Genomic DNA, 128,774 nt, shown 5'->3' on the forward strand with positions numbered 1-128,774 from the left:
CCAGCCCGCAAACTTTGCTTCTCTATTGCTAACCTTCTCACTGTACCTCGATCTCACCTAACTCGCTGCTGACTCCTCACTCACAACCTGCCTTTGGCCTGGAATGCTGTCCTTTCTCGAATCCAACAGACAATTACTCTGCCCCACTCAAAGACTTATTGAAGGTACATCTCCTCCAAGAGGTCTTCCCTGACTAAGCCCCCCCTTTCCTCTTTTCCTACTCCTTTCTGCATTGCCCTGACTTGCTCCCTTTATTCTTCCATCTCCCAGCACCACGGCACTTATGTCCATATCTGTAATTTATTTATTTATATTAATGTCTGTCTGTCTCCCCTAGACCGTAAGCTCGTTGTCGGCAGGGAATGTGTCTGTTTATTGTTGTGTTGCACTCTCTCAGGTGCTTAGTACAGTGCTCTGCACACAGTAAGCCGTCAATAAATAGAATTGAATGGTTGTGGCAGAGCCGGGATTAGAACCCTCTGATTCCCAAACCCGTACTCTTTCCACTAGCCCACTCTGCTTTTCTAAATTCCCCCTGATTGAATGGCAGATTGAGAAAATGATGGTGCTTGTCTGTCCTGTCCCCAGCCCCCGGGGGCGGGGGTGGGTTTGGGTGTACCTGAAAAACCAGAGAGGTTGACCAACAGTCCCGGATCCTTTGGTTTGTGGCCACAGCTACTTGGAGCTGGAGAAGTTCTGGACTCTTCTGGGCCTGGGCTGGAGGCTCAAGACTTCACCTTGCCCCCTCCTCCCTCACCTCACTACTCTCCTACTACAACCCAGCCCACAGATGCGGCTCCTCTAACGCCAACTTCTCATTGTACTTAGATCTCTTCTATCTTGCCACCTTCCCCTTCCCCACATCCTGCTGCTGACTTGCAACACCCTCCCTCCTCAAATCCGACCGACAATCACTCTCCCTCCCTTCAAAGCCTTATTGAAGGTATATCTCCTCCAAGAAATTTTCCCTAAGCTCTCCTTTTCTCTTCTCCCAGTCCCTTCTGCATCACCCTGACTTGCTCCCTCTATTCATCTCCCCTCCCAGCTCCACATCACTTATGTCCAGATCTGTAATTCATTTACGTATATTAATGTCTGTCTCCCGCTCCAGACTGTAAGCTCATTGTGGGCAGGGAATGTGTCTGTTTATTGTTCGTTGTACTCTCCCAAGGGCTTAGTACAGTGTTCCACACACAATAAGCATTTAATAAATACTATTGAATGAATGAATGACACTTTGCTAAGTCTCTGCCCTGCTTACTACCGCTGCCCCGCGCCTCTGTCCACCATGGGCACCACTGCAAAGTTGGAGGCTTTGTTTCAGCCTGGCCTTGGGCCAATTCTCCTGCCTCCTAATAATAATAATAATGATGATGGCATTTAGTAAGCACTTACTATGTGCAAAACACTGTTCTACGCACTGGGGAGGTTACATGGTAATCATATTGTCCCATGGGGGGCTCACAGTCTTAATCCCCATCTTACAGATAAGGTATCTGAGGCACAGAGAAGTGCACACAGCCGACAATTGGTGGAGCCGGGATTTGAACCCCTGACCTCTGACTCCAAAGCCCACGCTCTTTCCACTGAGCCATGTTGCTTCCTAGAGGTGCCCTGGGTTGCTAGTAGGTGTAATAGGGATGGGTTGATGAGGCTGGCTGGCTAGAACACCCTTGTCGGCCTCCAGTTTCCAGCCCTCCACCCATTCTAACTGCAGCCGAAATCCTTTTTCTTTTTTTTGTGGTATTTTTAAAGCGCTTACTATGTGCCAAGCACCCTAATAAGTGCTGGTATGGATACAAGCAAATCAGGTTGGACACAGTCCCTGTCCCACATGGAGCTCACAGTCTTAATTCCCATTTTACAGATGAGGTAACTGAGGCCCATAAAAGTGACGTGAGTTGCCCGAGGTCACACACAGCAGACAAGTGGCAGAGCTGGGATTAGAACCCAGGTCCTTCTAATTCCCAGGCCTGTGCTCTATCCACTAGACCGCGCTGCTTTGAAATGACTTGCACAAGGTCACACGGCAGGCAAGTGGCAGAGCCGGAATTAGAACGCAGGTCCCTCTGACTCCCAGTTCTGTGCTCTATCCATTAGGCCACACTACTTCTCGCTTCTCACTGCTGTTCCACTGCCTCCCGTCATAGACTCCTGGTCTTCCAAGTGTCCCTGAGACTATCAAAAGGATTGACTGTGTGTGCAGCACCATACAGGGCATCTACCCCTGTGACGAGCACTGCAGGATATTAACCTGTGTGAAGAGCACTGAACTGAGTAGCTACTGGTGAGTCAAGGAGCACTGCAGCCAGTTCCCTGGAGGAGTTCCCATCCAGAAAATCTGGATCCAGAACTTCCTCCAGGATGGAACTCCAGGAGCCAGAGTTCAGATGACCCCAGGACCAGTTCCTATCTTCACCACCTCAAAGCCCCACCCCCTGGCATTCCATTAGAAAAACTGCTCCCAGGGTCCTGATGAGCAGCTGCAGTCTGGATGCAGGAGGGTTGTCTGGTGCCTGTCCCAAAGCTGGGAAGTCAGGGACTCTGGGTGCTGAAGGCCACACTCCCGACCCCTTCTGCACCCCTTGTCTTCTTTCCCTCCACCCAGCTCAAGTCAAACCCTTCCCCTTCACCCCTTCCCCAGGCCCTTCTGAAATGATACTTCCTCCAAGAGGCTCCATATTTCCCCTCTTGCTGCCATTTCCGCACCTCCGAGACACCTACTCATTAGAGAATTCACCCCCTGAGCACTTGGGGTGCTCCGCCCGGTGGCACTTACATGTACCAAATTGTTAAACTAAGCTGCTTCCTCCTACCTGTAATTTATTTTAATGTGTGTTGTCACTGCTGGATTGTAAATTCCTCGAAGGCAGGGATTGCTGCTTCCCTACCTTCCTAAGCTTAGCCCTGCACATAGTAAGTCCTTAAAAAATATGATTGATTGATTGTCTGCTATATAATAATAATAATGATGATGACATTTGTTAAGCACTTACTACGTGCAAAGCACTGTCTAAGAGCTGGGGAGGATACAAAGTGATCTGGTTGTCCCACGTGGGGCTCACAGTCTTCATCCCCATTTTACAGATGAGGTAACTGAGGCACGGAGAACTGAAGTGACTTGCCCAAAGTCACACAGCTGACAGTTGGTGGAGCCGGGATTTGAACCCATGACCTCTGACTCCCAAGCCCGTGCTCTTTCCACTGAGCCACACTGCTTCTCGATCTTGGGCAAGTCACTTCATGTCCTGTGTGCTTCAGTTATCTCATCTGTAAAATGGGGGTGAAGACCTTTAGCCCCATATGGGACAGGGACTGTGTTCAACCCAACTACCTTGTATCTACCCCAGCGCTTAAGTGCTTAACAAATACCATGATGATAGTCATTATTATTACTATTATTATTATTATTATCATGCTTCAGCGCTTAGAACAGCACTTGACACATAGTAAAAAGTTAACAAACATCATAATTATTGCTATTACTACCGACTGCAATGTACTCCTCCAAGTGCTCAGTAGGGTACTCAGCCCAGAGTAAGCAAGAACTCATTAAATGCAATCGATCAATTGCTTTATTGAAGAAACCTGTGGAGCCCTGCCCAAGAGGGAAGACTGGGAAAGGGGCTTTGGGATGTTGGGTGCATGGTGGAGAGGAAGGGAAGGGCCGGAGGAGTCGCGGGAGAGCGCAGAGAGGAAGATGACACTCCGTTAGGAAAGTGAAGAAAACTAAAAAGGAATTTTCAGCCTCTGGAGGCTCTTACCTTCCCCAGCCCTTCCTTCCTCCACTATCCAGAATTCCAGAGCCCAATGTTGGAGCTGGGACTGGGAAGCTGGGAGCAGGTGCCCCCACTGTCAACAGCCAAGCTGACGCATCGCCTGATGCTACCGTGAGCTTCACCTTCATCCCCGGATGCTGGCAGTGGAGCAGCCAGAGTCCTGGGTTGCTGCTCCTGTTGCCTTGACATTGGGCCCAGCCGGGTTCCCTGGGCAAAGCTGGATGGGAGGTGCAGAGCAGTTCGTTGTCCTGTTCCTGGAGGTTTTCCCTTCCAGAGCAGCTTCTGATTTCCCAGCAGCCTCCCCGAGGGAACTGTTTTATCAGCCAGGATGAGTGGCTTCCCCAATCCCCTCTCCACCTCCAGGACCACCAGTAGGCCCAGAAGCAACTCTCCAGCCATGGGCCCTCAGCCAGGTGGTGGGAGACCCTGTGGCGGTGGGGTCAGTGAGGACCTGGAGCAGAAGCTGAGAAACCCTGATGGCTAAAAACCCCTCCCAGCCGGGGCCCTTGAGGAGGCCGGGTTCAGTAGGGTTAACGCCGAGCTGGGTCAGGGGATCCATGCAAGGCAGGAACATAACTGTGAACCGGTCACCCGTTGCACTTCCAGCACTGGGCACCTCAGCGGGACAGTGGGAGGCATGGCTTGAGAACCCAGCCTGCTTTACCTTCCATGGGAAGGGGAGGCTAGTGGGAGAGAGCAGGGGGGAGAGGGGGTTGGGGGTCGAACAGAGGTGGTGCTGGGAGCAGCGTCCAGCTCATGAGGTAGGAGCGGTCGGGCCAACGGCTCTCCCTTCAGCTCCGTGGTACCCATCCTGGCCCCAGGGGCAGAGGGGGGACCGCAGCCCTGGCTTTCCGGCTCAACTCCTCCAGGTCCGAGTTCCAGCTGCAGAATGGCCAATGCAAGACCCAATGGACAGCAGCAGCAGCTCTTCAGGTCCTGGGGTGGTTGGGTTGGGGGGCAGGGGAGAACCTACACACTTAGTAGTGTCCTCATCTGTAAAATGGGAATTTCAACACCTGTTCTTCCTCCTACTTGGACTGTGAGCCCCGTGTGGGACAGTGATCGTGTCCAATCAATCAATCAGTCATATTTACTGAGCTCTTACTGTGTACAGGACACTGTACTAAGCATCTTGGGAGAATGCAACACAACAATATGAAACATTCCCTGCCCACAACAAGCTTACAGTCTAGAGTATACAGTCTAGAGGTGTCTCTGACCCAGTTATCATTTATCTCCCCCGGTGCTTAGTATATGGTGCTTGCCACATAGTAAGCACTTAACAAATACCGCAATTATTATTATTATTATTATTTTTACTGGGAATATTTGGCCCTGGGTCACCCCCTTTCTGGATGGGAGCATCCTGCTGCTAGGGTGGGGGTGGGGTGAGGCAAGTGGGGAAGATCAACCCCATCAAGGCTGAGATGCTGGAAAAGTTTCAAGGGAAACCTGAGGGGGAAAAGAAGGGTAACTCTCCTCTCTGGTTATGGTAGTTAATGGTTATAACACTTGGTTTTATTATGGTATTTATTAAGTGCTTACTATGTGCCAGGCACTGTTCTAGCTATAGTACAAGCTACTCAGGTTGGACACACTCCCTGTTCCACATGGGGTTCACAGTCTTCATCCCCATTTTACAGACAAGGGAGCTGAGGCCAAGAGAAGTCAAGTCACATGCCCAAGGTCACAATGGAAGAGCCAGGATTAGAACGCGGGTCCTTCTGACTCCCTGGCATTTGTTAAGCTCTTGGTGTGTGTCAGGCCCTGTTCTAAGCACTGAGGTAGATACAAGCTAAGCGAGTTGGACATGGTGCTTGGGAGAGCACACTATAACAAAGTTGGCAGACAGGTTCCCTGCTCACGATGAGCTTCCAGTCTAGAGGGGGAGACAGACATTAATAGAAATAAATTACGGTTCTGTACATCAGTGCTACGGGGCTAAGGGGAGCTACTAGTGGTTGTGAGTATACGAGGGGCATAGGTGAGGCAGAGTGCTGAAGTGGTAGTTCATGGGGGTGAGGGGTGGGGACAGAAATCAAACCAGGAGGAGATGTGATTTCAGAAAGGCTTTGAAGATGGGGATTTGATAGATTTGAAGCAGGAGGGAGTTCCAGGTTGGAGGAAGAGTGTGAAAAAGAGATGGGAGAAAGATGAGAAAGAGGGACAGTGAGTAGGCTACCATGAGAGGAATGAGGTAGATGAGTAGGAGTGTAGAGGGAAAAGGAGTGGATAAGCAGCTGATTGAGGGCTTTAAAGCCAATGGTGAGGAGTTTCGTTTTGTTGTCTGTCTCCCCCTTCTAGACTGTGAGCCCGTTGTTGGGTAGGGACCGCCTCTAGATGTTGCCAACTTCTACTTCCTAAGCACTTAGTACAGTGCTCTGCACACAGTAAGTGCTCAATAAATACGATTGAATGAATGAGTTTCTGCATGATGCGGCGGGGCATGGGCAAGGTAGTTGAGGTTTTTGAAGAGTGGAAGACAGGTGCAAAATGTTTTAGAAAAATAATCTGGGCCTCAGAGATGGACTGGAGAGGGGAGAGACTAGGGGCAGGGAGGACAGCAAGAAAGCTGGTCCCATTGTTGTCAGGATGTGACAAGTGCTTGGACTAGTGTACCTGGCCTGGATGGAAAAGCAACGGAGGAACCTGGAAACGTTATGGAGGAAAAACTGACAGACGGAATATGGGAGTTGAAAGAGAGGGAGGAGCCAAGCAAATGCCAAAGTTGTGGGTTTCAGAGACAGGGAAGCTGGTTGTGTTGTCTTCATTGTGAGGGTGGAGGAGACAATTTTGGAGGGATGGTGAGGAGTTCAGCATCAGACATATTGAAGATATCTAGACATCTAGAAGAACAACGTGGCCTTGTGGAAAAAGTGTGGGTCTGGGAGTCAGAGGACCTGGGTTCTAATCCTCGCTCTGCCCTTTGCCTACTGTGTGACGTGGGGTAAGTCACTTCACTCTTTTGTGAAAATGGGATTAAATTCTACTCCTTTCTACCTAGACTGTGAGCCCCACGCAGGACAAGGACCATGTCCAACCTGGTAATCTTGTAACTACCCCAGTGCTTAGACAAGTGTCTGGCAAATAGTAAGAGCTTAACAAATAAAAATCATAATGATAATAAAAATGAAAGCTTAAAAGGTCTATGGGAGATGATATGGAAGGTAAGAGGTCAGATCTAGTGAGGCAGATTCAGAGGTGGTAGTTGAAACTGTGGGAGAGAATGAGCTCCCCAAGGGAGTGAGTGTAAATTGAGAATGGAAGGAAACTTGAGGGCCACCCACCATTAGAGGTGAGAAGTGGAGGAAGAACCAGTGAAAGGACCGAGAAGAGGCAGCTGAAGAAGTGAGAAGGAGAACCAAGAGTGGACAGAGTGAGAGAAAGCGAACTTGGAGTTTCCAGGAGCAGGCAGTGGCCCTCGGGGTCAAAAGCAATCAAGAGGTCAAGGAGGTTTAGGATACAGTCCATTAGCTTTGTCAAGAGGGAGTTTTCTGCTGACCTTGGAGAGGAGTGGAGTGGAGTGCAAAGGCAGAAAACCAGATTGTAGGGGGTCAAGAAGGGAGCTGCCAGAGAGGAAATGGAAGCTGCAGGTGAATTCAATCGGTTGGAGGGCTTCGGATGGGAGCAGGAGTTGGGAGATGGAGTGGCAGCCGGCAAGTTTGGTGGGATTCAGAGAAAGTTTCTTGAAGGGGAGGAAGATGTAGACATAGAGGGGAAGAGAGCATGAAAGAATGAGCAGTTGAAGTTGGTGGTCAGGGTGGGGAGAAGAGTGGGCACAGGTGCAATTTTATGGTTCTTGAGCAAATTTCTGGCCAGTCAGTTATTCTCCAGGAAGTAGCCCCTCACCACCCAATTGGGCCTTCAAGGGCAGATTAGGGACCAGACAGGCCTTAAGTTCCTCAGGGGACCCAGACTTCTGGACCCACCCTGGAACAGACCCAAATTTTGGGTCTTCCAGACCCTCTTGGATGCTCTCTCCTTCAGACTCTCCCTGCCAGGAGCTGGGTCAGGATTGCACGTGGGGCCCTGAGATTTGAGCTTTCACCACCTCCCCAATCTCTAGGGCATCAGTACATTCTGTAATTTTTTATTTCTATTAATGTCTGCCTCCCCCCAAGACTGTGAGCTCATTTTGGGCACGAAAGGTGTCTGTTTATTGTTATATTCTACTCTCTCCAGTGTTAGTACAGTGCTCAGCACATAGTAAGTCCTCAGTAAATAGGATAGACTAACTGACTGACAAGTCCTCCCGCATGGGGTCAGGAGGAGGAGTGGAAGCCTCTTGTCATCTCATTTGCCTCTCCCTCTCCCCGCTCCCAGATGGCATTGTCCCTATTGGGATCAACGGTATTTATTGAGCACTTCCTGTGTGCAGAAAGCATTTGGGAGAGTGATAATAATAATAAGCAATTTGCCCAAAAAGGTAAGCGATTTGCCCAAGGTCACACAGCAGGAAAGTGGCCTAGCAGGGGTTAGAACCCTAGTCCCCTGACTCCTAGGCCTAGGCTCTTTCCACTAGCCCAGGTCATTTTAGGGTGTATTGGGGGGGCGGGCGGGGAGCGGGGCGAGGGGGGGGGGGGGCGCTCATCCTGGCCGAAGAACTCACAGAGGGGGAATATGAGCTCGGGCCAAAGGCGATTTTGATGGTCAAACAGAAAATAACCAAACAGTCAGGGCTGGGTTGTCTTCCTGGCTTTTGTAAAGGAAAATCTCCTGGCAGGGAGGGCTCTTGGATGAGACCTTGAGGAAAGTTAGGAGTTACTACCTCTCTGCCTCTAGACTGTAAGCACATAATAATAGTAATTAATCATTAAGGTATTTGTTAAGTGCTTATTATATGCCAGGCACTGCATTGTGGTCAGGGAACATGTCTCTTAGCATGTCTACCAACTCTGTTATATTGTCCTCTCCCAAGGGCTTAGTTCAGTGCTTTGCACCCAGTAAATGCTCAATACATATGATTGATTGATAGACTGATTGATTGCCCGGCAGGTTTGGTGAGAAAGTGTGGTGGGGAAGGTTTGGAAGAAAGAATGGGGTCTTGGAGTCAGAGGACCAGGGATTGGGGTTCTAGTGAGTTTGGGGTTCTAGTCCCAAACTTGCCACTACCCCACTGCATGACTTGAGGCCATTCCATAACCACTCTGGGCTTCTCAGCTTTCCCAACTGGTCAATAGGGAGAATAACCCTGCACCTGTCCACTGCACAGGGATACTCTGAGGACAAAATGAGATAATTCGAGAGACCCGTGCCTTGGAAAAATCCATTAACTCAAAGGTGGCATTATACCTCTGACAGTGGCTGATGTCCAAGGCAGGAAGGCTGATGCAACAAGCCCAGGGTGGGGAGAAAGATGGCAGAAGACAAACCCCTCAGTATCGGTCAGACTCAGAGAAACCACTGGAGGTCAAAGCATCTGATGGGGTTCAGGAGTCAGAGCCCTCAAGAAGACAACCGGGCCCACCCTACTCTGCTCCTCTAGGCTTCAGATCTTCCCTGCAACCTGACTTGGAGAATGCTTATCTTCAAATAGGGAAACAACGTGGCCTACTGGAAGGAGCTCGGGCCTGGGAGTCAGAAGACCTGGGCTCTAATTCCGACTCTGCCACGTGCCTGCTGTGTGACTTTGGGCAAGTCACTTCCCTGTGCCTCAGTTTCCTCATCTGTAAACTGTCTGTAGGCTGTGAGCTCCAGGTGGGACAGGGACCGTGTCTGACCCGATTAACTTGTGTCTACTCCAATGCTTAGAAAGCTCCTTGTGGTTAGGGAATGTGTCTGTTTATTGTTGTATTGTAGTCTTCCAAGCACTTAGTTCAGTGCTCTGCACACAGTAAGCATTTAATAAATACAACTGAATGCTGAACGAACAATGCTTGACACAACAAATATGTAATTATTATCATCATTATTCAATCACCCTGAGTTTCCTGGTTTTGCGGGCTAAGTCCTGCCAGTCTGTACAGTTTCTGAGCTGGGGTGGCCACTCTGGGATTCCTGATGTCGTAAACTCGGTCCTGCTCCCTGTCCACTAAGGTCAAACCTCACCTAACCACTCCAGTTCAACCCAGTGGGCGATGTCCTTTCCTAGACAATTGAAGGCCTTGTTGCCCCTTCACAAACATATCAGACAATCAGATTGTTCTTTTTTTTAGTGGTATTTTAAAAAGTGTTTACTGTGTGTCAGACACTGTACTAAGCACCGGGGTAGATGCAAGCTAGTCAGGTGGATACAGTCCATGTTCCACGTGGGTTCACAATCTCAATCCCCATTTTATAGACTAGGGAACTGAGGCCCAGAGAGGTGAAGTGATTTGCCCAAGGCCATATGGCAAACAAGTGGCAGAACTGGGAGTAGAACCTAAGTCCTTCAGGCTCCCAGGCCTGGGCTCTATCCACTGGTTTGTGCTGCTTCTTCATAGAAGACAACCCAATGTCCACAGTAGACTGGAGGAGGCGTCTTGAAGCAGTGGCCTCTGGGAGTCCTGTTTCCGGAAGGCCTCACCTGCCCAGTGTGACTTGCGTTCAGGCAGCTGATCCCGACTACCCACCTCTACTGCCGCCATTGCCCTCACAAGTCACATTCACCTGACCGTGTGTCGGCCCTGACCTTGCCCTTTGTTAAGTGTCCTTTGTTCAGGAAGGGCACTTCAAGCCCACCCAGGCTCCTGGCAATCTGGGGGGCCCTTCCTCCATGCCCTTGCCCTGAAAATTGGAAAACCAAACCCTTTGGGAATCCCCACCCATGTTTTTCTCTCCACTTTCTTCTGAAGCCCAAAGTCCCAAATTCAGGTCTGTGCCCGGCAGGAATCTAAGAGTTGCCGAATCTGCCTGAAGGGAGAGTTTTTCTGATGGCTCTGAGCCATCTGCTGTTCTTCCTCCTCCCCGTCCCCAGTTCCCATTACAGGATAAATTCAGAGGGCTCCATTCCATGGGGAGATTCTGCAAATGGCTGGGACTTAGGAAACCCGACACCCACCCTACTCCTTTCCCCAGCCCCAGCCCTCCCCACCTTCCATCTGTTTCCATTCTCAGCTCTCACTTGCCCTGAAAGCCAGGGAACTAGGACTGATGACGGGGTTAGGGAACCAAAATGATGATGCTTGGCTGCCAGTCAAGTGGCTCGGGCCCTACCATGGGCTTTTGCCACAAAGTGAATAGCTTGGAATCTTGCTCAGCTGGAAGGCAGGCAGAGTTCTCCCAACTGTGCTGTCTTCCAGCCCCAGGGCTGCCCTGGCATCCCTCTGAGGCCATTTTTCCCGAGGCTCTGGGCCAGGGTGGCCCGGATTTGTAAGTGTGGCTCTCTCTTACCTGGAGGTGGGGTCCCCGGAGAGCAGGGCAGGCCGGGGGCGGCCACGCTCACGTCCGCAGTGGGTCGAGCGCTGCCGTGGAGGTTGAGTGGCTACTGGAGGGCTGCCCTGGCTGCAATCTTCTGCAAAGCAGATGTGGTTTTTCCCAGGACCTGTGGTTCCAACCCGCTCAACTCCACACAGACTCCCTCCCTCCACCCCCCTTCCAGGTCCCTCAGCAGGCCACGCTGGGGAAGAGAGAGGCCAGGGACCACCACCACCCCCGACACACACCCGTGTCAGCTGAGCCAAGCTGGCAGTGAGGCAGGCACCCTCCTGGGGAGGGAAAGAGAGGGGGAGGGAGCGGGCCGACAGGCATTTGAGATACCTAGAGAGACCAGGGCCAGAGGCTGGCAAGTCTGGATCGCCCCAAAGCAGCCAGGCAAACCCACGGCTGAGATTCTGAGGCAGTTGGGAGGTGAAGCCAGGGGAACATCAGGGAACTGGCCAGTAGAAACAGAGCCCCATCTTCCCCTGCATGCAACTGGGGCCTCGTGACCCCCTCTGTTCTCTCCATCTTTTTTTTGTGGTATTCGTTAAGGACTTATTATGTGCCAGCCACTGTACTATATGCTGAGATTGATACAAGACAGTCAAGTTGAACACAGTCCATGTCCCACATGGGGTTCACAGTTTTTTAATCCCCAATCAATGGTATTTATTGAGCACTTATGTGCAGAGCACTGTACTAAACGCTTGGGAGAGTATGACACAACAATTTAACAGACACATTCCCGCCCACAACAAGCTTCATCCCCATTTTACAGATGCAGTAACTGAAGCACATAGAAGTGCACATGAGAAGCGGCGTGGCTCAGTGGAAAAGAGCGCGGGCTTTGGAGTCAGAGGTCATGGGTTCCAATTCCGGCTCTGCCAATTGTCAGCTGTGTGACTTTGGGCAAGTCACTTAACTTCTCTGAGCCTCAGTTCCATGTAAAATGGGGATGAAGACTGTGAGCCCCCCGTGGGACAACCTGATTACCTTGTGATCAGCACAGTGCTTTGCACATAGTAAGCTCTTAATAAATGCCATTAAAAAAAAAGTGAAGTGACTTACCCGAGGTCACCCAGCAGACAAGTGGCAGAGCTGGGATTAGAACCCAGGTCTTTCTGACCCCCAGACCTGGGTTCCATCCACTAGGCCATGCTGCTTCGACCCTCCCTTGTCCCCTCAGAGACCTTTCCTGAGACTGGGCTCCCTGAGGGGAAGGACCTCAGATTTAGCTCGCCTTCCCAGGATTTCCTTCAGCTGGCTCTCCAGAGGGAGAGATCCTGAGCGGAGCTGAGGGGCTGCAAGGGGAAAGGAGATTGCTAGGTCCTGGCTGCCAGTGAGCAGGTGGTCTAGAGGGCAGAAGACTGCCACTTGACTTCTGAATGGCCTTGACCAAGCCACTTAACTTCTCTATGCCTCAGTTTCCTCATCTGTGAGCTCTAGACTGTAAGCTTGTTGTGGGCAGGGAATGTGTTTACCAACTCTGTTGTATTGTATTCTTCCAAGTGCTTAGCACAGTGCTCTGAACACAATAAGCACTCAATGCCAAGGGGATCTGTAACATGGGGATGAAATACCTATTTTCCCTCTCACTTGGACTATGAGCCCCATAAGGGGTAGGGTCTGATCTGATTGAACTGTATCTACCCCAGTGTTTGGCACATAGTAAGTGCTTAACATTTACCACAATTATTATTATTATTGCTATGGGGAAGGGGTTTTAAGGGCTTGTGAGGATTTTTCAGACCCAAGGCCCCTCTCTCCTTCCTGCCAAAATGAGTCTCAGCTCAGGGCCTCATCTGTCCACCAAGTGACCCATGAAATTCATTCAATCGTATTTATTGAGTGCTTACTGTTTGCAGAGCACTGTACTAAGCACTTGGGAAGTACAAGTTGGCAACATATAGGGATGGTCCCTACCCAACAACAGGCTCACACTCTCTTAAACCATTTCTCCTCCTTCAGATACTTCTTTTGGCCACTGTCAAGACTACGTAATGGGACCAGCTCAACAGCAGCATGGTCCAATGGATAACAATAATTATAATAGTGTTTAGTAAGCACTTACTATGTTCCAGGTAGATACAAGCAAATCAGGTTGGACACAGTCCCTGTGCCACATGGGGTTTACAGTCTCAATCCCCATTTTACAGATGAGGTAAGTGAGGCACAGTGACTTGCCCAAGGTAACACAGCAAGTGACAAAGCAGGAATTAGAACCCAGGTGCTTCTGACTCCCAGGTTCATGCTGTATCCATTAGGCCATGCTGCTTCTACCCTCCCTTGGCCCCTCAGCGAGCAACATTCTCTGAGAGCATTGGCCTGGGAGTCAGAAGGACCTGGGTTCTAATCCCAGCTGCCCCATTTAACTGCTGTGTGGCCTTGCATAAATCGTTTCACTTCTCAGGGCCTTAGTTACCTCATTTGTAAAATAGGGATTCTGACTGTGAGCCCCAGGTCAGGCAGGGACTGTGCCCAACCTGATTAGCTTGTAATTACCTCAGCTCTTGGGGCAGTGCCTGGAACATAGTAAACACTTTATAAATACCGTATAAAAAAAAATAAAAAAAACCCCTCAAAAACTGAGAATGACTCCTCCAATGTCCACCCCAGGATGGAGCTTCAGGGGACCAGTGAGCTAGCCCTAAGGAGGCTGAGAGTCCAGGGGCTCATGCTGCTAGTGGTCCTCCTCGCCCTAGGTACCATTTGGCTTGGAAGCCAACCATCCCCCGGCTGGGGCAGCAGAGGACTGTGGGAGAGTAAGCTTGCTCATGATCAGGGATTGTGCCTCTTTTATTGTACTCTCCCAAGTATTTGGCACAATGCTGTGCACACAGTTTTCAATAAACACCAATTATTTATTCATTGGTTAGCCTTCAGGCCCAAGGAGGAGTTTTGCCTAAACTCTTTACAACGGGAGGCCCAAAGAGAAAGGGTTTTCCCCCCAGCTTTTCTTGGTGTCCCCTGGGGGATAAACAGGGCTGTGTCACTGTCACTGCACCTCTTTTCACAGGCTGAGCAGGGCATCTTGGCCCTTCCCTGAACCCAACTCCTCACGGAGGAATTTCGGGAAGCTTTCGCTGGCTCAGCAGTTGGTGGTTCAAATGTTATTTTGTGACAGCTGGGTAGTCATTTTGCTCTGCACAATTACCTGCCCAGGCTGGAGGCGGACACCTTTGGCCTGAGGTTTCCCCGGAGGGGTAGGGAGGCAGGGGAGGCCCAATGGGGAGAGAGGGCCTAAGGGAGAGGGTGGGGAGGCCCACCGAGGAGAGGCAGAGAGATAAGCCAGGGGAAGTTTCTCACAACCCAGGGCCTTCCCAGTCTGCTCCCAGACAGAACTGAAGGGGCCCGGCTGGGGGACAATGCCACTGGGTTTCTGAGTATCAACCGTTCGACTCACCCTGGGGCAGAGAGGCTCTGGGCTCTCTCCTGTACATGGAGGGCGCGAGCTATGTCTCAGCCCCATGCCAAAGCCACTTCTGATTGGAAAAAGCCCATGCAATCCTGAGAAGCAGTGTGGCTCAGTGGAAAGGGCCCGGGCTTTGGAGTCAGAGGTCATTCATTCATTCATTCATTCAATCGTATTTATTGAGCGCTTACTGTGTGCAGAGCACTGTACTAAGCGCTTGGGAAGTACAAATTGGCAACATGGGTTCAAATCCCGGCTCCGCCAATTGTCAGCTGTGTGACTTTGGGCAAGTCACTTAACTTCTCTGTGCCTCAGTTACCTCATCTGTAAAATGGGCCTCGGTGTCAGAAGGTCCTGGGTTCCAATCCTGGCTATCCCACATGTTTGTTGTGTGACCTTGGGCAAGTCGCTTAACTTCTCTGGGCCTCAGTTACCTCATCTGTAAAATAGAAATTAAGAGCATGAGCCCCATGTGGGACAGGGACTTTGCCCAACCTGATTAACTTGTATCTACCCCAGAGTTTAGAACAGTGCTTGGCACATAGTAAGTGCTTAATAAGTATTATTATTATTATGCAGAATAAACAGTGACCTAGTGGAAAGAGCCTGGGCCTGGGAGTCAGAGGACCTGAGTTCTAATCACAGCTCCTTCTGCTTGTCTGCTGTGGGACTGTAGGTGAGTTACTTCACTTCTCTGGGCCTCCATCATCTGTAAAATGGGGATTAAGACTGTGAGCCCCAGGTGGGACAGGGACTGTGTCCAACCCAATTATCTTGTTTCCTCCCCAGCGCTAAGTACAATGCCTAAAACATAGCACTTCACAAATAGCATTAAAAAGAAAAAAATCCTTCCCAACAAGCGTGCTATGAGGCATCCAGAACCCCTCAAGGTGTCCTATGAGCCCCATGTGGAACAATCTGATTACCTTGTATCTACCCCAGCGTTTAGAATAGTGCTTGACACATAGTAAGTGCTTGATCATTATCATTATTATTATTATTATTGTTCTCCTATCCAAGTCCCACTGAGATCCAAATGTCCCAGGGAGAACACAAGGGTGAATTCTTCCCGCCCCAACCTCTGAGTATCAGTAGGCCTGGGACCCTCTCAGGAGGCAGGGGGCAATCCTCTGGTATCCACTGATCTGAAGAAGACCTGCTGCTGAACATCTAAGTCTGTTAGCTTGTTGCGGGCAGGGAATTCATTCATTCATTCATTCATTCAATTGTATTTACTGAGCGTTTACTGTGTGCAGAGCACTGTACTAAGCGCTTGGGAAGTTCAAGTTGGCAACATATAGATATGGTCCTGTCCACCAACTCTCTTATGCTGCACTCTCCCAAGCACTTACTACAGCACTCAGCAAACAGGAAGTGCTCCATAAATGCCATCAATTGATTGATTGGTTGATTTGGGTTGGTTCTGGAGGTGATCTGCAATGGAATCCGGTGAGGGGGCATAAGGGTGACCAAATTTGGGTGGGCACCATTTTAACCGGTCTCTACAGCCTGCCTGGAGAGTCGTCCTTTTGATGCTGGCCACCTCCGCAGCTGAGTGATGCAGCGTGGCCTACTGGGCCTGGGAGTCAGAAGGACCTGGGTTCTAATCCCAGCTTTGCCACTTGTCTGCTGTGAGACGTTGGGAAAGTCATTTCCCTTCTCTGGGCCCCAGTTCTGGTTCATCTGTAAAATGGGGATTAAAACCGTGAGCCCCAGGTGGGACAGGAACTGTGTCCAACCCTATTTGTTTGAATCCAGTCTAGTGCTTAGTACAGTGCCTGGCATATAGTAAGCGCTCAACAACTCCCACAGCTGTCATTACCATTATTATCATTAAGTTGTTGTTGTTTGTCTTAGCCAGTGCCTCTGTGGGTTCACCTCGGGCCAACAGTCATGGTTCAGCTTCCGAATGCTCATGTATCTGGGCATTCCCTGCCCAACTCGTGATCACTTTCCTGCCCTGGTGTTTATTGCCCTGTTGTGAGTGGATCTGGGCCAGCTCAGTTCCTCCAAGATGCATCCTGTCTCCATCCTCCTGGACTCTGTTATACAACTCTTTGGCGGGCAGGTCCCAGAAAGGCAGAGGGCCTGATCTGTTCCTCTCCCTCTGCTTTAGAAGGTGATGGGGCTTCCCCTTGGCCTACCACTGGCTCTGGGGGGGATCGATCCAGCAATCGATCATATTTACTGAGCACTTTCTGAGTGCAGGGCACTGTAAAGGACAATGCAACAATACAACAGACACATTCCCTGCCCACATTGAGCTTACCATCAAAAAGGGATGAGCGGCGATGACGATAAACGTGGCCTAGTAGAAATAGCATGGGCCTGAGAGTCAGAGGACCTGGGTTCTCATCCTGGCTCTTCCACTTGCCTGCTGTGTGACTTTGGACATGTCACTTCACTTCTCTAGGCCTCAGTCACCTCATCTGTAAAATGGGGATTAAGATCGTGGCCCCCATGTGGGACAAGGACTGTGTCCAACCTAATTTGCTAATAAATCTACTAGCAAATACTACTAGTATCAGGCCTTCCCAGACTGAGCCCCCTATTTCCTCTCCTCCTCCCCATCCCCACCACCCTACCTCCTTCCCCTCCCCAAAGCACCTGTATATACGTTTGTACAGATTTATTACTCTATTTATTTTACTTGTACATATTTACTATTCTATTTATTTTGTTAATGATGTGCATTTAGCTTTAATTCTATTTGTTCTGACGACTTGACACCTGTCCACATGTTTTGTTTTGCTGTCTGTCTCCCCCTTCTAGACTGTGAGCCCGTTGTTGAGTACGGACTGTCTCTATATGTTGCCAACTTGTACTTCCCAAGCGCTTAGTACAGTACTCTGTACACAGTAAGCACTCAGTAAATACAACTGAATGAATGAATGAGGGAATCTGCTCCAGGGCTTAGTACAGTACTTGACACATAGTAAGCGCATAGCAACTACTCCAATTATAATTATTGTTACAATGGTATTGGATAAGTGCTTACAACATGCCAAGAACTGTCCACTATGCACCAGGGTATATACGAGGTCATCAGATTAGGCACGGCCCCTGACCCTCGTGGTACTTCCACCAATTTGTACTTCCCAAGCGCTTAGTACAGTGCTCTGCACATAGTAAGCGCTCAATAAATACGATTGATGATGATGATGAAGGGAAGAGAGAGCAGGTATTTCATCCCCATTTTATGGATGAGGAAACCAAGGCCCAGAGAAGTGAAGTGACTTGGCCAAGATCATGCAGCAGGAAACCAGGCAGAGAGGGATTAGAACCGAAATCCTCTGATTCCCAGGCTTGTGTTCTCTGCTGGCACAGCACATTCTTCCTGCTGGGAAGACTTGGCTTAGGGCTCTGCACGATAAGATCTATCATGACCGGTAGAGGGTCTCAATGGAGACTTTCATCTCCTCTGGTCCTGGCCCTGGCCTCTCCCCAACACTTCAGCCTGGGCTGCAGGGTTGCAGAGAATTCAGAAACCCTAAAACACTTAAAACAGACTTTTAAACCTCAATCCGCCACCAGCCCCACCTGCCTTTTCCCTCCTCTATTTCTAATAATAATAATAATAATATTTGTTAAGCATTTAATATGTGCTAGTCACTGGGGTAGAAACAAGCAAATCTGGTTGGACACAGTCCCTGTCCCTCATAGGGCTCACCATCCTAATCCTCATGTTACAGAGGAGATAACTGAGGCACAGAGAAGCGAGGTGACCTGTCCAAGGTCACACAGCGGACAAGTGGCGGAGCCAGGATTAGAACCCAGTTCCTTCTGACTTCCAGGCCCATGCATTATCCACTAGGCCACACTGCCCAGCCATCCACAAGAAACCCCAAAATGGCATCAACCCATAGCACTTGTGTATATTTGTACATATTTATTGCTCTATTTATTTAATTAATGATGTGTATATAGCTATAATTCTATTCATCTATTCTGATGGTATTGACAACTGTCTACTTGTTTTGTTTTGTTGTCTGTCTCCCCCTTCTAGACTGTGTGCCTGTTGTTGGGTAGGGACTGTCTCTATATGTTGCCGACTTGTACTTCCCAAGTGCTAAGTACAGTGCTCTGCACACAGTAAGCACTCAATAAATACGATTGAATGAATGAATCAACCCCCCCCACCCCACCGTCTGCTATGCACTTTAAACAGGGGTCCCACACTTCCTCCCCCTCAATAGTCAGTGTCAACATTCACACTCGGTATGAATACAAAGAATAATCAACAATAGGAGAGTCGAATGTACTTGGTAACTGTCCAAGCTGGGCTAATTTAAGAACGGATTGTTTTAATAACAGCCCAGGTCTTCTTACTCCCTGTCCCCTTCTCTCTCCACTAGGCTTCTCTGAGAAATTAAAAAAAAAAAAAGAACAAACCCACCAAAACAAAACAAAAACAATAGCAGGAAAAGTGTATGATGAAGTTCCAGGATAGAGAAACCAGCTTCAAAAAGAAATTCAAATGCAGCTCACAGTGAAGGACACATAACTGAGAAGCAGCATGGCCTAGTGGATACAGCAGTCCTGGGAGTCAGGAGGATTTGGGTTCTAGTTCTGGCACTTGTCTGCTACGTGACCCTGGGTAAGTCGTGTAACTCTGTGCCTCAACTCCCTCATCTGTAAAATGAGGATTAATACTGAGCCCCATGTGGGAAAGGAACTGTGTTCAACCTGATTCCCTTGCATCTACCCCAGCACTTAGTACGGTGCCTGCCACATAAGTAAGTACTTCAGAAATACTATAAAAAAAAGATTGAGAAGTGAAAAAACATGGCACCGAGCAAAACTGAAGTACCTATACAGTTTTTGGGCTGCTGGGGCTTAAACCACAGCATCTGCGTTCCTAAGCCACGTCGCTAAGACAGCACATCAACATGTAGCCTTAGTTAAGTAGATTAATTCCATTTTATAAGTATGAGCCCAAGAATGTCTTGGGAAGCAGCCACGAGATGTTTGGGACAGCTGAGATAACAGATCAACACACTCTAGTCAACAAGCCAGTTTTTCTGCTCTTTGGTAAGCTCTTTTAAGGAAACAGGGCCTTACTGATTCTGCCACTCCATTAGCTGGTGGAGAAGATAAGTGGGTAGGGCCGAGTGAAACCGTCGAAACAAAAGAGGAGACGGAAAAACTTCAGAGCCCGCCAATTTGGGTGGAGGGCTAGTGGACTCCTGGGAGTGTGCACGGGACTGGGAGTTGGGACACCCAGGTTCTAGAACACTCTGCTGCTGGCTTGCTCAGTGGCCTTGGACAAGTCACTTAACCTCTCTAGGCCTCATTCATTCATTCATTCAATCGTATTTATTGAGCGCTTACTGTACGCAGAGCACTGTATTAAGCTCTTGGGAACTACAAATCGACTCAGGCTCCTCATCCATGAAATGAGGATAATAAATCCTGTGGATGTGCTGCCAATAAGCTCATTATGGGCAGGGAATGTGTCTGTTATATTCTTGCATTGTACTCTCCCAAGCGCTTAGTACAGTGCCCTATACACAGTAAGCGCTCAATAAATACAACTGATTGGTTGATAACTGCTAAAAATGTTTGGAAAAACAGAATTGTTCTATAAATTCCAGGAATGATTATTACCTGGTAAACTAGGCTGAACAGCAGCACGGTCTAGTGGAAAGACCAAGGGCCTGGGAGTCAGAGGACCTGTGTTCTAATCCTGGCTCTGTCATTTGCCTACTGTGTGACCATGGGCAGGCCACAATTTCTCTGTGCCTCAGTTTTCTTATCTATAAAATGGGAATGAACTACCTGATTTTTTTTGTTTTTTGCTTTTTATGGTACTTGTTACCATAAAAACTGTGCCAAACACTGTTCTCAACACTGTTCTAAACACTGGGGTAGATACAAGATAAAAGGTTGGACACAATCCCCATTTTATAGGTGCAGAAGTGAAGTGACTTGCCCAAGTTCACACAGCAGGCAAGTGGTAGAACCGATATTAGAACCCAGGTCCTCTGACTCCCAGAGGACAGTACTCTTTCCACTAGGCCCCGCTGCTTCCCTGTTCTCCTTTCTACTCAGACCGTGAGCCCCATGTGAGACAGGACTAGGCCTGACCTGTTGATCCTGTCATCTTCCACAGGGGTTAGTATAGTACTTGGCACATAGTAGGTGCTCAACAAATCCTAGTTATAATATTCCACATCATCATCATCATCAATTGTATTTATTGAGCGCTTACTATGTGCAGAGCACTGTACTAAGCGCTTGGGAAGTACAAATTGGGAACATATAGAGACAGTCCCTACCCAACAGTGGGCTCACAGTCTAAAAGGGGGAGACAGAGAACAAAACCAAACATACTAACAAAATAAAATAAATAGAATAGATATGTACAAGTAAAATAAATAAATAAATAAATAGAGTAATAAATATGTACAAACATATATACATATATACAGGTGCTGTGGGGAAGGGAAGGAGGTAAGATGGGGGGATGGAGGGGGGATGAGGGGGAGAGGAAGGAAGGGGCTCAGTCTGGGAAGGTCTCCTGGAGGAGGTGAGCTCTCAGTAGGGCCTTGAAGGGAGGAAGAGAGCTAGCTTGGTGGATGGGCAGAGGGAGGGCATTCCAGGCCCGGGGGGATGACGTGGGCCGGGGGTCGATGGCGGGACAGGCAAGAACGAGGTACAGTGAGGAGATTAGCGGCAGAGGAGCGGAAGGTGCGGGGTGGGCTGTAGAAGGAGAGAAGGGAGGTGAGGTAGGATACTTAAAACATCTGAAGGAACTGGACAACTATCCTACACTAGCCTCCGTCCAGAAGGCGTACAGAGGCGCATGACACAACTATGATGTGTTCCTTGAAAACATGGATGTATCATGAATGGTTGCAGCCCGGAGTTTGAATTCCTGTTAACTTACCTGCTTTAAACCGTGATCTGTTCCAAACCTCCACACCACTTAACATATATATCCTTCTATTCTGTTACTTCCCCATTTAGTGAAATTTATTTACTGCCTGTCTCCCCCATTATATTGTAAGCTCCTTGAGGGCAGGGCCTACCAATTCTGCCATACTCTCCCAAGTGCTTAGTACAGTGCTCTGCACACAGTAAGCATTCAAGAAATTTCATTAACATCTTGGAAGAGCAATAGGTAATCCCTTTATGTGCTTTTACTATTATGTTAAGCATCACAGACTGTGAGCCCATTGTCGGGCAGGGACCGTCTCTATATGTTGCCAACTTGTACTTCCCAAGTACTTAGTACAGTGTTCTGCACACAGTTAGCTCTCAATAAATACGATTGAATGAATGAATGAATAAACCATTAAGTCCTTGTTAAAAATAATTCATAGTAGATCACACCTAGCTAAATTAAGAGTTGTAGTGTAAAGCAGCATGGCTTAGTGGATGAGTACGAGCTTGGGAGTCAGGAGGCCCTGGGTTCAATCCTGACTCTGCCACTTGTCTGCTGTGTAACTATGGGCAAGTCACTTAACTTCTCTGTGCCTCAGTTGCCTCATCTGTAAAATGGGGATTAAGACTATGAGCCCCATATGGTACAGGGCCTGTGTCCAACCAGATTAATCTTTATCTACTCCAGCGCTTAGTTTAGTGCCTGGCACAATCTTAATCTCAGTCTTAATCTCTATTTTACAGATGAGGTAACTGAGGCACAGAGAAGTGAAGTGACTTGCCCAGAATCACATGGCAGACAAGTGGCAGAAGCAGGATTAGAACCCAGGTCCTTCTGCCTTCTAAGCCTGTCCATCAGGTCCATCCATCAGGTCATGTTGCTTCTCATTGGAGATCAACTGGAGATACCAGTCAACCACTTCTGACAGCCTGCAGGCGAAGAAGTTTTTTGGGGTTCAATCAATGACCCCAACTAAGGTTGTGAAACCAGGAGGGGAAGAAAGCAAGGGTGGCCCACCCATGCCTATGTCTTTGGGAGAGTTAGCCAAATCAGTCCTTTGTTGGGACCCCCAAAGCCCAAGGGGAATGCCATTTCCCCACCAAAACCGACATTCCTCAACACCTCCGTGGGCAATCACCATGAAGTAGTCTGTGGCAGGGAGAGTCTACCAGTCAGTCAGTCGTATTTATTGAGGACTTATTGTGTACAGAGCACTGTAGTAAGCACTTGGGAGAGTACAATATAACAGACACATTACCTACCGTATGAAGCAACACCACCAAACAAGGGGCAGAACTGTCACACAGTCAAACAGTTATGGGCTGCAGGAAGCCACGGGCATGGAACATTTTTAAGTGTGAACTGAGGGCCTAGATCTTGGTTCTGGTCTGTGACTTGCTCTAGAAGCTTCTAGCTTCTTTTTATTCTTTATGGTATTTGTTAAGTGCTTACTATGTATAAAACACTATTCTAAGCACAAGTTATTTAGGTTGGACCCAGTTCCTTTGCCGCATGGGGCTCACAGTTTAAGTTGGAGGGAGGAGGATTGAATCCCCATTTTACGTGAGGTAATCGAAGCACAAGAAGTTAAATGACTTACCCAAGGTCCAACAGCAGACAAGTGGCAGAGCTGGGATCGGAACCCAAGTTTTCTAACTCCCAGGTCCACGCTTTTTCCGCTACGCTACACTGCTTCTGTGGCCTATCTCCCAACTCTGGGTAATGGGAACAAGTCTCTTCTAGCAGCCGGGGACCTTCAAAGTCTTTGACATTGGCCTTTTCTGTCAGACACCCACCTACAAATTCTTCACAGTTGGTAGCATCTTCTAGTACACAGGACTGCTGTTCAGGCAAACCCAATACAGTTTTGATGTCCTTGAAAATGTGGAGGGGCTGTGAGTGGCTGAACGTTGGGGTACTGCTTCCCGTAGACTTACACGTTACAAATTGGGAACGGTTCCAACTCTATGGAAAAATAGCATGCAGTTCCTTTATGTGCTTTACACCGTGCCATTAAGTAACCCCAAACTATTGATTAATCTTTGTTAAGAGTAATTCAAGGCAGAACAGCACAACAATATACAGTATACCCGGAGAAGCAGCGTGGCCTTGTGGATAGAATGTAGGCCTGGGTTCTAACTCCGGTTCTGCCACCTGTCACTATGTGATCTCAGACAAGTCACTTAACTTCTCTGTGCCTCAGTTCCCTTATCTGTAAAGTGGGGATGGAAACCGTGAACCCTATGTGGGACAAGGACTGTGTCCAACCTGTTTAGCTTGTATCTACACCAGTGCTCAGTACAGTGGCTGGTACATGTAAGCTCTTCACAAATACCATTAAAAAAATAAAAACAACTACATGAGCTGTTGTGGTGTGACTAGAAATCGTGGCAGGAGATTGCAGACGCTTGTTCTGCTGCCTGTGATAGTGGTTTCTCAATTTATTCAATCTAGACAGAATAACAGCCTTCTCGTCTTCATCCGGTGCCTTGTAGAGGCCAAATCTTTCTGAGCACCTTTTCCCCTCCAATTCAACCTTGGGAAAGATCCCCGCAAGTTCCGGCCCAGGGAGGGAGCCGGCACACCCAGGCAGGACAAAGGGGACAATGGAGTTCCTGGTCAGACTGGCGAGCTTTTATTGGAACCACTGGAGGGTATCTACAGAACCCACACCGATTACCAGTGGCTGCTCACTGCCTCAGTCCAGGCCCTGGGAGACATTTAGTTAAGCAGGAATTGGTAGAACAGCAATGTGGCCCGATTCGGCAGGGGACAGAGCCTAGAGACGACAGATCAGACAGGAACTATTCCTGGTTTCCAGAAGCTAGGGGAAATGGGGTGTGCATATACGGGAAGCCCCTGGCAGGTGGGGGGCTGGCAGGGAGGATGTTTCACACTGGAACTGATGAAGCAGGGGCTTAGGTTTGCCACCCCCCACCCCTGTCTCCCCAACCCTGCTGGTCAGAAGCACCCCGGCCCTCTCTGTTTTCCCAGCCTTGGGTGCTCCAGAGCCATTTTGGAGGTGGGGAGCCTCGTGACGGAGGAACCGGTAGGGGCCAGGGAAGAGGGCCAGGAAGCCAACGGGCTGCCAGGGAGAAGAGATGCTCTTTCCGGCAGCCCCTCAGAGCGCCCCTAGAATAACGACATCAGAGCAGGAAACTAGAGACTGTCCAAGCTCCATGCAGAGCATCTCCTTTGGCCTCTGGGGAGCCCAAACCAGGTGCCCTTCAGAGGCTGACTGGGCTGCTAGTTGGGCAATGAGAGAAAGGGGGGTGCTTACTTAGAGTGGGGTCAGGTGCTGCTCATCAGCATGGCCCCTCTGGTGACACCCGATGGGAGGAGGATTGGGAGAGGGGGATCCTTTCCACCAGGTACACCAGGGCTATGGGTCTGGACAGCTGGAAACTGTGACCCCTGAGCCTCCCCCAGCCTCTAGCCTCTCCTCAGGTGGGCATTGTTCAGCCAGGATGGGCCTGGATCAGAGGCCCGCTCTTCGGCCCTATTCTCCGGTTCATATATGTTAAATCAGAACCATGGAATGCATGTGAGGCTGAGGGTGGCCCTGGAGGAAGAATCAGCTCTGCCTCCCAATTGAGTACTACCTCAAATAGTGCCTCCCAGCCAACGAGTCTGCCCACAGGAGTGAAAGGCCGGGGGTTCTGGGAAGCGACCAGAGCCACGCTAAAGGGCAGAGCTGCCAGGACCAGTCTGGGGAGCCGAGCGCCCAGCGGAGAGATGACCGCACTGAGTTCACCCCCAGCACCGATGAACCAGGCCTCAGCTCACCACCCCTGGGGCTCTGGAGAGGCCCGGGCTCAGCCGGTTGGCGGGATGTCGGGCGGCCCGGCGACTGTGCCGCTTCCTCGGCCCTCAAACGAACTGGGACAGGTTGGGCACTTTGATGTTGATGTCGCCGATGTTGATGTTCCGTGGGATGTCGGGCAAGTTGATGTTCTTCACGGCGGAGACAGCCCGGGCCGGGGCCGCCGAAAGGCCTCCCTGTTGGGGGTGGGGGGCGGGGGGAAAGAAGAGATGGCTTTATGAACCCAGAGCCCGGACAAACTGGTGGTCCTGCTTATTCTCTAGGGCACCTCCGGACCCCCAGACTTTGATAGCCATAATGTACTTTACTTTCTGTCTCCCCTTCTAGACTGTTAGCTACTTATGGGCAGGAAACGTGTGTTCCAACTTTGTTGTACTGACCTCTCTCAAGCACTTAGTACAGTGTTCTGCATACAGTGAGCGCTCAATAAATACCATTAACTGATCGGGCCTGGGAGGATGTAGGCTGGGAGAATGGGAGCTCTAAAACGCACATGCTCCAAACTCCAGAATACAACTCTCAGGAACCCCATCTCCCCCGCTACACCCGCAATCTCCTGCCCCGACAAGAACAGGCCGCCAAACTCGTCATGACTGGGGTAGAACAATGGTCTCCTTAGCCCAGTACTCTGTCGCTGATCGTGAAAGCCGGATATTTGGAGGAAGTGCAGTAGCTGGTCTCCTGGCCACCGGGCTCCCTGTCCAGTGTGACACACTGTAGCGGGAGAGGTCTCCCCAGCTCATATTCTCCCTGCCAGTCCTCAGGAAGGTTGTTCTATTCTGGACTGGGGCCAGGGGACGGGGTGGGGAGGGGACAGGGAACCCTCCCCAGGCCCGCTCTGACCACGCCGGGCAAATGGGCTGTGAGGTCTACGGCAAACCCTGGGGCTGTGGCTACGGTGGGGGGAGAGAGGAGAACTGAGACCTGGTGAGGCCCCACAGTCAGCGGCTTGGGGGCATGTGTGGCCAGATGGCCCATGTATGGGGAGAGAAGGGAAAGAAGTGAGAGCGTGTCGGCCCAGACCGGCTGAGAAAGGAGGCTTCCTGCCCAAAGGAGTCACACCATCCCCCTCAGCTAGCAATCACGTTCATGCTGGGGCCAGAAATGAAAAACAGATGATGGAGGGAGGAGACGGCCAAGAAAATGGGCTACTAGGACCCTCGGGGCGAAGGGGGCGGGGCACAGGGGAGGGAGAGGAAGGAAGGATCTGTGGCACCCCACCCATTTCCCACAACCCCATGGTCCCACTCCCCACCCCAGAGCCCCCTTTTCTGCCAGCTCTCGTGCCCCCTACCCCTGCTGGGCCCAGAATCCGCTGCTGTTCCCGGCAGACTCCTGGCCCCATTTCCTGCCTTGACGGTGGGTTGGGCAGTTCATTGCCAGATTTCAGGAGAGGGAGTTCGCTTGCTTTCCCGGCCCTGCCAATGGGGCAGGGAAGCTCCTTTGAGGGATGCGCCTGAGGAGCAATTCCTCGGGTGATGTTGCAATTTCCAGCACCACCCCGGCCCCCGGAAATTTTACAACAGGCCAACTGGCGACGGGAAGGAAAACCACTGGATCTAAATCACAACCCAGGAGCCATTTCCCTAAGGGGGGTGGGGCCGGCTTGGGCCCTCTGAAAGCCCACCATGAAACCTTATTGCTCCTGGCTCTTCCTCAGCCCCCGATGCTGGTTCAGAAGAAAGCAAAGGAGAGGGGAAGGCGCGTGAGTTCTCCTGGCCCAAATGCCCTCCTAGGCTTCTCCCACGCTCTACAAGCCCACCTGCTCACCTCTGACTTCTCCAGCTTGTTCTGAGCTTCGATCTGCGCCACAATCTCATTCATGTTGGTCTCCAGCACCATGCCTCCCATGACCACCTCCTGCAGGATGTAATGAACCTGAAGGGGAGACACCAAGAGCAGGGAAGAATCAGCGCCTCTGCTCAGAGCAAGAGTCACGGTGAGGCCAAGCCCTGAAAAATTAATTGCTCTGACCAATAAGTCAGTCAGTTGTATTTATTGAGTGCTTCTTGTGGGAAGAGCACTGTACTAAGCTTTTGGGAAAGTACAATATAACAATGTACCGGACACACAACAAGCTTAGTCTGGAGGGGCAGAGAGACATTAGTATAAATAAATAATTTACAGATGTGTACATAAGTGCTCTGGAGCTGGGAGGGGAGATGAATAAAGGGAGCAAGTCAAGGTGACGCAGAAGGGAGTGGAAGAAAAGGAGGGAAGAGGGCTCAGTCAGGGAAGGCCTCTTGTTTTGTTGTCTGTCTCCCCCTTCTAGACTGTGAGCCCGTTGTTGGGTAGGGACAGTCTATATATGTTGCCGACCTGTACTTCCCAAGAGCTTAGTACAGTGCTCTGCACACAATAAGCACTCAATAAATACGATTTGAATGAATGAATGGAGAAAATGTGCTTTCAATCACTCTGCCCACTCCTACCTCACCTCGCTACTCTCCAAATACAACCCAGCCCGCACACTTCACTCCTCTAAAGCTTTCTCACTGTGCCTCCAACTCGACTATCTCGTCACCGACACCTAGCGCAAGTCCTGCCTCTGGCCTGGTATACCCTCCCTTCTCATATTCAACAATTACTCTCCCTCGCTTCAAAGCCTTAGTGAAGGTGCATCCCCTCCAAGAGGCCTTCCCTGACTCAGCCCTCTTTTCCTTTTCTTCAACTCCCTGTGTGTCACCCTGACCTGATCCTTTTATTCATTCCCCGCCCTCAGCCCCAAATCGCTTATTTGTAATTTATTTATTTCTATTAATGATCTGTCTCCCTCTCTAGACTGGGAGCTCATTATGGGTAGGAATGTGTCTGTTGTTTTATTGTACTCTCCCAAGCGTTTAGTACAGTGGTTTGCACAAAGTGCTCAATAAATATGACTGAATGAATGGACACACACTTAATACGCATTCATTCATTCATTCAATCGTATTTATTGAGCACTTACTGTGTGCTGAGCACTGTACTAAGTGCTTGGGAAGTACAAGTTGGCAACATATAGAGACTGTCCCTACCCAACAAGAGACCAGTCAGTCTATTGACTGACTGTGATTAGGCACTTAGTACGTGTCTGGCACATATTCATTCAATTGTATTTATTGAGTGCTTACTTTGTGCTGAGCACTGTACTAAGTGCTTAGCACTATAACAGCACTGAGGGGGAGATACAAGACAATCAGGTTGGACACAGTTCCTGCCTGTCCTGGGGCTCACAGGCTAGTGAGGAGGGAGAACAAGTATTTAATACCCATTTTTCAGGTGAGGAAACTGAGGCACAGAGAAGTTAAATAACTGGCCTAAGGTCATCCAGCAGACAAGTGGTGGAGACGGGATTAGGACCCAGGCCCTCCTGACTCGCCATCCAGACAAGTATGTGAATAGTACACTGAGAGACAATAATAGGAGTACTTCTTTAAGCACGTACTACGTGCCAAGTGAGGTGCAAAGTGCCGGGGGTCAACACAATACAATGAGACCAGGCAAATACTCTATCCTTCATGGGGGAGGGAGAACAGGCACTTCAGAGGCGGTGAGCCCCTTAAGGGACTGGGTCTATAACTAATTCCCACCTGTATAACCCTTCCAGGCCCCCTCAGGATTGCACCTGGAGAGTTTCCGGTACTCTACCAGTATGGGCTATGGGAGGGAGAGTGAAACAGAGGCCTACCCATTCCATTCCTAACTTGGGCAGTGGCTAGCGAGTGGAAGGTAATTTGCTACAAGTCAAAACGCACCTGTGCTGGGCAGCAGCGACATGGGAGAGAGTCGAGGGCGGAGACTCAATCTTACTGTGTGGAAGTAAACCACTTTCATTCATTCGTTCATTCATTCAATCGTATTTATTGAGCGCTTACTGTGTGCAGAGCACTGTACTAAGTGCTTGGAAAGAACAGTTCGGCAACAGAGATAATCCCTACCCAACAATGGGCTCACAGTCTAGAAGGGGGAGACAGACAACAGAACAAAACAAGTAGCCAGGCATCAACAGCATCAAAATAGATAAATAGAATTAAAGATATATACATATACAACATTAATCAAATAAATAGAATACTAAATATGTACAAATATATACAAGGGCTGTGGAACGAGGAAGGGGGTAGAGCAGAGGGCGGGAGTAGGGGTGATGGGGAGGGGAGGAGGAGCAGAGGAAAAGGGGGGCTCAGTCTGGGAAGGCCTCCTGGAGGAGGTGAGCTCTCATTAGGGCTTTGAAGCGGGGAAGAGAGCTAGTTTGACAGATGTGAGGAGGGAGGGCATTCCAGAAAACTCTATGGATACTCCATCAGAAAGATTCCAGATTGTGTTCTGGGAGAGTTGTGTCCATGGAGTTGTTATGAGTCGGAAACAACTCAACAGCATAAGACAACACACCTTCTCAGTGCCTAGCACAGTGCTCTGCACCCAGTAAGCGCTTCATAAATACTATTACTACTACCAAAAGATTGGCCTAGCGGGCAGAGCATGGGCCTGGGTGTCAGAAGGACTCTAATCCCAGCTCTGCCAGGTGTTTGTTGTGTGACCTTGCGCAAATCACTTCACTTCTCTGTGCCTCAGTTGCCTCATCTGGAACCCAAGTCCCAGAAGCAACTGTTCTAGAATTCCAGGCCAGGAAGCAGAGGAGGTAAGAAGTCCTCAAAGACAAATGAGTGGCCTGAGGATACAGCAGTGAGGGCCCACAAGGTTTTACAAGAAGGTGCTGTCTGGAACGGGGTAATCCCAGTATTAGCCTCTGCCCCCTTGATTACGGCAACAGTCTCCTCGCTGACCTCCCAGCCTCCTGCCTCTCCCCACTCCAGTCCAGACTTCATTCTGCTGCCTCCACTACCTCATCTGTGCCTCAGTTACCTCATCTGCCCTATGTGGAACGGGGAATGTGTCTACCAATTCTGCCCACAAAGAAAAGCAGTGTAGTCTAGAGAACAGAGCATGGGCTTGGGAGTCAGAAAGTCCTGGGTTCCAATCCCAGTTCTGCCACTTGTCTGCTATGTGACCTTGGGCAAGTCACCTCACTGCTCCGGGCCCCAGTTTCCTCATCTGTAAAATGGGGACTAAATCCTCCTCCCTCCTCCTTGGACTGTGAGCCCTACGTGGGACAGGGACTGTGTCCAACCCTATTATCTTTTATCCATCCCAGCCTTTAGAACAGCACTAGACACATAGTAAGTGCTTAACGAGTAGTATTACTATTATTGTTGTTGCTGCAGTTAATCAATGTGATTAGCTGCAATCCTCACTGTGCCTCGTTCTCGCCTGTACTGCCATCGACCCCGAGCCCACGTCCTCCCCATGGCCTGGAATGCCCTCCCCTCTGCACATCCGCCAAGCTCGCTCTCTTCCTCCCTTCAAAGCCCTACTGAGAGCTCACCTCCTCCAGGAGGCCTTCCCAGACTGCGCCCCCTCCTTCCTCTCCCCCTCCCCATCCCCCCCCTGCCCTACCTCCTTTCCCTCCCCACAGCACCTGAATATATGTTTGTACAGATTTATTACTCTATTTTACTTGTACATATTTACTATTCTATTTATTTTATTTTGTTATTATGTTTTGTTTTGTTGTCTGTCTCCCCCTTCTCGACTGTGAGCCCACTGTTGGGTAGGGACCGTCTCTATATGTTGCCAACTTGTACTTTCCAAGCGCTTAATACAGTGCTCTGCACACAGTAAGTGCTCAATAAATACAACTGAATGAATGAATGAATGAGCCCGTTGTTGGGTAGGGACCGTCTCTATATGTTGCCAACTTGTACTTCCCCAGCGCTTAGTACAGTGCTCTCCACACAGTAAGCGCTCAATAAATACGATTGAATTAATGAATGAATGATAAGGAACCAACTGGCAGTACCGCTTGGAAAGACAGATGGAAATCAAAGTGGTGACAGAAGCGATGGGCTGGAGATAAGTTGCTTTCCGAAGCCCGGCGCTAGGCCCGATATAACCCAACCAGCAGGCTTCGCTGGTCCTGAGATTTTCTCCCTGGTGCCTGGGGTCCCAGGCCCAGTTGGCCCCCGGTATCCCAGAGGATGCCCATCCATCCGAACATCCATCTCATGGGCTGAGCCCAGGTAAACGGAACCACCCACTGGTGGGAGATTGATTTGGGAAGTGTTCCCCGCTAGGATTTCCGGCACGGCAGTGGAACCTTTGGGGCCACTTCAGTCAACTGGTGATCCTACCTTGGGTTGGCAGGGGGCCAGTGGGAACACTACCTTTGTTCGATTATGAAAGAGCATGAGAGGTATTCTGATGGTATTGACACTTGACACAGAGAAGCAGCATGGCTCAGTGGAAAGAGCATGGGCTTTGGAGTCAGAGGTCATGGGTTCAAATCCCAACTCCACCAATTGTCAGCTGTGTGACTTTGGGCAAGTCACTTAACTTCTCTGTACCTCGGTTACCTCATCTGTAAAATGGGGATTAAGACTGTGAGCCCCCCGTGGACAACCTGATCACCTTTATTTTACTTGTACATATCTATTCTATTTATTTTATTTTGTTAATATGTTTGGTTTAGTTCTCTGTCTCCCCCTTCTAGACTGTGAGCCCACTGTTGGGTAGGGACCGTCTCTATATGTTGCCTACTTGTACTTCCCAAGTGCTTAGTACAGTGCTCTGCACACAGTAAGCACTCAATAAATACAATTGATCGATTGATTGTAACCTCCCCAGTGCTTAGAATAGTGCTTTGCACATACCAAGCACTTAATAAATGCCATCATTATTATTATTATTGTCTATCTGTTTTGTTTTGTTATCTGTCTCCCCCTTCTAGACTGTGAGCCCGTTGTTGGGTAGGGACCGTCTCTATATGTTGTCGACTTGTACTTCCAAAGCACTAGTACAGTGCTCAGTGCTCAATAAATACGACTGAATGAATGAATGAATGAAAGCACCGTCACCTTCTCCAAGCTCAAGAAAGGAGGATCCAGGGGCAAGTTTATGGTCACTCTGACTTGAGTGAGCAAAGGTTGGTATTTATTGCAGCCCTTGTGGCTCCTTGACCAGAGAAATAGCAGTCCTTGGCCTCCCCTGAGGGGATTACCTTCAGGCACGCCAACAATCTGAGCTGGGATGATCTGGGGTAAAGTTGTTTCTACCCTGCTGCCATCACCCAGGGGCCTCGGGGCTGAGCCTGGGGCTTCTAGGGTAAAAACCCCTCAAAAAGCCTTGCCCATGCTGAGCGTGGGCTGGGTTCCGCCTGCCATGTCCTGGAATTTTCCCAGGGGTAATTGACACTGAGGGAATGGGAATGTTTCTCTGCTACAAATCCCCATGATCTCTGCCCTGTAAATCACCGGTTCCCCAGAAAGGCCCCAGAATCACTTGGGGTTAAAACGGGGCCAATGATTGTTTTTTGCAGGGTGGGAAGGGGTTGGGGTCACGTGCTGGGTCCCCGTCCCCTATTTTTCCTCTAGACTGTAAGCTCACTGTGGGCAGGGAATGTGTCTGTTTATTGTTATACTGTACTCCCCTAAGCGCTTGGTAAAGTGATCTGCATGCAGTAAGCGCTCAACAAATACCACTAAATGAATGAATGAAAGAAAGAACCAAATCCTCAAACAAGGTCAGTCTCCTTGCACTGAGGCTAGTTTTACCTCAGCAGGGCTGTGTCAGGTAGGGCATCTGAGGAGAGTGAACGACAACAGGAGATCCAAACGGCTGTTCTGCAGTGAGCTGAAACTGGGAAACCGAAAGGAAGGAGGATGGAGGACACATCAAAGGCCTCGTAAAACAAGCCTCAAATGCCACAGCACCTGAGTTGAGTCACTGCCGGGGAAAGGCCATCATGGCGCAATTGCATCCAGAAACGAGATTTTGGAGAGAGTAGGAGAGCCAGAGGGGAAAACAGTGTCAGGCTCTACAAACAACCAAGGTGTGCAAGGTGTGTGGTTGGGATTTATAACCCATAACATCCAGGCGTTTCACCTCTTTCACTATATCTGTCTCTAGTCTGCCCACATTGTTCAAACTGTCCTTCTTCTCTAGCGGGAGGCCTGGGGATGCCAACTCCGGGGGGTGGGGGAAGGGGCAGCACAATCCCCACGGCGTTGAGATTGTAGGGGAGAAGCTGGAGTTGCATGCACCCAACTTTGCAGGTTACTGGCCTCCTACCCTCCTCTCAGGAGGGGGCCAGCTGGTAACCAGAAGTAGATCGGCTCTCTTCCAGTTCCAGTCAGACAGTCAATCGTATTTATCAAGCGCTTACAGTGTGCAAAGAACTGTACTAAGGGCTTAGCGTGGCTCAATGGAAACAGCACGGGCTTGGGAGTCGGAAGGTCCTGGGTTCTAATCCCAGCTCCGACACATATCTGCTTTGTGACCTTGGGCAAGTCACTTAACTTATCTGAGCCTCAGTTACCTCATCTGTAAAATGGGGATTAAGACTGTGAGCCCCAGGTGGGACAACCTGATAACCTTGTATCTACCCCAGTGCTTAGAACAGTGGTTGGCACATAGTAAGCGCTTAACAAATACCGACATTATTATTATTCACTCCCATGGCTTCGACTACCACTGCTAAGCAATGATCCCAAATCTACATCTCTAGCCCTTCCCTTCAGTCCTCCCACCCTCAGGACATCTCTATTTGGATATCCCGCCAACACCTCAACTTAACATGTCTAAAACAGAACTCCTCCTATCCCCACCCAAACCCAGCCCTCCACCTGACTTTCCCATCACTGTAGACAGTACTACCATCTTCCCCATCTCACAAGCCCATAACCTTGGTGTTATCCTCGACTCATCTCTCTCATTCAACCCATATCTGTCAATATGTCACCAAATTCTGTTGGTTCAACCTTCACAACATAGCTAAATCAATCAATCAATCAATCGTATTTATTGAGCGTTTACTGTGTGCAGAGCACTGTACTAAGTGCTTGGGAAGTACAAGTTGGCAACATATAGAGACAGTCCCTACCCAACAGTGGGCTCACAGTCTAGAAGGGGGAGACAGAGAACAAAACCAAACATATTAACAAAATGAAATAAATAGAATAGATATGTACAAGTAAAATAAACAAATAAATAGAGTAATAAATATGTACAAACATATATACATATATACAGGTGCTGTGGGGAAGGGAAGGAGGTAAGACGGGGGGATAGAGAGGGGGACGAGAGGGAGAGGAAGGAGGGGGCTCAGTCTGGGAAGGCGTCCTGGAGGAGGTGAGCTCTCAGTAGGGCCTTGAAGGGAGGAAGAGAGCTAGCTTGGCGGATGGGCAGAGGGAGGGCATTCCAGGCCAGGGGAATGACATGGGCCGGGGGTCGACGGTGGGACAGGCGAGAACAAGGCAAAGTGAGGAGATTAGCAGCAAAGGAGCGGAGGGTGTGGGCTGGGCTGTAGAAGGAGAGAAGGGAGGTGAGGTACGAGGGGGCAAGGTGATGGACAGCCTTGAAGCCGAGGGTGAGGAGTTTCTGCCTGATGTGCAGATTGATTGGTAGCCACTGGAGATTTTTGAGGAATCACGTTTTTCTCTCCATCTAAACTGTTAATATGTTAATAATAATAATAATAATAATAATAATGGCATTTGTTAAGCGCTTACTACATGCGAAGCACTGTTCTAAGTGCTGGGGGGGATACAAGGTGATCAGGTTGTCCCACATGAGGATCACAGTCTTAATCTCCATTTTACAGATGAGGTAACAGAGCCCCAGAGAAGTGAAGTGACTTGCCCGAAGTCACACAGCTGACCAGTGGCAGAGCCAATATTAGAACCCATGACCTCTGGCTCCCAAGCCCATGCTCTTTCCACTGAGCCACGCTGCTGCCCTAAATACTTGATCTAAACACTCTGATCTAAACACTTTTTCTATTCCGCTTTGATTTACTGCATCAGCCTCCTCACTGACCTCTCTTGCCTCCCATGTTTCCTCGTTTCAGTTTATTATTCACTCTGCTGCCTGGATCATTTCTGTACAAAACTGTTCAGTCTGTGTTTCCCCATTCCTCAGGGATCTCCAGTTGTGGCCCATCCACCTCTGCATCAGACAGAAACTTCTTACCATCAGCTTTAAAGTACTCAATCACCTTGCCCGCTCATACCTTGCCTCCCTGATTTCCTTCTACAACCCAGCCTGCACACTTCACTATCCTAATGCCAATTTACTCACTGTACTTTGATCTCATCTATCTCATTGCTAACCTCTTGCCCATGTCCTGCCTCTAGCCTGGAACTCTTTCTCCCTTCATATCCAACTGACAATCACTCTTCCCATCTTCTAAGCCTTATTAAAAGCACATCTCTTCCAAGAGACCTTTCCCAAGCCCTCAGTTCCTCGGCTCCTTGCCCTTGCCCTTGCAGTAGGATTTGCACCTTTATTCACTCCTCCCTCGGGCCAATAGTACTTATGTATATATTCTTATTTTAATTCATTTATTTATATGACTGCCTGCCCCTCTGTACTATAAGCTCATTGTGGGCAGGAAGCATATAACTTAGATTGTACTCTTCCAAGCGTTTAGGACAGTGCTCTGCATTTCCCCCACCCCTCTAGACTGTAAGCTCCTTGTGGGCAGGGAATGCATCTGTTTATTGTTGTACTCTCCCAAGCGCTCAGTACAGTACTCTGCACACAGCAAGTGTTCAATAAATATGATCGATTGACAGACTGATAATTTAGAGCTGCTCCAGGCCAGTCCCCAAACTCCACCAGTGTCCCCTATGGACAAGGAACAGAGGAAGAGTCCCTCTAGGCTGTGAGCCCGTTTTTGGGTAGGGACCGTCTCTATATGTTGCCGACTTGTACTCCCGAAGCTCTTAGTACAGTGCTGTGCACACAGTAAGCGCTCAATAAATACGATTGAATGAATGAATGAAAAGAGTCCACCAGGGTCCTGACTAACATTCCCTACTGGGCCTCCCCCGGCTTTAGCTTCAGCGGAGAACGGACTCCCTACCAAACCTTGACTGCTTTAGGTGCGTGCCTGGCTAGCCCTGGTGTATGTCTGTTTCCCCTTCCCCACTGTCTTTACCCACCTATCTGCCTCCCCGGGCCCAGGTGAGGGTCTCTGAGGAACATTTCCCTCGCCCCAGGATGGGGGGTGGGGAGGCGGGGTGTGTGTGTGTGTGTGTGTCTATGTGTCCTGTTCTCATTTTTCCCCTAGTCCTGCCAAGTTTGCCCGGGCTCTCTAGACGAAAAGCTAGCACCCTCAGAAAGCATCCCTAAAGGTGTTGTCTTTGGGCTCGAATACCCATGCTCAGACCAGCCCAGGCCAGATTTGAGGCATGCCCAAATGCTTTTTAGGAGCCCCAGTGGCTCCTAAAAACCAGTTCTTAGCGAGGCAATTTTTGCTGAAACAGAGGCTGGAAGAGCTGGGGGGAAAGGGAATCTTGTCGGAAATTTCAAGGAAATCCTGTAAGAACCCAGGAGTCCTCCTCGTGACAGCCCCACCCACTAAAGAGAGCTGTGGATCAGCCCCAGCGAGCCCTGTGAGAGACAAGAAAGGTGTCGTGAGGTCCCCCGACCGAAATTCGACCTTCCCTCTATTAGCTGGGGCAGAGCCATACCACAGAGCCACAGGCCACTGAAAACTTCCATGTCACAGTGACATAGCCTGAAAGAATCAGCACTACGATTCCTCTTCTGAAGGAGCAGCGGAGCCTAGTGGATAGAGTATGGGCCTGAGAGTCAATAGGACCTGGGTTCCAATCCCGGCTCTGCCTCTTGTCTGCTATGTGACCTTGAGCAAATCACTTCACTTCTCTGGGCCTCAGTTTCCTCATCTATACACTGTGAGCTCTTTATGGGACAGGGATCGTGTCCTACTCGATTTGCTTGCATCCGTCCCAGCGCTTAGTACAGTGCCTGGCACAAAGTAAGCACTTAACACATACTAAAAGAAAAAAAAAGAATCAAAGTTCAGCTTGTGCCCTTGTCAGGCCCCCCAAAAGAGCAAAGGGTCATTTCCCTGATAGATTACCAATAAAACCTGGAAAGAATGAATATAAATGCCCAGCTCCTGCCCTCAATGGTCCAAGGGAAAATAAAACAATCATCTCAACAATCAGCAGCAGATGAGTCAGGGAGATGGAATGACACCAGTAAGCAAGGAGCAAAATTTTCTACTTCCTGCAGGAGAGGGCCAGAATGCCAAGCTAAGCTGCTAGGAGCTGCTATTTCCCCTGGGGTCACTGAGCCGGCCTTCATGTGACATTTACACTGATTACCCACCATGGCTTCTCAGAGGTCAGAACTTGAGAAGACCTGAAGCTCTCCTGGGTGAGCCAGGTCAGTGCCCACAGGGCAGAGAGCAACATAAGAAGAGGTTGGAATAGGGGTTAAACAGATACATGACTCCCTGCCCTCAGGGGACCAGCAATCAAATAGGGGAGATAAGACAGACATCATAAATAGTTATAGTAACAAGTAGGAGAGGAGAGGGTCATGGACTCTGCTGGCTGGTGAAGGGGACCTGTGGCCTAATGGAGAAAGCACGAGCCTGGGAGTCAGAAGGATCTGGGTTCTAAACCTGGCTCTGCCATGTATCTGCTGTGCGACTTTAGGCAAGCCCCTTCACTTCTCTGTGCCTCAGTTACCTCAACTGTAAAATGGGAATTAAGACTGTGAGCCCCATGTCAGACGGGACTGTGTCCAACCTGATTAGCTTGTACCTACCCCAGCACTTAGTACAGTGCCTGGCATATAGTAAGTGTTTAACAAATACTCTAATGAAAAAAAAAAAGCCTCCTGGAGGAGGAAGGTCTTGAACTGTGATTTAGGGGAGCAGGGGGTGGCGTGGTAGGCAAGACCTCCGGAAAGGAGGGCAGAGTGCTGGGTGGCTAGAAGCCCCAGAGTACTTCCGCACCCTGCTTCTTCAGATTTTTGGAGCTCTGAGGTGGGGTAAACAGAGACTAGCTCCTGGGAATTTGCGGCTCTCTACTTAATGGCATGTTGGCTCTCCATTCCTCTAGCCCTGGGGGAACTTGGCCCCCTTTCCAGGCTTCGGGGAGGCATGCCCACACTGTCCGGGCAGCTCCAAGAGAGACAGCTTCAAGCTCACCTGGGCCCTGGGGTCTCTGGGTCTCAATTTCCACTGAACGTGGACTCTTGAAGTGCAGAGCCCAAGAGGTAGATGGCCCGAGGGGAGTCGGGTCACGGATCTCCGACTTGGGTCACGGGTCTCCCAACTGGAACTGTTGGGGAGGGCAAGAAGGATGACCAAATGAGAAGGTGGGAAGAGTGTTAGCCCATTGTTGGGTAGGGACTGTCTCTAAATGTTGCCGACTTGTACTTCCCAAGTGCTTAGTACAGTGCTCTTCAAACAGTAAGTGCTCAATAAATACGATTGAATGAGTGAATACTAAGAGTGACCATGATCCTTGTGCACCGAGAAGAAAGCTGCTTGATGAGTCGGCAATGGAGAATCAGCTCTTGAGTCTGCCAGAATCCAAGTCCCAGAAGTATCTTTTGCCAGAAGCTAAGCCCCAGAAGTAACTGTTCTAGAATTTCAGGCCAGGACTCAAAGACAGATGAGTGGCCTGGGGATAGAACAGTGAAGGCCCAACACGGGGTTTGGCATGAAGGTGCTGTGTGACTTTGGAAAGAGCATGAGCTTGGGAGTCGGAGACTGTGAGTGCTAATCCCGGCTCCGCCAGCTGTGTGACTTTGGGCAAATCACTTAACTTCTCTGTGCCTCAGTTACCTCATCTGTCAAATGGGGATTAAGACTGTGAGCCCCACACGGAACAACCTGATGACCTTGTGCCTCCCCAAGTGCTTAGAACAATGCTTGGTACATAGTAAGTGCTTAATAAATACCATCATCATTATTATTATCCCCCATCGATTTCTGCATCAGCCTCCTTGCTGAGCTCCCTGCCTCCTGACTCTCCCCACTCCAGTCTACACTTCATGCTGCTGCCAGGATAACTTTTCTACAAAAATGTTCAATCCATGTTTCTCTACTACTCGAGAAGCTCCAGTGGTTGCCCATCCACCTCCTCCTCAAACAGAAATCCCTTACCAACTGCTTTAAAGCACTCAATCAACTTGCCTCCACCTGTCTTACCTTGCTGATTTCCTATTACACCCAGCCCACTCATTTCGATCCTTTAAAGCCAATCTACTCACTGTACCTCGATCACATCTGTCTTGCTGCTGACCACTTGCTCACATCCTGGAACTCCCTCCCACTTCGTAACAGACATATGCTCACTCTCCCCGCCTTCAAAGCTTTATTAAAATCACATCTCCAAGAGGCCTGCCCCGATTAAGCCCTTATTTCCTCCACTCGCTCTCCCTTCTGTGCCACCCTAGCACTTAGATCTGTACACTTTAAGCACTCAATATTCACCCCTCGCTCAGTCCCAGAGCACTTATGCATATATCCATAATTTACTTATTCATATAAATGTGTCTTCCTTTCTAGACAGTAAACTTGTTGTGGGCAATGGACATGTCTACCAACTCTGTTGCAGTGTACTGTCCCAAGTACACACAAAATGCTCAATAAATACCACTGGTTAACCGGTACTGGACCATACGGAGACTTGTTTGCTTCGTGTAAAGATAGCGGCCCACAGAAGATGAAACACTGTGGCCTAGTGAATAGAGCCTGGGCCTAGGAGTCAGAAGGAACACAGTTCTAATCCTGGCTCTATCACAGGTCTGCTGTGTGACCTAAGGCAAGTCAGTTCACTTCTCTGTGCCACAGTTACCTCATCTGTAAAATGGGGATTAAGACTGTGAGCCCCATGTGGGACACAGACTGAGTCTGACCCAATTTGCCTGCATCTACCCTGGCGCTTTGAAGTGCCTGGCAATTGTAAGTGCTTAAAAATTACAATTATCATGATTATTATTATCAATAATAACAACAGTAATAATAAAGTGGGGTGTTTAGAGAGATAGAGGGAGGAACCGATTGGTGAAGTCCCAGGGAGAGCCAGAAGAGTGAGTGTGAAAGTGTGTATGTATGTGTGTATGTGTGTGTGCGCATGTGTATAAGTATGTATGTGTAGTGGGGAGGGGTGCTAGAGGTCCAGCTTAGGTTGCTAGGCAGGACACTGGTCCAGGGATTTCAAGGAAGCATTCTCTGAAACTCTACCAGTTTCCTGGCTCCAATAGGAAGGTTGGGAGACTTTAAATTCCCAAAGCATGAATGTCCAGAAACATTAGGTGCTGGGGAACCTCTGGGGACAGGTGAAAACTGGGACAGGAAGATCTCCCACCAAACCAAAGTGATGCCAGGCTGCTGGCACTGAAGATGAAAAAGTTGGGAGGGCAGTTTGTACACTTAAAACCACAGAAGAGAGGAAAAGTGGACTGGCAACCTCCAGGGGGAGGGCGCTTGAGGGTCTGCCAGTGCTGGAGGGGGTCCCAGAGTCTGACCGGGGAAAACATGGCCCACGGTGATCGGCTGCCCCTCAAATGGGGAAGCTGAGAGATGGGAGAACGGATGCAAAAACCAACCCCTAACATAGCTGTGCTTCTACACTTGTGCTAGAAGCCTAAAAATCCAATAGGGCAAAAGGAATGCCTGGCAGCTAGCCAAGACCTTGATGGGCCTGGCATCTCTGAGACCAGCGGGAGGGGGGCCAAGCAGTGGGCAACAATGGTGCCAGACCAGCTGCGCCATAGTCCAGGCTGGAAGGAGAGAAGAGATGGAGAAGCAGCGTGGACTTGTGGAAAGAGCCCAGCCCTGGGAGTCAAGAGTTCCTGGGTTCTAATCCCAGCTCTGCCACTTGGTTGCTCTGTGACCCTGGGCAAGTCAGTTCACTTCTCTGAGCCTCAGTTTCCTCATCTGTAGAATGGGGATTAAGACTGTGAGACCCATGTGGGACAGGGACTGTGTTCAACTCAATCATTTTGTATCTACCCCACTGCTTGGTATAGTGCCGGCACAACAGGAAGCACTTAAATACCACAATTATTATGACTATTCTTATGGAGGACCAGCACTATTACTATTCCCATCACTGTAGATGGCACTACCATCCTTCCCATCTCACAAGCCCACAACTTTGGTGTCATCCTCAACTCTGCTCTCTCGTTCACCCCACACACCCAATCCGTCACCAAAACCTGCTGGTTTCACCACTACAACATCGCCAGGATCCGCCCTTTCCTCTCCATCCAAACCACTACCTTGCTGGTTCAATCTCTCATCCTATCCCGACTGGATTACTGTGTCAGCCTCCTCTCTGATCTCCCATTCTCCTGTCTCTCCCCGCTTCAGTCTATACTTCACTCTGCTGCCCGGATTATCTCTGTACAGAAACGCTCTGGGCATGTCACTCCCCTTCTCAAAAATACCGAGTGGCTGCCTGTCAACTTAAGAATCAAGCAAAAATTCCTCACTCTCGGCTTCAAGGCTGTCCATCACCTCGCCCCCTCCTACCTCACCTCCCTTCTCTCCTTCTCCAGCCCAGCCCGCACCCTCCGCTCCACTGCCGCTAACCTCCTCACTGTGCCTCATTCTCGCCCGTCCCACCGTCGACCCCTGGCCCACGTCCTTCCCCTGGCCTGGAATGCCCTCCCTCCACACATCTGCCAAGCTAGCTCTCTTCCTCCCTTCAGAGCCCTAATGAAAGTGCACCTCCCCCAGGAGGCCTTCCCAGACTGAGCCTCCTTTTTTTCTCTCCTCCTCCCCATCCCCCCTGCACTACCTCCTTCCCCTCCCCAAAGCACTTGTATATATTTGTACAGATTTATTACTTTATTTTACTTGTACATATTTACTATTCTATTTATTTTGTTAATGATACACATAGAGCTATAATCTATTTATTCTGACGGTTCTGACACCTGCCTACAGGTTTTGTTTGGTTGTCTGTCTCCCCCTTCTAGACTGTGAGCCTGTTGTTGGGTAGGGGCCGTTTCTATATGTTACCGACTTGTACTTCCCAAGGACTTACTACAGTGCTATGCACATAGTAAGCACTCAATAAATACGATTGAATTAATGAACGAATATTACACAAGGGCTGACATTATATGAAATCTTACTAAACAAGAAAAAAGCCCTAATGGAATCCCACTGGCTTATTAATTCCAAATTTCCACAACCAAACTATGATGAGACTTTTACTCTATGGGCCTCCTGACCAGAACATGGAAAAGTCAGGAGCACGAAAGAGAAGAAAAGATTGAGGCTACTGCAGAATTTGGGAGGCTGCAATTATCCTTATTTAAACTGGCTAATTAACTCAGCAGCAGAAGTGGACATAATGGTTTGGGCAGGATAAAGGACTGTTTCTCAATCCGTTAGTCGGAGTCCCCAGAGAAAGGTAACATCATGAATGAAGCACCCATGTCCAAGGAACAGAAAAGCAGTGTGGCCTAGTGGATAGAGCACGGTCCTGGGAGTCAGAAGGATCTGGTTTCTAATGCCAGCTCTGCCAAATGTCTGCTGTGGGACCTTGGGCACTCACTTCACTTCTCTGTGCCACAGTAACCTCATCTATGAAATGGAGATTGAGACTGTGAACGCCTTTGGAAACATGGACTGTGTCCAACCTGATTATCTTGTATCTACCCCAGCGCTTAGTACAGTGCCCAGCACATGGTAAACTTAACAAATACCACTTAAAAAAACAACAACGCAGTAGGAGAGCCACTCTGTAACTGGGACCACGGCACAATGCAATTATTATTAATAATAATAATAATAATGGCATTTATTAAGCACTTACTATGTGCAAAGCACTGTTCTAAGCGCTGGGGAGGTTACAAGGTGATCAAGTCATCCCACGGGGGGCTCACAGTCTTAATTCCCCATTTTACAGATGAGGTAACTGAGGCACAGAGAAGTTAAGTGACTTGCCCAAAGTCACACAGCTGACAATTAGCAGAGCCAGGATTTGAACCCACGACCTCTGACCCCAAAGCCTGGGCTCTTTCCACTGAGCCACGTTGCTTCTCCAATTCAGCCTTTTAGCTGGGGAGAGATGGTCCAAAGCATCAACACAAGGGTATTGACGCCTAGGGAAGGAAACTGGCAAATCTGAGTTAGGGAAACACGGAAATCAATAAATCAATCGTATATATTGAGCATATAATAATGGTGTTTGTTAGGCACTGTGTGCTAAGCACTGTTCTAAGTGATAGGGTAGATATAAGATAATCAGGTTGTCCCACATGGGGCTCACAGTCTTAATCCCCATTTTACAGAGGAGGTAACTGAGGGAGAGAGAAGTTACGTGACTTGCCCAGTCACACAGCAGATGTGGCAGAGGCAGGATTATAACCCACATACTCTGACTCCCAAGCCCATGCTCTTTCCACTAGGCCACATATATGCTATATATTCCTGTACTACATATATTCCTGTACTAAAACAGGAAATAACCTACAAGAAGCCTGGAATCTGTTTAAAAAAAACCCCAAAACCCACCATAATAATAATAATAATGGCATTTGTTAAGCACTTACTATGTGTGAAGCACTGTTCTAAGCGCTGGGGGTGGGTTACAAGGTGATCAGGTTGTCCCATGTGGGGCTCAGTCTTAACCCCATTTTACAGATGAGGACACTGAGGCCCAGAGAAGTTAAGTGACTTGCTCAAAGTCACACAGATGACATGTGGCGGAGCCAGGATTAGAACCCATGACTTCTGGCTCCCATGCCTGTGCTCTTTCCACTGAGCCATGCTGAGAGAAGCAGCGTTCCCTAGTGGATAGGGCCTGGGAGCCAGAAGGACCTGGGTTCTTATCCTGGCTCTGCCACTTGTCTGCTGTGTGACCTTGGGAAAGTCACTTCACTTCTCTGGGCCTCAGTTCCCTCTTCTCTAAAATGGGAATTAAGACTGTGAGCCCCATACGGAGACATGGACGATGTCCAAGCAGATTAGCTTGTATCTACCCCAGTGCTTAGTACAGTGCCTGACACATCAGTGCTTAAATACCACTTACAAAAAAAAAAAAGTTCCTCCAGGGAAAGAACTGTTTTAATTATACTGTCCACTCCCAGGCACCTGGTACACTGCCCTCCCCAAATGGTGCGCTCAATAAATACTTTTACTGATTGAGCAAGTGATCGAGATTAGAGGCCCAGGTAAACCGTGAGCCATGAAACAAAGCCACAAATGAAGTAAAACAAACTAAAACCGGGCAAGGCAAACCTGCAGAGCAAAAGAGGCCACCAGCAATCATCTTTTAAAAAGTAAAAAGTGCACCTGAGTGAGACTCGGAAAGTCAATGGAGGGTGGCCAACCAGGTGCAGACTGAAACTGAGGGGCCTCGAAAGGAAGGGTGTAAGTTAATAACAAAAGAATCTTTCAATGTGTGTCAAAAGTCGCAAACTGCCAAGGAAACCGGTGGGGCCTCTGGATGACCACGAGGTCAGAGATGTCCTCGGAGATTAAAAAGGGACAGCTAAGAGGCTCAACACATTCCTTAGTTTGTCTTTCCTTAGGAACACAACCAAATTTATTGAGCAGATGTAACTAACCTCCAGGCCTAGATGGAATTCACCTGACTGTTCTGAAGCCAGCCTGGTGGGGAAGTTGGGGGAACTCCTGGGGAGAGGTTGAGCCCCACTGGACCACCAGCCACAGTCCAGAAGTGCTGGCGGGCTACCAGTTAGACACCCACTCGGAAGGAATAATCCCAAGGGGACCTTCAGAATTACAGGCTGGGAGTTGCACTGCTTTTCTCGGCGAATTGGAAGAAAGTGTTTAAAGCACGGGCCTGGGAGCCCAAGGACCTGAATTCTAATCCCGGCTTGCCTGCTGTTTGACCTTTGGCAAGTCACTTCACTCCTCTGTGTTTCAGTTTCCCTCAACTGCAAAATGGGGATTCAATACCCGTTCTCCCTCCTACTTAGACTGTTGGCCCCATGTGGGACAGGGACTGTGTCCAGCCTGATTAACTTGAATCTACTTGACACATAGTAAGCACTTAACAATTACCATAAAAAAATTTCTAGGATCAGTGAGTTTTTACAAAATCTAAAGCCTGGTGGGGAAAGAAAATGTTGCTTCTGAAAGAGGAAATCGTACTCCACTGATTAATCATATTTATTGAACGCTTACTGATGTAAAGCGAGTGGGAGAGTATAACAGAGTTGGTAGACGAGTTCCCTGCCCATTCCTGCCCACAAAGAGCCCACAGTCTAGAGGGATCTAATCTAATGGAGTCCTTATGAAGCAAGTATGTAGAAGGGAACCAGTGGGCAAAATATACATATATATATATATATATATATATATATATATATATATATATTCTCTCATAAGGCCCTTGTTATGACTCCATATCAAAAGCTATTTATGACCAATTATGGAATTCAACTGTAAGCTGCTAGAGGGTAGAAATTATGTAGTTTGGCTTCTGCGGTACTCATCTGAGAGCTTTAATAGTGTTATTTGTGCAGAAACGCAATGGACATGTTACTCCCTTCCTCAAAAATCTCCAGTAGCTGCCAGTCAACCTACGCATCAAGCAAAAACTCCTCACTCTCGACTTCAAGGCTCTCCATCACTTCGCCCCCTCTTACCTCATCTCCCTTCTCTCCTTCTACAGCCCAGCCCACACCCTCCACTCCTCTGCTGCTAACCTCCTCATTGTACCTCGTTCTCGCCTGTCCCGCCATCGACCTCCGGCCCACGTCCGTCCCCTAGCCTGGAATGCCCTCCCTCCACACAACCGCCAAACTAGCTGTCTTCCTCCCTTCAAAGCCCTACTGAGAGCTCACCTCCTCCAAGAGGCACCTTCCCAAACTGAGCCCCCTTTTTCCTCTCCTCCTCCCCATCCCCCCCGCTGTACCTCCTTCCCCTCCCTACTGCACCTGTATATATGTTTGTACAGATTTATCACTATTTATTTTACTTGTACATATTTACTATTCTATTTATTTTGTTAATGATGTGCATCTAGCTTTACTTCTATTTGTTCTGATGGCTTGACACCTGTCCACATGTTTTGTTTTGTTGCCTGTCTCCCGTTTCTAGACGGTGAGCCCACTGTTGGGTAGGGACCGTCTCTATATGTTGCCAACTTGTACTTCCCAAGCGCTTAGTACAGTGCCCTGCACACAGTGAGCCCTCAATAAATATGACTGAAGGAATGAATGATTGTTATGCAGGTCCTCAATAAAAACCACTAATTGACTGAATGAGTATTGGGGGAGGAATTTTTTTTTAAATGGCATTCATTAAGCACTTATTATTGTGCCAGGCACTGTATGAAGCGCTAGGGTAGATACAAGATAATCAGGTTGGACAGAGTCCATGTCCCACATGGGGCTCACAGATGAGATAACTGAGGCACAGAGGAAGTGAAGTGACTTGCCCAAGGCCACACCGCAGACAAGTGGCCGAGCCGGGATTAGAACCCAGATTCACCAGACTCCCACCCGTGCTCCGGCCATGCTGTTAGAAAACTGACAAAAGACATAGAAAACAAAAGAAAGAAATTGAACTGTATTTTCTTTCATTTGTTCTTCCTGCCTGGATAACAGGGCTGGGCACACAGAAGGATCCTAGTTCAACTACTGGTGGTATGACATGCAAACCACATCCCCTAGGACCCTGCCCAGGGCATGCTGGTATTTAGCTTGCCCTGGCCTGGTTGGAGCTCCCGTCATTCATTTTGTGGTGGGCAGGAAGGAGGGTGGGCCCAACTGAGGAGGATGGTGGGAGTGAGCACAACTACGGTGTGTTAATTCATGCATTCATTCATTCAGTTGTATTTATTGAGCACTTGCTGCGTGCAAAGCACTGTACTAAGAGCTTGGGAGAGTACAATACAACGATATAACAGACACAGTTCCTGCCCACAGTGGGCTTACAATCTAGAGAGGGAGACAGACATTAATAGAAATCAATAAATTACAGCTATGTACACTAGTGCCATGGGGCTGGGACGGAGGATGAATAGAGGGAGCAAGTCAGGGTGCCACAGAAGGGAGTGGGAGAAAAGCTAAGCTGTCCTTATGCGCTGCTGAGATTGGCAGCGTGGTCTTCCACACAAGTGCAAAGCATCACGGCCCCCTGAAAGGTGCAGCAGTGCCCTGGGGTAACCCATGGAGTTCCCCTTGGCTTCTGGAGGTCTCCCCAGCCCGCCCACCTGGCTGACTTTTTCAGCCCTCCACATATGAGGATTGAGAAGTAATGAGGCCTAGTGGAAAGAGCCCATGCCTGGGAGTCAGAAGACCTAGATTCTCATCCTGGCTGTGCCGCTTGCCTGTCGGGTGGCCACGGGCAAGTCCCTGGTCTTCTCTGGACCTGTTTCCTCATCTGCAAATAAGGATTCAATACTTTGTTGTCCCTCCCCATTACACTTTGTGCAACCTGATTATCTTGGGACAACCGGATTACCTTGTATCTACCCCAGTGCTTTGAACAGTGCTCGGCACGAAGTGAGCGCTTAACAAATGCCATCATCATCATCATTCTCTAGGCACTAAACAAATGCCATTGATCAGTTGATCTGCTGATGTAACAAGTTAGATGTAGGTGTTAGATCATGCTTTTACACTTCAGGAAAACTCGTCCAACTCAAAAGAATTTGAGCTCCAACTCAAGTCCTGGGACAGTCATTCAAAACTGCTTCCTTGAGGCACTCATCCAAATGGACATGCAAAGGATTATAAACCAACTCACTAAATTGGTCAGTTCTCTCTTGCTGACAAGAAGTCTTGAGAAAACCAAGGTGATGTATCAGCCTGCCTGATGGAAGTCATTCATTCAATCATATTTACTGGGCTCTTACTGTGAGCATACCACTGTACTAAGCATTTGTGAGAGTACAATATAACAACAGACACATTCCCTACAATACACATAACTAAAAATGTACATTGGCCACAGAGCCAAACTCCATCACATATATATTTTTTTTAACCTAGGGAGCACAGTGAAGGATAAAATGCAGTAAATGGACAAGGAATTAACAAACCAAATTAGTCACCTTCGGGAGACCATCAAAACAGACTGAAGAGGCACTGGAATATCAAGGTTACTGACCAACCTAAAAGTCTAAAAAACTGAAGCCTTGTCCAACCAACACTATGGTTGTGAGATCTGAACCCCAATTAGGTGCCATATTTGACTTCAAAAACAATTCCATAAGCTGTTTTTATAGGCTCTTCTCAACATCAAATGGCTAAACGGACTCTCAGACAATGAAGATCTAGATCAAAGCCATTCTCTCAGCATCCAAGTTCTGTTGATTCTCCAAACTGTAATTCATTTAATGTCTGTTTCTCCCACTCAAAGATTCAATGACTCTTTTGGAGCAGAAGCACTGTGAGACGAGAAGACAAAAGCAAAACAGTACCAGATACTGCCAACATGACAACAGAAGAAGGGGCGACCTTCTTTTTGTACATACAGTGCATCTGGAACTGTGATTTTCACGTTGGCCTTCTAAGTGACCCATGCTCTCTGAATTGAATTTCACCATCAGTAACATGTTCTTCAAATACAAAAGACAACTAAATGGAGAAGAAAGTCACAGCAACCATTCCTGCATCTATTAGTTAAAAATAATCTAACCATCCAAAGTGTCATTTTCAAATCTGAAAAGTCTTTACCTTGAAAGCTTCACTCATGACTTTAAACAAGGTTTCAGCTATATAACCTCCCCCTTCTAGACTGTGAGCCTGTTGTCGGCAGAGATTGTCTCCTTGTTGCTGAATTGTACTTTCCAAGTGCTTCGTACAGTGCTCTGCACACAGTAAGTGCTCAGTAAATATGCCTGAATGAATCTTGGCTCTCTCCTAGGGCTTAGTGCAGTGCTTGGCCCAGAGCAAATTTAAATACTGCCATTTTTAAAAAAGTATTTGTTAAGTGTTTACTGGGTGCCAAGCATTGAACTAAGCACTGGGGTAGATATATGGTTGTTGGGTTGGACACAGTCCATGTCCCACATGGGGCTCAGTCTTAATCCCCATTTTACAGATGAGGTAACTGAGGCCCAGAGAAGTGATCTGCCCACAGTTACATAGCGGACAAGTGGCAGAGATGAGATTAGAACCTAGGTCCTTCTGACTCCAAAGCCTGTGCTCTATCCTCTAGGCCATGCCACTTCTCTGCTTCTCCAACAATAACTTGAATGCCTTCCTCAATCTGTGATTTCATTCCTGTGAAGTTTAGCAACCAGAACGCCACAGAGTCTTCCACGTTCGGTGATACCGTGATTAATACAGTGGCAGAATCTTGTTTTGTTTTCCAGGCTGAGTCCTGCCTCCTATTCACAGCTTGGCCACAGACACTTGTTATGGGCAGGGAACATGTCTGCTAATTCTGTTGTATTATACTCTCCCAAATGCTTAGTACAGTGCTCTGCACACAGTAAGCGCTCAATAAATACCACTGATTGACTGATTGGTACGAGTGGACCAAGGAGATACTCCTCTCTGGCCTTCTCTCTACCTCGCTCACTGGAGGGTTGTGGGAAGTGACGGAGGCCCCTAAGGGATGTTCTGGACCCCCCTGGAAAAGTGAACCTCCATCTCTACTCTTCCCTGAGGGGCCGGTGATCCAAATCTAACTTTTCCTTTTACTTTCTGGGGCTGGCACCCAACTTGAATCACCTAGAATCCCGATTCGTCTTAGACTGTGAGTCCCACGTGGTACAGGGACAGTATCCCACCTGATTGTCTTGTATATACTGTAGTGCTTAGCACAGTGCTTGACACAGGTAAGTGCTTAACAAATACCAAAATTATTACATTATAGAATTATAATTGTTAATAATCATATATTATCTAACATACATCATAACTATTACGATTGCATTACCTATGTAGTATACTGTAGCATACTATATTATAACAATTATTATTATTGTAGAAGCAGCATGGTCTAGTGGATAGAGTACGGTACTCAGTTCTAATCCCAGCTCCACCACGTGTCTGCTGTGTGACCTTGGACAAGTCACTTCACTTCCCTGTGCCTCAGTTACTTCACCTGTAAAATGGGGATGAAGACCGCAAGCCTGTGACTGACCTGATTGACTTGTAACTACCCCAGTGCTTAGTAAAGTGCTTGGCACATAGTAAGCACTTAACGAGTACCAAAAAAAAAAGTTTACAAACTGGAGAAGGCCAGACCAAGAAGGTATGTAATCCTCGAAGATACCCTACTGGGAAATAAAACTCCAGACTACACTACTGAAGGACCGATCGATAAAATCCCGTTGCTGGAGGGACCTCCAGTGGTCCCCAGTCCAACCCCCTGCCTCCAAGACAATCGGGTGACTCTTCCTCTCTCCAAGATCTCCACGGTTTTCCTTGGTGGACTGATCCTGTGTTTATCACCCTGTCCACGAGTTCACTTAAGCCCTTTTCCCTCCACTTCTGGGGTCTGGGAGCACAAAGGACATCACCCCATCAACAACACGGGCACACCTCTGGTCCACCCAGTCAGAACATGCTCAGAGTTACCAGAAGATGTGTTGCCTTCTAGAACAACTAGTCAGCATTGCCATAAACGATATCCACATCAAACAGAAACTTCCTACCACGGACTATAAAGACCTCAATCAGCTCGCCCTCTCCAATCCTACTGCCAGAATTTTCTACAACCTAGCCTGCACACTACAGCCCTCTAATCCCAAACTACCCCACTGTACCACGACCTCATCTACCTCGCCGCCAGCCTCTCGTCCACGTCCTGCTTCTGGCTGGAAACTCCTTCCGGCTGGAAACTCCTTCCCTCTTCATATCTGACAGACGTTGGGCACACAGTAAGTGCTTAACAAACACCAGATAATCATTCTCCCCATCTTCAGAGTCCTACTAAAAACTCTTATCCTCCAAGAGGTCTTCCTCGCTCATTTCCTCTTCTACTACGCCCTTCTGTGTCACCGCTGCACTAGGATTTGCACCTTTTATTCACCCCTCCCTCAGCACCATAGCACGTACGCACTTGTCCGTTAATTTATTTATATCAATGCCTGTTTCCCCCCGGAAGCTCCTGGCAGGCAAAGACCGTATCTACCAACTCTGTTATGTTGTACTCTCCCAAATGAGAGTAGCAGCATGGCCTAGTGGATAAAGCATGGGCTTGGGAGTCAGGAGGAGCTACGTTCTAACTCCAGCTCCGCCACTTGTCTGTTATGCGATATCGGGCAATTACTACACTTCTCTGTGACTCCTTTACCTCCTGTGTAAAGTGGGGATTAAGACCGTGAGCCCCATGTGGGACATGGATTGGGTCCAATCTGATGACCTTGTATCTACTTCAGTGTTTAAAGCAGTGCCTGGCACAGAGTAAGTGCTTAACAGTTACCATAAAAAAAAGTGCTTAGTACAGTGCTCTGCACACGGAAGCACTTCATAAATACCACTGATGGATTAATTGATGTCCTTCACAGGTTTAAAAGCTGTTATGAATTTAGCTCTCAGCCCCCTCTCCTCCACCCTTTCCCCGGGGTACCAATTTTCCACCAATCTGGTCCGACAGAGATGCCCCTGTTGGAAAGGCAGCTTCTGAGAGCTCTTTTGGCTTTCTGTCCCATCTCTAGCCTCGGAAGACAGCACGCTGTGTGTGTGGGGGGGTGGGTGGGGGGGTCTTCACTGGCAATTCTCTTTCTGCTGCCAACACGGGCAGAGTCCAACAAAGGTCATAAAAAGGCCCAAGAGGCAGAGGACAGTAACATCAGCGATCTCTTCTACATAACATATTTAAAGATAAGCCTAGGCCACTTAGCCATTTTATGGCCACTTAGTTTTCTTTATATAGCACTTCTCCAAAATGAGATGCCAGGGGAATTGTTTTATCATTTTATGAGCTTCTCAGAACTGTCAGGAGAAAAAAAAAAAAAAAGAAAAACTTCGCTTGCTCCAGGGGGTCAGGGAGCTATGGGCCCTGGAGGTCAATGTCCTCTGGCCCTTCCAGATATTGGGGGGTGGGGGGGGACACTGGGGTGTGTGTGTGTGTGTGTGTGTGTGTGTGTGTGTGGTGTGTGTGTGTCAGAGGACAACTTCCTATTTCTCCTACAAAGCCCAAGGCAACCCTGTCCCCCAGGCCCTTCCCACCTACGGCCCTCTCCATCCCAAGTCCACTCCGTTCTGCATTGCCCCGACTTGCTCCCTTTATTCATTCCCACTCCCAGCCCCACAACACTTACTTACATATCTGTAATTTATTTATTTCTAGTAATTTCTGTCTCCCCTTCTAGACTGTAAGCTTGCTGTGGGCAGTAGAGTGCTCGGCACACATTAAGCACTCAATAAATATGACTGACTTACTTCAGGCCTCGGGCCTGGCTCCCCCGACCTCCTTTTGCCCCCTCCAGACCCTGTCCTGACCCGCGACCTCTGACGAAACCGAGGGGCCAGCCAGCGGAGACCACACCATGCTGAGTGGGCCAGATCTGTTCTTTTCTGGTTGGCCCTCTCACTGAGCTGATCCTACAGGAAGTCCTCTTTCATTCAATCGTATTTATTGAGCGCTTACCGTGTGCAGAGCACTGTACTAAGCACTTGGGAAGTACAAGTTGGCAACATGTAGAGACAGTTCCTACCCAACAATGGGCTCACAGTCTTCCCACCACTGGATCCCCCCTCCCCTGGGGGCGAGAAATTCCCCAGGGTTCAGACCAGCCCAGAGCTGCACTTGGACAACGCTCGATGGAGCAGTAATTCTTTTCAGCAGCACTAAACACAATTCGCACAAGGCCAGGTGCCCAGATGTTCCAGTGACCCCACTGTCCAAGGTGTCATGTCTGACTCTCTCTGAACTGATGAACTATGATAGAGATGGTGATCAGAGAGCATTAACCCTGACTCTGCTTTCTCTAAGCCAACTGTCTCCCATCTGGCTTTTGCTCTCTGCAATGTACTGAGCCCAGGTTTCCCGTGGTTTCCCATGAGACGCTCCTGGGCCTTGGTTTCTCCACGGCAGCCAGCTCCAGCTTCTCCCCCTTCCCTCTCAGTGTCCTCTGCTGGGTCTTTGTCCTCCCTACCCCCCATTCTTTAATTGTGTGTCCCACATGGTTCGATTCTCTAGCTTCGGGCTTTCTGGGAGCTTATCAGTTCACCCTCTCTATGGAGATGAATCTCAAATAGACCTCTTGTACTTCTTCCGGCCTCAGGGACATCTTTACCGAAACCTTTTCTTTTTATATATATAGATCTGTTAAGCGCTTATTATGTGCCAGGCCTTATACTAAGTGCTGGAGTGGAGACACGCTAACCAGGTTGGTCACAGTCCCTGTCCCACGTGGGGCTCACAGCCTTAATCCCCATTTTCCAGAGGAGGTCACTGAGGCACAGAGAAGTGAAGTGACATGCCCAAGGTCATGCTGCCAACAAGAGGTGGAGCTGGGATTGGAGCCCAGGAACTTCTCATCTTCCTTCCTAAACCTTCTCCTCTTATACACTTACCATCCCCGTTGACAACCATCCCACCATACTCCCTGTCTACAAGCTTGGACCTTTGGGGTCATCTTTGAGTCCTCGCTGTCATTTTCCACCCGTATTTGGTTTGAGTCTGAGTCCTGCTGGCTCCTCCTCTACAATGATTTTCTGGGTAATAATAATAATAATAATAGTTATAATAGTTAAACCATAACTATTGATTTCCTGGATAATAATAATGATAGTAGTTATACCATAATAACAATATTCTAATAATAGTCTATATAATGTATATCATATAGAATATATAACAATATAATATTCTAATATTAATAATATTATAGTCTATTCCAAAGACCCCAGGTATTCCACTATCTGGCACATAGTAAGCACTTAACAAATACCATAACAATAATAGTAATAATACCTACTGATTTCCTGGATAATAACAACAATATAATTATTATGGTATACCTATTGTTGTTATTATCGAGGAAATCAATAGTTATTATTATGGTATTTGTTAAGTGCTTACTATATGTCAGGTAGTGTTCCAAGTGCTGGGCACTGTTCTAAGTGCTGGTTTTACTTTTTCCTCTGTACCCTACCACCCCCATGCCCTCCCGGTTCAAAACCTCATCCCTTCCCGGCTGGACTACTGAAAGCGTCCTTACTGGTTTCTCTGACTGGAACCTACCAGGGCTTAATGCAGTGCAATCATTATAATAATCTCAACCTTCTCAAGTCTATCCTACAGCTAAGCACACATCTGATCTTTTCCAAACGCCGATCGGAAGTCATCAACTCTCTGCTTTGAAACCTCCAAAGAATTCCTATTTCCTCCTGCACCTAACACTCCTAATCTCTTAGCTTCAAAGTCCTTCATCAGCTATCGCAATCAATAGTATTTAATGAGCATTTACTGGGTGCAGAGCACTGTACTAAGCGCTATGGAGAGTCCCCTAGAACAGAGTTGACCCACAACAAGCTTACAGTCTAGAGGACTATTACAGTCAGTCACCTTCTCTTCCTGCTTCATTCATTCATTCAATCATATTTATTGAGCACTTACTGTGTGCAGAGCACTGTATTAAGCATTTGGAAAGTACAATCCAGCAACAAATACAGACAATCCCTACCCAACAACAGGCTCACAGTCTTGAAGGTGGGGAGACAGACAACAAGACAAAACAAGTAGACAGGCATCAGTAGCGTCAATATTAATAAATAGAATTATAGATATATACACATCGTTAATAAGATAAATAGAATAATATAATAACATGTACATATATACACAAGTGGTATGGGGCGGGAAGAAGGGTAGAGCAGAGGGAGGGAGTAGGGGCGATGGGGAGGGGAGGAGGAGCAGAGGAAAAGGAGAACTCAGTCTGGGATGGCCTGCCGGAGGAGGTGAGCTTTCAGTAGGGCTTTGAAGGCAGGGGGAGTGTGCTAGTTAGGTGGATGTGAGGAGGGAGGGCATTCCAGGGCAGAGGTAGGACATGGGCCAGGGGTCGATGGCGGGACAGGCGATAATGAGGCACAGTAAGGAAGTTGGCGTGCCTCATCCACCACACACTTTCACTGCTCTCAAACAACTGTATCCGCCTGATACAGCGCCTAGTACTGTGCTTGGCACAGAGTCAATGACTCACAAATGTCACCATTATTACTATTATCATTATTCTGATTATTTTTGAGTCACGATTCCCTCATCTTCACCCCATCAAAGATACTTAATAAGCACCAGCTTTGGGCAGAGCACTGTACTAGGTGCTTGGGAGAGTACTGTATCATCATCATCAATCAAATTTATTGAGCACTTACTGTGTACGGAGCACCGTACTAAGCGCTTTGGAGAGTACAAGACAGCAATATAACGGACAGGCTCCCTGCCCACAAGACAGTCATTAATATAAATTATACTACAGCTATGCACCTAAGTGTTGTGGGGCTGAATAAAGGCAGCAAGTCAAGGCAGGCCTGAAGGGAGTGGGAGATGAGGAAAGGAGGGCTTAGTCAGGGAAGGCCTCTGAGATGTGACTTCACTAAGGCTTTGGAGGCCCCTCTCCCTCACTTTTTGCACTGATTTACCATTCCTCCCCGGTCCCTTTATCCTGTTTCCCTCCTCACCCTCTTATCACCCAGTCTTCCTTCCTGTCTCTGACCAATTTCTCTCTATCCTTTCTCTATTTCATTCATTCATTCGATCATATTTATTGAGCGCTTACTGTGTTCAGAGCACTGTACTAAGAGCTTGGGAAGTACAAGTTGGCAACATATAGGTCCCTACCCAACAGCGGGCTCACAGTCTAGAAGGGGAGACAGACAACAAAACAAAACATATTAACAAAATAAAATAGATTAAATATGTACAAGTAAAATAGAGTAATAAATACGTAAAAACATATATACATATATACAGGTGCTGAAGGAGGTAAGGCGGGGGGGATAGGGAGGGGGAGGAGGGGGAGAGGAAGGAGGGGGCTCAGTCTGGGAAGGCCTCCTGGAGGAGGTGAGCTCTCAGGAGGGCTTTGAAGGGAGGAAGAGAGCTAGCTTGGCGGATGTGTGGAGGGAGGGCATTCCAGGCCAGGGGGGTGACGTGGGCCAGGGGTCGACGGCAGGACAGGCGAGAACGAGGCATGGTGAGGAGATTAGCGGTAGAGGAGCGGAGGGTGCAGGCTGGGCTGTAGAAGGAGAGAAGGGAGGTGAGATAGGAGGGGGCGAGGTGATGGACAGCCTTGAAGCTGAGGGTGAGGAATTTCTGCCTGATGCATAGGTTGACTGGTAGCCACTGGAGATTTTTGAGGAGGGGAGTAACATGCCCAGAGTGTTTCTGCACAAACACGATCTGGGCAGTGGCGTGAAGTATGGATTGAAGTGGGGAGAGACAGAAGGATGGGAGATCAGAGAGGAGGCTGATGCAGTAATCAACCTCCTATTTCTCTACCTACTTGCTGTCCTCTCTCCTCCAAATGTCCCTTCTCCTGCATGAAGCAGCCTGGCCATAGTCAGATTGGGGTCTGGTGGTGCCGTAAGTGAATTAACTGTAGAATCCCTACCATCAGGGAGCTTACAGTTTACCAGTCAATCGATCAGCAGTACTTATTGAGTGCTATGTGCAGAACACTGTACTAAGTGCTTGGAAGAGCACAATATCACAGAATTAAGAAGTAGTGTGGCCTAACGGATAGAGCACAGCCTTGAGACCTGGGTTCTAATCCTAGCACGTCCAGTGTCTGCTATATGACCTTAGGCACTTCACTTCTCTGTGCCTCAGTTACCTCATAAAATAATAATAATAATAATAATGGCATTTATTAAGTGCTTACTATGTGCAAAGCACTGTTCTAAGCGCTGGGGAGGTTACAAGATGATCAGGTTGTCCCACGGGGGGCTCACAGTCTTAATCCTCATTTTACAGATGAGGTAACTGAGGCACAAAGAAGTTAAGTGCCTTGCCCTAAGTCACACAGCTGACAATTGGTGGAGCCGGAATTTGAACACATAACCTCTGACTCCAAAGCCTGTGCTCTTTCCACTGAGCCACACTGCTTCTCATCTGTAAAATGGGGATTAAGACCGTGAGCCCCAGAGTGTCCACTCTCCTTAGCTTGTATCTACTCCAGTGCTTAGATAATGCCTGGTATAAAGTAAGCACTTAACAAATACCATATAAAAATTTAGCAAACTCCCTGCCCATAACATGCATCAGGCAAAAACTCCTCTGCACCAGGCAGAAACTCCTCACTCTCAGCTTCAAGGCTCTCCATCACCTTGCCCCCTCCTACCTCACCTCCCTTCTTTCTTTCTACAGCCCAGCCCACAACCTCCGCTCCTCTGCCGCTAACCTCCTCACTGTGCCTCATTCTCGCCTGTCCTGCCATCAACCCCCAGCCCACGTCCTCCCCCTGGCCTGGAATGCCCTCCCTCCGCACATCCGCACAACCCTTCCTCCCTTCAAAACCCTACTGAGAGCTCACTTCCTCCAGGAGGCCTTCCCAGACTGAGCTCCCTCCTTCCTCTCCCTCTCCTCCCCATCCCCCCGCCTTACCTCCTTCCCCTCCTCACAGCACCTGTATATATGTTTGTACATATTTATTACTCTATTTATTTTACTTGTACATATTTATTCTATTTATTTTATTTTGTTAATATGTTTTGTTTTGTTGTCTGCCTCCCCCTTCTAGACTGTGAGCCCACTGTTGGGTAGGGACTGTCTCTATATGTTGCCAACTTGCACTTCCCAAGTGCTTAGTACAGTGTTTTGCGCACAGTAAGCACTCAATAAATACGACTGAATGAATGAATGAATGAATAATAAACCTACAGTGTAGAGAGGAAGATGGCATCAATATAAATACATAAATAAATTACAGTATATAATTTAAAATCTAGCAAGGATCTGTCTGCATGGAAGGCAACCTCTCCTTAAATCTTAGAAGAGTCCAACAAGAGCAAAACATTCGATCACTGCCCTCCCAGGGCTTATGGTCTGCAGTGGAGACAGGAAGACAGGCAGACACAATTTACACCTAGCAGGAGTAGGAGGAAGAGCAAGGATATAAGAAGTTGAGTACAAATGTATCAGGATGAATAACTGAATAAACTGAAAATACAGATATATAAAGATATACAAAGTACCTATGGGCTGTGGCTAGGAATGAAATACACAAATTTATGGGGTGGGGTGGGGCTGACATGACCAAGGTGTTGTTAATTAACCTGGGATGGCCTCCTGGAGGCTTTTAGGAGGGCTCTGAAGGTGGGGAGGGCAGTGATGTGCAGACTGTGAAGGGGGCGCAGAAGGAAGGGGACTTCTGGGGTATAGGAATGACCCGACTGAAGGGTTGGAGACTGAACAAGGCGCGGTTAGGAGGCGAGTTTTGGGTGGGTGGGTGTGAGGAGCAGGAGTGGCGGTTGAAAGGAGAGCTGAGCTGAAGCCAATGGAGAGGAGGGGTGGCTTGGCGAGGGTGGCCACTGGACAGGGGTGGGGCTTCGGGAAGAATTGAACGGCAGCGGGCAGCGTAAGCAGGAAGGGGGAGTGTAGTCAGGGAAGGCCAGGGAGGACCTGCTATCATCTCCAGTGATATGGCCAAGAGCTTGGCCCGAGTGCGAAGGCGGACCCGGGATGTTGTTGATGGCGATGGTGAGGAGGATGAGGGGGGAAGGTGAGGAGACATTAAGCCTACCCCCACTGGAGGAACTGACATTGAGCACGCACTGGACACAACCCTCAACTACCCGCTATGTTCCCAAGTGGGGTCGTGGGAGCTGGGGAAGCCCCGGGGCTCCGTTCCAGGGACCGGACCGGCTTTGCCATCATACCTTATCCATGTGGAAGATCAAGTCCAATTCGCAGACATTTTCAAAACACTTGTCCAAGGTTTCCACAAAGACCTGAAGGAAGGAGAGAGTCAGATTCGAGTGGGGAAGGAGGGAGAGGGGAGGTGGGCGGGAGGAGCAGCCGAGAATGTTGAGGAGAAGCCTTGGGGGTGAGTGAGCGTGTGAAGCTGATGACCTACCTCCACTTTGAGACGTTCCTAAAAACACCTGGCATGCCTTTGGGCTCTAAGGCCTTGCCCGCTGAGTGCATGGACAACAGTCAGATCTTTGAGACGGGTTTCAGAAGCACTGCCTCAGGATGCCGTTCATTCATTCATTCATTCAATAGTATTTATTGAGCGCTTACTGTGTGCAGAGCACTGTACTAAGCGCTTGGGAAACACAAGTTGGCAACATATAGAGACGGTCCCTACCCAACAATGGGCTCACAGTCTAGAAGGGGGAGAGAGACAACAAAACAAAACATGTGGTCAGGTGTCAAATCGTCAGAACAAACAGAATTAAAGCTAAATTCATTCATTCATTCAATCATATTTATTGAGCGCATACTGTGTGCAGAGCACTGTACTAAGCGCTTGGGAAGTACAAGTTGGCAACATATAGAGACGAGTCCCTACCCAACAGTGGGCTCACAGTCTAGAAGGGGGAGACAGAGAACAAAACATAAATGCGTATCATTAACAACATTAATAGAATAATAAATATGTACAAGTAAAATAAATAGAGTACTAAATCTGTACAAACATATATACAGGTGCTGTGGGGATGGGAAGGAGGTAGGGAGGGGGGATGAGGACGAGGAGAGGAAAAAGAGGGCTCAATCTGGGAAGGCCTCTTGGAGGAGGTGAGCTCTCAGTAGGGCTTTGAAGGGAGGAAGAGAGCTAGCTCGGCGGACTTGCCGAGGGAGGGCATTCCAGGCCTGGGGGAGGACGTGGGCTGGGGGTCGACGGCGGGACGGGCGAGAACAAGGTACAATGAGGAGGTTAGTGGCAGAGGAGTGGGCTGGGCTGGAGAAGGAGAGAAGGTAGGAGGGGGCGAGGGGATGGACAGCCTTGAAGCTGAGAGTGAGAAGTTTTTGCTTGATGCCACTAACCGATGCTGATGCAGTTCCCCTCTTCCCATTAAAATCTGTGGCAAAAGCCAGCTGGTATGATCCAGTTTGAGGGAGTAGTAAAACAGTAAGCCTACTGGAATCAATTATATGGAACCGGGAGCTTTTCTGCTCAGATTGTTCATGCTTGGTGCTGGGGACTCCCTCCGCCATGACTCTGGCAGCTGGCTTCTGCAGCTCAGACGCTCTGCCAGACCTTCCACTGGTCTGGTAGTTTGGGAGGAGAATGCAAAAGCTCTCAAACAGGTGGGGATTCAGGGGTCCCCCTCGAGAGAAACGTTGTGGAATCATAGGAAGTCTGAGTTTTTCTGGTGAACGGTGCCCCTAAAATCATCCTATACCAGGAAGAATAAAAACATATGCTCATTACTGGATAAAATGCAAGCATTTTTTTAAGGTATCTGTTAAGTATTTGTAATGTGGCAAGCACTGTACTAAGCACTGGGGTAGATACAAGACACGAACGTTGGATACAGTCCCTGTCCCACATGGGGCTCACAGTTTTAATCCCTAGTTTACAGATGAGGTAACTGAGGCACAAAGAAGTTAAGTGACTTGCCCAAGGGCACTTCTGACTCCTAGGCCCATTCTCTAGCTACTAGGCAATGCTGCTTCTCTTGCATTTCTGAGCTTTTTCCATTTTTTTTCCCCTCACAATACAATTTATTTTCAACTTCACTCCATCTTCAGATTGTCTTTTTTGCTTTTCCTTGGAAATGCACTGAAGTCATGGCAGCCATGTGGAGGGCTACTAACTGACTGAATCTTGGCCCACGCCCTCCCCCTGGCCTGGAATGTCCTCCCTCCACACATCTGCCAAGCTAGCTCTCTTCCTCCCTTCAAAGCCCTACTGAGAGCTCACCTCATCCAAGAGGCCTTCCCAGACTGAGATCCCTTTTTCCTCTCCTCCTACCCATCCCCTCCACCCTACCTCCTTCCCCTCCCCACAGCACCTGTATATATGTTTGTACAATTTATCACCCTATTTATTTTATTTGTACATATTTACTATTCTATTTACTTTGTTAATTATGTGCATTTAGCTTTAATTCTATTTATTCTGATGACTTGACACCTGTCTACATGTTTTGTTTTGCCACCTGTCTCCCTCTTCTAGACTGTGAGTCCATTGTTGGGTAGGGACCGTCTCTATATGTTGCCAACATGTACTTCCCAAGCGCTCAGTACAGTGCTGTGCACACAGTATGCGCTCAATAAATACGACTCAATGAATGAATGAATGAATGGGAAAGCGGCAACAGACTGCAGGCCCAGGTGCCTGACTCACAGCACCCCCTGGTGGCCATAGGATATACTGAAATAAAAATACCAACGGTATTTAAAAAAAAATAAAATGGTAATAATAATAATAATAATGGCATTTATTAAGCGTTTACTATGTGCACAGCACTGTTAACGCTAACTATGTACCAGGCACTGTATTAAGTGCTGCATAGATACACGGTAATCAGGTTGGGCTCAGTCCCTTGTCCCACATGGGCCACACTGTCTTTACCTCCATTTTACAGGCAAGGTAACTGAGGCACTGAGGGAGTGGGAAAAGAGAAATGAGGGCTTAGTTGGGGAAGGCCTCTTGGAGGAGATGTGCTTTAAAATAAAGCTAATAATTCTAAACGGTTTAAAGCTGGTCCCTTGGGCTGGGAACTGTCTGAGAAGCAGCATTGCCTAGCGGATAGAGCCCGGGGCCTGGGCGTCAGAAGGACCTCAGTTCTCATCCTGGCTCCGCCACTTGTCTGCTGTGTGACCTTGGGCAAGTCACTTAACTTCTCTGTACCTCAGTTACCTCATCTGTAAAATGGGGATTACGACTGAGCCCCGAGTGGAACAACCTGATCACCATGCTTCCCCCCAGCACATAGAACAGTGCTTTGCACACAGTAAGCGCTTAATAAATGCCATCATTATTATTATTATTACTACTGCTGAATTGTACTTTCCAAGCGCTTAGTACAGTGCTCTGCACACAGTAAACGGTCAATAAATATGACAATGAATGGATAGTACAGTGTCCCACACACAGTAAGCACTCAGTAATTTCCACTGATTGATCGCCGTGTTCCCCATGAAGCCCTGAAGTCCAAGGAGGTGAGGGCGAGTGCGGCACTAAGGGCCTTCTACAGGCGCCTGCTCCAGCTGCCCCACTTTTTGCCGGCCTTGTCTCATCTGTCTCAGGCAGAAACTCTTCACCTTTGGCTTCAAGGCTGTCCATCACCTCACCCCCTCCTACCTCACCACCCTTCTCTCCTTCTACAGCCCAGCCCGCACCCTCCGCTCCTCTGCCGCTAATCTCCTCACCGTGTCTCGTTCTCGCCCGTCCCGCCGTTGACCCCCGGCCCACGTCATCCCCCTGGCCTGGAATGCCCTCCCTCCCCACATCTGCCAAGCTAGCTCTCTTCCCCCCTTCAAGGCCCTACTGAGAGCTCACCTCCTCCTGGAGGCCTTCCCAGACTGAGCCCCCTCCTTCCTCTCCCCCTCCTCCCCCCATCTTACCTCCTTCCCTTCCCCACAGCACCTGTATATATGTATATATGTTTGTTCGTATTTATTACTCTATTTATTCTACTTGTACATATCTATTCTATTTATTTTATTTTGTTAATATGTTTTGTTTTGTTCTCTGTCTCCGCCTTCTAGACTGTGAGCCCACTGCTGGGTAGGGACCGTCTCTATATGTTGCCAACTTGTACTTCCCAAGCGCTTAGTACAGTGCTCTGCACACAGTAAGCGTTCAATAAATACAATTGATTGATTGATTGATTGATTGATCTGGGGGTCCAGCATGATGCTCCGCGGAACCGTGGTCCTCCCAGTGGAAAACCCCTGGAGGGCCTCAGGGAAGCAGTGGGTCGACCTAACACTAAGCGTACCTGAATCAGGTCCAAGATGCCCAGCTCACTCTCCGAGGAATCCACACAGAACACGAAGTATAGCGTGGCGTAGTGACGGTAGATCAGCTTGTAGTCAGAGCCGCCGATCAAACTGTAGGGACATAGACAGGGAGGTCTTGGGTTGCCCTCTGAATATATACTTGTAAGACCTGTTGTGGGCAGAAGATTCTGGCTGCTAACTCTTTCTTTTTTTAAAATGGTATTTGTTGATTGCTTACTATGTGCCAGGCACTGTACTAAGTGCTGGGGAAGATGCAAGCTAATCAGGTTGGACAAAGTCCACGTCCCAAATAGGATTCTCAGTATTAATGCCCATTTTACAGAAGGGGGAACTGAGACACAGAGAAATGAAGTGACCTGTCCAAGGCCACACAGCAGCAGCGTGGCTCAGTGGAAAAAGCACAGGCTTGGGAGTCAGAGGCCATGGGTTCTAATCCCGGCTCCGCCACTTGTCAGCTGTGTGACTTTGGGCAAGTCACTTCACTTCTCTGGGCCTCAGTTACCTCATCTGTAAAATGGGGATTAAGACTGTGAGTCCCACACGGGACAACCTGATCACCTTGTAACCTCCCCAGCACTTAGAACAGTGCTTTGCACATAGTAAGCGCTTAACAAATACCAAAATTAATCAAGCGTGGAGACGGGGTTAGAACTCAATTGGGCTCTTTCAGTGTAGTCTCCCAAGTGCACAGTAAATTGCTCTGCACATACAAAGTGCTCAAAAACACCACTGATTGATATAGTAACCCAACTATCTCTTCCTTGCTCAAGGTGTGTGCGACACACACACACACACCACCCACCCCCTTCATTCCTCAAAGGAGACAATTCCTCATTGTTGAAATTTATCCACTGGCAAATGCAAGTTTGGGTGACTAGAACTCAGGCAGGAGGCAATGGGGAGGAGGAAAAGGGACAGAGGGTAGGTAACTCATGCTGCCTCTTGCTCATCAATCAATCAATCAATCAGCCAACCAGCCAATAATATTTCTAGAGACAAACACAGATAATCCTGGCCAGAATTGGGAGGGCGGGCTGAGCCCCACGGCCTCAGCCTGGCCCGCCTCTGTCTCGGTCTCCCTGGCCCCCATCCCACTGGTCCTCAGCTGGTGACAGGTGGACCGTCCTTGCCCACCGTCCCCGGGTGGGAGGATTGGCGGCACCTCCTGGCCCTTCCCGCCCACAGACCCACTAGCCCGGGGATGGCCAGGTGCGAGGCAAGCTGAGGCCTCCCTGGGCGGCTAGCCAGCAGGGTGGAAAGCTAAGGGGTGGTGGGAACGGGTCCCCATTTCCGCCGCCTATCCTGCAGGCAGGCAGCGGGGACCGGAGGTCTGCGTCTGGGGGTCCATAGGAGCTGCCACGGCCTTCACCTTCCGCCCTCCAGGAAGTTGCAGATGTTGTCATCTCGCTTGAGGACCAGGTGGAAAGTCTCCCGGACGATCTGCTGCTGTATCTCCTCTGGCTGCAGGCAAGAAGAGAGGCAGGTGGGTCGCGGGCCGCGCGGGCACAGGGGTGGCAGAGCCCTGGGCTCCGAGAGCAGTGAGGAGGGCAACCTCCTTTCTGCCACCTCCTGAGCAGAGAAGCCCTCACACCTGGGCCCCCCTCCCTTAAATCGTTTTCCCCAGCAGAGGCACAGCCTCTGCCCCAGAAGCAGCACGGCCTAGTGGATAGAGCACAGGCCTGGGAGTCAGAAGGACATGGGTTCTAATCCGGCTCCGCCACTTGTCTGCTGTGTGACCTCGGGCAAGTCATTTCACTTTTCTGGGCCTCAGTGACCTCATCTGTAAAATGGGGATTAAGACTGTGAGTCCCATGTGAGATATAGGCTGTCTCCAACCTGGTTACCTTGTATCTACCCCAGCACTTAGAACAGTGCTTGACACAAAGTAAGTGCTTAACAAATGCCATCATTATTAGGCAGCAACCAACACCACCTGCTTGGGCTCCCAGGGTTTCCCATTCACCTCACATAGCGCCATGGACCTGCCAAGAACTGCCCCTGCTGGCAGTTCGTTTGCCTTCCTGTTTTCTCAGTGGGAGAACCCATCGATGCTATTTATTGAGCGCTTACGGAGGACAGAGCACTGTACTAAGCACTTAGGAGAGTACAATATAACAGAGTTAGTAGACACGTTCCCTGCCAACAAGGAGCTCACAGTCTAGGGAAGGAGGTAGACATTAATATAAATAAATAAATTCGAGATAATAAGAATAATAATGGTATTTGTTAAGTGCTTACTAGGTGCTAAGCACTGTCCTAAACACTGGGGTAAATACAAGGTAATCAGGTTGTCCCACATGGGGCTCACAGTCTTAATCCCCATTGTACAAATGAGGTAACAGACACAGAGAAGTTAAGTGACTTGCCCAAGGTCACAGAGCAGACAACTGGCGGAGCCAGGATTAGAACCCATGTCCTCGGACTCATCCATAATTGTTGTGGGGCTGAGTGGGGGAAGATATCAAGTGCCCAAAGGGTACAGACTCGAAGTGCAGTGGATAGACCACAGGCTTGGGAGTCAGGAGGGCCTGGGCTTTAATCCCAGCTCTGCCATTTGTCTGCTGTGTGACCTTGGCCAAGTCACTTCACTTCTCTAGTGGCCTCATCTGTAAAATGGAGATGAAGACTTTGAGCCCTGTGTTGGACAGGGGCTGTGTCCGACCTGATTACCTTGTATTTACCCCTGTGCTTAATACAGTGACTGTCATACAGTAAGTGCTTAACAAATTCCACAGTTGTTATTTTGATAGGGACGTGCCAGTGCCTTGTCTTGGAGAAGCAGCGTAGCTCAGTGGAAAGAGCCCGGGCTTTGGAGTCAGAAGTCAGGGGTTCAAATCCTGGCACCGCCAATTGTCAGCTATGTTACTTTGGGCAAGTCACTTCACTTCTCAGTGCCTCAGTTCCCTCATCTGTAAAATGGGGATTAAGACTGTGAGCCCCGGTGGAGCAACCTGATCAACTTGTAACCTCCCCAGTGCTTAGAACAGTGCTTTGCACATAGTATGCGCTTAATAAATGTCATTGTTATTATCTACCCCAGCACTAAGAACAGTGCTTGACACAAAGTAAGCACAAAACAGATAGCATAATAACAACAATCTACCGATCGTACTGAGCCCTTTCTGTGGGAAAAGCAATGCACTAAGCGCTTGGGAGAATACGATACAACGGAGCTGATACGCACGCTCCTTGCCCACAACAAGCTTACAGGCAAGAGGGGAAAATAGACGCTAATAGAAATTAATAAATCAATAAGTGGTATAGGGTGCTGCCTCCACCATCCTAACCAACTTGTACTTCCCAAGCGCTTAGTACAGTGCTCTGCACACAGTAAGCGCTCAATAAATACAATTGAATGAACGAACCATCTGGTGACAGGAGACAAAATTCTGAACATAATAATAATAATGATGGTATTTGTTAAGCGCTTACTATGTGCGAAGCACTGTTCTAAGCGCTGGCGGGATACAAGGTGATCAGGTTGTCCCACGTGGGGCTCACACTCTTCATTCCCATTTTACAGATGAGGTAACTGAGGCCCAGAGAAGTGAAGTGACTTGCCCAAAGTCACACAGCTGACAAGTGGCGGAGTCAGGATTTGAACCCATGACCTGACTCCAAAGCCCGGGCTCTTTACACTGAGCCACGCTGCTTCTCTAACATGGCTTTAAGGCTGCTCTTTTGGTCTCATGGTAGGGAAGCAGCGTGAGCTAATGGACAGAGCCCGGGCCTGGGGATCAGAAGGACCTGAGTTCTAATTCCAGCTCTGCCACTTGTCTACTTGGGCATGCCACTTCACTTCCCCGGGCCTCAGGTCCCTCATCTGTATCAATATGCTATTGATGCCGGTCTACTTGTTTTGCTTTGTTGTCTTGTCTCTTTCCCCCTCTTCTAGACTGTGAGCCTGTTGCTGGGTAGGGATTGTCTCTATCTGTTGCCGAATTGTACTTTCCAGGTGCTTAGTACAGTGCTCTGCACACAGTAAGTGCTCAATAAATACGACAATGAATGAATCTGTAATATAATAATAATGATGGCATTTAGTAAGCGCTTACTCTGTGCAAAGCACTATTCTAAGCGCTGGGGGATTACAAGGTGATCAGGTTGTCCCACGGGGGGCTCACGGTCTTAATCCCCATTTTACAGATGAGGTCACTGAGGCACAGATAAATGAAGTGACTTGCCCAAAGTCACACAGCTGACAATTGGCGGAGCCGGGATTTGAACCCGTCACCTCTGACTCCAAAGCCCGTGCTCTTTTCACTGAGCCACACTGCTTCTCTATGGGGATTAAGACGGTGAGCCCCATGTGGGATAGGGACTGCGTCCAACCTGGTTAGCTTATATCTACCCCAGCGTTTAGTACAGTGCCTGCCATGAAGGAGGAACTTAAATACCATTGAAGAAAAAAAAAAAAAAGACGGCGCTACCTGCCGTTGATTGAGACAGGTCACCCTAAGGAATGAACGACTTTCCCATTAAAAGCGTAAGGAGTCGAACAGGGGCACTTTTCAAACCCCCATCACGGACCCCGGGAGACATCTCAAGCCAAAGTCACCCTCATCTCCCAGAATGTTAAGTCAACTACTGCAGTGGAGTCCATGGGAGGAGGAAGAAGAAGCTGGTTTTCCCACAAAGGAGGGGTTCCCCAATGCGGAGTTAATGGTAGACCCAGTTTAATGTAGACACCCGGGAGAGGACTAGCCCCCACCTCTCCCAGCGGTGCCCTGTAAACTCCCAACGTATAAAGTGGGAAGCCCACTCAAAAAGAGAAGTAGTGTTGCCTAGTGGCTAGGGCACGGATCTGGGAGTCCGAAGGACTTGTCCGCCACTGGTCTGCCATGTGGCCCTGGCCAAGCTCAATGTGGGCAAGGAATGTGACTGTTTATTGTTATACTGTACTCTCCCAAGCACTTAGTACAGTGCTTTGCACACAGTAAGTGCTCAATAAATACGTCCGAATGAATGAATGAATGCAAGTCACGTTGCTCCTTTGGGCCTCAGTTCCCTTATCTGTAAAATGGGGATCACGATTGTGAGCCCCAGAAAAGCAGGGACTGCGTCCAACTTGATTATCTTGTATCTACCCCAGTGCTTAGTACAGTGCCTGGCACATAGGAAACACTTAACAAATACTATTTATTTATTCATATTAATGTCCGTCTCCCCCTCTAGACTGTAAGCTCGTTGTGGGCAGGGGACGTACCTACCAACTCTGTTATACTGTACTCTCCCAAGTGCTTAGTACAGTGTTCTGCACACAGGAAGCGCTCAGTAAATACGACTGATTAACTGGAATACCACAGTTATCATTAGTGGTAGTAGTATTTATTGAGGGCCTACCTCCTGGTCCAGGGATAAGAGAGCTGCTCTGAGAAGGAGGTGGCTTTGGCTCTAGTCCCAGAACTACCTGCTGGGGGGCTTGGGCACTGACCGTCACGGGTTTCTGACCAAAGGATCCACCGCGGTGCTCCGGGAGGTGGGCAGGCCCAGTTGGAACCCCCCCAAAATCAGTCTTGCGGACCACAAAGCCCGCGACGGTCCCCAGAGCAGCCACCCAGAGGATCGTAATGCTTAGGGCAGTGCGTCAGCGCTCTGCTGAGCTCACTCTGACAGTCAGAAAACCCTCCTGTCTGTGCATGTGGCCACGGGCTGCACCCCTGCCGGGGTGGGGGACACAACTGGCAAAGAAATGAACATGTGAGGGGCATTGGGCAAGCAATTAGACCCCAAAACAGCTAGCTCCCCTGGGCAGGTTCTGGATCCTGGGGTCTCAGGATCGAGGCTGTCATCACTGGGAATACACGCACTGAAGAGTCGCAGACCACCTCTGCCCTCAGAAAAAGCATGGCCCAGTGGATAGAGCATGGGCCTGGCAGTAAGAAGGTCATAGGTTCTAATCCCGGCTCCGCCACTTGTCTGCTCTGTGACCTTGGGCAAGTCACTTCAGTTCTCTGTGCCTCAGCTACCTCACCTATATGGTGATTGAGACTGGGGAGCCTCATGTGGGACAGGGACTATGTCCACCCCTAATGCCTGCATTCACCCCAGTGTTTAGTAAAGTGCCTGGCACACAGTAGGTGCTTAACAAATACCACCGTTATTATTATTACTACTATCTGACGGTACACTGGGTTTGGTTTATTTGCTCTGAGCAGCAGGATTCACATCGCCTTCTTTCATCTCCTGACGGCCCGTCGGCAGGATTCCAGTGCGTGGTGCTCCCAACCCGTGCCAACCACAGCTGATATTTACCCATAAATAACCCAAAGACGGTACAACTTGCCAAGTTGCTCTGGCGGGCCCACAAAACCGGGAAAGATCTTTTTTTCCTCTTTTCTTTTGAATTGGTCCCCCAAGCCAAATGAGATTCTAGAGTGCTAATTTCAGTATTCAGGGCAGGCCCCATCCCGGGGACCTCAAGGGCACCATCTTGCTAGACGACTTGGAAAGGGTCACTCATTTCTTTCCCTGCTTACCAGCATCACTCATTCACTCATTCAAACGTATTTACTGAGTGCTTACTGTTGGCACTGTACTAAGTGCTTGGAAAGTACAATACAGCAAGAGAGCCCACAACAGGCTCACAGTCTAGAGGTGGGGAGACACACAGGCTCAGTGGAAAGAGCACGGGCTTGGGAGTCAGAGGTCATGGGTTCAAATCCCGGCTCTGCCGCTTGTCAGCTGTGTGACTTTGAGCAAGTCACTTTACTTCTCTGGGCCTCAGTTACCTCATCTGTAAAATGGGGATGAAGACTGTGAGCCCACGTGGGACAACCTGATCACCTTGTGTCCTCCCCAGTGCTTAGAACAGTACTTTGCACATAGTAAGCACTTAACTAATACCAACATTATTATTATTATCAATATAAATAAGTAGAATTATAGATGTACACATATATACGTACATGCTGTGGGGCGGGGAGGGGGAGAAAAGCAAAGGGAGCGAGTCACAGTGACATGGAAGGGGGTGGGAGCTGAGGAAAAGTGGGGCTTAGTCTGGGAAGGCCTCTTGGAGGAGGTGCACCTTCAGTAGGGCTTTGAAGGGGGAGGCATGATTGTTTGGTGGAATTTGAGGAGGAAGGGCATTCCAGGCCAGAAGTAGGATGTGGGCCAGGCGAGATCGAGGCACAGTGAGAAGGTTAGCACCAGAGGAGCAGAGGGTGTGGGCTGGGATTAGAAGGTGAGAAGGGAGCCTTCTGTTCTCGATCTACACTCACTCCCTTGGTGACCTCATTCGCTCCCACGGCTTCAACTATCATCTCTACGCTGATGACACCCAAATCTACATCTCTGCCCCTGCTCTCTCTCCCTCCCTCCAGGCTCGCATCTCCTTCTGCCTTCAGGACATCTCCATCTGGATGTCTGCCTGCCACCTAAAACTCAGCATGTCCAAGACCTGTCTTCCCTCCCAAACCCTGCCCTCTCCCTAACTTTCCCATCACTGTTGACGGCACTACCATCCTTTCCGTCTCACAAGCCCGCAACCTTGGTGTCATCCTTGACTCCGCTCTCTCGTTCACCCCTCACATCCAAGCTGTCACCAAAACCTGCTGGTCTCACCTCCGCAATATTGCCAAGATCCGCCCTTTCCTCTCCATCCAAACCGCTACCCTGCTCGTTCAAGCCCTCATCCTATCCCGTCTGAACTACTGCATCAGCCTTCTCTCTGCTCTCCCATCCTCTTGTCTCTCCCCACTTCAATCCATACTTCATGCCGCTGCCCGGATTGTCTTTGTGCAGAAACGCTCTGGGCATGTTACTCCTCTCCTCAAAAATCTCCAGTGGCTACCAGTCAACCTATGCATCAGGCAGAAACTCCTCACCCTCGGCTTCAAGGCTCTCCATCACCTCGCCCCCTCCTACCTCACGTCCCTTCTGTCCTTCTACAGCCCAGCCTGCACCCTCTGCTCCTCTGCCGCTAATCTCTTCACCGTGCCTCGTTCTCGCCTGTCCTGCCGTCGACCCCCGGCCCACGTCATCCCCCGGCCTGGAATGCCCTCCCTCCGCACATCCGCCAAGCTAGCTCTCTTCCTCCCTTTAAGGCCCTACTGAGAGCTCACCTCCTCCAGGAGGCCTTCCCAGACTGAGCCCCCTCCTTCTTCTCCCCCTCCTCCCGCTCCCTATCCCCCCGCCTTACCTCCTTCCCCTCCCCACAGCACCTGCATATATGTATATATGTTTGTACGTATTTATTACTCTATTTTATTTGTACATGTTTATTCTATTTATTTTATTTTGTTAATATGTTTTGTTTTGTTCTCTGTCTCCCTGTTCTAGACTGTGAGCCCACTGTTGGGTAGGGACCGTCTCTATACGTTGCCAACTTGTACTTCCCAAGTGCTTAGTACAGTGCTCTGCACACAGCAAGCGCTCAATAAATACGATTGAGTGAATGAATGAATGAAGGGAGGTGAGGTAGGAGGGGGAAAGGTGTTGGAGAGCTTTAAAGCCAATAGCAAGGAGTTTTTGTCTGATACAAAGATTGACAGGTAACCACTGAAGATTGTTGAGCAGGGGGGTGACATGCCCTGAATGTTTCTGTATAAAGTTAATCTGGACAGCGGAGTGAAATATGGACTGAAGTGGGGACAGGCAGGAGATTGGGAGGTAAGAAAGGAGGCTGATGCAGTAATCTATGTGGGATTGGATGAGTGACTGTACTAACGTGGTAGCGGTCTCATCAACATCACTTGGTATTCACTGAGTGCTTACTATGTGCAGAGAACTATACTGAGCGCTTGGGAGAGCACAATAAACAATAGCCATCACCTTGGCGGACAGAGGGTTCCCTGGGACCAGTGACCGTGTTTGATTCAACATCCTTTTATCGTTACCACACTAGACTGATATTAATGCCTGTCTCCCTCTCTTGACTGTAAGCTGGCTGTGGGCAGGGAATGTCTGCAATACTGTTATATTGTACTCTCCAACTGTCCCAAGGTGACCCTTGGGTACCAGCCATCTCAAGGTCAAGTGCTATCTCTCGGCCACCTGAGCCAGCAAGCGGAACCCAAAAGTGAGGATGGGATACCGCCCCCACAACCAAAACTGCTAGATTGACAGCCCAAGCCAGCAATACAGAAGGTGTCCCTCACCCCCGTGCCAATCAAATTAGGTATGGAGGACAGGGGAGGGCGGAGATTGGATAAACTGAGGCCAGAAGATGGAACGGCCTAGGAGGACAGGTGATAAATACCTGTCGCCTCTGATCTTCTGGGGGCAGAACACTGAGACACGCAGCAGCAGCGGCCCACGTGTCTTTCTCTGCCCAGAAGGCCAGACGCCTGCTCTGCATCCAGTACCAACACACTGAGGAAAGGGCCGCGGGACCGGTGAGTGTCTCACCGAACGTTCGTGGGTAGGACCCAGGTGCCCCACTGCGGATGGGGAACACAAGTGGATTCCTCCCATGTAGGGAGAGCACATGGTGAAAGCTAGCCACCCACCAAGTGCGTGGGTAATGGAATGAATTCCTCCTGTGTGGGAAAGTAAGTGGATTCGTCCCCAGTGGGAAGTGCACATGGGTGAGAGCTTGCCGCCTCCCCCACGTATGATTGTGTTCCTCCCACTAGGGAAGCTCTAATATTACTAACTGATTACATTCCTCCTAAAAGGGAAGTTCAATCCACTGCGCCTAAACAGTAAAATAATTCCATTCATATCGTGGAATAAATGTTGTATAAAACTCAGGCCATCCATCCCCGGCCTCTCTCTCTCTCTCTCTCTCTCTCTCTCTCTCTCTCTCTGCCGAGCGGAGCCGAGCCGAGCCGATTATCGAATGAACCCGTCCCAGATAACGGGTGACACCAACGCACTTAATACAGTGCTCTGCATACAGTATGTGCTTAATTAACACGATTGACTGACTGAGAGCTCACTATAGATGGGGAACATATCTGCTAATTCTGTGGTACTGTAGTCTCCCAAGCACTTGGTAAGGGCTCTGCACATAGCAAACACTCAATAAATGACATCGACTGACTGACCGATAGCTATGCTCAAAGGAAGTCCTCAACAAGTTGTCAGGAAAGGAGCAGCTCTCTGGGAAAAAGCTTTGTAAAGAACAAGAGGTAAGTGGGAAAGTTTGGACCGTGTCTAACCTGATTAGCCTGTATTTACCCAAGCACTTAGTATGATGCCTGGCACACAGTAAGCACTTAAATACCATTTTAAAAATACAATAAAATAAAGAGAAAACAGCATTAGGAACTGCACACATAATAATAACTACTATTACTGTGGTATTTGTTAAGTGTTTAACTATGTGTCAAGCACTGTACTAAGCTTTGGGGTAGATACACACTAATCAGGTCAGATACAGTCCATGTCCCACGTCCTCCTCCAGGAAGCCTCACCTGACTAATCTCTCCTCTCCCTGTCCATTTCCCTGCATCACTTAAGCCCTTGAGTCCTCACTTCCTAAGCACTTGGTAACTCAGCCCACAAAACTTAGGTGGTACTCTGCTTTTTTTTCTACCTGCCATTTCTGCTCATGTTCAAGCCTTGAGGGCTTGGATTGTGTCTACTAATTTGCGTGTGTTCTCCCAAGTGCTTAGTGCAGTGCTCTGCACAAAAGAGGTACTCAGCAGATACTGAGTGACAGCAATAGTATGGACTAATACAAATATACACATATAGAGTTGAGATATGCATCGATCAAAACAAGTACCATAAATAATATGGAAACAGCCTGGCCTAAGGGAAAGAGCACAGGCCTAGAAGTCAGAGGGCCTGGGTTCTGACCACGGCTCCACCATTTGCCTGCTCTGTGACCTGGGGCAAGTCACTTCACTTCTCTGTGCCTCAATTTCCTCATCTGTAAAGTGGAGATTGAAACTATGAAGCCCATGTGGGACAGGGACTGTGTACAACCTGATTATCTTGTAACTACCACAGTGCTTAGTATGATAACTGGGCACATAGGAAGCACCGAACAAATAACATTAAAAATAAACTTATAACAATAATAGGCAACAGAGATGCCAGGATGGGAAGCATTAGATTGGGTGAGGAAGTTTCCCAGAGAGTAGAAGGAGGATGGGAAAGAGTGGGGGGAGGAGGAGGGCTGGGAGGAGAAGGAGAAGAAGAAGGAGGACTGGATGTGGACATGGAATGTGTCTGTTTATTGTTATTTTGTCCTCACCCAAGTGCTTAGCACAGTACTCTGGGCACAGTAAGTGCTCATTAAATCCCACTGAATGAATGAACGAAAAAATGGAAAGAGGAGGAGGGTCATGGGGAGTAGCACCCAAGGGATGTGGGTAAGGAGGAGCCCGGGGGGACACACCCTCCAGGTGGGTGGAGGAAGAGAGAACAGGATGAGGGCCAGGTTGGGGCGGGGGCTGAGGGTGGGGAGGGGAGATGAGCAGGAGGGCAGGGCCACAGGAATGGCCAAGGGGATAGAGCAGGGGGGCATGGAGTGATGGACGGCCAGACACAGACAGGAGAAGGGGCCCACGCAGGAGTTGGAGGGGAGTGGGGAGTGGACAAAACCAAGATCAGGAGGAGCTTGGGACTGTGGTGAGTTTGTGGGGGGTGCAAGGGATGTGCACTCTGACCTGGAACTCCCTCCCCTTTCATATCCGACAGAGCACCACTCTCCCTACTTTCGAAGCCTTATTGAAGGACATCTCTTCCAAGAGGCCTTCCCTGACTCAGCCCTCATTTCCCCTACTCCCTCTCCCTTTTGCATAATTTTTGCATTTGGATCACTACCCTTTAATCACTCCTCCTCAGCCCCTCGGCACTTCTAATAATAATAATAACTGTGGTATTTGTTAAGCGCTTACTATGTGCCAGGCACTGTACTAAGCGCAGGGGAAGATACAAGATAATTGGATCAGACACAGTCCCTATCCTATATAGAGCTCCAGGTCTCAATCCTCATTTTGCAGATGAGGTAACTGAGGCACAGAGAATTCATTCATTCATTCAATCAATCGTATTTATTGAGTGCTTACTATGTGCACAGCACTGTACTATGCGCTTGGGAGAGCACAATACAACAATAAACAGTCACATTCCCTGCCCACAATGAGCTTACAGTCTAGAGCCAGGGAGACAGACATTAATACAAATAAATTACAGATACGTACAGAAGTGCTGTGGGCCGGGAGGCAGAAAGAACAAAGGGAGCAATGCAGAAGGGAGTGGGAGATGAGGAAAAGTGGGACATAGTCAGGGAAGGCCTCCTGGAGGAGTTGTGCCTTTAATAAGGCTTTGAAGGGGGGAGAGTAATTGTCTGTTGGATCTGAAGAGGGAGGGAGTTCCAGGCTAGGGGCAGGATGAGGGCGAGGGGTCAGTGGTGAGACAGGTGAGACTGAGACACAGTCACAAGGTTAGCACCAGAGGAGTGAAGTGTATGGGCTGGGTTGTAGAAGGAGAGGAGTGCAGTGATGTACGAGGGGGCAAGGTGGTGGACCGCTTTAAAGTCAATGGAGAAGAGTTTTTGTTGGATGCAGAGGTGGATGGGCAACCAGTGGAATTTTGTGAGGAGCGGGGTGACATGCCTTGAACGTTTCTGTACAAAAACGAGCTGGGCAGCAGAGTGAAGTATGGACTGCAATGGGAAGAGACAGGAGGCTGGGAAGACAGCAAGGAGGCTGAAGCAGTAATCAGATACTCAAGTGGAGGAGGTAGATTTTGAGAGGAGGCAGGAGATCTCTAGAGATACTGCTGGGAAGGATGGGAGAGTTAAAGAGGGGGCTGAAAGGGGGAGGGACGGAGGAGGGGCGGGGTGATTCAAACGTGATGGTCTCAATTTTCTTAACAAAGTTGGTGGCCAGGTCAATGAGGGCAAGGGATCGGGGAAGCAGGGGGTACCTGAGGAGGGAGTTAAATGTCTGGAGCAACTGGTGAGGGTGATAGGCATGGGTGTCAACAGAGGTGGAGAAACAGTTTTGCCGGGCAGAGTTAAAGCAGGCAGGGATAAACCTAAGGTGGACAAAGTCAGCCTGATAAATTCCGCCAGCAGCGCCCTGCAGCTCAAGCACAAGAGCAAAGGAGGCGGACTATACTACGATCCAAGGCTGCGGGTCGGTGCTGAAGTGAAATGACTTGCCCAGGGTCATACAGCAGATAATTGGTGGAGCCGGGATTAGAACTCAGGTCCTTTTGACTCCTAGCCCCATACTCTATCCACTGGGCCATGCTGCTTATATACATATATGTCATTTATTTATATTAATGTCTGTCTCCCTCTGTATGCAAGCTGTAATGATAATAATAATAATAATAACGGTATTTGTTAAGCACTTACTATGTGCGAAGCACTGTAAGCTCCTTGTGGGCAGGGACCATGTGTTAATAATAATAATGTTGGCATTTATTAAGCGCTTACTATGTGCAAGGCACTGTTCTAAGCGCTGGGGGGGGGTACAAGGTAATCATGTTGTCCTATGGGAGGCTCACAGGGTTCATCCCCATTTTACAGATGAGGGAACTGAGGCCCGGAGCTGTGCCCAAAGTCACACAGCTGACAATTGGTGGAGCCAGGATTTGAACCCATGACCTCTGACTCCAAAGCCCAGGCTCTTTCCATTGAGTCACGCTGCTTCTGTGAAGTGCTTAGGACAGTGACCTATGTTCAGTAAGCACTCAGTAAATACCACTGCTTACTGAGTGACCCAGAAGAGTACGAGGTCAGGTGGCAGTGAGGGCAGTTTAGGTCAGGCCACGGAGGGCTGGCCCCATTAAGGGGCAGTACGGCAGGGATGGGCACAGGGCTGACCACCACCTCCCTCCCCCTCCACCACCTGCATACATACACACACACACACACACACACACACACACACACACACACACACACACACACACGAAGGCAGGAGATGGGCGGCACACACATACACCTACTGGACCGCACACATAGAAATAGCCTGGCCTAGTGGATTGAGAAGCAGCGTGGCTCAGTGGAAAGAGCCCAGGCTTGGGAGTCAGAAGTCATGGGTTCAAATCCCAGCTCCACCAATTGTCAACTGTGCAACCTTGGACAAGTCACTTAACTTCTCTGACCCTCAGTTATCTCATCTGCAAAATGAGGATTAAGACTGTGAGCCCCACGTGGGACAACCTGATCACCTTGTATCCCCCTCCAGAGCTTAGAACAGTGCTTCGCACACAGTAAGGGCTTAACAAATGCCATCATTATCATTATTATTATTATTATTAACCGCATACACACAAACACTGGGTTCCCCGCACATATAAGGAGGGACACACACATACACACGCACACATACCCTGGGCCCCACACACATGCCCAAGGCCACACATGCACATACATGTATACACATGTGCATACCCATACACTAGGTCCCATACGCATGTTCAGGGCCGCACAAACACAGACGTATACACACGTACACGCACTTGGTCCCATATACATGTACACGTAAGAGAAGCAGCATGACTCAGTGGAAAGAGCCCAGGCTTGGGAGCCAGAGATCAAGGGTTCTAATCCCGGCTCTGCCACTGGTCAGTCGGGTGACTTTGGGCAAGTCACTTCACTTCTCTGGGCCTCAGTGACCTCATCTGGAAAATGGGGATCAATCAATCAATCAATCGTATTTATTGAGTGCTTACTGTGTGCAGAGCACTGTACTAAGCGCTTGGGAAGTACAAGTTGGCAACATATAGAGACAGTCCCTACCCAACAACAGGCTCATAGTCTAGAAGGGGGAGACAGAGAACGAAACCAAACATAGTAACAAAATAAAATAAATAAATAGAATAGACATGTACAAGTAAAATAAATAAATAGAGTAATAAATATGTACAAACATATATACATATATACAGGTGCTGTGGGGAAGGGAAGGAGGTAAGACAGGGGGGATGGAGGGGGGGATGGGGGAGAGCAAGGAGGGGGCTCAGTCTGGGAAGGCCTCCTGGAGGAGGTGAGCTCTCAGTAGGGCCTTGAAGGGAGGAAGAGAGCTATCTTGGCGGATGGGCAGAGAGAGGGCATTCCAAGCTGGTGGATGACGTGGGCTGGGGGTCGACGGTGGGACAGGCGAGAACGAGGCACGGTGAGGAGATTAGCAGCAGAGGAGGGGAGGGTACAGTCTGGGCTGTAGAAGGAGAGAAGGGAGATGAGGTAGGAGGGGGCGAGGTGATGGACAGCCTTGAAGCCGAGGGTGAGGAGTTTCTGCCTGATGAGCAGACTGATTGGTAGCCGCTGGAGATTTTTGAGAAGGGGAGTAACATGCCCAGAGCGTTTCTGGACAAAGACAATCCAGGCAGCGGCATGAAGTATGGATTGAAGTGGGGAGAGACAAGAGGATGGGAGATCAGAGAGAAGGCTGATGCAGTAGTCCAGACGGGATAGGATGAGAGCTTGAGCGAGCAGGGTAGCGGTTTGGATGGAGGGGAAAGGGCGGATATTGGCAACGTTGCGGAGCTGAGACCGGCAGGTTTTGGTGACGGCTTGGATGTGAGGGGTGAATGAGAGAGCCGAGTCGAGGATGACACCAAGGTTGCGGGCTTGTGAGACGGGAAGGATGGTAGTGTCGTCAACAGTGATGGGAAAGTCAGGGACAGGGCAGGGTTTGGGAGGGAAAACAAGGAGTTCAGTCTTGGACATGTTGAGTCTTAGGTGGCGGGCAGACATCCAGATGGAGATGTCCTGAAGGTAGGAGGAGATGCGAGCCTGGAGGGAGGAAGAGAGAGCAGGGGCAGAGATGTAGATTTGGATGTCATCAGCGTAGAGATGATAGTTGAAGCCGTGGGAGCGAATGAGGTCACCAAGGGAATGAGTGTAGATTGAGAACAGAAGGGGACCAAGAACTGAACCTTGGGGAACCCCCACAGTAAAAGGATGGGAGGGGGAGTAGGAGCCTGCAAATGGGACTGAGAATGAACAGCCGGAGAGGTAAGAGGAGAACCAGGAGAGGATGGAGTCTGTGAAGCCAAGATCGGAAAGCGTGTTGAGGAGAAGGGGGTGGTCCACAGTGTCGAAGGCAGCTGTGAGGTCGAGGAGGATTAGGATAGAGTAGGAGCCGTTGGATTTGGCAAGCAGGAGGTCATTGGTGACCTTTGAGAGGGCAGTTTCCATGGAATGTAGGGGACGGAAGTCAGACTGGAGGGGGTCGAGGAGAGAGTTGGTGTTGAGGAGTTCGAGGCAGCGCGTGCAGACAACTCGTTCAAGGAGTTTGGAAAGGAATGGTAGGAGGGAGATGGGGTGATAACTAGAAGGTGAGGTGGGGTCAAGAGAGGGTTTTTTTAGGATGAGAGAGACATGGGCATGTTTGAAAGCAGAGGGGAAGGTACCAGTGGAGAGTGAGCGGTTGAAGATGGAAGTTAAGGAGGGGAGAAGGGACGGAGCGAGAGATATCATGAGATGAGACGGAATGGGGTCAGAAGCACAGGTGGCCAGAGTAGCACCTGAGAGGAGGGAGGAGAGCTCCTCTGGGGACACTGCTGGGAAGGATGGGAGAGTAGCAGAGAGCGCTGAGAGCCGGGGGGTTGGAGAAAGTGGGGGAGTGACTTTGGGGAGGTCGGACATGATGGATTTAATTTTATTAATGAAGTAGGAGGCCAGATCGTTGGGGGTGAGGGAAGGAGGAGGGGGAGGAACCGGGGGCCTGAGAAGGGAGTTGAATGTACGGAAGAGCTGACGGGGATGATGAAGACTGTGAGCCCCCCGTGGGACAACCTGATCACCTTGTAACCTCCCCAGCGCTCAGAACAGGGCTCTGCACAGAGTAAGCGCTTAACAAATGCCATTATTATTATTATTAAGGGTTCTAATCCCGGCTCTGCCACTTGTCAGCCGGGTGACTTTGGGCAAGTCGCGTCACTTCTCTGGGCCCCAGTGACCTCATCTGGAAAATGGGGATGAAGACTGTGAGCCCCCCGGGGGACCACCTGATCGCCTTGTAACCTCCCCAGCGCTTAGAACAGGGCTGTGCACAGAGTAAGCGCTTAATAAATGTCATCACTCATGCACAGGGCCGCACAGGGCCACAAACTGGGGCAGTCACAAACACAGACACACACACACACACACACACACACACACACTGGGTCCCCCCAAAGGGCTGCAGGCCCGTACAGGACACCCAGCCCCAGCCGCGGGTCGGCACTCACGAAGCGCTGGTAGAAGCGGACGAGCCGCGGCTTCCCGTGGTTGTTGAACACGAGGATCGCCTGAATCATCTTCTCTCGGGGTGGTCGTCGTGGTGATGGTCGTCGTGGTGATGGTCGTCGGGCGCTGCGCCCCGGCACTTCCGCCCGGTGTCCCCGCGTCCTCCGTCCCCCCGGAAACGGCGCCGCTGCGCGGGCCTCAGCTGACGGTCCGTCCTCTAATGCCGTCCCCCCGCTCCTCACCCCCACAGCCCTAGGCCAATCAATCAATCAATCGTATTTATTGAGCGCTTACTGTGTGCAGAGCACTGTACTAAGCGCCTGGGAAGTACAAGTTGGCAACGTAGAGAGACAGTCCCTACCCAACAGTGGGCTCACTGTCTAGAAGGGGGAGACAGACAACAAAACCAAACATACTAATAAAATAAATAGAATAGATATGTACAAGTAAAATAAATAAATAGAGTAATAAATATGTACAAACATATATACATATATACAGGTGCTGCGGGGACGGGAAGGAGGTAAGATGGGGGGATGGAGAGGGGAGAGGAAGGAAGGGGCTCAGTCTGGAAAGGCCTCCTGGAGGAGGTGAGCTCTCAGTAGGGCCTTGAAGGGAGGAAGAGAGCTAGCTTGGCGGATGGTTAGAGGGAGGGCATTCCAGGCCAGGGGGATGACGTGGGCCGGGGGCCGACGGCGGGACAGGCGAGAACGAGGCACGGTGAGGAGATTAGCCGCAGAGGAGCGAGGGTGCGGGCTGGGCTGGAGAAGGAGAGAAGGGAGGTGAGGTAGGAGGGGGCGAGGTTATGGAGAGTCTTGAAGCCAAGGGTGAGGAGTTTCTGCCTGATGCGCAGATTGACTGGTAGCCACTGGAGAGTTTTGAGGAGGGGAGTAACATGCCCAGAGCGTTTCTGGACAAAGACAATCTGGGCAGCGGCATGAAGTATGGATTGAAGTGGGGAGAGACACGATTGGGAGATCAGAGCCCCGGGCCCCCCAATCCAACATCTCCATGGGTCCCAGCCCCCCAATCCTACACTTCCATCAGTCCCAGCCACCCAATCCAACATCTCCATGGGTCCCAGCCACCCCAATATATCAGCCTTCAGCCCCCCAATCCAACACTTCCATGGGTCCCCGACCCCCAATATATAATAATAATAATGTTGGCATTGTTTAAGCACTTACTATATGCAAAGCACTGTTCTAAGCACTGGGGAGGTTACAAGGTGATCAGGTTGTCCCACGGGGGGCTCACAGTCTTCATCCCCATTTTACAGATGAAGTAACTGAAGCACAGAGAAGTTAAGTGACTTGCCCAAGGTCACACAGCTGATAAGTGGCGGAGTCGGGATTTGAACCCATGACCTCTGACTCCAAAGCCCATGCTCTTTCCACTGAGCCACGCTGCTTCTCATATCAGCCCTCAGCCCCCCATTCCTACACTTCCATCAGTCCCAGCCTCCCAATCCAACATCTCCATAGGTCCCAGCCCCCCAATATAGTCATTCATTCATTCATTCAATTGTATTTATTGAGCGCTTACTGTGTGCAGAGCACTATACTAAGCGCTTGGGAAGTGCAAGTTGGCAACATATAGAGATGGTCCCTACCCAACAACGGGCTCCCAGTCTAGAAAGGGGAGAAAGACAACAAAACAAAACATGTGGACAGGTGTCAAGTCATCAGAACGAATACAATTTAAAACAAAATGCACATCATTAACAAAATAAATAGCATAGTAAATATGTATGAGTAAAATAGAGTAATAAATCTGTATAAACATATATACAGGTGCTGTGGGGAGGGGAAGGAGGTAGGGTGGGGGGATGGGGAGGAGGAGAGGAAAAAGGGGGCTCAGCCTGGGAAGGCCTCTTGGAGGAGGTGAGCTCTCAGTAGGGCTTTGAAGGGAGGAAGAGAGCTAGCTTGGCGTATGTGTGGAGGGAGGGAATTCCAGGCCATCAGCCCTCAGCCCCCCAGTCCTACACTTCCATCAGTCCCAGCTCCCCAATCCTACACTTCCATCAGCCCCTAGCTCCCCAATCCTACACCTTCATCGGTACCAGCCTCTCAATCCAACATCTCCAGGCCACAGCACCCCACGCCCAATCCAACACCTCCATCAGTCCCAGCCTTCTGGAAGCCTTTCCCACCATTCATTCATTCAGTCACATTTATTGAGTGCTTACTTGTGCAATGCACTCTACTTAGAACTTGGGAGAGTATAACAACAGACACATTCCCTGGCCACAACGAGCTCCCAGGGTCCTGGAAGTTCCTTTTCCCAGAGCTGGAAGTGGGGAAGGGGCTGACAGATTCTCAGGGGCCAGTCACTGGCTCAATCAATCGATGCGATTTATTAATAATTTTGGTGTTTGTTAAGTGCTTACTATGTGCCAAGCACTGTACTAAGTGCTGGGCTAGAAACAAGGTCATTGGATCCCACATGGGGCTCACTGCCTAAATAGGAGGGAGAATGGGGATTCAATCAAAATTCAAAATGGGAATTCAATCCCCATTTGCAGATGAGGCTTGTTGGGGAGAGGGAATGTTCCAATTCTGTTGTACTCTACCAAGCACGTAGTACAGTGCTCTGTGCAATGTAAGCTCTCAATAAATACACTGATTGATTGAGGGAACTGAGGCCCAGAGAAATGACTTGCCCAATGTCACACATCAGGAACATGGCGGAGTGGGGATTAAAACTCAGGTCCTCTGGCCCCCAGGTCCGTGCTCTTTCCATTAAACCACGTTGCTTCTCTGTTGTGTGTTTAATGTGTGTAGAACACCGTAGTAAGCACGTGAGAAAGTACGTTACAATAGAGTTTGTAGACATGACCCCTGCCCAAAAGCAGTATATAGCCTACAGAGGTAGACAGACAGTAAAATAAATCATGGGTAGGGGAGACAGTAGAGCATAAGGACATTTACCCAAGTGCTGTGGTCTGGAGTGGCCATCAAACTGCTTAAGTTATGCAGTTATGCACAAAGCCAAGTGCATAGTAGATGCAGAAGGGAGGGCAAATGAGGGCTTAATCAGGGAAGGCCTCTTTGAGGGGATGTGATTTTAGGAGGGTTTTGAAGGTGGGGAGAACTGTGACCTTTCGGATATGAAGAGCGAGAGAGTTCCAGACCCAAGGGAGAACGTGGGAAAGAGAGGGGAGAGCTGAGTGCTTTAAAGCCCCTAGGCTGGAAGCTCATTATGAGCAGGGAACACGTCTGCTAATTCTGTTGCATTGTCCTCTCCTAAGCGCTAGTGCAGTGCTCTGCACATAGTAAGTGTCCAATAAATACCAATGATTGATTAAAGCTGATGGTAAGGAAATTTCTGTTTGATGCGGAGGTGGTTGGGCAACCACTGGAGGGTCATGATCTCCCACCGTGGGGGCACCTGGGGTGAACCCAGGCCTCACTCCTTCCACAACATCAGGTCACGACTGTGCTAATCCCTTGGTATCTCCAGCAGTTCGGTCCATCTGGTGGGGGTCCAGACCGCAGCCCATCACACAGATCCTCTTCAGCATCAGGAACATGGAAGAGCCGAGATTAAAACTCAGGTACTCTGACCCTCAGGTCCGTGCTCTTTCCACTAAACCATGTTGCTTCTCTGTTGTGTGTTTACTGTGTGTAGAACAGAATGCACCCCAATCATGGGACTTACCTCCCCAGTCCTGTTCCAACTTGACTGGTTGGAAACAAAAGGATCCAGTTGGGGGTTTTTTCGCTCAAGTCCCCGATGTTTGATGGCCATATCATAATTGTCATTGTCCCTCCTCATATTCATTCATTCATTCAATCATATTTATTGAGTGCTTATTGTGTGCAGAGCAATCAATCAATCAATCAATCAATCGTATTTATTGAGCGCTTACTGTGTGCAGAACACTGGTATTAACCGCTTGGGAAGTACAAGTTGGCAACATATAGAGACAGTCCCTACCCAACAGTGGGCTCACAGTCTAGAAGGGGGAGAGAGAGAACAAAACAAAACATATCAACAAAATAAAATAAATAGAATAGATATGTACAAGTAAAATAAATAGAGTAATAAATATGTACAAACATATATACATATATACAGGTGCTGTGGGGAGGGGAAGGAGGTAAGGCGGGGGGATGGAAAGGGGGAGGAGGGGGAGAGGAAGGAGGGGGCTCAGTCTGGGAAGGCCTCCTGGAGGAGGTGAGCTCTCAGTAGGGCCTTGAAGGGAGGAAGAGAACTAGCTTGGCGGATGGGCAGAGGGAGGGCATTCCAGGCCAGGGGGAGGATGTGGGCCGGGGGTCGATGGCGGGACAGGCGAGAACGAGGCACAGTGAGGAGATTAGTAGCAGAGGAGCAGAGGGTGCGGGCTGGGCTGTAGAAGGAGAGAAGGGAGGTGAGGTAGGAGGGGGCGAGGTGATGGAGAGCCTTGAAGCTGAAGGTGAGGAGTTTCTGCCTGATGCATAGGTTGATTGGTAGCCACTGGAGATTTTTGAGGAGGGGAGTAACATGCCCAGAGCATTTCTGGACAAAGACAATCTGGGCAGCGGCGCGAAGTATGGATTGAAGTGGGGAGAGACAAGAGGATGGGAGATCGGAGAGGAGGCTGATACAGTAGTCCAGATGGGATAGGATGAGAGCTTGAATGAGCAGGGTAGAGGTTTGGATGGAGAGGAAAGGGCGGATATTGGCAATGTTGCGGAGCTGAGACCGGCAGGTTTTGGCGACGGCTTGGATGTGAGGGGTGAACGAGAGAGTGGAGTCGAGGATGACACCAAGTTTGCGGGCTTGTGAGACGGAAAGGATGGTAGTGACGTCAACAGTGATGGGAAAGTCAGGGAGAGGGCAGGGTTTGGGAGGGAAGACAAGGAGTTCAGTCTTGGACATGTTGAGTTTTAGGTGGCGGGCAGACATCCAGATGGAGATGTCCTGAAGGCAGGAGGAGATGCGAGCCTGGAGGGAGGGGGAGAGAGCAGGGGCAGAGATGTAGATTTGGGTGTCATCAGCGTAGAGATGATAGTTGAAGCCGTGGGAGCGAATGAGGTCACCAAGGGAGTGAGTGTAGATCGAGAACAGAAGGGCGTTGCTCCCCATGGTTTCGGGGGCAACGCTCGGGTTCTTACCCTCTCCGGGTCTTCGGACGTCTCCGGACGCGGCCCGCGCGTTCATACCAGGAAGAGTCAGCCAGAGGTTCAAAGCTTGGTTGCCGTTTATTTGCTATCAGCGGTTACATGGTTGAAAGAGAGAGAGAGCGAGAGAGAGAGCGAGAGAGAGAGAGAGAGGGAGAGAGAGAGAGGGAGAGAGAGAGAGGGAGAGAGCGCGCGTATGCGAGAGAGAGAGCCCCCCCTTTGTCTTGTTCGTCTCTTATACCCCCCGTTGCCCGGGGGCAGGGTTTTCTCGGGGGATGGCATATCGAGGCTTTGACCGCCCTCCAGCCACTAGCCTAACAACAGCTCTGTCCAGTCATGAAGCGTTTGCTCTGGCTCGCCCCCAGCCACCCGTTGCCAACCGTCGCTGGCTGCGGATATGGCCTTGAGGTTGCCTCCGAGCCTTGCAGGTGCAAGCTTGCTTTTCTTGCCCTGGTCTCTTTATCTCCTGTTGTTGAGTCTGTTTGGCCTTGAGCCGTTGGGTACGGTTTGTGTGCACATACTGCCTGTCTCATCGCCTTCCCCCGCTCCCTACGTGTCCCCCTCCCGTTATGGCGGGGACCGCTAAGGGCGTCCGCGCAATGGGAGCATCTCGACCTTAATCTCGCGGACCACCCGGGCAACAATGGAGCAAAAGAGATGGAGGCACGGGAGGCACATGAGCAAAAGCAAAAACCACTTTTGATCCTTCCGAGGCCCATGGCCACCGGGAGGATCACATACGACCCTCCTCGGGATAACAAAGGTCTTCCGCAAAGCCGGCGCCTAAAGTAAAGGATAAGGAAAAGACAAAAACATCCAGGCAAAAAGAAAAGATAGAAAAATCCAACAGAAAAATTCAAGCACAACTGAGCACACACAACAATCCAGGCACAACTGAGCACACACAACAATCCCCCTCCTCAGCGAAACACAGCGTCCAGATGGCGCTGCATGTCTGTGACTTCAGCTTTGGACAAGGGTGTGGTCGGGGTTTGTAGAAGCATCAGGGTATATGAAGCGCATCGGAGGCAGGCCTTCGGGAGCTGGGAGTGATGGATCCATGAGGGGCGCTCGGCAACACGAACTGCAGAAAAGGAAGACAAGAGAACCCGGTAGGGCCCCTCCCAGGATGGCTTAAGTGAACCGTTGCCAACCATGTGCTTAACCCAAACCCAATCTCCAGCGATGAACGGATGCAGATGATCGGTGAGAGGGGTGCGCTGACGGAGGATTCCAGCAGCCTGCAGCTCAGCTAGAATTCCCTGGAGAGACAAAACATAGGCTCGCAGGGCATCATCGCCCTGGTATGGTGCATGTAAAGAACATTCAATTCCAAGTGGTCGATTCATTCATTCATTCATTCATTCAATCGTATTTATTGAGCGCTGTGTGGAGAGCACTGTACTAAGCGCTTGGGAAGTCCAAGTTGGCAACATATAGAGACAGGTCGATAAATTTCAGATAGAACAGACTCAGTAAAATGTGATCCTTGATCAGAATCAATAACAGCAGGTGGTCCAAACCTGGGAATGATTTCCCGCAAGAGACATTTCACCACTGTAAGAGCGGTTGCTCGGGAGGAAGGGAAATCCTCCATCCACCTAGTCGGGTGATCAACAATGACTAGTAAATATCGGAAACGACCAGCCCTCGGAAGTGTCACAAAATCAACCTGCAAACCCTCAAAAGGGGAATAGACCCAAGGGCGTCCCCCGCAAGGGAACCCGATAACCAGGGTGAGCACTGAAGCTCTGGCAAGTAGCACAACTGGCTGTGACACATTTGGCAACAGGATGGATACCTGGGGCAAACCAAACTCGAAGAACTGTGGCTGCCAAGGCATCTGCACCAAAGTGAGTCTCCTGGTGAAGACCCAGACAAACTGGTCGCAGTGCAGCAGCGGGCAAAATAGGGCGTCCATCAGGGACCCAAAAGAGTCCGTCCCGTTCCAGTGCCTCATATTGAAAGGCTTCTACAGTCTCGGGAGTCCAGTCCAGGGGCTCTGGGGAAGTAATTTTTAGGAGCTCAAAAAGGGGTCTGTTTAACAACCCAAATTCTGGAATCCAAGCTCGACAAAACCCAGCCGCACCAAAAAAACCTCTCAGGGCCCGCTTAGTAGTGGGGCGAGGCATGCATTGAATAAGGCTCGCTCGCTTGGGGGCGATTGCTCTTTCTCCTGCCCGCAACATGAACCCAAGATATTTTACCTGGGGCTGACACCACTGCCGTTTCTCGCGACTAACTTTAAGACCAAGCTGATGCAAACATGCTAGGACCTGGAGGGAACCTGACCGACACAGATCCTTCGTGTCCCCAGCAATAAGGATATCATCCATATACTGGAACATACTGATCCCTTCGGGTAATATGAGGGGAGAGAAGGCTCTGCACAATTCTCTCGAAAAGATAGTTGGGGAGTGAACAAAACCCTGGGGAAGTCTCGTCCAGGTTAGTTGACGACCTTCCCAGGTAAAGGCAAAAAGGTACTGGCTCTCCCAGGACACCAGGATAGTAAAGAAAGCACCAGTTAGATCAATCCAAGTAAAACAGGTTGCTTTGGGGCTCACAGAGCTAATTACTGCCATGGGACTTGGAACCACAGCATGCAGAAGCAAAATGTAAGAGTTAATTGCACGCAAGTCCTGGACTAACTGATAAGACACAGGGAAGCCCAGTTTTCGCACAGGCAACACAGGAGTATTACAGGAAGACTGACATTCGACTAAAATTCCCTCGTGTCTCTTCTCTTTCTCCTTCATACACACTTACTCTAACCTTCATACACATACAATTTCCTTCAGAGGCAATCTCTCCACCCATCATTTCCCCTTATGGGACACCTGCTTCGCAGGGTGTAGATGCCTGAGCAGACAATTTCCTTCAACTGCAATTGCTTCACCTTCTCTTTTCTTTCTCCTTTTCCCTCCTTCTTCCTTTATACACATACAATTCTTTTAACCATCGTCTCTTCTCTCTCACTAAGACGAGTGAAAAAGTCATCAGAGGTTTCCCTTTCCCTCTGGATCATCCCGTGGAAGGAGTCCCAATTAGTAGGTTTCCGGCCCAATTCTTGGATGGCAGCTAGGAGAGTCTGCTGCCCTTGAAAGGCTGCACAGAGGATACCGTGTATAAGGAAGTCCACGTCCTTTAGCTCCCCCGGGTGGGAGTCTTCATAGGCCGTAATCTGTTCCCCAATAACGTCCCACCGCTCCTCCGTGATCCCGGAATCAAATATCCACGGGGAGGTCATAGTTATCTTCCCTATAAATTCCCTTATTGTTTTCAGCTCAATCTTTACCCCCCTTACTTCTCAATATCTTGTAACAGTGCCGGGTGTACAAGTCCTTATCTTCTGGCTTATATATGGGCAACGATCGTGCCGTCCCCACCTTCCCGCCTGACCTTTAGCTACCTGGCCTACGGGGCACTCTCCCTGGTCTTCCCAAATGGGGGTATCCGAGTCCACGTTGGGCGCCAGTCGTTGCTCCCCATGGTTTCGGGGGCAACGCTCGGGTTCTTACCCTCTCCGGGTCTTCGGACGTCTCCGGACGCGGCCCGCGCGTTCATACCAGGAAGAGTCAGCCAGAGGTTCAAAGCTTGGTTGCCGTTTATTTGCTATCAGCGGTTACATGGTTGAAAGAGAGAGAGAGCGAGAGAGAGAGCGAGAGAGAGAGAGAGAGGGAGAGAGAGAGAGGGAGAGAGGGAGAGGGAGAGAGCGCGCGTATGCGAGAGAGAGAGCCCCCCCTTTGTCTTGTTCGTCTCTTATACCCCCCGTTGCCCGGGGGCAGGGTTTTCTCGGGGGATGGCGTATCGAGGCTTTGACCGCCCTCCAGCCACTAGCCTAACAACAGCTCTGTCCAGTCATGAAGCGTTTGCTCTGGCTCGCCCCCAGCCACCCGTTGCCAACCGTCGCTGGCTGCGGATATGGCCTTGAGGTTGCCTCCGAGCCTTGCAGGTGCAAGCTTGCTTTTCTTGCCCTGGTCTCTTTATCTCCTGTTGTTGAGTCTGTTTGGCCTTGAGCCGTTGGGTACGGTTTGTGTGCACATACTGCCTGTCTCATCGCCTTCCCCCGCTCCCTACGGAAGGGGACCAAGAACTGAACCTTGAGGAACCCCCACAGTAAGGGGATGGGAGGGGGAGGAGTAGCCTGCAAAAAAAAACTGAGAATGAACGACCGGAGAGATAAGAGGAGAACCAGGAGAGGATGGAGTCTGTGAAGCCAAGGTTGGATAGCGTGTTGAGGAGAAGGGGGTGGACCTCAGTGTCGAAGGCAGCTGAGAGGTCGAGGAGGATTAGGATAGAGTATGAGCCGTTGGATTTGGCAAGCAGGAGGTCATTGGTGACCTTTGAGAGGGCAGTTTCCGTGGAATGCAGGGGACGGAAGCCAGACTGGAGGGGGTCGAGGAGAGAGTTGGTGTTGAGGAATTTGAGGCAGCGCGTGTAGACGACTCGTTCAAGGAGTTTGGAAAGGAATGGTAAGAGGGAGATGGGGAGATAACTAGAAGGTGAGGTGGGGTCAAGAGAGGGTTTTTTTAGGATGGGAGAGACATGTACAGAGAGTACAGAGCACTGTACTAAGTGCTTGGGAAGTACAAGTCGGCAACAGAGATGGTCCATACCCAACAATGGGTTCACAGTCTAGAAGGGGGAGACAGACAACAGAAGAAACTATGTAGACAGGTGTCAAAATCATCAGAACAAATATAATTAAAGCTATATGCACATCATTAACAAAATAAATAGTAAATATGTACAAGTAAAATAGAGTAATAAATCTGTACAAATATATATACAAGTGCTGTGGGGATAGGAAGGAGGTAGGGCCGGGGGCGGGGGGGAGGAGGAGAGGAAAAAGGGGGCTCAGTCTGAGAAGGCCTCCTGGAGTAGGTGAGCTCTCATCCAACAATGACTCTCCCCGCCTCCAAAGCCTTACTGAAGGTACATATCCTCCAAGAAGCCTTCCCTAAGCCCTCCTTTCTGCGTCTCTTCTCCCCCTCCTTTCTGCGTCCCCGACTTGTTCCCCTTATTCATACCCCCTCCTAGCCCCACAGCACTTATGTAAATATCTCATTCATTCAATCGTATTTATTGAGCGCTTACTGTGTGCAGAGCACTGTACTAAGCGTTTGCGAAATACAAGTTGGCAACATAGAGAGACGGTCCCTACCAACAGTGGGCTCACAGTCTAGAAGGGGGAGACAGACAACAAAACAAAACATATTAACAAAATAAAATAGAATAAATATGTACAAGTAAAATAAAGAGTAATAAATATGTATAAACATATATACATATATATAGGTGCTGTGGGGAGGGGAAGGAGGTAAGGCGGGAGGATGGGGAGGGAGAAAAGGGGGAGAGGAAGGAGGGGGCTCAGTCTGGGAAGGCCTCCTGGAGGAGGTGAGCTCTCAGTAGGGCTTTGAAGGGAGGAAGCAAAACCATTCCCACTCTACAACGGGTCCAGTTGTTCCATCTCCATGGGTGCCAAGCATAGACAGGAAACCAACAGTCCTGGTGCCTGTTAGGCGCTTTCAGCTCGAGTGTAGAACCAGTTCTCGTCATAAGGTGCCAATTCTTTGTGTTTCTGAAATGTATTTCTATGAATGTCTGTCTCCCCCTCTAGACTGTAAGCTCGTTGTGGGCAGGAAATGTGTTTATTGTTATACTGTACTCCCCCAACTCCCCTTCTGTTCTCTGTCTACACTCACTCCCTTGGTGAACTCATTCACTCCCACGGCTTCAACTATCTCTATGCTGATGACACCCAAATCTACATCTCTGCCCCTGCTCTCTCTCCCTCCCTCCAGGCTCGCATCTTCTCCTACCTTCAGGACAGAAGCAGCATGGCTCAGAGGAAAGAGCACGGGCTTTGGAGTCAGAGTTCATGGGTCCAAATCCCGGCTCCACCAATTGTCAACTGTGTGACTTTGGGCAAGTCACTTAACTTCTCTGTGCCTCAGTTACCTCATCTGTAAAATGGGGATTAAGACTGTGAGTCCCCTGTGGGACAACTTGATCACCTTGTAACCCTCCCAGCGCTTAGAACAGTGCTTTGCACATAGTAAGCGCTTAATAAATGCCATCATTATTATTATTATTATTATTATCCGGATGTCTGCCCGCCATCTAAAACTCAACATGTCCAAGACTGAACTCCTTATCTTTCCTCCCAAACCCTGCCCTCTCCCTGACTTTCCCATCACTGTTGACGGCACTTCCATCCTTCCCGTCTCACAAGCCCGCAACCTTGGTGCCATCCTCGACTCCGCTCTCTCGTTCACCCTTCACATCCAATCTGTCACCAAAACCTGCTGGTCTCACCTCCGCAACATTGTCAAGATCTGTCCTTTCCTCTCCATCCAAACCGCTACTCTGCTCGTTCAATCGCTCAGCCTATCCCGACTGGATTACTGCATCAGCCTCCTCTCTGATCTCCCATCCTCTTGTCTCTCCCCACTGCAATCCATACTTCACGCCGCTGCCTGGATCGTCTTGGCGCAGAAACGCTCTGGGTATGTTACTCCCCTCCTCAAAAACCTCCAGTGGCTACCAATCAACCTACACATCAGGCAAAAACTCCTCACCCTCGGCTTCAAGGCTCTCCATCACCTTGCCCCCTCCTACCTTACCTCCCTTCTCTCCTTCTACAGCCCAGCCTGCACCCTCCACTCCTCTGCTACTAATCTCCTCACTGTGCCTCGTTCTCGCCTGCCCCGCCGTCGACCCCCAGCCCACATCCTCCCCCTGGCCTGGAATGCCCTCCCTCCGTACATCCGCCAAGCTAGCTCTCTTCCTCCCTTCAAAGCCCTACTGAGAGCTCACGTCCTCCAGGAGGCCTTCCCAGACTCCCGCTCCCTATCCCCCCCACCTTACCTCCTTCCCCTCCCCACAACACCTACATATGTGTATATATGTTTGTATGTATTTATTACTCTATTTTATTTGTACATATTTATTCTATTTATTTTATTTTGTTAATATGTTTTGTTTTGTTGCCTGTCTCCCCCTTCTAGACTGTGAGTCTGCTGTTGGGTAGGGACCGTCTCTGTATGTTGCCAACTTGTACTTCCCAAGCATTTAGTACAGTGCTCTGCACACAGTAAGTGCTCAATAAATACGACTGAATGAATAAGTACTTAGTACAGTGCTTCGCACACAGTAAGCGCTCCTCTGCCGCTAACCTCCTCATTGTACCTCATTCTTGGCTGTCCCACCGTCGACCCCCGGCCCACGTCCTCCCCCTGGACTGGAATGCCCTCCCTCCACAAACCTCCCAAGCTAGCTCTCTTCCTCCCTTCAAAGCCCTACTGAGAGCTCACTTCCTCCGAGGCCTTCCCAGACTGAGCCCCCCTTTTTTCCCCTCCTCCTCCCCACACCCCCCGCCCTACCTCCTTCCCCTCCCCACAGCACCTGTATGTTTGTACATATTTATTACTCTATTTTACTTGTACATATTTACTATTCATTTTGTTAATGATGTGCCTCTAGCTTTATTTCTATTTGTTCTGATGACACCTGTCCACATGTATTGTTGTCTGTCTCCCCCTTCTAGACTGTGAGCCCGTTGTTGGGTAGGGACCGTCTCTATATGTTGCCGACTTGTACTTCCCAAGCGCTTAATACAGTGCTCTGCACACAGTAAGCACTCAATAAATACGATTGATTGAATGAATGAATGAATGAATGAATGAACACCAACACGTTCCTCCAACCGGGCCGGGCCAACACAGAAGTTATTAACAGGACACTTCAAGCCCCAGGCAGCCTGCTCCTCCCCATAACTGAACCCGGAGATGGCAGCAAATATAAGAGACTCCCCGCTACCTGCAGCAGCAATCCTAGTGGGCTGGGCAAGTTGGAGCCTCAGGACCACTGACTCACACCAGAGTTTTCCCAAAGATTTATTAGGGAACAAAATTTGCTCACAAAATGGCCTCGAGGTACAAAAAAAGGGGATTGAAAAACATCTGAACGGACAATATTAGTGTGAAAGGAAGGAGGCAGGGAGGCCAAAAGGGTTCCTGATACCAATGTCTCCCCAGGCCCCGGGGGTTGGAGGGGTGGTGGGGGAGAGGGTAGTCAGGAGGCTGGGGTCACCCTCCCTGATGCCCAGGAGGGCACCTGGGACTGTGCTCATTAAAGAAATGTCTTACAGAGATGCCCGGAAATGAATAATAAGTACGGTTTTTGCCAGAGAAGCAGCGTGGCTCAGTGGAAAGAGCCCAGGTTTGGGAGCCAGAGGTCATGGGTTCTCATCCCAGCTCCGCCACTTGTCTGCTGTGTGACTTTCGGCAAGTCACTTCACTTCTCTGGGCCTCAGTTCCCTCATCTGTAAAATAGGGATGAAGACTGTGAGCCCCACGGGATCACTTTGTATCCCCCCCAGCATTTAGAACAGTGCTTGGCACATAGTAAGCGCTTAATAAATGCCATAAAAAATTTGCTTACTAGGTGCAAGGCTCTGTACTAAGCGCTGAGGTAGATACAAGCAAATCGGGTTGGACCCAGTCCAAAGAAGAGAAGCAGTGACATGGTGGACAGAGCACCCACCTGGGTGTCAAAAGGACCTGGGTTCTAATCCCGGCTCCACCACCTGCCTACTGTGGAAAGCACTTTTGTGCTCTCCCAAGCGCTTAGCACAGTGTTCTGCCCACAGTAAGAGCTCAATAGGTACGACTGACTGATTGACTTCACTTCTCTGTGCCTCAGTTAAATGGGGATTAAAACTGTGAGCCCCATATGGGAAATTGTGTCTACTTAGCTTGACTGGCTTGTGTCTACTTCAATGCTTAGTACTGTGCCTGGCACATAGTAAGGGCTTAACAAATATTATAAAGATAGCCAGTCTGAGGTAGGTTGGGCCAAGGTACTAGCTGTCCCAGAGCCTGGGCCTGGGAGCAGATGGTCCACTGCTCATCTTAGGGCTTCCAGCCACTGGCCTTGAGCCCACAGCTAGATGCTCGAGGAGAAGCGGTATGGCTTAGAGGATAGAGGGCCTGGGAGTCAGAAGGACCTGGGTTCTAATCCCAGTTTCACCACATATCTGTTGGGTGAACTCGGGCAAGTCACTTCACTTCTCTGGGCTTCAGCTACCTCATCTTTAAAATGGGGATGAAGACTGTGAGCTCCATGTGGCACAGGGACTTTGTCCAGCCTGATTAACTTGAACCTACCTCAGGGCTTAGAACAGTGTTTGGCATATAGTACGCGCTTAACAAGTACCATAATTATTATCATGCCACTCCAGGAAACCGGAACCAACCCAGGAGCTTGTAGACCTGAAAGCTGGGATGAGTACAACTACAGAACAAGGGTGGAACCAGGGAAAACCGCCCATCCACAGGGACCAGGGATGAGGAACCGAAAGTGCGCCGGGGAGGGGAGATGGTGGATGTAGCCACACAAACCACTGCAGAAGGAAGGAGCACAGAGAGGGGGAAAAGGGGAGTAGAAGTGTTCATACGGTCCAGCAGATGATGAAAGACATGGCCGATGGGGCTTCCTCAAAAAAATTACCACCGGACACCAGGCTCCCTTCTTGTTCCCAGGGAAGCGCTTCTGGGGTCTTGCAATCAGATGACTGTCACCAAGGCCCGGCTCAGGCTGGAGCCGCCTGACTGCTGCCCAGCGGGACTCCTCCTCCTCTCCCGGCCCTGATGACAACGTCCTTCTGTGAAGCAGGACTGCCCTGGGGGCAACTGGAGCAGCCCAGGAGTCAAAGCACGGAGCCTGCCCTGAACCCACTCCCAAGCCGGGCTGCAGAGAAGATTCTTCCGGGTGCCGGGCCGCTGAAAAAGGTGCTGTGCACGAACCCCTCAAGCAAGAGCTTTTTCCCTCCCCATCCCCGGGCCACACAGCCAGAGAAGGCAGCCTGAAGAGGTCCGATCTAAGGCCAGAGGCCTTCGCTGTGGCGGTTCAGTCGTCCTGAGGAAACACAAGGCAGGGACAGGTGAGGCTAATCCCAAAGGCTAAGGAGCAGGAGAAGCAGCGTGGCCTAGGAGAAAGAGCACAGGCCTGGGAGTCAGAAGACCTGGGTTCTAATCCCAGCTGTCACTTGCTTGCTGTGTGACCTTGAGCAAGTCACTTCACTTCTCTGGGTCTCAGTTCCCTCAACTGTAAAATGGGGATTAAACCCCTGTTCTCCCTCCTGCTTAGGCTGTGAGTCCCTTGCGGGACAGGCACTGTGTCCAAGCGCTTAGTACAGTGCTCTGCACACAGTAAGCACTCAATACAATTGAATTGAATGAATTGAAGTTAACTTGTACCCACCCCAGCGCTGAGAACAGTGTTCGATACATAGTAAACGCTTACCAAATACTATAAAAAATAAAGAAAATAAAGAAAAAAGTGAAAAATAAGAGAGCCATGGCTCAGCCAGACCTCAGGGGGCTCCGCTGACCCCCAGGATCTAGCATGGGGGGAGGGGGCGTGGTGGGACTTTCCTGGGGGACACCCTCCTCGTTCTATCATGGGGGGAGAGCAGGAGGGTCTTGGGGACCCCAGGAAGGAACTAGCAGAGTGGGGCAAGGGGCTGCGGGCTGCTGGGAGGGGCCGAGAACCAGGCCCTCACCTACCCACTCATCTTCCTCTGCCCCATCTCCCAGCCCGCGGGGCTCCGCCACTGCCCCTTCCGAGGACTTCTTCGCCATGATGTTGTCGGTCCACGAAGCCCCCACCTGCCGGTCCCCGGCAAAGTTGCACTTGGTCACTGTCCCGGCTTCGACCTTGGCAAGAGAGCCTGAAGAGAAGAAACGGCCCCATAGGAGTCGTTAGGAGGAGGGGTGGAGTGGGAGCGGGCTGCCTGGGATGTATCACCCTGGAGAAGGCCCAGGGCATTCTGAGCAACTTGGTGGATACAGTAGGCCTGGAAGTCAGAAGGACTTCTAATCCTGGCTCTGCCACTTATCGGCTGTGCGACCTTGGGCAAGTCACTTCACTTCATTGTGCCTCAGGTGCCTCATCTGTAAAATGGGGATTAATGTAAGACTGGGAGCCCCATATGGGACAGAGACTGTGACCAATCTGATTAACTTGTATCTACCTCAGTGCTTAGCACATAGTAAGCATTTAACAAGCATCATTATCATTATTATTGTTATTATTACTCTGAGTCAGACAAAGAAGCCTAGGCTTGGCCTTGTGTAAAGGATCACTTCCTTTTCAGGTTCAGTGTTCCTGAGGGAGCATGGAAAATCCATTCCCCTGCGCAGCCTAAACACAGCAGTAGGTTCCAACCGTCTGGAGATTGTTATTACTGTGGTTTCTGTTAAGTGCTTACTAAGTGTCAAGCACTGTTGTATGAACTGGGGTAGAAACAAGTTAATTCAGGTAGGACACAGTCCCTGTCCCACACGGGGCTCATAGTCTAAATAGGGGGGAGAACAGGCACCGAATCCCCATTTTACAGGTGAGGAAACTGGGGCCCCGAGAAGTGAAGTGACTTGTTCGAAGTCACCCAGCAGGCAAGTGGTGGAGCCGGGATTAAAACCCAGGTCCTATGACTCCCAGGCCTGGCTCTATCCACTAAGCCACATTGCTTCTTACAGATAAACAGTCCAGGATGGGTCACCAGAGGGAAAATCAGGGACACAAAGGGGAAAGCTAGGGGGAATCCCTAACCATGGGGATCCGGGGCAACCGGCCCACAGGTCTCCCAGTTGTCCCAAGCCACTGCCAGAGAGGAATCTCGGGTTGGATCCCAAGGAGCTGACTTGGGATGGCATGGCTCGGGGTTTATCGTCTGGAAGGAGGTTGGGCAGGCCTCCTGTAGACTCCCGTTCGTGAGTCTCCTTGCATCCAGGATCAGGCCGGGACAGTCAGTCGGGCCCCTGGCTGGGGCGGCGGGGCAGGGGAGGGCCTCGCTGGGGCTCAGACGCTACAGATTCCCGGAGGGATCCAAGGTGAGATTTGGAAATGGGTCCTAGTGGAAGCACAGGGCAGGCTCGGGTGGCCCAGCAGACAGAACCCAGGCTTGGGAGTCAGGGAACCTTGATTCTAACCTCGGCTCCACCACATACCTAATAATGATAATAATAATAATGACGGTTTTCGTTAAGTGCTTACTACGTGCCAGGCACTGTACAAAGTGCTGGGGTGGATACAATCACACCAGGTTGGACACAGTCCCGGTCCCACATAGGGCTTGCAGTCTTAATCCTCATTTTACAGATGAGGTAACTGAGGCACAGTGAAGTGATTTGCCCACAGCCATACAGCAGACAAGTACTGGAGTCAGGATTAGAACCCATTCCATCCACTGTGCCATGCTGCTTCCCTTCACCTGCTGTGTGACCTTGGGTGAGTCACTTCACTCCACTCTGCCTCAGTTTCCTCATCTGTAAAATGTGGATGGAATACCTGGTTTCCTCCCGCTTAGACAGGGAGCCCCATGTGGGACAGGCTCTATGTTTGACCTCATTATTTTGCATCTACCCCACTGTTTAATATAGTGCTGGGAACATTAAAAAAAAGCACATTCCCCTCCAGACTGTAACCTCATTGTGGGAAGGAAACATGTCTGTTTATTGCTATACTGTAAGCTCCCAAGCACTTAGTACAGTGCTCTGCATCCAGTAAGTGTTCAATAAATACGACTGACTGACTACAGAGTGCTGGGGTAGATACAAGGTTTCAAGTAGGGCACTGTCCCTGCCCCAATCACGGTTGACATTCTAAGTATGAGAGAGAACAGGTACTGAATCCCTATTTTACAGATGAGGAAATTGGGGCACAGAGAAGTTAAATGATTTGCCCAGAGTCAGAGAGCAGGCAGAGCCAGGATTAGAACCAAGGTCCTCTGACTCACGACAGGTCCAAGACCCGTGCTCTTTCCACTAGGGCATCCTGCTTCCAAGTGCTTAACAAATACTATAAATCCGTATTACTCCCTCACAGAGATCTCCGCTCTCTGGACCCCACCCATCTTTCGGAGCGCCTCACACCCCACCTCGCCGCCCTCTCCTCTCTACCCAGTCTTGATGATCAGGTTACTGCTCTCAACTCTACCCTTTCTACTCAGCTAGACTCGCTCGCTCCCCTTTCCCTTCGCCGCTCTCGCACCACTAACCCACAGCCCTGGATCACTGCCACTGTCCGCCTCCTTCGCTCTTATGCTCGAGCTGCCGAACGCTGCTGGCGGAAGTCTAAACACCATGCCAACCTCGTTCACTTCAAGTTTATCCTTTCCTGCCTTAACTCAGCCCTCTCTTCTGCCAGACAAAACTATTTCTCCTCCCTTATTGACACCCTTGCCCATCACCCCCGCCAGCTCTTCCGTACATTCAACTCCCTTCTCAGGCCCCCGGTTCCTCCCCCTCCTCCTTCCCTCACCCCCAACGATCTGGCCTCCTACTTCATTAACAAAATTAAATCCACCAGGTCCGACCTCCCCAAAGTCTCTTCCCCCCTTTCTCCAAGCCCCCGGCTCTCAACACTCTCTGCTACTCTCCCATCCTTCCCAGCGGTATCCTCAGAGGAACTCTCCTCCCTCCTCTCAAGTGCTACTCCGGCCACCTGTGCTTCTGACCCCATTCCCTCTCATCTTATGAAATCTCTCGCTCCATCCCTTCTCCCCTCCTTAACTTCCATCTTCAACCGCTCACTCTCCACTGGTTCCTTCCCCTCTGCCTTCAAACATGCCCATGTCTCTCCCATCCTAAAAAAACCCTCTCTTGACCCCACCTCACCTTCTAGTTATCGTCCCATATCCCTCCTACCATTCCTTTCCAAACTCCTTGAACAAGTTGTCTACACGCGCTGCCTAGAATTCCTCAACAACAACTCTCTCCTCGACCCCCTCCAGTCTGGCTTCCGTCCCCTTCATTCCACGGAAACTGCCCTCTCAAAGGTCACCAATGACCTCCTGCTTGCCAAATCCAACGGCTCCTACTCTGTCCTAATCCTCCTCGACCTCTCAGCTGCCTTTGACACTGTGGACCACCCCCTTCTCCTCCACACGTTATCTGACCTTGGCTTCACAGACTCCGTCCTCTCCTGGTTCTCCTCTTATCTCTCCGGTCGTTCTTTCTCGGTCTCTTTTGCAGGCTCCTCCTCCCCCTCCCATCCTCTTACTGTGGGGGTTCCCCAAGGTTCAGTGCTTGGTCCCCTTCTGTTCTCAATCTACACTCACTCCCTTGGTGACCTCATTCGCTCCCACGGCTTCAACTATCATCTCTACGCTGATGACACCCAGATCTACATCTCTGCCCCTGCTCTCTCCCCCTCCCTCCAGGCTCGCATCTCCTCCTGCCTTCAGGACATCTCCATCTGGATGTCCGCCCGCTACCTAAAGCTCAACATGTCGAAGACTGAGCTCCTTGTCTTCCCTCCCAAACCTTGTCCTCTCCCTGACTTTCCCATCTCTGTTGACGGCACTACCATCCTTCCCGTCTCACAAGCCCGCAACCTTGGTGTCATCCTCGACTCTGCTCTCTCATTCACCCCTCACATCCAAGCCGTCACCAAAACCTGCCGGTCTCAGCTCCGCAACATTGCCAAGATCCGCCCTTTCCTCTCCATCCAAACTGCTACCCTGCTAATTCAAGCTCTCATCCTATCCCGTCTGGACTACTGCACTAGCCTTCTCTCTGATCTCCCATCCTCGTGTCTCTCTCCACTTCAATCCATACTTCATGCTGCTGCCCGGATTATCTTTGTCCAGAAACGCTCTGGACATATTACTCCCCTCCTCAAAAACCTCCAATGGCTACCGATCAATCTGCGCATCAGGCAGAAACTCCTCACCCTGGCCTTCAAGGCTGTCCATCACCTCGCCCCCTCCTACCTCACCTCCCTTCTCTCCTTCTACTGCCCAGCCCGCACCCTCCGCTCCTCCACCACTAATCTCCTCACTGTACCTCGCTCTCGCCTGTCCCGCCATCGACCCCCGGCCCACGTCATCCCCCGGGCCTGGAATGCCCTCCCTCTGCCCATCCGCCAAGCTAGCTCTCTTCCTCCCTTCAAGGCCCTGCTGAGAGCTCACCTCCTCCAGGAGGCCTTCCCAGACTGAGCCCCTTCTTTCCTCTCCCCCTCGTCCCCCTCTCCATCCCCCCGTCTTACCTCCTTCCCTTCCCCACAGCACCTGTATATATGTATATATGGTTGTACATATTTATTACTCTATTTATTTATTTATTTATTTTACTTGTACATTTCTATCCTACTTATTTTATTTTGTTGGTATGTTTGGTTCTGTTCTCTGTCTCCCCCTTTTAGACTGTGAGCCCACTGTTGGGTAGGGACTGTCTCCATGTGATGCCAATTTGTACTTCCCAAGCGCTTAGTACAGTGCTCTGCACATAGTAAGTGCTCAATAAATACGATTGATTGATTGATTGATAGTATTATTAGATAGAGCAGCATGGCCCAGAGGGAAGAGCACAGGCCTAGGAGTCAGAAGACCCGGGTTCGGATCCCAGCTCTGCCGATCGCTTGCTGTGCGGTCTTAGGCAAGTCGTTTCATTTCTTTGTGCATAACTTTCCTCAACTGCAAAATGGAGACTCAATCCCTGTTCTCCCTTCCGCTAGACTGTGAGCCCCATGCGGGACGGGGAATGTGTCCAACCTAATTAACTCGTTCCTAACCCATCTCGTAGAAGTGTTTGACACACAGTAAGCGCTTAACAAATGCCATTAAAATAATAGGCAGGGGCTGGAGGGATGAGACCCGAAGGAGCATCCTGGTCTCAATCCTGAGGGAGCACCCCCAGCCTCAATCCGGACTGGACACGGCGGAAATATCCGGGGCAGGGAAGGAGGCAGGCTGAGAGGACAAGGCACAGCGGGGCAGGCCGCCCACTCACTTATGAAAGGGCCGTCGCCCCGGGTCTTCAGGCGAACCTCCTCCCCCAGTTCCAGCTCCATCTTCTCCATGTCGGTCTCCAGCATCCAGAAGGCCACGGCCTGGTCTGGTGTATGGCCCTTGGTCAGCTCCAGCAGATCCGGTTTCTCCACCAGCCCCTTCAGCTCCACGGGTGAGAGCCTGTCCGTGGCCCCCTTGGCTTCCACCTCTGTCGGATGTCCCCCCCAGCCCCCCGAGGCCCCGTCATCGGCTGGACGGGGATCCCTGGGGCCGCAATCAAGGCTCCCTCCCTTCCTCCGACCCTCCCCAGGCCCGAGCCTCTCACGGAGGAGTCCCTTCGACAGCCTCTCCTCCCCTCAACACCTCAACCCCCAAACCGCCGAGGAAGCATTCCGGAGGGTCGGATTTGTTCTGAGGAAATTCTCAAGAAGGGAAGCTTGGCCTCAGAAGTACGGTGAGTGGGGCAAATCCCAAGGGGCTCACCATGGCCACCCTACCCACTGACAGGCTGGTCAGCAGGGCCCCAGACTAGAGCAAAGGAAGCCAGCAGGGCCTAGTGGATAGACTACGGGCTTGGGAGTCAGAAGGATCTGATTCTAATCTCAGCTCTGCCATTTGTCTGCTCTGTGACCTTGGGCAAGTCGCTTCATTTCTCTGTACCTCAGATATCTCATCTATAAAATGGGGATTAAGACCGTGAGCCCCCATGTGGGGCATGGACTGTGTCCAACCTGATTAGCTTCTATCTATCCCTGTGCTTAGTACAGTGCCTGGCACATAGTAAGCGCTTAACAAATACCGTATGAAAAAAAAATACCAGCAAGGATGGATAGAGACTGCCTGTCTGTCTCCGCCTCTAGACTGCAAGCCAGTCAGAGGCAGGGAACGTGTCCGCTAATTCTGTCATATTCTGCTCTCCCAGCACTTATTACAGTGCTCTGCACATAATAAGCACTCAATAAATATGATTGATTGAGACAGACAAGGAGGAGAAGGGTGAACCCGGAACAGAGACATCACTCCCCTCTTCTTCCCTGCCACACACACCCCATCTCTAGGGGTGGGAAGACCTAACTTCATTGGTCTTCGTCATCTGGCCTCTGTCCCCTGAGGTGGGTACGTGGGCCTGCCACCCTAATCCTCACCCTGGCATGGAGGCCTTGGAGGCCACCTCATGGAGGCCAAAATCCCGCCCTTTCCTCTCCACCCAAACCACTATCTTGCTGGTTCATTCTCTCATTTTATCCCGACTGGATTACTGCATCAGCCTCCTCTCTGATCTCCCATCCTCCTGTCTCTCCCCACTTCAGTCTATACTTCACACTGCTGCCTGGATCATCTTTGTGCAGAAACGCTCTGGGCATGTTACTCCCCTCCTCAAAAATCTCCAGTGGCAGCCTGTCAACCTACGCATCAAGCAAAAACCCCTCACTCTCGGCTTCAAGGCTCTCCCTCACCTCGCCCCCTCCTACCTCACCTCCCTTCTCTCCTTCTACAGCCCAGTCTGCACCCTCCGCTCCTCTGCCGCTAACCTCCTCACTCTACCTTGTTCTCGCCTGTCCCGCTGTCAACCTCCAGTCCACATCCTCCCCCTGGCCTGGAATGCCCTCCCTCCACACATATGCAAAGCTAGCTCTCTTCCTCCCTTCAAAATCCCAATGAGCGCTCACCTCCTCCAAGAGGCCTTCCCAGACTGAGCCCACTTTTTCCTCTCTTCCTCCCCAACCCCCCCACTCTACCTCCTTCCCCTCCCCAGCACCTGTATATATGTTTGTTTGGATTTATTACTCTATTTTACTTGTACATATTTACTATTCTATTTATTTTGTTAATGATGTGCATTTACCTTTAATTCTACTTGTTCTGACGACTTGACACCTGTCCACGTTTTGTTTTGTTGTCTGTCTCCCCCTTCTAGACTGTGAGCCCGTTGTTGGGTAGGGACCGTCTCTATATGTTGCCAACTTGTACTTCCCAAGCGCTTAGTATAGTGCTCTGCACACAGTAAGTGCTCAATAAATACAATTGAATGAATGAATGAATGAGGCGGGGGCCTGGCAGATGAGGGATTCTGGGGATCCCGGGGTCCTGAGGACAGAGCGACACTTACTGAATGATGAAAGGAGGAAGCCTGTGTTCACTTTCTTGGTGTCACTGAAGTTTGGTTCGATTTCGTTGCCCTTGGGGTCAAATTTGCGGCGATGGATGCGGCTGGGTCGGACGTGCAGCACATAGTAGCGCTCCTAGAGGGGGACAGAGGAAGGGAGATAGGGGACAGCAAGACCTCTCATAATAATAATAATAATAATAATAATAATAATAATAATAATAATATAATTATGGTATTTGTTAAGTGCTTACTACGTGCAAAGCACTGTTCTAAGCTCTAGGGGGATACAAGGTGATCAGGTTGTCCCACGTGGGGCTCACAGTCTTCATTCCCATTTTACAGATGAGGTAACTGAGGCACAGAAAAGTGAAGTGACTTGCCCAAAGTCACACAGCTGACAAGCGGCAGAGCCAGGATTAGAACCCATGACCTCTGACTCCCAAGCCCGGGCTCTTTCCACTAAGCCACGACCTCAGGTCTTCCTGGGGTCCCCTCTCCCTCCCCAACCTGGCCATCACCATTCATTACTGCTCCTGGTAAAAGCCTCAGGACCCATGAGATTGTAACCTTTGTGAGGGCCGGAATCGTATCTACTAATAATAATGATGGATTTATTAAGCACTTCCTATGTGCAAAACACTGTTCTAAGCGCTGGGGAGGTTACAAGGTGATCAGGTTGTCCCACGCGGGGCTCACAGTCTTAATCCCCATTTTACAGATGAGGTAACTAAGGCACAGAGAAGTTAAGTGACTTGCCCAAAGTCACACAGGTGACAATTGGCGGAGCCGGGATTTGAACACATGATCTGACTCCAAAGCCTGTTCTCTTTCCACTGAGCCATGCTGCTTCTCAGTGTGGGTACTAATTCCTCTGTACCCTCCCAAGCACTTAGTACAGTACTCGAACACAGAGGCAGGGCTCAACAAATACCATCAATTGACTGACAACAGAAGTCCAGCTTTTTCCTGGACTGGGAGAGGGTGGAGCTACAGTTCTCGGGATATTCCAGAATATGAGTCCCAGAATCCTATGCATCCCAAATGGAATGTCTTCTGAGCATGCTCCAGCCCGGACCAAAGTCCAAGCCCATAGACGGGGGTTAGTGCCACAGCAGACTGGCTGATTTCACCAGGACAGTCCCAACTCCAGTTGTCAATGGCTTTTGGCGAACTGGAAATAAAGAGAATGAGAAAAGAGTGCTCGGCAATCCCTCGTGCTGTTTGTTCCCAGGCTGAGTAGGAAATGCAGCACACAATGGAAAGAAGCACAGGTGACCTCTCCAGACCATCATCTGGACTTGAGCTGAACTCTCAGATTTGCTCCTCCCCCTGAAAAGATCCAAAATGGTGGCTTTCTGACCTGTTGAGGCCTCAACCCCCACAAAATCCCTACCTCCTTTTTTTTTTTAATGGCATTTATTAAGCGCTATGTGCAAAGCACTGTTCTAAGCGCTGGGGTAGATACAAGGTAATCAAGTTGTCCCACGTGGGGCTCACAGACTTAATCCCCGCTTTCCAGATGAGGTAACTGAAGCACAGAGAAGTTAAGTGATTTGCTCAAAGTCACCCAGCTGACAAGTGGCAGAACCGGGATTTGAACCCAAGACCTCTGACTCCAAAGCCCAGGTTCTTTCCACTGAGCCGCGCTCCTTCCCCCTCCCCTGATCACAGTGAAAGATCAGGCACCTTCAATCAATCGATGGCATTTTTAGACTGTGAGCCCACTGTTGGGCAGGGACTGTCTATATGTTGCCAATCTGTACTTCCCAAGCGCTTAGTACAGTGCTCTGCACACAGTAAGCGCTCAATAAATACAATTGATGATGATGATGATTTACTGAGTACTTAACTGGGTGCAGAGCACTGTATTAAGCGCTAGGGAAAGTACAATGTAACACAGTTGGTAGTCACGTTCCCTGCCAGCAACAAGCTTACGGTCTAGAGGGGGAGACAGACATTAACAGAAATAAAGGAGAACCTAGCGCCTTCACCTTCCTGCCGTGGGCGTCCGAAATGGCATGGCGAGAGATATCGGCAAGGGTTCCCTCCAGAAGGATGCCACTGCCCCTGGGGAGAGAGGAGGAAGGAAAGAGGGTCAGGCAGCCAAAGACCAGGCCACGCCAGGGCATCCAGCCCGCCACTGAGGCCCAAGCAGACTGTCTGGGTCTGCTCCTTCTGCTTCCACCTGCCTGCCATTCCTGGGTCTCATAGCCTCCAGGGAAGTGTCCAGACTGGCAGCAGCTGGGGGTTCAGGAGGGCACCTACCACTGCTGCAACTGCCAAGTCTGCAGAGCCGGGGGATGCACAGAATTGGAGCCTCCATGGGCAGCGGCCAATCAGCCGGGGGCAGCATCACAGGAAAGCACTTCCTTAATAACCTAAGCCCATGAGGAACACCATTACCAGCTCAGATTCTGGCTCTAGCCAGCCCAGGATTCTATCTGCGACACTTGGAGGAACTGGGGACTGGCTTCCCTCTTAAAAATAAAAATAATAATAATAATGGTACTTGTTAAGCACTTACTGTGTGCCAAGCACAAGTTAATCAGGACGGACACAATCCCTGTCCCACATGGGGCTCACACTCTTAATCCCCATTCTACAGATGAGGTAACTGAGGCCCAGAGAAGTTGGGTAATAATAATAATAATGATGGCATTAGTTAAGCACTTACCATGTGCCAAAGACTGTTCTAAGCACTGGGGAAGATACAAGGTCATTCATTTATTCATTCATTCATTCAATCATATTTATTGAGTGCTTACTGTGTGCAGAGCACTGTACTAAGCGCTTGGGAAGTACAAGTTGGCAACATATAGAGATGGTCCATACCCAACAACGGGCTCACAGTCTAGAAGGGGAAGACAGATAACAAAACAAAACATGTAGACAGGTGTCAAGTCACCAGAATTAATTAAAATAAAGCTAGATGCACATCATTAACAAAATAAATAGAATAGTAAATATGTACAAGTAAAATTAATAGGGTAATGAATCTGTACAAACATATATACAGGTGCTGTGGGGAGGGGAAGGAGGCAGGGTTGGGGGGATGGGGAGGAGGAGAGGAAGGACGGGGCTCAGTCTGGAAAGGTCTCATGGAGGAGGTGAGCTCTCAGTAGGGCTTTGAAGGGAGGAAGAGAGCCAGCTTGGCGGATGTGTGGAGGGAGGGCATTCCAGGCCAGGGGAAGGACGTGGGCTGAGGGTCGACGGCGGGACAGGCAAGAATGAGGTACAGTGAGGAGGTTAGCGGCAGAGGAGCGGAGGGTGTGGGCTGGGCTGGAGAAGAAGAGAAGGGAGGCGAGGTAGGAGGGGGCGAGGGGATGGAGAGCCTTGAAGCCGAGAGTGAGGAGTTTTTGCTTGATGCATAGGTTGACAGGCAGCCACTGGATATTTTTGAGGAGGGGAGTAACATGCCCAGAGCGTTTCTGCACACAGATGATCTGGGCAGCAGTGTGAAATATAGACTGAAGTGGGAAGAGACAGGAGGATGGGAGATCAGAGAGGAGGCTGATGCAGTAATCCAGTCGGGATAGGATGAGAGATTGACCAGCAAGGTAGCAGTTTGGATGGAGAGGAAAGGGCGGATCTTGGCGATGTTGTGGAGGTGAGACCGGCAGGTTTTGGTGACGGACTGGATGTGAGGGGTGAACAAGAGAGCGGAGTTGACGATGACACCAAGGTTATGGGCTTGTGAGGCGGGAAGGTTGGTAGTGCCATCTGCAGTGATGGGAAAGTCAGGGAAAGGGCAGAGTTTGGGAGGGAAGATAAGGAGTTCAGTCTTGGACATATTGAGTTTCAGATGACGGGCAGACATCCAGATGGAGATGTCCTGAAGGCAGCAGGAGACCCGAGCTTGAAGGAAGGGAGAGAGAGCAGGGGCAGAGATATAGATTTGAGTGTCATCAGCGTAGAGATGATAGTTGAAGCCGTGGGAGCGAATGAGTGTAGATACAGAACAGAAGGGGACCAAGAATTGACCCTTGAGGAACCCCTCCAGTAAGGGGATGGGGGGGAGGAGGAGACCGCAAAGGAGACTGAGAATGAATCAGGTAATCAGGTTGTCCTACGTGGGGCTCACTGCCTTCATCCCCATTGTAAGGATGAAGTAACAGAGGCATAAAGAAGTTAAGTGACTTGCCCAAAGTCACACAGCTGACAAGTGGTGGAGTAGGGATTAGAACCCACGACCTCTGACTCCCAAGCCTGTGCTTTTTCCACAAAGCCATGCTGCTTCTCTTAGAGGGGTACCCTTATGACTGTCCCTCCCCACCCACGTCCCTGACTCGTCATCCAGGGTCCCAGGATGGACCCCTTGTCCATGGATGTATCCAAGTGTCTCTTGAAGAAGCTGGTATTTTGGCTGCACAGTCTCCAGTGAGAATGTTTGCATATGCTCTCCACCCACTGGATGAATGTTTATTTTGTTTAAGAATAAATGTCATGGTGTGTGTGTGTGTGTGTGTGTGTGTGTGTGCCTTGTAGTCTCCCTCAGCCTCTCTCCACTCCCTTATATTTTGGGTACAACACCTCTCCTCCTCTGCAATCTCACATTTCCCCCTACTTAGCAGAACTGAGATTGGAACCCTGGTCCTCTCGCTCCCAGGCCTGTGCTTTTTGGGTTTTTTTAATGGAATTTGCTAAGTGCTTTATTTGTGTCAGGCAACATACTAGGTGCTGGGATAGACCCAAGCTAATCAGGTTGGACACAGTCCCTGTCCCACACGGGGCTCGCAGTCTTAATCCCCATTTTAAGGGTGAGGCAACTTTTACTTGTACATATTTACTATTCTATTTATTTTGTTAATGATGGGCATCTAGCTTTAATTCTATTTGTTCTGACGACTTGACACCTGTCCACATGTTTTGTTTTGTTGTCTGTCTCCCCCTTCTAATAGTAATAATAATAATGACGATAGTATTTATTAAGCACTTACTATGTGTAAAGCACTGTTCTAAGCACGAGGGAGGTTACAAGGTGATCAGGTTGTCCCATGGGGGACTCACAGTCTTAATCCCCATTTTACAGATGAGGTAACTGAGGCACAGAGAATAATAATAATAATAATAATAATGTTGGCATTTGTTAAGCGCTTACTATGTGCAAAGCACTGTTCTAAGCGCTGGGGGGGGATACAAGGTGATCAGGTTGACTGTGGGGCTCACAGTCTTAGTCCCCACTTTACAGATGAGGTAACTGAGGCTCAGAGAAGTTAAGTGACTTGCCCAAGGTCACTCAGCAGACATGTAGTGGAGCCGAGATTCGAACCCATGACCTCTGACTCCAAAGCCCGGGCTCTTTCCACTGAGCCACGCTGCTTCTATGACTTGCCCAAAGTCACACAGCTGACAATTGGCGGAGCCAGGATTTGAACCCGACCTCTGACTCCCAAGCCCGGGCTCTAGACTGTGAGCCCGTTGTTGGGTAGGGACCGTCTCTATATGTTCATTCATTCAATCGTATTTATTGAGCGCTTACTGTGTGCACAGCACTGTACTGTACTTCCCAAGCGCTTAGTACAGTGTTCTGCACACAGTAAGCGTGCAATAAACACGATTGAATGAATGAATGAAGCACAGAGACCTGAAATGACTTGTCCAAGGTCACACGGCTGACAAGTTGTGGGGGGGGGGGGGGGCGGGAGGAGGTGCCAGGCCGCGTTGGATCAATCAATCAATCAGTCGTATTTATTGAGCGCTTACTGTGTGCAGAGCACTGTACTAAGCGCTTGGGAAGTACAAGTTGGCAACATATTAGAGACAGTCCCTACCCAACAGCGGGCTCACAGTCTAAAAGGGGGAGACAGAGAACAAAACCAAACATACTAACAAAATAAAATAAATAGAAGAGACATGTACAAGTAAAATAAATAGAGTAATAAATATGTACAAACAATATCATCATCATCATCAATCGTATTTATTGAGCGCTTACTGTGTGCAGAGCACTGTACTAAGCGCTTGGGAAGTACAAGTTGGCAACATATAGAGACAGTCCCTACCCAACAGCGGGCTCACAGTCTAAAAGGGGGAGACAGAGAACAAAACTAACCATACTAACACAATAAAATAAATAGAAGAGATATGTACAAGTAAAACAGAGTAATAAATATGTACAAACATATATACATATATACAGGTGCTGTGGGGAACACACCCAGTCCCGCAGACGCATCTCCCCTTCATACCCCTGGTACGTGGCTGGGTCCCAGGCGCCGGTGAACGCAACGTTGTGCACAGCCTTGTTGCGCAGGGCGCGGTCCTGGTAAACGCGGCTCATGGCGGGAGGGGGCGCTCAGGGAACACCGGGAGTGGGCGGGGCCGGGAATCCCGAAAATGGGCGTGGCCTGTCCGGGGGGGGGGAGAGGAACACAGGGAGCGAAAAGAGCCGCGAGGCAAAGCCGCTTTGCCGCCGCCCACCCCTGGGAAAATCCAGAGTGGAATAAATAACAGAGGACGAGCCCCGGAAAGCGGACCCCCAGAGCAGGGGGGCCCCCCACGCCCCACGGCGCGGATCTCTCCCCCCTCCCCCGCCGAGCAGAATAGTACGGTCCGGCCGCGACCCAACTTTAAAGGAGTCAGAGCCCCGCTTCCGTGCAATGCAGCGGGCCGCCGGAGGGGGCGCAAGCCTCGTGGGGAATAGGCCATTTTCCCTTACTGGCTCGTCCGCCTCTTCTTTTATTAATAATAATAGCATTTGTCAAGCGCTTACTGTGTGCAAAGCGCTGGGGGAATACAAGGTGATCAGGTTGTCCCACGTGGGGCTCACAATCTTAAGCCCCATTTGACAGTTGCGGTAACTGAGGCTCAGAGAAGTTAAGTGACTTGCCCACGGTCACACATCATCATCATCAAACGTATTTATTGAGCGCTTACTATGTGCAGAGCACTGTACTAAGCGCTTGGGAAGTACAAATTGGCAACATATAGAGGCAGTGCCTCCCCAACAGTGGGCTCACAGTCTAAAAGGGGGAGACAGAGAACAAAACCAAACATACTAACAAAATAAAATAAATAGGATAGATATGTACAAGTAAAATATATAAATAAATAAATAGAGTAATAAATATGTACAACCATATATACATATATACAGGTGCTGTGGGGAAGGGAAGGAGGTAAGATGGGGCGGATGGAGAGGGGGACGAGGGGGAGAGGAAGGAAGGGGCTCAGTCTGGGAAGGCCTCCTGGAGGAGGTGAGCTCTCAGCAGGGCCTTGAAGGGAGGAATAGAGCTAGCTTGGCGGATGGGCAGAGGGAGGGCATTCCAGGCCCGGGGGATGACGTGGGCCGGGGGTCGATGGTGGGACAGGCGAGAACGAGGTACGGTGAGGAGATTAGCGGCGGAGGAGCAGAGGGTGCGGGCTGGGCAGTAGAAGGAGAGAAGGGAGGTGAGGTAGGAGGGGGCGAGGGGATGGAGAGCCTTGAAGCCCAGGGTGAGGAGTTTCTGCCTGATATATCTGCCTGATACAGCAGACATGTGGTGGAGTCGGAATTCGAACCCATGGCTTCTGACTCCCAAGACCGGGCTTTTTCCAGTGAGCCACGCTGCTTCTCTTTGAAGAAAACGGAGCACTTTTAGGCCTGGTAGTTCCCTGGCCCAGTACATATTTTACCTTTATGACCTTTAGAACTCCCTGTCTGAGCACATTTTATGTTACGATGCAGGGAAGGGATGGGGAAGTGTTTGGGCGGGGGGACTCATTTAATTCTATCGGTAAGGCATCGTCCTGTCTCCAAAGCCTCATTAATTTTCCTAATTGCTCCCATCATCATCATCATCATCATCATCATCATCATCATCATCCTCAGTGATATTTAGTGAACGCCTACTATGTACAGAGCACTGTACTCCCATATCCAGCGTGGCTCAGTGGAAAGAGCCCGGGCTTGGGAGTCAGAGGTCATGGGTTCTAATCTCCGCTCCACCACTTTCATTCATTCATTCACTCACTCATATTTATTGAGCACTTACTGTGTGCAGAGCACTGTACTAAGCACTTGGGAAGTACAAGTTGGCAACATATAGAGACGGTCACTTAGCTGTGTGACTTTGGGCAAGTCACTTCACTTCTCTGGGCCTCAGTTCCCTCATCTGTAAAATGGGGATGAAGACTGTGAGCCTCACGTGGGACAACCTGATCATCTTGTATTTACCCCAGCGCTTAGAACAGTGCTTTGCATATAGTAAGCGCTTAATAAATACTATTATTATTATTATTATTATTATATCCATCACACTGCTCCCACAGGTCTTCAATCTTTGCGGTCATCATTGCCCCTCCTGCCCTTCTTCGCGCGTGCATCCCCCTCCCCCAAAACCCTTTCCATCTCTTCTCTGCCCACCATTTTATGTTTTTCTCGGCATTTCCCTATTCCGTGTCCATTTCCCCTTCAGTTCTCGTATCAATCAATCAGTGCTGTTTATTGAGTGCTTACTATGTGCAGAGCACTCTACTAATCGAGTTTCTCTCTCCCTTTCCCTCTTCCTTTCTCTACCTCTCCCTTTCCTTTTCAGTCTTTCTCTCCCTCTCTTTCTCCCTCTCCCCTTCTTTTTCTCCCTCTCCCCCCCTCTTCTTCCCTCTCTCTCCTTCTCCCCACTTTTACACTCTCTCTACACCTGCATGTTTCACCTAAGGCATTAACTATCTATATCCATATCTATAATTCATTTATCTATTTTGATGCTATTGATGCCTGTCTACTTGTTTTGTTTTGTTGTCTGTCTCCCCCTTCTAGACTGTGAGCCTGTTGTTGAATAGGGATTCTCTGTTGCTGAATTGTACTTTCCAAGTGCCTAATACAGTGCTCTGCATGCAGTAAGCGCTCAATAAATACGATTGAATGAATGAATTAATTGATTAGCGACTTTGTGCACTGAAAATTCCATTTAATATCGAAAAAGAATTATGATGTGAGACTAGTGCCTCGGAAAATTTCTTCTCCCAAACTACAGTTATGCAGTCTTTTTTGTGGTATTTGTGTCAAGCACTGCTCTAAGCTCTGGGATAGATACAAGTTAATCAGACCATATACAGTCTCTGTCCCACATGGGGTTCACAGGCCAAGAGGAAGGAGAACAGGTAATGAATCCCCATTTTGCAGATGAGGAAACTGAGGCACAGAGAAGTTAAATGACCTGCCTAAGGTCACCCAGCAGTCAAGTCGAGGAGCCGGGATGAGGACTCAAGTTCTCCAACTCCCAGGCCCGGACTCTTTCCACTAGGCCACCCGGCTTTTCCAGGTTCTGAGATTCTACTTCTCAGTGTGCCCTTCCCCAGCACCCCATCCTCCAGGCTTGGGGGTCAGAAACTGGGTGATGTATCATCCTTGTACCTTTCCCCAGAATTGATGACAGGGCTCTTCACAAAGGGAACACTCAACAAACATCATGAGTAACAGAATGATAATCTCTTTCTCAGACAAGGTGGAATTCTCCATGGGCATAGAGAGGCCCTAGAATTATGCTGTAGATATTGTAATTCAGCATACTGGACTTTGGCAATATTGCCTAGTAGATTACTGCCAAATCTCTCCCCCTCATCATCTTCTAGTGGATAGAGCACAGGCCTGGGAGTCAGAAGGTCACGGGTTCTAATCCCAGCTCCACCACTTGTCTGCTGTGTGACCTTGGGCAAGTCACTTCACTCCTCTGTGCCTCAGTTACCGCATTTGTAAAATGGGGATTGAGACTGTTGAGCCCCATGTGGGACAGGGACTGTGTCCAACCCAGTCTGCTTGAATCCACCCCAGTGCTTAGTACATTGTCTGGCACATAGTAAGTGCTTAACAAATACCACAGTTATTATTATTATTCTCTGTGCCTCAGTTACCTCATCTGTAAAATAAGGATTGAGATTGGGAGCCCCACGTGGGACAGAGACTGTGTCCAACCCTATTTGCTTGTGTCCACCCCAACACTTAACACAGTGCCTGACACCCAGTAAGTGCTTAACAAATACCACAATTATTATCTTCTCTCTCTCTCTCTCATTTCCTGTGCTCCGGTAGCTGTGCTGTACAGGAGAGAGGGGATGCCATGTGGTCAGCAGGATCCCTGCTGTTGCTTTTTGTCTAGGCACATCCATCGATGGGCAGGGTGCCAAGGGTGCCTGGGAGTCAGAGAACCTAAGGCAGAAGACCTGGGTTCTAATCCTGGCTCTGCTAGTTGTCTGCTGTGTGACCTTGGACGAGTCACTTAACTTCTCTGTGCCTCAGTTTTCTCAACTGCAGAATGGTGATTACATACCAGTTCTCCCTCTTAGCTTAGACTATGAACCCTATATGGGACAGGAACTGTATCAGGCCTAATTAATTTGTATCTACCCCAGCGCTTAAAACAGTGCGTGGCACACAGTAAATGCTTAACAAATACCATGCAAAGGACCCCCACAGCTTCAGGCACTCCCTTTCAGTTTTGCATTTTGACCTAGTTCTGTCTCATTGTAATAATAATAATAATAATAATAATGGCATTTATTAAGTGCTTACTATGTGCCAAGCACTGGGGGAGATACAGGGTCATCAGGTTGTCCCAAACAGGGCTCACAGTCTTCATCCCCATTTTACAGATGAGGGAACTGAGACCCAGAGACGTGAACTGACTTGCCCAAAGTCACACAGCTGACAATTGGCGGAGCTGGGATGTGAACCCATGACCTCTGATTCCAAAGCCCGTGCTCTTTCCACTGAGCCACGCTGCTTCCCAGAATCCAGGGATGGACTTCAAGAGGGAGGCATCCCCTCTCTCCTGTACATCATGGCTACCGGGGCACAGGAAATGAGACAGAGAGAGAGAAGATAATAATTGTGGCAACCCCCACCTGCTTGCTTCCCTCCTGGGGATCGGTTACTGCTGTGGGGGGCTGGTATGGCTTGGGGGGATGGAGACCATTGGACTAGACATAGGGGAGCGGTCCCGTGATTTGCTGCAATTTGAAGCAAGGTGAGTGGTCCGTTTGTTCAGCCCCTGATTCTTGGCCCACTGCTTTATTAAAACCAGGCTTCAGTGGGCTGACTGAGGAGATGGTTACAACTTCTCCAAGAGGTCTTCCCTTTTTTCCCCATCTCCCTCTCCCTTCTGCATCCTCAATGCATTTGGATTTGGGGCCTTTGGGCATTTGATATTTGCCCCACCCTCAACCCCTCAGCACATATGTACACATCTCTAAAATATATATTTTAAATTATTTATTTATATTAGTGTCTGTCTCCCCCTCTAGACTGAAAGCTCATTTCAGGGCAGGGAACGTGTCCACTAACTCTGTTGTATGGTGCTCTCCCAAGTGCATAGTACAGTGCTCTGCACATAGTAAGCGCTCAATGAATAGCAATCATTGGTTGATTGATCGTTTGGTTTACCAGCAGTGAGTGTTGCCACGTGGGCCCTACCTCCACCACTGGGGAGGCTGCTCTTATCTCCAGATAGTCCTTTTTTCCTGCCCTCTCCTCTTCTGAATCCACCTCTCCTGCTCCCTCCTCCTCTGAATCCTCCTCTCCTGTCCCCTCCTCCCCAAGGTCTGAGGCTTGCAGGGGTTTGGGGGAGCAAGGAAGGTGGAGATCGAAAGGAGGAAATATAGAGAAGGTGCAAGGGCCTTAAGAGAAAGAGAAAATGAGTGAGAGAGAAAAACAGGAAGAAAAGAAAAGGTACCAAAAGTGAAAGCCAGAAAAAAGATAAGGCAAGAAAAATGCAGGAAAACACCAGAAAGAACATAGTCCAGAGAGAGAAAAGTTAAAAAGAAACACTGCCCAGGCATAACGAAAGACTTGGAGACTCAAGATTGAATCTCCAAGATTCAATCCAATATTGAGATTGAGAAGCAGCGTGGCTCAGTGGAAAAAGCAAGGGCTTGGGAGTCAGAGGTCATGGGTTCAAATCCCACCTCCGCCAATTGCCAGCTGTGTGACTTTGGGCAAGTCACTTCACTTCTCTGTGCCTCAGTTCTCTCATCTGTAAAATGGGGATTAAGACTGTGAGCCCCACGAGGGGCAACCTGATCACCTTGTATCCTCCCCAGTGCTTAGAACAGAGCTTGGCACATAGTAAGCGCTTAACAAATGCTATTATTATTATTCATGTGGCTTTATCAGTCCTCTGCTTCTTTCTTATCCTCTCTACCATGGCCACCCCAACATTTCAGACTGCTCCATGTTTTTATGGCATTTGTTAAGAGCTTACTATGTGCCAGGCACTGTACTAAGCAAATCAGGTGGGACACAGTCCATGTTCCACTTGGGGATCACAGTTATAATCCCCATTTTACAGATGAGATAACTGAGGCACTGAGAAGTTGAGTAACTTGCCCAAGGTCTCACGACAAACAAGTGGAAGAGCCAGGATTAGAATTCCCAGGTCCATGCTCTATCCACCAGGCCACACTGCTTCCCTTTACCCTACTGTGCCCAGATCCCTGGACCTAGTGGCTTCAGGGAACCGAGCAGCTAGTAGATTCAGAGCACTGTACTGGGCACCTACCAGTGCACTGTTGGCCATCCCTCCAGGGGGTCCCAGGACTCTGCTCCGAGAATGTCCTGGGCACCAGAGTGGAGACACGTTAAGCTGCCACTGATGGCACCCCTCCATCAGACAACCATGAGACTCCTGCCTCCTTCAGCCCACCATCCTGGCTCTGCTTCCCCAGGAATCCGGCGTCGCCTCTCCTCCCCATCACCAAGGAACCTCACTCTCAGCTTCAAGGCTCTCCATCCCCTCGCCCCCTCCTACCTCACCTCCCTTCTCTCCTTCTCCAGCCCAGCCCACACCCTCTGCTCCTCTGCCGCTAACCTCCTCACTGTACCTCATTCTCGCCTGTCCCACCGTCGACCCCCGACCCACGTCCTCCCCCTGGCCTGGAATGCCCTCCATATCCACCAAGCTAGCTCTCTTCCTCCCTTCAGAGCCCTACTGAGAGCTCACTTCCTCCAAGAGGCCTTCTCAGGCCTTCTTTTCCCTCTCCTCCTCCCCATCCCCCCCGCCATACCTCCTTCCCCTCCCCACAGCACTTGTATATATATTTATACAGGTTTATTACTCTATTTATTTTACTTGTACATATTCACCATTCTATTTATTTTGTTAATGATGTGCATATAGCTTTAATTCTATTTGTTCTGACGACTTTGACACCATCTACGTGTTTTGTTTTGTTGTCTGTCTCCCCCTTCTAGACCGTGAGCCCGTTGCTGGGTAGGGACCATCTCTATATGTTGCCGACTTGTACTTCCCAAGCACTTAGTACAGTGCTTTGCACACAGTAAGCGCTCAATAAATATGATCAATGAATGAATGCATGAATGAACCTCCATCCCAAAACACCTTCCGCAACCCTCCGGTTCCCCAGTTGAATGGAGAAGAGGAGCTACAATCTGGCGCCGCCTCCCCTCTGGTAATAATAATAATAATAATGGCATTTATAAAGCACTTGCTATGTGCATAGCACTGTTCTAAGTGCTGGGGAGGTTACAAGGTGACCAGGTTGTTCCACAGGGGGCTCACAGTCTTAATCCCCATTTTACAGATGAGGTCACTGAGGCCCAAAGAAGTGAAGTGATTTGCCCAAAGTCACATGGCTGACAATTGGTGGAGCCAGGATTTGAACCCCTGACCTCTGACTCCAAACCCCGGGCTCTTTCCACTGAGCCACCAGGCAGCACTGTGGCTGCGGTTTTCACTGGACTCTGCCCTGCAAGGACCCTGAAATTCTGCTGCTCTAGGCACAGCACCTTCAGATCGTTGTTTTGGTCTTTATGCTGTCTCAGTGTTTTGTTTTCCTCCCTCCTTTTGTACCTGTCGCCAGTGTCCTCTTCCCCTTTTAATTTTTAGATTGTGAACCCCCCAAGGGGCTGGGATCATGTCAGTCAGGCAGTTGTATTTACTGAGCACTTACCGTGTGCAAAGCACGGTACTAAGTGCTCGGGAGAGTACAATATAACAATAAACAGATATGTTCCATGTCCATAATGAGCTTACAGTCTAGAAGGGGAGACAGACATTAATATCATTAATATAAATAAATGCATTATGGATATGTACCTAAGTGCTGTGGGCTGGGAGGGGGGATAATAATAATAATAATGATGATGGTATTTGTTAAGCGCTTACTATGTGCCAAGCACTGTTCTAAGCACTGGGGGTAGATACAAGGTAATCAGGTTGCCCCACATGGGGGTTCACAGTCTTCATCCCCATTTTACAGATGAGGGAACTGAGGCATAGAGAAGTTAAGTGACTTGCCCAAGGTCACACAGCAGACAAGTGGCAGAGCCAGGATTCAAACTCACGACCTCTGACTCCCAACTCCGGGCTCTTTCCACTAAGCCACGCTGCTTCTCTATGAATAAAGGGAGAAAGTCAGGGTGATACGGAAGGGAGTGGGAGAAGAGGAAATTCCCACCTGTGCATTCTTTCATCATCATCATCATCATCATCAATCGTATTTATTGAGCACTTACTGTGTGCAGAGCACTGTACTAAGCGCTTGGGAAGTACAATTTGGCAACATATAGAGACAGTCCCTACCCAATAGTGGGCTCACAGTCTAAAAGGGGGAACACATAGTACAGTGCTCTGCACACAGTAAGATCCTAATAAATATTATTACTATGACTGCAGAAATTCCCTGCCCCTCTATATAGGACAGACCACTACTCTCCCCGCCTTCAAAGCCTTATTAAAATTACATCTCCTTCAAGAAGCCTTCCTCAACTTCCTCTCCCTTCAGCGTCACCTTCTAGACTGTGAGCCTGCTGTTGGGTAGGGATTGTCTCTATTGGTTGCCGAAATGTAGTCTCCAAGTGCTCTGCACATAGTAAGTGCTCAATAAATATGATTGAATGAGTCTACGTGCTTGGATCTGTATCCAACTTCCTCCAGGAGGCCTTCCCAGACTGAGCCCTCTTTTTCCTCTCCTCCTCCCCATCCCCCCGCCCTACCTCCTTCCCCTCCCCACAGCACTTGTATATATTTGTACAGATTTATTACTCTATTTATTTTACTTGTACATATTTACTATTCTATTTATTTTGTTAATGATGTGCATATAGCTTTAATTCTACTTGTTCTGACTATTTTGACAGCTGTCTACATGTTTTGTTTTGTTGTCTGTCTCCCCATTCTAGACTGTGAGCCTGTTGTTGGGTAGGGACCGTCTCTATATGTTGCCAACTTGTACTTCCCAAGCGCTTAGTACAGTGCTCTGCACCCAGTAAGCACTCAATAAATACAGTTGAATGAATGAATGAATGAATGAGTGAACTTGATATTCACCCCACCCTCAATGCCTCAGCACTTACAAACATATCTGTCATTTATTTATTTCTATTAATGTCAAGCAGCATGGCTCAGTGGAAAGAGCCCAGGCTTTGGAGTCAGAGGTCATGGGTTTGAATCCCACCTCCACCAACTGTCAGCTATGTGACTTTGGGCAAGTCACTTAACTTCTCTGGGCCTCAGTTACCTCATCTGTAAAATGGGGATGAAAACTGTGAGCCCCCCATGGGACAACCTGATCACCTTGTAACCTCCCCAGTGCTTAGAACAGTGTTTTGCACAGAGTAAATACTTAACAAATGCCATCATTATTATCCAGCACTTAGAGCAGTGCTTTGCCCATAGTAAGCACTTAATAAATGTCATTAAAAAAAAATCTCCCCCTCTAGAGAGTAAGCTCCTCATGGGCAGGGAACATGTCCCCACTCTAGTAGTGTACCCTTCCAAGAGCTCAGTACAGTGCTCTGCACACAGCAAGCACTCAATATATACTACTGATTAATAAATACCATTGATTACTAATACTACTACCACAACTACTACTGAGGACTATACTGAGATCAGAAGACTAAACTGAGAACCTGCTGTGTGCAGGGTACTGTACTGAGCGGCTAATGTGGGCAGAGCACTGGTGTACTGAGCAGCTACTGCTAGCATTCATTTCATTCATTCGATCAAATTTATTGAGTGCTTACTGTATGCAGAGCACTGTACTAAGCGCTTGGAAAGTACAAGTTGGCAACATAACTAGCAGAGGAGTGAGCTAAGTGCCTGGAGAACAGATAGAAGATGTAAAAGCAAGGTTCCTGTCCTCGAGGAGCCATGCAGTTTGAGGGAGAAGACAAGCTGATTTGAATTGATGAGGCCAATAGTTAATAGAGCACGAGTAGAGATGAATAATAAAACAAGTCGATGAATAAATCAGTGACAAATAAACAGATAAAGAGACTGCCAAGTTGGATGACGGAAAGGTATAAACAGGATGGTGGAGGGATTAATCAGAGGAGGCCTGACCCAGCGTGGCTTAGCGTCAGGAGGTTGGGCTACAGAGGCAGAGGACCTGGGTTCTAATCTCAAATTCTCCACTTGCCTGCTATGTGACCTTGGGCCAGTCACTTAAATTATCTGTGCCTCAGCTGGGTCATGTGTAAATTGGAAATTCAATACTTGTTCTCCCTCTTGCTTACCCTGTGAGTCCCATGTGAGATAGGGATTGGGTCTTATCCGATTCTCTTGTATCTATCCTTTTGCTTAGGGCAGTGCTTGGGAATGGTAAGCATTTTACAGATACCAGAGTTATTATTAAGGTCTCCTCTTGGAGATGGGTCCTGAGGGGTTCTGCTCAATATAAACCTTGGTGCATTTTTATCGCTATGTCACCTTAGGCAAGTTGCTTAACTTCTCTGTGCCTCACTTGCCTCATTTGTAAAATGGGGATTAGGACTGAGCTCCATGTGAGACAGGGACTGTGTCCAAACTGATTACCTTGTATCTATCATAGTGCTTTGAACTGTGCTCGGCACATAATAAGTTCTTAACAAATATATTTAGTATTATTGTTATTATTATTATTATTATTTTGGCAGTCTTGGAATTGCTGAGGGTCTGGTCTCTTGGTTGAGACCAGGGCTGGAGGTCCTGGCTCCTGGGTCCAAAGAGAACAGGGGCTGTTCGGCTCAGTGCGGGAAGGGGCTTGGGCTCAAGAGAAGAGCAGTTTTAGGGGTGGTCCCCAAACCCTGCCCAAAGCAAGCTGTTTCCCAGCTGCCAATGTGGCCTCAAATCTGTTTTCATCTTTCCTCGAGGGGCACAGTGGCTTTAGGAGGCCCTGCTGGGTTTTTTTGTTGTTCTTGTTGTTACTGTTTTAATGGTATTCATTAAGCACTTACTATATGCCAGGCACTGTACTAAGCCTTGGTGGCAGACACAAGCTGATTAGGTTGGACAGAGTCCATGCCCATGGGGAGCTCATGTCTTATATCCCCTTTTACAGATGAAGGAACTGAGGCACAGAGAAGTGAAGTGATTTACCCAAGGTCACACAGTTTGTCATCCTATCTCACCCTCCAGCTCATCTCTTCTGGTTCTGCTGGCCAATGAAGGGAGTCAAAACAACAACAACCAAGAGCAAAGGTGTTCCAGAGAACAACAGAGCTTCCTCTGTCTGTCAGATGCCTTACCTCAAAGAACCCAGAGGGTTTTCATGTTTTAATCTCTCTTATTCTTGCCTCCTCCCTGAATGGTGGGTGGAAGCAGGTGTAATCTTCCAGTTTTACAGGTAGAGGAACCGGTTCAGAGAGGTCAAGGAGCTTTCTGAAGGTCACCAGCAGAAGAACCAGAACTAGAACCCAGGACTCCTGACTCCTATAGCTCCTATAGAGAGGTTTATGACCTGATCTTGGCTCTCTGTTCAATTAATCGATCAATCAGTCAGCCAGGTATATTTATTGCTTACTGTGTGCAGAGCACTGACCTAAGTGCTTGAGAGACTACAACATAACATACTGACAGTGGAACAGGCTACTCGAACTGATGTCCCCGAGTCCCCCTTGAAAGGGATCCCAATGGTGGTTTGGGTTTTTTTTTGTGGTATCTGTTAGGCGCTCACTGTGTGCCAGACACTGTTCCAAGCGCTGGGATAGATACAAGCTAATCAGGTTGGACCCAATTTTATTTATTTGTATTGATGTCTACCTCCCCCACTCTAGACTGTAAGCCCATTGTGGGCAGGGAATGTGACTGTTTATTGCTGTACTGTACTCTCCCAAACACTTAGTACAGTGCTCTGCACACAGTAAGCGCTCAATACATACAACTGACTGAATGAATGAATGAATCCACATCCACCACGAGGCTCAGAGTCTTAATCCCCATTTTTCAGATGAGGTCACTGAGGCCCAGAGAAGTGAAATGACTTACTCAAGGCTACACAGCAGACAATTGGCAGTGGGATTAAAACCCAGGTCTTTCTGACCCCCAGACCTGCGCTGTATCCACTAGGCCCCTCCGCTTCTTTATAGCTACCTGCTTTGCTGAGCAACTGCTCTACTTCCCAAGGCCCTGCCAGTCCATTCGGCTGCAGTTCCAGGGTGCCTGAGGGAGGAAGGCACCCAGCCTAAGCTGTCTTCAACAAACGCCTTCCTCATTAAATAGCGCAGGACGCGGACGGACAATCACCCCAAGGATGACGGCATTTACCAGGAAAAACAGAGACAATTTGGCCCATTTCAGAGGAGCAGCTGTCCGGCCGTCTGCTACGATGGGGCTCGGGATGACCTCTGACCCCAGGGCCATCGCTCCCAGGGGCCTTTCTGGGGCCCAAGAATACTAGCCATTGTCCCCCGCCCACCCGCCCCAAGGACTCTGACGTCAAAGTGAAAGGCTCAGACTCTGGTTCTATGAGAACAGAGAGAAGTGTGGTAGGAAGCAGCGCGGCCTAGTGGAAAGAGCACAGGCCCAGGAGTCAGAAGGACCTGGGTTCTAATCCCGGCTCTGCTGCTTGGCTGCTGCTTTGGAACTGTGGCCGAGTCACTTAACTTCTCGGCACCTCAGTTTCCTCATCTGTAAAAATGTTCCCCTTCTAGACAGGGAGCCCATTGTTGGGTAGGGACCCTCTCTATGTGTTGCCAATTTATCCTTCCCAAGTGTTTAGTACAGTGCTCTGCACACAGTAAGCGCTCCATCAATACGATTGAATGAATAAATGAATCTGTAAAATGGGGATTCAATATCTGCTCTCCCTCCCACTTAGACTGGGAGCCCCATGTGGGATGGGGACTGTGCCCAACCTGATTATCATGTATCTACCCCAGTGCTTAGTGCAGTAGTTAACAAGTTTCCTCATCTGTAAAGTGGGGATAAAGACTTTTTCCAACCTGATTAGCTTGTGTCTACCCCAGTACTTAGAACAGTGCCTGGCACATAGTAAGCGCCTAGGAGATATCATTAAAAGAAATTAAATGATAATTAACACAACCTTGGAGGCATCCCCTGAGGGGTCTCCAAGCTGAGCTTGGGATGCCCGGATGCCTAGAGCAGAGGGGTGAGGCCTCTTCTTTGATGGTTGCAGAGTGAACTGAGTGGTGAGGGCTCTCCTTCCCTTTAACTAGTCTTCCCCACTTGCACCAGGATTCTCAGTCCCGGTCCATCTGCCCGAGACTAGGCCAGACCCCAGGGGACTACACATGCAAGCCTCGGGCTCCTCAGACCAAACTGGCAGGTCGGAGGATGTTGGGCCACCTTGGAGCCCAGAGGGTGGGGGAGGGACCAGCTTCCAGCTTGAAGCATCGCTGGCCTATGGTCTGGCAGCACCGTGGCCAAGCTGGCCCCGGGGCCAAGGGGACATTCTGCTTTCATTTGTGCTTTGTTTTTAGAGTACTTGTTAAGCGCTTATTATGTGCCGGGCACTGTACTAAGTGTCGGGGTCAATACAAGCTAATCAGGTTGGGCACATCCCTTGTCCCCCATGGGGCTCACAGTCTTAATCCCTATTTTACAGATGAAGTAACTGAGGCCCAGAGAAGTGAAGTAACTTGGCCAAGGTCACAGAGGAGACAAGTGGCGGAGTGGGGATTAGAACCCTGGTCCTTCTGACTCCCAGCCTCATGCTGTTTCCACTAGGGCCATGTGTTTATGATCCACGCGGCCCCTTGGACTCCGCATTGGGAACGGTGCATCAACAATGATAGTTAATAACTGCCCAGATAAGAAACAGCCTTCCAGCCCCCAGAGACCTCATCCTTCAGACAGCCAGAAACAGACAGGTTAGGGAGGCTTGCGTTGTGGACCAGGCCATGGGGCTTTGCAGTAGGATCGAAGCTGGGCTGGGGTGGATTTTTCTTTTTTTTGTTTATTTGTTTTTTGTTTTTAAATGGTATTCGTTACTGGGTGCCATTCATTCACTCAATTGTATTTATTGAGCAGTTACTGTGTGCAGAGCACTGTACTAAGTGCTTGGGAAAGTGCGATACAACAATATACAGTGACATTCCCTGTCCACAACGAGTCAAGGACTGTACTAAGCTAATCAGGTTAGATATAGTCACTGTCCCATGTGGGGCTCACAGTCTTCATCCTCATTTTACAGATGAGTTACCTGAAGCCCAAAGAAGTGAACTGACTTGCCCAAAGTCACACAGCAGACAAGTGGAAGAGCTGGAATTAGAACCCAGGCCCTCTGACTCCCAGGCCTGTGCTCTACCCACGAGGCCACATGGCTTTCTAAACCACACTTTACCCTGAGCAACCGCTCTGCCTTCTGAGGTCTAGCCAGCCCTTCCAGCTGCAGCCCTGGGGAGCCCGAGGAAGGAAGGCATCCGGTCCAAACTGCCCTCAACGAACACTCTCCTTATTCAATGGCACTGGGCTCTTCCCCCAGAATGGAGAATCTGAGAAATGAAGGCCCAGAAGTTCAGATGGGTTGTGCCCATATGAAAGGGCTCAGTTACTGATCCATCAGCCGCTAACCTCCTCACTGTACTTCGTTCTCGCCCGTCCTGCCATCGACCCCCAGCCCACGTCCTCCCCCTGGCCTGGAATGCCTTCCTTCCACACATCCGCCAAGCTAGCTCTCTTCCTCCCTCCAAAGCCCTACTGAGAGCTCACCTCCTCCAAGAGGCCTTCACGGACTGATTCCCCTTTATCCTCTCCTCCTCCCCATCCCCCCAGCCCTACCTCCTTCCCCTCCCCACAGCACCTGTATATATGTCTGTACAGATTTATTACTCTATTTTACCTGTATATATTTACTATTCTATTTATTTTGTTAATGATGTGCATTCTGTTTTATTTCTTTTTGTTCTGATGACTTGACACCTGTCCACATGTTTTGTTTTGATGCCTGTCTCTCCCTTCTAGACTGTGAGCCCGTTGTTGAGTAGGGGCCGTCTCTATATGTTGCCAACTTGTACTTCCCAAGCGCTTAGTACAGTGCTCTGCACACAGTAAGCACTCAATAAATACGACTGAATGAATGAATGAATCTCTCCTCACGGACGTTAGGCTGTGCTTTACAACTGGACTTCAGTGGGGGCCAGGAGTAGGGGCGGGGCCGGGATCCAGGAGGGGCGGGTAGACTTCCCAAGAAAGTTGTCAATTAATTATTATTACCACACTGATCTTGACCACCAAGAATGACCTGATGGTGTTTCAAATTTCCATTTTTGTTCATGGTATGGGGCGGAGATGGGGTGGCGGGAGAGGAGGACGGAGGGAAGGAGAGGATGGGAGGAGAACAGGGGGAGGGCGGCATGTTGTGACTCCTGAAACTCACTTGGCTTAAAGGATAGCAGTGCCCTTGCTATCTGGACCCAAACCCCTTTGCCCACAAGGAGGCCTTCAAGGAGGCCCATACGGAGGCCCTCATTGAAGCCTGCATGGAAACCCACACAGAGGCCCGCAATCCCCTTGACTCCTACCTCACTTCGCTGTTCTCCTACTACAACCCAGCCTGCACACTTTGCAATCTACTCACTGTACCTTGATCTCATCTATCTCGCCGCCGACCACTCGCCCATGTCCTACCTCTGGCCCAGAAAGCCCTCCCTCTTCATATCCAACAGACGATCACTCTCCCCACCTTTGAAGCCTTATTGAAGGTAAATCTCCAGGAGGTCTTCCCCGACTAAGCCCTCCTTTCCTCTTCTCCCACTCCCTTCTGCATCTCCCTGATTTGCTCCCATTATTCAATTTGCTCCCTTTATTCACCCCTTTCAGCCCGACAGCACTTATGTATATATCTGTAATTTATTTATATTAATGCCTGTGTCCCCCTCTGGAATATAAGCTCACTGTGGGCAGGGAATGTGTCTACCAACTCTGTTATATTGTACTTTCCCAAATGCATAGTACAGTGCTCTGCACACAGTATGCTCTCAGTAATAATAATAATAATAATAATAATAATGATGATGGTATTTGTTAAGCACTTACTATGTGCAAAGCACTGTTCTAAGCCTTGAGGGGGATACAAGGTGATTAGGTTGTCCCACGTGGGGCTCATAGTCTTAATTCCCATTTTCCAGATGAGGTAACTGAGGCACAGAGAAGTTAATAGACTTGCCCAAAGTCACACAGCAGATAAGTGGTGGAGCCAGGATTCGAACCCATGACCTCAGACTCCCAAGCCCATACTCTTTCCTCTGAGCCACGCTGCTTCTTTAAATACCAGTGATTGAATGATTGATGGAGGCCCACACTGAAGCCCACAGCGAGGCCCACAGAGAGACCCACATAGAAGTTGGCACTGAAGCCCCCCTGCAAGGCTGCCCTGGAACAGTTCCACCTACAAGAAGTCCCAGCACCTGCTCTGCTTGTTAAATTCCTGGGAACCCTCACAATTTACCAATAACTGTGGTCCCAGTGGTCTTTGGTGGGGTTTAAAAACATTTCCTTAGTTTTCAGTTTCATTTAGGGTTTGGTCCTCTTATAGAATGAGCGAGAGAGGGATTGAGCACAGGCTTGGGAGTCAGAAGTCATGGGTTCTAATCCCGGCTCCGCCAATTGTCAGCTGTGTGACTTTGGGCAAGTCACTTCACTTCTCTGGGCCTCAGATCCCTCATCTGTAAAATGAGGATTAAGACTGTGAGCCCCACGTGGGACAAACTAATCGCCTTGTATCCCCCCAGCACTTAGAACAGTGCTTTGCACATAGTAAATGCTTAATAAATGCCATTATTATTATATTTATCCCCATCAATGGGGGGGCCTGGGCCTATTCCGGAAGTCAGCAGAAAGACACACACACACACTCACATACACACACTCACACACACATTTACACACTTGAATTTTTCTATGTCCCCAAGTATTTGGTTTGTTTCCTTACACAAAATGGTGCAGGAGCCAAACACAAAATATTTCACCCAGCTCGAGCCCATCCACTAAACAGGAGCCAAGGGCAGACATTTACCTCAACCTGATGGGGCTCAAGGAGTGCAATAAATTCCTAACTTGCCGCTTCACCTGCCTGTCCTCGAAATCAAAGTATACTCCTGAACCCAGCCGCCACATTCCTCTTCTCTGATGATTTTGATGAAAAGATTTGTAGGAAGAAATTATTTTGGCTTTGGCTGCCCTGCAGATTCCATTCCATACTCCACTCCAGCACCACCTCAAATTTAGAATTAGGAAATAGGGTTGATTTTTTTTTTGTTTTAATGCTGTATGTTTGCCATTGAGAACCCGTTATAGATCGGTAGGCCCGGGAAGCCTGTCTGTGGTGGAAGTCACCAAAGTCCATGGGCCTGGGAGTCAGAGGACCTGGGTTCTAATGTGACTCCACCACTTGTCTGCTGTGTGACCTCAGGCAAGTCTCTTCATTTCTCTGGGCCTCAGTTACCTCATCTGCAAAATGGGGATTAAGATTGTGAGCCTCACTTGGGACAGGGACTGTGTCCAACCTGATTATCTTGTATCTACCCTGGCACTTAGTAGGGTGCCTGGCACAAAGGAAGTGCTTAACAAACATCATTAAAAACAAAAGAGCCAGCATAGCCTACTGGAAAGAGCAGAGACCTGGGAATCAGAGGACCTGGGTTCTAACCCCAGCTCCTTCACTTAAAAATAAAATCAATAAAAATAAATAGTGGTATTTAAGTGCTAACTATGTTCCAGGCACGGTACTAAGTGCTGGTCTGGTGTGTGACCTTGGGCAGGAGTCACTTAATTACTCTGAACCTCAGTTTCCTCATTTTCCTCATCTGTAAAATGGAGATTCAACAGTCCTTCCTACTTGGACTGTGAGTCCTATCTGGGACAGGGACTGTATCTGACCTCAATATCTTGTATATGCCCCAGCACTTAGAACAGCACTTGGCACCTAGTAAGTGTTAAACAAATACCACAATTATTACTATTATAATAACATTAATAATAATAATGATGGCATTTATTAAGCGCTTACTATGTGCAAAGCACTGTTCTAAGTACTGGGGAGATACAACGTAATCAGGTGGTCCCATGTGGGGCTCACGGTCTTCATCCCCATTTTACAGATGAGGTAACTGAGGCCCAGAGAAGTTAAGTGACTTGTCCAAAGTCACACAGCTGACAAGTGGCAGAGCCGGGATTAGAACCCATGACCTCTGACTCCAAAGCCTGTGCTCTTTCCACTGGGCCACACTGCCTCTCTAGTTATTAATATTGGGGGAGAGCTGTTTGAGTGCCTTAAAGTTGACTGTCAGGAGTTTCTGTTGGATGCAGAGAGGAAGGGGCAACCAGTGAACCTGTTCTGTCTCCTGTACCCACTATATGCTTCCTTTTTTTTTAATGACATTTATTAAGCGCTTACTATGTGCAAAGCACTGTTCTAAACGCTGGGGGGGATACAAGGTGATCAGGTTGTCCCACATGGGGCTCACAGTCTTCATCCCCATTTTACAGATGAGGTAACTGAGGCTCAGAGAAGTGAAGTGACTTGCCCAAAGTCACACAGCTGACAAGTGGCGGAGCTGGGATTTGAACCCACGACCTCTGACTCCAAAGCCCGGGCTTTTTCCACTGAGCCACGCTGCTTCTCTGACTTCCCTATTACACTGTAACCTCCTCAGAGTTACACTGTAACCACTCATATACCCTTAACCTCCACAGTTTGTAGTGCCCTGCAAACTGCAGGTGTTCAATTGACTCTATTGAATGATTGAAAGAATGCTGTCTCTGTTCATTTCTCCCATAGCCTAAAAGACTCCAGACAACCCTATGTCATCACTGTGAACTCTGAACTGCAATCTACTTCCTCCTTTTCCACGTCCACTTCCTCCTTTTCCTCAGGGGTGAGTAACCACGATCTATGACCTCTTGCTTCCCTCATTCATTCATTCATTCATTCATTCATTCATTCCATCGTATTTATTGAGCACTTACTGTGTGCAGAGCACTGGACTAAGCGCTCCGCCCCCTCCCCCGCCAGCACCCATCCATCCTCTCTCTCAGGAGCTCAGACGTGAGCTCCTGAGGTCTGGTCCTTCTACTCACCCTGTCTTCGCCCTGGGGCAAAATCTCCTACAGCTGTCTGGGCTGCCCAGTCAATCAATCAATCATATTTATTGAGTGCTTACTGTATGCAGAGTGCTGAACTAAGCATTTGGGAGAGTATGTCATAACGCAATTAGTAGACGTACTCCCTGCCCACAACAAGCTTACAGTCTAGAGGGAACTACTACTACTACTACTATAATAATAATGGCATTTATTAAGCGCTTACTATGTGCAAAGCACTGCTGCTACTACTACTACTACTACTACTACTACTACTACAAACTACAGGGCCTTTAGGGGCAACTGCCTCCTCAACCTCTCAGCTGCCTTGTACAATGCTTCTTCTGGAAGTATTATCCAACGTCGACCTCACAGACACCATCCTCGACTGATTCTCCTCCTCTCTCTCTGGTGGCTTGCTCCCCATCTCCCCTGTGGGCTCTTCTCTCTCCCATCCTCCAACCTTGGGAGTCCCTCACTTTCTCAGCCCTTCCCTAACCAGCAAGCAGCATGGCCTAGTGGACAGAGCATGGGTCTGGGAATCAGAAGGACCGGGGTTCTAATCCTGACTCGGCCACTT

At 49.4% G+C, this 128,774-nt stretch overlaps 2 protein-coding genes across 3 annotated transcripts; both read right to left on the reverse strand.

Moving 5' to 3' along the window:
- Positions 1-22,581: 22,581 nt before the first annotated feature.
- On the reverse strand, positions 22,582-80,077 carry LOC119945865 (AP-3 complex subunit sigma-2). The gene is made up of 6 exons (XM_038767086.1): positions 79,945-80,077; positions 64,226-64,317; positions 62,835-62,946; positions 58,818-58,889; positions 27,009-27,116; positions 22,582-25,414 (listed from the first exon to the last, which is right to left on the reverse strand). The coding sequence occupies exons 1-6, from the start codon at positions 80,011-80,013 to the stop codon at positions 25,286-25,288; spliced, it is 582 nt and encodes a 193-aa protein (XP_038623014.1). The 5' UTR covers positions 80,014-80,077; the 3' UTR covers positions 22,582-25,285.
- Positions 80,078-94,221: 14,144 nt separating this feature from the next.
- ARPIN (actin related protein 2/3 complex inhibitor) lies at positions 94,222-109,236 on the reverse strand. 2 transcript variants are annotated; one of them, XM_038767083.1, is made up of 6 exons: positions 109,145-109,236; positions 104,948-105,023; positions 102,957-103,089; positions 100,848-101,054; positions 95,622-95,785; positions 94,222-94,971 (listed from the first exon to the last, which is right to left on the reverse strand). In XM_038767083.1, the coding sequence occupies exons 1-6, from the start codon at positions 109,234-109,236 to the stop codon at positions 94,963-94,965; spliced, it is 681 nt and encodes a 226-aa protein (XP_038623011.1). In that variant the 3' UTR covers positions 94,222-94,962. The 2 variants fall into 2 exon arrangements, with proteins under 2 accessions (XP_038623011.1, XP_038623013.1); XM_038767085.1 differs by having other exon boundaries at positions 109,114-109,187.
- Between the last annotated feature and the right edge of the window lie 19,538 nt (positions 109,237-128,774).

Source organism: Tachyglossus aculeatus, chromosome 26, assembly GCF_015852505.1.
Source record: "Tachyglossus aculeatus isolate mTacAcu1 chromosome 26, mTacAcu1.pri, whole genome shotgun sequence".
NCBI classification, from domain to species: Eukaryota; Metazoa; Chordata; class Mammalia; order Monotremata; family Tachyglossidae; genus Tachyglossus; species Tachyglossus aculeatus.

What these genes read in the sequence shown, in the direction of transcription:
- LOC119945865 (XM_038767086.1), bottom strand. Translation starts at nt 80,013, where the DNA reads ATGATTCAGGCGATCCTCGTGTTCAACAACCACGGGAAGCCGCGGCTC. An exon ending in AACTTCCTGGAGGGCGGAAG is followed by an intron (nt 62,947 to 64,225) that starts GTGAAGGCCGTG and finishes ATGTCCCTACAG; the next exon opens with TTTGATCGGCGGCTCTGACT. An exon ending in GCATCTTGGACCTGATTCAG is followed by an intron (nt 58,890 to 62,834) that starts GTACGCTTAGTG and finishes TCCTTCCTTCAG; the next exon opens with GTCTTTGTGGAAACCTTGGA.
- ARPIN (XM_038767083.1), bottom strand. Translation starts at nt 109,236, where the DNA reads ATGAGCCGCGTTTACCAGGACCGCGCCCTGCGCAACAAGGCTGTGCAC. An exon ending in CTTCCTCCTTTCATCATTCA is followed by an intron (nt 101,055 to 102,956) that starts GTAAGTGTCGCT and finishes GACATCCGACAG; the next exon opens with AGGTGGAAGCCAAGGGGGCC. An exon ending in GGGCGACGGCCCTTTCATAA is followed by an intron (nt 95,786 to 100,847) that starts GTGAGTGGGCGG and finishes TCTTCTCTTCAG; the next exon opens with GCTCTCTTGCCAAGGTCGAA.